This window comes from Pleurodeles waltl, chromosome 9 (genome assembly GCF_031143425.1).
Source record: "Pleurodeles waltl isolate 20211129_DDA chromosome 9, aPleWal1.hap1.20221129, whole genome shotgun sequence".
NCBI lineage: Eukaryota > Metazoa > Chordata > Amphibia > Caudata > Salamandridae > Pleurodeles > Pleurodeles waltl.
Window position 1 is genome coordinate 92,563,186 of NC_090448.1, and position 144,179 is coordinate 92,707,364.

The window sequence follows — 144,179 nt, forward strand, 5'->3', positions numbered from 1 at the left end:
GTTGGGAGAAGGTGGGGAGAACACTCATGCACGTGTGAATGAAGCCATACATCAAATTGCTTCTCACAGTTCAGCGCAAGGGAACAAGTCACTTACCTTCTGTATCGCCTTTTCTGGTAGAGGTTGTTGGAGCAGAAATGTTGGTAATGCTTTAGTAGCACAGAATGAGCATTAGGTGGCTTTATATTTGCAATTAAAAAAAAACATTTTTACAATTATGATTTATGATTCCGTTTTGATTTTTGAATTTGCTATTTTTGGTCAGACTTTAGACAAGCCATGAAGCCATATCAAGGTAAATGTAAAAAGGTGTGTATTGGCTTAGCAATAGTATGCATGATTGTGAGTTTAGCAATTGTTGGACTGAGTGCGTCAGTGAACAACAATTTAGAGAACACAGTTACACCAGTGCATGGAGAGAAGCATACAAAACAAGATCAACTGTATGAGGATGAAAGAGTGCTTTATCTTGACAACTCAAAGGGAGATTTGTCTTCTAATGTATACTACAGATTACTGTATGAATACATTGAAACCATGCATGTGTGTGATTGTTATGGGTGTACGCAGATTCCTTCATAGATACAAGAAGAAATTACATACCGTAGTCCACCTTTGACTCTGGTATTTGCTGTAGCTTATTAGTGACATGTTTGTATAATCAAGAGTATATTCAGTATTTCTACTCTAACTATGATATTGTCTTTTCTTTTGTGCCTATGAATCAGCATTTGAGTAGTATTGATAAGGCAAAGACTTTGGCACTGCTTACGCTCACAAGAATAATGTGACATGCATTCTTACACAAGTAGAAAAGATTTCATTAATCAAGTAGATGACAGGAGAAAAGCAATGAAAAACAAAATAGAAAAAGGGATACTTTTACAGGATTGGCAAAAAGAAGCTATGCATCTTCCAGGTGTCGATATACAAGGGCGCTTAGCTTTGGACTGGCAACATGCAGGGAAGCTATGCATATATAGGCCACAGTCAAAGATTGATAATAAGTTTCTAGGGACTAATTAATGTAGACGGGGGTGTTTTTGTTTAAGAGTACTTGGACTTTTATATTAAAAGGACAAGACCCAGCCATACCAGTTGTTTATTTCATATGTGGAAGAAATGCCTATTACAAACTGCTGAAAGGCTGGTATGGTACATGCCATTTAGGGGTAGTTTTTCGGAAAATGTGCCATGTGGAGAAAATTGACTATTATGAGTAGTAGATAATTATGATTTGTTGATTTATATGAGTTAAGTTACAAAGATTGCAATTAATATTGAAATGCTTTACATATTTTATGATACATTGTTAGTGAGATAAATTCATGAGTTTTCATTGCATGTTTTAATAATGGTTATATTTATTAATTGAACTTCTTGTGTTAGGTAACTAAGCCTGAAGATTTCATAGTTGCAGCAGTAATGAAAAAGCTGAATAATGTATTTCTCTTTAACCTGAATTATTCCATTAGGTCGTCTCTTATGTTTATGAAAGAGTTCTACTGCATTATGTGTAAGCTTTTTCCCCGACTGCCCTTGGAATTGGTACACCGAGAGCTGCAGATTTTAACAGACCCCATTGTTTAATCATTTTGGTCCCATGTGAAAAGAGAAAACTGTTGTGAGCCATGGGAAGATTTCGGAATGTAACAATTAATGTAGAGAGTTGCTGGTTACTGCCGTTGTCACATAGAGGGAGAGGTGACTTCATACCTTCCCTGAAAAGATCTGGAAATCTAATAGGTGTTTTACATTTCATTGGATATGGTTCTTTTACAAAACATGGTCCTACTCAGTTGACCAATCAAATTGCATGCACACATTTCTAGTTCGGCAGACCTTTTGCAACTTTCAGTCAGTCCTTATTTGCTTCTCATGCTATTCAGTCTTCACTTAGTCTTCATGTAGTCCTCACTTGATGCTTCTACTCTTAAGTTCCTTTTTGATTTGTCTACTGCTAAATTGCCCCTTTGAATTAAATCATTAATTTGTCCCATGCACGTCACTGATGTGCAGCTTGTGTCCTATACTTTTCCTTAATCATGCTTTTAATTAGTTTAGCATGCTGACAACTGTTTATTTTGATTTTTAGTTAGTCTATTCTAACCCAAGATAGATGATTCTTCAAATACGTTTTTGTCTTTTTTTCTTGTGCCTGCGTGTGTTAGCCCATTCCCACACATGCTTGTCCTAATTGGTGATAGCTCTAGGGAGAGCCTTGCCCATAAATGTTGATCTGTGAATTTGGATATTGACTGATGTCACCATCTAGTGATTTAAACTCTGTTTCTGTTGCACAAATTATATTATTGCTTGTGTATAATTCTTCTGAAATGTTTAATGGTATTGATATTGAGTACATTAAATTTGTTTCACAGATTTGGTCAGCATATGGTTTTCTTTTATTTATATAATCTAGTCTTATGTACTATTTATGTGACTTTGGCTTTGTGGTTATAATAAGGCCTTGAATCTTTTCATTGATTGGCGTTTTGCTTCCATGGCCAAATTGGTTATGGTGTTTTAAATTTGTTGTTATATTGATTGAGATTGGAATGATTGTATATGGCTAACCACCCTCTTCACTGGGTCCAAAGATTCCATCGACCTCTGTATAAGTGTTTTTGAATCCTGACCTGGAGGAGAAAAACGCACTCTCAAAACTATTTCATGGCAGATTTATCATCTTGTGAATATTACTTGCCATCAGTCTGGATCCGGAAATGTGTGTAGCAATTCCCTTAAGCATCGGTAGTGCAGCTCAGTGACGGATCTGCCCAGCCCTGAATATGGCATTGGGCCTCTACATATGCACTACACACAGCACACTGATGTCAATTTTTTTCTGAACTCTGCCTGTGCCAACTGACAAGGAGCCTGTAGAAATCAACATGTGGCAGTGTGCGGATGTGTTAAATAGATGGAACCTTATTAGTGGGCAGTAAATAAATTGATCTTCTGATAGAAACTGTTAACTACATATTCCTCACCTAATGAATAGATACGAAAGAAGTACACCTCCCGAGGTGGTTGGTCCGTGGAATGGCATAGACCAGGAAATCTTGCAGGACATAATGGGCAAAGTGTCCGGCCTGCCTGACCTGGCTATCCAGGCATTACTGCTTAGTGAAGGTATAGAAGGACATTCATGTAGCAGCCTAGCAGATGTCCAAAACTGCCACACACAGCGGTAGCATCCTTTGGTATGGCGCAATGGGCATACAATCCCTCAGGGGATTGCTTTCTGGCTAGACCATAACAGATTAAGAATCCATCTGGAGATGGTTCTCATTTACTTTCTCGGTATCAGAGAAAAATCTATTAAATGTTTCCTGTCAACAATCAACATAAAAAGCCAAGGGCTCTTTGCGGGTCCAGACAGGGGAGCCGATCTTCCTCGTTGGAGGGATAAGCAGAGCATATAGAAAGCTGGCAAGGTGATGGACTGACTTAACACCAAAGCACAACAGTTTAAAGTAACTCATATGAACCACCCAAGGACTCTCTTATTCCAAACTATGAGTTCCAGAACTCCAGATTTGCTAAGACACCAGGTGTTTATGGATAAAAAGGCCTCACCCACATATTTGTGGTATGCTTCATCATCAGCCAGTCTGCAACACCGAGTTAGAGCAGTGCCAACCTGCTGGTCTCAACCTTAACCCAAAAAAGCAGGGAAAGGGAACTCAGAATAAGGTGTTTCTGGTCAACACAGGGGTCCAGCTATTACAGCATAAAACAACCTCAGTGTAATCCCAGGATTATTTTCTCTATTAGTGGCGTACACAGGGTAGGGTTAAAAATACATAAAGAGAGGTGTATTGGAGTGGCAATGACTCCCCACACAGCAACATTATCCAGTGCCAACAGTTTCTGCCCCTTGTTAGGGTTCCTTTCTAGAGACATCCTTCTCTAGCATAAGGGTCCTGGGTCTTCGTCAGAGCATAGAACACAAAACTCTTATAGTCCGCCCAGCATGCTTCAGTCGTGCAACAAGGTAACAATAATTCTCACCCGCCCCTATTGTTGTTAATGTTCCTAGAAAAAGACTACCTAGGACAGGAATGCTGTTTCTGTCCACAGGACGAGTGTGCTTGAGAAAAATTAAGTGTTCAGTGGCACAACAGACAAATGTATGCAGTTCACTCACCCACCTGGCCAATGTTATGGCGGTGAGGAAAACTGTAGTGATGGTTAAAAGACAGAGGACAACTGTGCATGGGTTGAAAAGGAATAACAATCAATTAGGTGACCACTAAGCTAAGGTCCCACTGCAGAGTTAGAAATGGAGATGGCAACGGGTGACTTGAAGAGGGATGGTTGGTCAATAAAACATAAAAATGCTGGAAGGGCCAAGAGGCAGTGGTTAATTTGAGCCGGTGGTAGCAACCTGCACTTCTTTTTTTTTTCGGGACTGGCACTTATTTCCCTCCATCATATATTGACTGTGAGCAAAAGGGGGGGGGCTCTGATCAGAAAGACGGAGAAAGGGATACACAGCATAACTAACACAAAGGGAGAAAGCAGGAGTCCTCAGGGGTGAGAAAATGGGGCAAGTTGTGTTTGGTAGTGGAGACTATCAAGGACCATCAGCCTTGGCTTGAGGTGCAATTAAGTGTAATTGCATGCCTGCTGCCTTCTAAGCAGAGGTTCGAGAACTGGCACCAGCGCTCTTCCTTTCACAAATCAAGCACTGTGAAGAGGTAATATTTTTCTAACTGTAGCCACAGCAAGGTCTTGACGGGCCAATGACTAACAGAACAGGAGGAATTCTAATAACTGAATATGCAGGTGTTGTATGCTTTGGGAAGAACTGCAGACAATTTTCTCCCAGCGTTCTGCAAATACAGTTTTGGTAAACAGACGCCTGTCAGAATGACAACTATTTCAGAAGGAAGATCATAAGTCATCAAACTGTTGCCACTCTATTCCCACGCGTGGAGGTGTAGGGTGTGCAGGCTCTGCTGTTGCAGCAGGAGTTTCTCTCAAAGGGGCAGCTGGAACGGAGGACAAATGCTCATGACCAAAAGTTCTGTTTACCACCCAGTATGGAGAATATGGAGCCACTAGGATGACTAGCTTCTCCTGATCTTTTTCAGTACACTGTGCAGGAGAGGGGCAGAAAGGCACCTGCGATTCAGTGTAGGCAGAAGGCTTCCCCTAAGGAGGAATGCCTTGAGAACTCCAACTCACAAATGCTTTGATACTGAATGTTCTCTGCGATGGCAAAGAACAGGGTTCTATCCATTTGTGGAAGATGCCCTGTGGCACATTTCAGTGTATCTGCCATTTGTGATCCACCAGGCAACAATGCCAGAGTTAGTTTTCCCTGGCATTCAAAGATCCTGTCAGATGTTGTGAAATCATGGCTATTACCTGAGAGGACGGCCACTTCCAGAGTTGTAGAGGTTCCTGGAGCAGGACCTGCATCCCCACACCACTCTTTGTTGCCGTAACACACAATGGTTTTGTTGTCTGTGAGCTCCTGCACTTAATTCCCTTTGATGGGGCGGGGGCACCTTCAGTGACAAGGAAATTACTTGCAACTCCAGAAGGCTGATGTGGAGAAGAGCCTCCAGCAAAGACCAGGGACCTTCGATTTTCACCCTTCACAGATGACCTTTGCATCCTAGTAATGATGCATTTGGCACAACCATTAGTTTTGACTTGGTCAGGAGAAGGGGTATGTCACTGATTTAATCGCACTTGAGCAGCCACTGCTGTAGATCTTTTGCAGTCTCCTTCAATACCTGGATGGAATCCAACAGATTTCTTTGGTACAGAGCCCACTGAGATTCAGATCCAACTTCTGAGCCGGCATGTGCCACCAGGCGTGGTTCACAAACAGGAGGACAAGACGTCTCACTGAGACCCAGGCTGCAAGTAGAAACATCATGATCGTAGCCAAATGGCCTGTGTCGTGGGTTCATCTTAGCACTTTGCTTGGGCACACTTATTTTAGCTTCAGGCCTGAGGCCTGTGCCCTTTTAGCCAGTTACACATTTATTCATTTTATTATATTTCAGCATGGCTTGCTTTTTAGCAGGGATGTTTTATTTTCTAATCAACCGCTTTCTGCGAAAGCCCTGCTGTTAGTTCTTTAGCATGACATTTCATTCTGTGCCACTGCTCAAGGCTGTACATGATAGTCTACTTAGTATTACCGTCCCAAGAGTATGGAGAGTACAGAGCGAAACTTCATAACCTAGACCTCTTATCACATCAGGCCTGTTCTCAGAACACAACATTTTTATTATAGAACACCACACAGGCCTAAGGAGGTTAGAGGGAATTCCAGCCAGAGCCATCACATGCAGTATGCCGTCTAGTCAGCAGCTACACCAACCCTGGGTTTGTCTTCCGCCTAATTGGGTGGATTGCCAGCAGAATAACAGACTGACTCCTGCCGCATTTCAGGTATGGGGTGGACAGGAGGGCATCAAATCAACATTCTCTCTAGATTAGGGTGTAGGTAGGAAATCACTAGATTCAAGCTTATTGCAGAATTTGGGAATATTCATATGTTTCACACTAAATGGTCACAAGCATTGCTGTGGTATGTTGCATGCTCCTAGTAATCGCAATTGCAATTTTATACACTAGGGTGCAGTTGCTTCAATAAAATGTATTGAAGCTTTTCCTGCATCTCCTTGTTTGCCTTCATGTGTATGAGATCTTGTGTACATGTGAGAAAGGGGAGTGATCTGTCGACCATGACTTCCCTGAGGAGTTTGAGTGTTAAGTCTTTAGGCTGCCATAAATCATCCTTACTTCCCCAGTTTAGAGGAGGTGCTGCTCGCTAGCCGACGCAGTCAGGCCAACAGCCTCCATCCAGTGTATGATCGACTCACTTACTCACACGCAGTGGTGGTGCCGCCCGAAACTCAGCATTGTTACCCCCATAATAAGAGTTCCAAGACACCTGGACTTGTTGAGGTGGTTGAATGGCTTTTAAAAGCACCACATCCAGGATGGCTCCGATAAAGAGGAGCCGCCGCAAAGAAGTTGGGTGTGTCTTCGGGCACATTGATGGGAAAAACCCAATAAGGTCAACAGGTGAGCAGAGAGTTGTCAAGGTATGAGAAGAATGCAGGAGAAATGCAACTATCACAGTCACTTTTGTGAACACCCAACGTGCACTGGTCAGGCCAATAGGGAGCACAGACAATAAGTGCTTGGGACTTACCTGAAAACACAGATAGTGTCTGTGGGACTGCTGCACAGGTATGTGAAAATAGGTATTTTGCAAATCAACCACCCAGTCTCCTGGATTCAGGACAGGCATGGCTAGGGTGAGCATTTTGAACTGGTCCTTCTGAAGGAAGAAGTTCAGAGAGCGAAGATCTAGGATGGGACAGAGTCCTCTGTCCTTTTTTGGGCACTGGAAAACAACGGGAGTAGCAACCAGTCTCAATCTCTAACAACAGCAACCTCTCTACTGCTCCCTTGGCCAAGAGAAGCAAACTTCTACTTGAAGACTGGACAAGTGGTCCATGGAGAGGTTTTGCAGTGCGAGTGACATGTCAGAGGGGCCAGACAGGAAGGGTATGGAACAGCAATGTTCTACAATCTGAAGCACCCATTGGTCAGACATGGTGCTCTTCCAATGAGGTAGATGACCTCCAACCGGATGATTGTGCATAGCCAAGGGCAAATTAAAGCAATTTTGCAATGGCTGTAGAAGGGGTTGGGTGAGGAGGGGGAAATCGAGTGGAGCACTGTCCCTCAGGGCCTGGACATTGGCAGACTGTTAGCCTGCCTCTACCTAAAAAAGGTTTGGGAGGCTTGCTGTTTCTGCAGCTGAGGCCCCCTATTGGTGTCTCTGCTGGTAAACCAGTCCAAAGCTTCCAAAGGGGTGCATGGTCTGGGGAAATTGGTGGACAGGCAGAGCTAGGCCAAGAGGGTGAGCTGTGGCCTTGCACTCTTTAAAATGTAAGGCAGAGTCTGCCTTCGCTCTAAACAGGCGAGGACAGTTGATTGGCATATCCATTAGGGAATGCTGGTTGTGTGAAGAAAAGCCTGTGTAGTGCATCCAGGCATGGCACCATAGTGCTGCCAACTGCTGTACACAGACAGTTGGCTGCATTCAGGACAAATATGATGGGATATTTCATTGCATTGTGACCGTCCAAACTTTCACTATAAAGTGACCTGACATCATCTGAGACGTCTGGCAAAATCTCTGCCACTTTGTCCCACAATGCTTATGAATACATGCTCAAGAGACAAGATGTATTCTTGTATCTCAGGGCAAGGCTGCCAACGAAAATGTGTTTTACAAATGTTTCCATTTTCTTTAACTCTATCTGTGGGAGGTTTCAGGAAGGCATTTCTAAAGTCAATTGGTCGGTTCCTGCACTACTAAACTCCCTGGGGTTGGATGATGAATTGAAAAATCTGGGCCCCCAGCAGCAGGTCTACGCTGCCTTTCCACTTGCCTAGTGACCGGGAGGCATGGTCCTGGCTTTACCAATGTGCCTACCATCATTTAACCACTACAGTTGGCAAGATTAAGTCTAGTACTTCTGCCACTATCCTAATCAATGTCGAAATGAGGCAGAGCCCTCTTTGCTTTCAACGGGTTAGATGAGGGCAGACCAATGACTGGGTAGGTGTCTGGACCACTGGTATCCTTTAAGTCTTCAAAAAAGTCCCCATTATCGCAACAACCTTTACTCAGATTGTCATCATTACCTTCAGGATATGATGTGTAGTCAGATTCTGAGTACCAGGGTCTAGGTGGGAGATTCATCTTGGAGGCTGTTAAATCTATCGGATCCGAGCCCAGCCTCGGTGGCATCAGCCCAGCCTCAGAGCCAGTAAAGTCAGCGCCAAAGGCAGGGTCAGAGACAGTCAGAAGGCCGGATCCAAATGAGTTACCAGCTTCAGGTTGAGGTCAATTGAAGCAGTTGGCACCGGGGAAGGTAACCCAGCTGGAATCCACCTTGGATCCTTGGTGCCCAAAATATCCATCCAGAGAGACCCAGTGAGGTACTAAAAATGTTATCTTTGACCAGGAAAAAGTTCATGGAGCTGTTGTGGCTTCACTGTCCATTATGGATTGGGCTTGATCGGGACCAGTGAAGTGTTGGTTCTTGGGGCAAGGATGGGGTTCTGAGGGAAGGGTAAACCAACTTCATGGCCTGAAACATTTGTAACCCCAAGTGATGGGAAGGAGTTTTATATTTGTTGTGGGATTTTTATGTTTTTTTTTTTTTTTGACTTACCTAATCCCCATGGCCTTAATGACAATAGGCAATGGAGCGACCTAAAGAGAGCAAGTACGCGTTCACACCTTTCATCAAGACCGGGTCTTCAACTTCCGTAGTTTTGCAATGGCAAACTTGGTTTCTCGATCCGTAATGGCCTTCCTATTCATTTTGGCACAGCAGTCCCAAAACTGCAAAACGTTTTTGGTGCTGAGGCACCAAAGACAATCAAGACTGGAACGACAGAGTTCGAACTGTGTTGTATTAGGGTGTGAAATGCTGCACACTGTACGATTGGGGGGGGAATCTGTCAAGTATGAAAGTATTTGAGAGCTCTGGATCCACGTTGGCAGGCGCAGAAAGAAAATAACTGATGTCTTCACACAGAAGTGATGCATATGTAGAGGCCCAATGCCATTATTCAGGGAAGGACGGATCTGTCGCAGAGCCACACAACCCCACCTACTGAAGTATAAGGGAACTGCTACCAAAGTTTCCGGACCCAGTCTGATGTCTGACAATATATAGATGGTGAGGATTCTTCAGTTAGGAGTGGCTACCAGAACACATATTTCATCCCTTCGTCTGTATTCGCCATATTCTACCAAGCTGTGCACACCAATGACCTTCACTGGGCCCCATGAAGGCCCCTCTGTATTGTGAGAAGAATGCCAAAAGCAGAATTCAAAACACTAAGACCATCTCATTTTAAATCTCCAGTTAGATAGGGACGTCAATTACAAAGCAGAAACTCTTACGACCCTCTAAAATCAGTGTAGGTTTCTTCCTCACAACAACTTCTGCATTGAAAATAGGGAATGTCAGCAAATGAACTGGTACAGGATGCAGAGAAAACTTAAATGCGAGAATTGGTGTACAGGGCGGTGGCCACGTTTCAGTGACCAAAGGGTCTATTACTGTAACCCCGCCCTGTGGAATCGGAGTCTTTTTTTCACATACATCCAAACAAGTTAGCTGCACTGACACGCAAAAATCTTTTAGCCATCAAAAGTAGGGTGCCAGTTCAAAGAAACACAAAGACAAAATGCAGATCGTTTTTAATAGAAATTAATTAAAAAACTAAAATTTCTTAAAGACATTTGCCAAACAGTTATAAAAAGACATTTGGTCCTTCTATAAATTTAAAGAAATACTCACAAACAATGATTAAAACACAAGCTTTTAGTATCTGTTTTTGTAAACCACATCCATCTATTTCACTCAATTTGGTTTTCACAAACTTAAGTAGAATGCAATAGGATGGACACCAAGAAATAACACATAAAATATAATTCAGTTACTACAGCCCTGGGTGCATAACAAAACTGGCATGGCAATGTCTCAGCTCTCCAACAGCACAAGAGCCCAGAGAACTTAGCAGTATAGACTGAACACTCAGGAATCATCTCGAATATCTGTAATAGGAAATGTTTTCTCTATGAGCAGTGGAGGAATTAACATGCTGGTTCCAAGGAGCATCCACAATAGCAGGTAGATACAACCAATACATAAAGCAGTTCAGGCAAGTGCTGTTGTGAGAAGGGAGACAATGTGCTTACACCCAGTAGCTTTGGACCTTAAGTGAGAGACATGCAAATAAGCAGGGAAAAAAAGTTTCCAAAAATATATGGCTATTAACCTCGTTTCAATATTGCACATTTGATAAGCCTAATAGGCTGCAGATCAGCGTGGCTTTATCTTGTGTTTATACGTAAATAATGTGGCAATTCCTCTACAAAATCAGCCCTCCCATTCTCCCCCACCTCCCCCCCCCCCCCCAAAAAAAAAAAAAAACACTGCACCTCTGTGGAAAAAAAAACACTGTTTTAAAAATCATGAGCAATTTCACCCAGACTAATTATGGCTAGAATGCACGTCTTAAAAAAAAAAAAAAAAAAAACTATTCTGACAATCTTCATCCCTAGACACAGGCAAGCGCCTCCTTCGATATAAAATGAGCAAGCAGTGAGGGGTGTCTTCAAGGTTTTTTAAATTTCAGCTCAAATACTGCAAATCAATAAGAAGTCAGGGGACAAGTGAATTGTGGGCATACTATAGTAGTCACTTAGGCATCAACAAATTCAACTGGTAAACTGAAAAAAGCTCACCGGAGACCTAGAATACCTCATCCAGGGCTCCAATATTTAGCATAAGACCACTCATCCTTACCAGCACAGGAGATGTGAACACCAGGCAAGCAGTTAATGAGATCAGGTATTCAGACATTTCGGGTGAAGCTAAGAATGCAAAAGACAAGTCCATCCTTGACTAACAACACTGAACCACTAAAGCAGAACCCATCCCGAATCTTTTTTCATGAGCTAATTCAAGAACTGCTAGGGTGTGTAATTAATCCAATGATTTCCACAAGACCCTTTGGTGGGAAATGGAGCCAAAGTGTAGCATAACTGATTTACGTTATATTCATTCAAGAATCCTCCCTCAGTTAAGAGGTCTCCTATCTCACACAGGGAATCTGTATAATTTGTGTTTAACGTCGCATGGGCCTTGGAACACTACAGAAATTAAGGGTATATCAATAAAACAGCTGATTAATACAATCCTTAAATATGATTCAGGGGTAGACCAGCCCACATGAGCTCTGTCTCATGGTGAAAAGGGAGTGTAAAATTACCTGAAATTGCTTTTGTGCTGCCAGTAGCATTATTGCTTTTAAAGTCACTTAGACCCTGGAGGACTGCCGGAAAGGTCATCAGGAGACATGGCCAACTCTGCCCTGCAAAGTACTACAAGCTGCCCACACGAGATCTTTATTCCTTTATGGGAGCTGTCTGCATTGCTCTACTGAAGGCAATTCATTTTGCTGCAAGGGCATTATAAATCCTGAACCGACTCAGCAAATATTTTAGGTTTTCAAGAAACAAACTCTTAAAGAGGCCAACCCCCAGTGGTGGGCAGACTTTCAGGTCAGAGGTTTACACAAGTAGAGTCAGCGGAGGTTCCACCTTTGTAAGATTAAGGCTTTCCCAAAAGCCAGAAGAACGGCAGGTTTGGCAGAGCAGAAACTGCAATCAGTATGCGGTCGGGCACCACCTCCAAGAAACTTAAAATCATGTCCCAAGTAAATTAATCACCAAATAAAATAACGAGTTGACTGTAACCTAAATCACAGACGGGAATTAACAAAATCTTCGACTTGTAAACAAAATGGGGCAAACACGTTTTCCGACACTGGTTGGAGACATTTTAAGTGAAGGAAGAGACTGAATGAAATTATGATCCCCTCACATTTATCTTGACATTTCTCAAATATGAAACAGAAAGGATAATATGAGAACCCTAAGAACATGCTCACAACCTGCAGAAAAAGAAAGCTCATGAAAAAGACAATGTTACATTTCCGACCGTCAATCAGGAATAATCTAATGCAAGTGCACTACTTCATAGGACAACCCAACCAACTCCAAGAGAGGGACTACTAATTCTGGAATTAGAAAAAGAATCACCAAATCCCACAATTTCATAGTCTTTGAAAGAAGATCTCATTCTGGATGCATCAATATTTGTGACCACTTGTTTCTTACAAGATGTGTATGGCACTCAGTTCACCAGTTAATGAGAGCTAAAACAATGATTTTTCAACACCCTAAAGAAAAGCTGCAACGGTCTTTTCTATCAAGCCAATAAACATTATACCTTAAAAGAAAAACTATCATTTAATATCTGACATTCTATTTTCTGCATCATTTTGGGACTGTCGCCATCGGATGCTCTTGTAGGTGAAAAATCTGATACCTTCTTATTGTGAGGCTTGCTCAGTAGCACTTCTTCTGCTCCTGACTGGATAAAGCCACAGGACTGAAAATGGCCAATCACCAATGCATTTGTTGACAATTTCAAATGGCACAAAATACTGGGTACTGCGTTTTTGATGGTTGCCATTTGTGACAGAAAAGGGAATTTGAGGAATGCAAATTAGGATCAGGCAGTATAGTCCAAGACTGCAGCGCATACAGTAAATCACTTCTCCTCCCGCTTAGAAATGTTACATGGTAAATGCTTAAATAGTAAATATTTGCTTACCTTTCTGTGTAGTTGAAGACTAAACAGATTGTTGTGATTTTTTACAACATGTCAGTGAGCACTGCCAGCAAACAGGATTCAATAATTCACAGAGCAGACATCTAACAACTCTATGGCTGTTAATTTCTATTTTAGGATTTATGAACCAGCCTGAGAGGTTTCCTTAGGAAGGGTGATACTGCTGAAGGCGATACTACTGCAAAGCACCCTCGGGAAGCAATTAGTAGAAAGTAAAATAGTAACGCCGGCAGCTTCAATACTCAAGGAAAGCTTGATTGTACAACTCTGCTACTTTCACATTAAGTGTAAAAAGGGGTAAGATGCAAAACAGCAAACCGCACGTGTCTCTGCTTAAGAAGGGTGGTTCAGGGAACAAGAGCCAACATTGCACATTATACAAGTCTTTCTTCATTGTTCAATATAGTAAAAAAATAAAATAATAATAATCTACATCGATTTCCAGGAAAACGCAGAAAAGGTCATATTTGACCTGTTATGTTGGAGGGCTTGAAGGCAAATGTCAGACCAGTAATGGTCAACCAAGGATATAATAAATGAGCCAACGAGAATTAGGGGGGTCAGCAGTCTGCCTTGCTCAGTAGCCCGGAACTGTACAAGTGTGATGTGCATAACATAAATCAAAAATATTTTAGTACATGCATTAAAAGTTGCATACCTTACTTTACACTGCAAAGGGAATCTCCAGGAAGAAAACCACCATTTAAACTATTAAAACAAATTATAGAGGATTTGTTCCTTCTTAACAATGGTAAAGAAACTGGAAAAGGCAATCACTGAGAGCCTACGGGTCTTTTTCCAATGTTTTTTCACACAATGAAGTCATTTTTTAATACCATCATGTGATTCTGTAAAGGAGCAATGAGAGACTGAAATGATACAGAAGAAAATTCCCTACGTAACACTTTAACTAGAATGCATACATGCCCCGAAACAGACTGGCAGGTTGAGCATAAGGCACGGATCGCTGTTTAAGCACAGGCACATTTTAGGAATACATCAGGTCATACTGCTTCCATTTATAAGTTTTTTTTTTCTTTTTTTCTGAGCATTACTGTAGCCAAGGTCATTAAAAACAAAAATCAGTCCAGTTTTCCTTAAATTATGCCTTCATACAGGTGCATTCGTTTAGCTTTCTAGTGCATATACCACTTCCATACGCCAATTCCTCAAAACTAGGATTGAGACTACACAAAGCGCACCAAACCTAGTTTCCCTCATAGATTTATCTAACATGCAGAGCACAGGATACCCTCTCTCTCATCTATAAGCCCATATAGAAAAACTTCTACAATGCCTTGCAGAATACTTCAGGTAGACTTTTGAAAATCCAAATGAGAAATCCTGCACACATCTATAAAAAGGCACTTGGTGATAAACTTCAGTTTCACACTGCGTGTGAGGGTGAATATTCACTGATCTTGGATCCACTTCCAACTTGCAGGTCTCCTTGTGCACAAAATGTGCAAGAAAGGTGCAGAGGATAAACATCCGACATAGCATCAACAATTTACCGCTCGTAGCTGATGTAATGTACACGTTTCTCATTTTTCCACCGCCGCTCTTTCATCCAGAAAATCCACCAGCCCACAGTCCCCCAAAGCACACGTCCCCTGAGAACTCTCAAGATTGTTCAGAAAGTCACACACAACAGAGTAAGCATATCAAACTTAGCAAGGCACGCAATAAGAATTTCTGAGCAAGACTGCAGAAGAAAATCAAGAGTGTCATCAGAAGCGTGGTATTAGGAATCAAAGAGCACAATGAGTTAAAACCATCGGCAAATACCACTGTGGTAACACTAGAGTATGGCACAAACTGTAAAAAGAAACATCAATGTACACTTAGGAGATACAAAGCACCAAACTGTGAGAAGAGTGGGTGGGTGGCAAAAGGGCATGGGGGAAATATACTCGAACATTTCAAACAATACTTGCTCACTTTCTTCAGGTTTTTCACTCCTGAACAGCTAACGTAGGAATACTGTGAAATGTTGGGTACAATGTTGACAAAAAAAAAAAAAAACTGAAAATCCAACTTTGTGAGCTGTGAATCAATACAAATAGAAATTCTACAGCATTAGGTAGACAGCAGTATCTGCACACAGGAAGGGGTGCATGTGAAGCAGAAGAAGTAGTGGAATGGCAACCAAATATGATTTTTAACCGTAAAAAGGTCGATTACCTATACACACAGCCTGGTGCCATGACCATGTCCACACCTGGTCTGAAGAGGAGATTCAGTTTCCTGTGCCCATGTCCAGGCTGCAGTAGAACAAAATACAACACAATGCAAAAACCTGCATGACAAACTCCAGGTTTTTAAGTCACATAATTTGATCTGTTATGGAGGGACGCAGCCTTCAACACATGATTAAAATAAACCAGCGTTTCCAACACCTACATTACACTCACTATTTAAAAAAATAAATAAAACGTACTTTTCTTTTGTCCAACTTTTAGATACAATATGGTTTACCCAACAGGAAACCTGAGCAACATTTTACGATCTGAATCCCTGAAAATTGGCACAAGGCTTAGTAGTAGACAATCTGAAAGAAGGTATTGAAAGAAACCCGAAAAGGAGATACCGGACATGGCTCAACAGACTAGACACTGCTACTCATGGGAAAGAGAAATGGCCACTCAATTGTTTGCCACCACCTGCGAGTAAAACCAAAAACCTCAGAACCACAAAGTCAGCATCTACCTGAGAAAGGGTCAAAAAACATTATACAGCGTCCTAAAAAATATAGTTTTGAAAATACACATCTGTCACAATTCAAGCAAAGAATAGACTAAAATCACTCAAATATGGGTGTTGGCTCTGCCATGAATTCAATCTGCTGCTTTTAGCCATAACCAGACTGTGGGCCCGCATTCGTTCATGAGAAAATTTGCCATATTTCTTAGAGCTGTGCTGGTAGAAAGACATTATCCGCTGGAAGACCTACTTTGTGAGAACACTTGAATTGTCAATGTGGATGTAGATCATAGGGTTGCAGCTTTCCCCACAAGCTCCTGGAGTTGTGAAGATTGTCAAGCCTTCACTTGAAGCTGTGAATCACAGGACCAGCTCATATTTTCCCAGGAATCAGTTTGAGAGGTAGCTTGGCATTCTCCGTAGAGCTCAAAAAGAGTTCCTCTGGAATTGCATAAATCCTTCTTGATCTAATTTCGGGAGGAAGAACGCAGACTAGATGACACCGACCATCTGATCTATCTGTCGCATATAGATGCTCTTTAGTGGTAAAGAGTATCGGCGCTCATCCGGCACACGGTTACACTAAAAGAGAAAAGAAAACCAATCAACCATTAACAAAGAGTTAAAAGAACACACTGCTCCAGAATCAATATTTTTTAACTGGAGAAGTAGTACACCACCTCCTAAGAATCGGCCATACAGCAGAAGTGTGGGATTGTGCAGCATATCTACTGGACCAAGGGACAGGATATTTAATAAATCTATGTGCCCTGTAAAACAGATCATCTTGCCCCTTTCAGTGCTATTCAGTGAAGTGACAAGTTATGGTAGTGTTCTTATTACAGCATAACTCTCATAATAGCCTCTCATATTATATCCAGGGCCACTAGAATTATGTGATTGTGCGGCTTAAGCATTTTTGCATAATTATAGATTTGCTGCATTTGCCACATAATCCATCTGCTGCACAATCTGCAGATTTTAACAACAAATATGTTGTTTCTAGCTCAAATGGCTCAAAAGTTACTAAAAATACAGAAACACGTGTTGCTGTGGAGTGAACGGCCCTTTGTAAACGTCGACTGATCTTTCTGTTGCTTATTGCTACATTTGGGTGTTAGTCTGGTACTAATGAGGTACAACCAATGCCCAGACAGTGTTTACAAGTGTAAAAATTTCAAAATAATAAAGTAATACTATCACAGAATGTGTCTCATCAAGCTGCATTATTTGTCTTTTATTACAACTTGATTTACTCAACTCTGCTGCACAATTGTCCCTCCCTTGCCGCATAATTCTAGTGCCTCTGATTATAACAAGGTCTGGATTTAGGAAGGCTTTAATTTTGCTACCTTACCGCTAATCTACATATTGGGACTGAAAGTAGGCAGGAAGCAGTAATTCCAGAGATGGAATGCCCTTCGAGTCTGTGCACACTCACAAACAAGTGTTTTATGAAAGTCACCAACAGCTCTCCAATCTCGACCTACAGTGGAAAAGTACTCCTAATAAATGGAGTAAAATGTTTTCCCCAGAGTGGGCTGAGAGGGTGTTTCGCACGAACAAATATATGCATACTTGCTCATACAAACATGGAATTCACAAAAGTTTCCTTTGAGTATCGTTTACAGGCCCATCTCTGTATGAATTCCTGAAAGTCATAAATCTGCTCCGATGCAAGGACGTATACCTGTGGGTGGGCTTTTGTGACTGTCTTTAAGAATTGAATCCCTATGTTATTGTCATGCTGCCCATGATGGTTTTACAAAGATTCTCCTTTACTGACCTTTTCTTTTACTTTTAAATATTTGCATGCATCGAGCAGGTTTACTAAATAAAGTGTCAAACATTCGGTATCCAATGTTGAACAGTTTAGCAAAACATTTCTTCCAAATTACAAATATTATTGTGTACATTTTATTTTGAAAGCAGACCACCACCAATCTTTCAGGCTTCTGTACATATTTGCATATACTGAGGGAGCATTATAGGAGCAGTACAAGTAGCCTCAAACTCTTACATTTTGCAGACATATGTACAGGTATTTATACTAGGACCACCGTCATCGATGTAAATTGACCCGACAGCTCACTCATTTCCTTAGTAAGCCCTCCCGAATAGTAAAGGTTTTACATTATTGAACCGTATTTACAAGTTCAAACAACTTATGCACATGGATAAAATCCTTACCTTAGGTTCAGACAATGTTTTTAAGATTCACATTCTGGTATTGTCATCTGGTAGTCAAGACATTTGTGCAGCAGGGGGCTGGGCTTAATTGGCCAGTGGACAAAATAAACACAAACACCATTTTTGTCCTCGACCCCCAACAAAGTGACGGGGCACTGGATGATATGAATTCTACATCCAGGGTGGCACCATAAACACACAGAATGAATGAAACACTGTTTCCACTCTTTCTCTGTGAATTTGACGTCCGTTTAACCAGGCAGCAAAAACCACAGTTTTTGCTTAGGAAACAGAGCGTTCATTCGAGTTTTGAAGCGGTGTGCTGAAAGTTTCACTTGCACTATACTATGAAGTGAGGTGTCGCAGGTCATCCCAGACTTCTTTTGGACAATGCATGAACTGCTACAAAGGAGGCGTGTTAGATGGAAGATGAGACATACCCTCCTTTGCCAGGGCCCTACCGAGTATCGTACTTCCTTGCACCCATATCACAAGATTTTTCAAAGTGAATCCATTAAGCTCCAGCTCTAATTCCAACATATATCAATTTCCCCCCAGAAGTGCTATTTGCATCCAAGAAGCACTCGCTGTCAGTGCGGGAAAAGCAGCCCACGGATATTGGGCTGCTCAGTACTGTGCAGTCCGAAGCTACAATCCAACCTGGTTCTCACAGCAAGTACAGCAATAAGTCTGGGTAGAGTGGGGAACCAGTACCAAAAAAGGGAACGTCAGAAAGCCCTTCCAAATCTATCCAACTGGAATCTATTTTGGCAGATTCTGCCCCAAAAAAGAAGACACCTTTTTTTTTTTAAAGGGGATGAAACCTTAGGTCTAGGGCATAGGAGGCCGCCAACTTCCTCTAATACCTAGAGATACCCGCAGAATAAAGATGAAGGGTTCTGCTCTCCTCCACCCTGTGTTGGTGTCGGGCAGAGCCTGAAGGGGTGGAATCAAATAATACTTACCTAGAACACCAGGCACATCACCATAGTGGGGGAGAGCTGGGGAAAAAAAGGAGAGAGAAGGAATATGTGGCCCACATCTTAGATGCAAGTGGGGATCCGGATACAAGAGCAGATGTAGCAGGAATAAGACAGAAGAGAAAGAGCTGGGATGGAAAGAAGGAAACAGGTCCGTTTATCTTGCTCTTCTGACAGGGTCAATGGTAGGGCCGACAGCAAGACCCTGAAGTCTCAACCTAGGACTATCCAGAACAATGAGGTCTGAAGAGAAGACTGCACATTTGTTTAACTCTGATTAACAAAGATATAACAGAGTGAATGTAAAGCTCCATCAGCAACAACAAGAAGAATTGACAGTTGCACTTCACCACGGACTTTAGTATGAAATCCCTCATATGTGCAAACTGTATGTTCTATCAACCTTCGAACAGATTAATGTTTACATTGGTGGTTGCAATTTACAAGTCAAAATGGATAAAAATAATGGCTATCCCTGATTACCATGGAAAATATATTGATTTGTTATGCACAATGAGGTACAGTGGAGAATGACTGCAGTTTTCCCCATTATTTTTGAAAACCAAGGCTTTAAAAACAGTGTTCAGATACTGCCCCAAAGCAGAGAAGTTAATTGGCTGATTAAAGAAACAAGTGAAATGCCACTCCTGTGTTAGAGCAACACCAACACAGAAGTGTGCACAGAAGTACCAGACTGGGACCATGCAAGGAAGGGACCATAACCAATACTGGAAACATCACAGCGCCAGGATAGTGGGGCTCCAACATCTGGGAGAGAAACGCCACTTAAAGGGGAAATCCCTTTTTTGACTGGATGAAGCAGATTGCCAATGACAAGGCTTAGTTCACATGGGACACCTTAGCAGGGTGGGGAGTACAGGTAGTAGAATTAGGGCAAGAACCAGAATCGCTCAGGGTACAAACATAGGGTATTAGGACGGCTGCAAGAGTGTAAATGATTAAAATCACCTATGACAGGAAGACACTGTGAGCCAGTTGAAGTGGTGAAGTAAATGGCATAACTGCAGAGGATTAACAAAATCCAAATATCTCCATGGTAGGACTGCATATGAAGGGTTAGCAAAGCTGAAAGATGACAGTCATTAATGTGTGTGATTAGCCAGGAAAACAGAAGGACGAATTGTTGACTCATTCAAAGAGGTAGGTAATGGAGTGACTGCGAAAAGGAACAAAAGGAACTTTATTTCAAGCTTTTGTTTTGGCTTTCTAGGTTTGCTTTTATGTTTATTTTCTAATAAAATCAAAAGAAAGAAAGAGCACATAGGGTAGAATGTTGTTTAAGGTTCCAGGTTGGTCTTTCGAGGGATTATCAAGCCTGTTTCTACAAAACTAGGGGCGGGGGGGGATGACCAGTGAAATGCCTACATCTATTGCACAAATCAACTAAGTGCAAACAAACAGACACTGGGTGAGCATACAGACCGTGATAGGCAGACTGGGACAGCCAGACACTGGGGGCACACTAAAATGAAAGCAGAAGCCTCCACTAATCACACTTACACATGTATGATAGAAGACTGCAAGACCTCCACCCCTACAGTCATTCAGACACAATAGTGAAACCCACAACGAGCAGAAGGTTCTGTATTCAGACAACCGAACGGAAAAAGGGCAAGAGGCCATAGCAAATGCTATAATACACACAAACGTGTAACATAATTATTGTTGTTATCAACGCTATATAGATCTAAACTTTTATCTTTAATTACATATGCACCCTTTTAAGAAGTTAGAGTGGTTATGTTGAAGGTTTTGAGTTTTATTGGACTGTGGTAGTAAAGTACCACACAAACTACCAATTAATGTTAGAAATCAGTGCAGTTCAGCTCTCGAGAACATAATATTCACGAAGAAATATGAAATGCATCAAATCAATCTTAAAGCTTTGAAAGTCGCATGTCAAATGGTAGATATTCTCAGTATGAACTGTAGCACAAAGTAATGAAGCAGCTCCTTCTCGAGTCATGCTTACAATGTAATATCTTGTATAACTACTTAGCATCTTTAGGAAGATGCCAAGCAAAAGGCCTGTAGAGGATTGGATTCGTCAACTGGAAAACAGCCTTTCCTTTGAAACTTTATTTGGTATTTCTGCTATCCAGGAAGCTTTTTTCGTAGGTTGGTAAAGTACCTCTGATGCTGCAGAGCTTGAACGTGAAGTCCAGAATGCATGAATGTGAAGTCCAGAATGCTCTAAACTACAAACTCACCTCAGTAGAGTGCCTTCCCATTCTCTTCGTAGGAAGTCCAGGTTCTCCCACACCCTTCACAAGCAGTCAGAAGATACTTGTGTTATAACTTACATTTGAGCTGTAGTTGGCTACTCGAGGGTTCTGCCGCTCGTTTACAACATTTTCTTCTTCCTCTTCATCCTCGGGAAATATATCCTGCCACAGAGAGTCCCGAAGACGTTTATCCAGTGGCACGATGTGCCCCTCGGTGGTGAAAAGGTACTTGTTTCCAGACTTGTGAACAGGGTTCTCCTCATCAAATAGCTAAAAAGAATGGAAACTGTAAGAACAAAGCATGAAATATACAGACCATAATGTAGAATTTGCACAGAGGATTCAAAACAGGACCAAATCGCATAACCAAAGAATTTACGGATCAGAATCTTGGATTTGACCACTTCAACATGCAAAGAACTGCCCCGGAGTCAGAATTTACATTCTGTACCAGCCAGTAGAGGTGAACTAAAATGTAGCTTTTAGACAGCAAACATTTAGAAGTAACATATGAAAATATGAATAGGTAAATACTTCGGTCTAAAAGAGTAAACTAGAGGAACTTACCGACAACCTAAATTAGAAGAGAACAAAATTAAAATAACGACAAAGTGACAGGTGTCCTATTTAAAACAGCAAATTAGGAAGCACTGTCAGCGTGTCAACTTCTCCACTACCCTAACAGATGGCAAAGCAAAAAACAATGATTTCTTTTCTATAGACTCTTTTTGGAGTTTTCTTTTGCTTTTTTAAATGCGAACCCCAGGAGGACTGTAATAGTGCCCGTGGCTCCCTCCACCGCCCCTGGTTGGCTTTTCACCTTGTATTTGTTGTGTCCTAATACAAAAAAAACTGATACAGACTGGTGGGAAGAAAGTGTTTCAGAATGTCAGAATGGTACGGTTTGTTTAATGATTCACTACACAATTTAGTTGCTTGCACTATTTCTCTAAAGCATTTGTTTTAAAAGAATGTATATATTTCTTAGTTCAAGCATAAGATGTTCATGTATTTCTTTTATACACTTTTGTTCCCCTCAAACTGAACACAGCCTTACACTAGAGAAAAAAAAAATATTTTAGCTCCAAGGAGCTGGCTTAGATAAAACTGTCCCACTGATCCTTAAAGAAAGAAGACTAGGGGCCTCATTAGGAAGCTGTATTTGCAGTGATGTAACTGTATACCGTGTGCAAGCAAAGATATGTACAAGAATGCCAGAAGCACTCTATGTGTGGGCACAAAGGTATCAGATGTTTTGTACCTACTTCCAAGCATTTAACTGGGATTCACCTCAGCTCTTTCACCCAACTTGTCACTTTGTCCGGGTTCCGCAGAACGCAGTATTAGTCAAACTCTACTGAAATACTTAATCAACTTCAAAGCTAGTTCCAAACAAATTTCTAGAACTTGTAAACCAGCGATTCTGACTTTGTCAATTTCTTTCGAAATTAATTGCTGGGTATTAAATACTTTGTCAGATGTCTAGTGTAGTTTAATTACACAAACGGGAGAAGAAGAAGCCCAGCACTAAATGAACGAAGAAGAAAAGCAGTCATCAGGAGACACACTGCACCCAGAAAATACAGATTGAGCACAGGTACTTGTATGAAAATATACAATCAAGAGGCAGAATTTACAACATAAACAGATTAAGCATACTGTTACGAGTGAAGTGTATAGTCGTAGGAAGGACACATACACAAGGTTCACAGAAAGGGCTGGCAGAAGGTCTAGTGTGCGAGCAGTCTCTACCAGACAGCAGAGTAGCAACAGGCATACTAGTGTGAGCATGGAGGATGCACGAAGAACTGGAGCACCAGGAGGACTGCATTAATTGAAAAGGCAGAAATGCTGGGAGTGAAGCCACCAATGCTTGAAGATGGAAGGTCGAATTGGTCACACTGGGGAACCTTTTTTGCAATCCTAGGAACAGCTATTTAAATAGAGTTGAGGAGTTTGCGAGGTTGGGAACAAGCTGCAAATGATGACAACTAAGACAATAGCTATCAACCTGAGTGGCTGCAAGGGAGAAATGCAAAGGTTTTCACAGAAGGTGGGGCAACAGGAAAGAGTGTGTGTAGAAAAGAGGGGCTTTGCTTTGAAACACAAGGGTACTCCAATTCCAAAGAAGTCAGACTTAAAAGGGCCTATGGTTGTTGGTGGTATAAGTGTGTTCGTGTCAACAATATCACCAAGCAACCTTCTCCATGGAGACAAACAAGTTGAAAGGCCAGATGTGTGCTAAGACGACGTGCTTTGGTAGTATGAAAGCGCTTCATATATCACATATTTGTAAATCAATTCGGGAATTTCAAGAAAATATTACAAAGATAATACTTTATGTGAGGCTACCACAAATGGCAGTACTACAGTTCGGTCCATCTTCTAACTGGCAAGCTATCCAAAACTGCTATGGTAAGGATGTTGGTAGAAAGCGTGTGGCACAGCAGACTGAGCCACAGTGCGAGTTTCTGCTCGACCTCTCCATGAGCAGTCAAATGTATGTTCCCTGGCAGCAGAATCTCATCTCAACGTTCGGCAAGGCCCAGATCTTTTCCCATATATCATTACAGCGATTTATTACATGCAACAGTTTACGGATGTACTGAAGTGTAAACACAGGCTTTGAAAATGCTTAAAAGGTACTAAGTCAATGAAATTAAGTTACTGTGCTACTCATTTAAACAAAACATATCTGTTAAATAAGACATTCCTTTTATGTTCAAAATGAGGTACAAAACCATGAGAAAACATTTTCAAGCCAAAACAAGTCTATTTTTCACTATGGCCCATTTGCATGGATGCCAAGTCGCCCACATCATTTATGACATCTTCAGCAAGTTCTGTATCTTGGCCCACAGATCTTTGCATTCTGCAACGTGTAGTTTTCCTTTTACCACTGCAAATGTATTCATAAAAACCATAGAATACAATTTGTGGATGACTAAAATCCCCAAACAACTGTATGTATTACAGAGGTAATGAGGAGTCTAACAGCTATGCAGGGTTGCATATATTTTAGTTATGCACGTCTGTAAGTATGCACCTGTGGTCTTTGGTGCATAAATGCCTTTACAAGATGGACTGCTTAAATATAGTATTTATGTGCACAGAAGCTGGCCCAAATAAGTGTTTGCTTGCATTCCCGTACCTTTGGTTGTACAATAACAATGGAAATAATAAAAGTCCAGACTATATACAATAAATATGGGACTGAATGGGCTGTTCATGCTGATATGGGCCAACTTAAACCTTCTCTGTGCCTACCTACAGCACACAAACGTGTGCCCCCCTATTGCACATCCAACTTTCACTTTGGACACACTGCTGGAGATCCACCAGTGTGTTGCTCCTGCAAACAGTTATGAATGGAGTGCATCCATTTATCCCATACATTTACTCCACTGTGCAAAAAAAGGATGGCTGTAGATTTTTTTTTGTCTGTGTGCCCATATTTTTTGCGTCACAATGTAGTTAAACAAAAGCGAAACACATTTGCTTTGTTAATGCTTGTTCAATCGGTGTTGGAATAGAATATAAGTTAATACAGTCCCTGCTACGACTTGATATGGCCATCACAGTTTACACATTTGCCAATGAAACACAAAACACAGGTTTAAAGCCAAAGGATACTTACTAAATATAAATACTTGCATGTTTCGCTCAGGAAAAAGCTCTCCATACGATCCTCAATGGTTTTGTCAATCACGTGGTGAAGAGTTGCATAACCACACCTACAAGAGAAGAGGGCAACACACTGACTTGAACCAGCAAGGCTTCAACACACCAATTACTAATGAGCATGGAGCTTATCTAGTAAGCTGTAATGTATGTGGAAAGACTACAGGACAGCCCACTGTAGAGGAACTTAAAGATGGGACGCATGGCATAACTATTTTGACACAAGTCTAACTCACCCAGTTCACTTATAGCCTTATAACCCGCTATAGCGGGTTACACCGTTCATTAAAGGCATGCTCAAGTGTTAAAGACCCGAGCCAAAGGGGTAGGCCTTTAACAAGGGAGCAGGCTGTTAATGGCCAGTATAGCCCAGCTAGAGCGGGCTATAGGGCTATTAGAACATTCTGCCCATGGAGGGCAAAATGTTCTAATAAATAAACCAAAGGCCTCACGGAGCCCGAGGGAACTGAAATTCCCCCGGGCTCCATGAGGCCTTTGTTCAAAACTGTTGCTGTGAGGCAAACATTGGAATGTTGCGGCTCCAGGCTTTTAACAGCCATTAGAAGCCCAGAGCAATCCATTTTCTTCCATGGAGCTCCCAACATATTCCAATATTCTAATATATCCCGCTGTAGCGAGCTATACCACCCATTAAAGGCTGTTCCTGTGTTAAAGGCCAGAGCCGAAGGAGAGGGCTTTTAACAAGGGAGAAGGCCTTTAATGGCCAGGATAGCCCCGATACAGCGGCCTATGAGGCTTTTAGAACACTCTACCCCTAGCGAGCAGAATGTCATAATTAATAAAACAAAGGCCTCAGCCTGAGGGGATTGAAATCCCCTTGAGCTCCACGAGGCCTTTGTTTACAGCAACAGCTGCCAACGCAAACACTGGAATATTGGAGCTCTGGGCATTAACCAGCCACAAGAAGCCAAGAGCACTCCAGGGTCATCAAAAGAGCTCCCAACAATCCAATGTTCTAATATAAAATACACAATTTGACAAGAAAAGGTAGATAGTAGCTACACAGATTTCAATGGGGATAAGTTATTGCATTCAATCAATCAATCAATAAGGATTTATAAATCACGGCTAATCACCTGGGTCCCGGAGACTTATTTGAACAGCCAGGTCTTGAGGGCTATTCAGAATGCCAGAAGTGACCTGATGGTCCGAAGGTGCCTGGGGAGGCTTTCCAGGATTTTTCCGCGATGAGAGAAGGAGCATTCTCCACTTCTGCTTTGGAAGATTTGGGGGGGTTGGGCAAGTGAAAGGAAGGCAGAGCCTTGTCTTCTCAACAGTTTAGGTGGTGGGTAATGTACGTGGGTCATTGGTTGTGTACAGCCTTGTGTACGTGGGTCAGCAGCTTGAAATAGCATCTCTTCTGTACAGGAAGTTGGTGGAGTTGCCCGAGGTGGGGTGTGATGGGAGTTCGTTGGAGAAGGTCGAAGATGAGTCTAGCAGCGTCATTCTATATAGTCTGAAGTCCCTACAGGAGGTGTGCAGCGCTTCCTACGTAGAGGGCATTGCCGTAGTCTAGTTGGCTGGTGATGAGGGCCTGTGTCACTGTGCGCCTCGTGTATGGGTAGCCACTTGAAGATCTTACGTAGCAAGCGCAAAGTGAGGAAGCAGGCGGAGGAGACTGCGATGATCTTTGATTTCATGGTGAGCTTGTTGTCAATGATGATTCTGAGGTTTCTGGCATGGTCAGAGGCAGTGGGTGCGGGTCTTAGGTCTGATGGCCACCAGGAGTCACTCAATGTGTTAATGCTATTGCCAAAGATGAGTACTTCAGTCTTGTCTATGTTTAGCTGCAGGCAGTTTTTCTTCATCCAGTCAGCGACGCTTGTCATGCATCTGTGGAAGCTGGTTCTGGTGATTAAGGGGTCGTTGGTGAGTGAGAGTTGGGTGTCGTCTGCGTAAGAAATTAGGTTGAGACCACAAGAGCTCACGATGGTGGCCAGTGGGGTCATATATGCATTGAAGAGCATGGGGCTGGAGGATGAGCCCTGGGGGGCACTGCAGGTGATCTCCTTGGGTTTAAAGTTGAAAGGAAGGAGGTGGATCCCCTGGGTTCTTCCGGAAAGAAGGAGGTGATCCTTCTGAGCGTGTCCCTTTGGATGCCGATGTGGTGGAGTCTTTCGATCAGCATGTGGTGGGATACAGTGTTGAAGGCTGACGAGAGGTTGAGAAGGATCAGAGAGGTCATTGGTGGCTGAAATAAGGGCAATTTTGGTGCTGTGATTGCTGTGGAAGCTGGACTGGGACGCGTCGAGTAGCTGGTTCTGCTCATGAGTTGCTTGTTGAGGATCTTTTCCAGTACCTTCGCAGGGAATGGGAGCAGGGAGACTGGCCGGTATTTTTTAGGTTTGCTGGTGTCAGCGAAGGGTCATTTGAGTAGTGGTCTGACTTCAACGCGTTTCCAGGCATCAGGAACTGTTGCGGTGGTGATAAAGGTGTTGAGCAGGGTGGTAAGCTTCCGGCCAATCCTTTAGTTTCCAAGGTTGACAATGTGGTGCAGGGATGGGTCTGTGGGAGCTACCGAGTGGATGTATTTGATGGTGGAGGTGATATCCTGGGTGGAGAGGATGTTCCAGGAGGTCAGTGTGTGGTTCGTGTCGGTTACAGTGGTGGCGTGTCTATCTAGGAAGTCCGTAGGTGTGGGTTGGGGTTTGAAATGTCTGTATATGGTTGTTATCGTGTCGCCGAAGAAGTGGGCGAGGTTCTCGCACAGCTCCTGTGAGGGTCTGATGTTGTTTCACTGGCAGTCAGGTAGCAATGTTGAAAGGTTCCTTGATGTTGTTGGCACTGGTTTCGATCCTTGCAGTGATAGAGGTCTTGAAGGCTGCTTTGTCGGCACGCCATCTGCTCTCCAGCTGTTTGCTCTCTTGCTTCTCTGTTATGAGTTCTTGGGTGTACTAGCTGGCCTTTTTGGAGGATATTCTCTGGTTGTTCCATTCGATGCTGTTGGCGCAATCGGTGAGCCAGGCATAGACGTTTTTCACTCCCTGCTCGAGGTTGGTGGCCGTAGCGCAGTTGGAAGTGCTGAGGGCGTCTTTGTGAGATTGTGCTCCACCTTCGGTAGGGGGCGCTGGTCATCTTGGCGGTGGAGCTGCAGGGGCTGGAGATCCTGAAGTGGACGATGGAGTGATCGTCCATGTGAGTTCTGTGACATGGCTGTATTTTTCACAAGGTTGCTGGAGGTGAAATTGGGGTCTAGCGTGGGTCCTGCAGTGTGTGTAGAGTTGTGGATGGTCTGGGTCAATCTGAGGTTGCTCATACTGTCGAGGAGGTGTGGTGTTGTTGGAGTCATCAATGTGGAAATTTAGGACGCAGAGGAAGATGGACTCCTTGGAGTCTAAGGCCAAGGGTGCAATGAAGTCTGTGATGAAGTTGCAGAAGATGAAGTGCATGCCTGGAGATCGGTATGGAGGGTGCCTCTGATGGTTGTTTTGTCATCTGTGTGGAGCTTGAAGTTGAGATATTCCATAGGGGTGGTGGTGTTGCGGGGTGGTAGTGGTGTTGCCGTTGGTGGTGCACTGTATGGTATCTTTGTGGATGATGGCTGTTCCTCCTCCTGGCTTGTTGGTGCGGGCATGATGAATGATTTTATACCCTTCGGGGAACGTTGTGACAAAGTCTGGGGCGATGTGGGTTTGAGCCAGGTCTTGGTGATGAAGACGATGTCATGTGCAAGGGTGGCAATGAGGTCCTGTAATTCGGTGGAATGCTTGAATAGTGAGCATTTATTCGGCAAGGGTGCATGCGAATTGATGTTTTTGTTCAGGTAGTGTCTGTGATGCATTTGGGGTGGGGATGGTCCGTGAGCTGGTGTGTGCGCTGTGGCAGATGAAGTGGCAGTGGGTGCAGGTGAAAGGTCCTAACGTGGAGCGTGGGTCAGTGTGGTGGCAGGGATTGTTGGGGCATCCAAGGTTCAGGATTTAGAGCTTAGCGAAGGAATCTTTGGGGGGGAGGGAGGACAAGCAGTCACATCACTGGGCACGGTCCAGGCACAGACAGGATTGCCTTTTGGTGCCCCATCAGCACACCCGCTGCATGGTCACGCTGTGGACTGCATTAAGTGGGTCCTGGGGTGGGCAGGGCTTCTGTTGGCAAGAAGAACGGTGAGTGGGGAAAACCCGGCTGGAAAACCCAGGCAGCCGTGGTGTCACTGGATCAGTATATGGACAAGCAGGAACTGGAAGCCACAGGCAAGTGGCAGGCTAGGTGTCTGGGTGCCTACTCTGCTGCATCTGTTTTTGTACCTCCTACATGAAACACTTTGAAGTAGGTTTGTCCACAGTCAGCCTTGGAAAAAGTAAATCGTGTCAACTAATATATTCAGGATTATGAATGATATAAAGCAAGTTCCTGCAAATCAGAGATAAGCTTGTAGAACCCACAATACAGGTTAGCCACGGAGGAAAAGTGTAAATGTTAAACAATTAAAGGAGAAAAGACAGCCTAAATACTAACTTCACTTTTGTGTGTTTCTCCAGGCTCTGCAGAATGTCCACACCCACGTGAAGGTAGAAGGGATTCTTTGTAGCCTGAGGAGAAGACAACACATTTCAGTGGAAGGAGTGGTTTAATTCCAAGCTGCAGCAAAGAGAACATATCTCGCCTAGCTCTGTGGCTGAGACCAGTCCCACTTAGAGTCATGATTTATGCAAGGAACACTGGAAACCCAAATTTATTACAGAGGAAAGACTGGTAGGCCTGGTCTTTCAATTGAGTCCTAAATAAAATATTTAAAACAAGCCTCTAGCAGTGAAAAACCATACAAAAGATGATTGTTCCAAAAAGTGCATCAATTAGATAAACAATTTAATGTGTGAAGTTCATTCTACTTTTAGGCCGTGTAGTAAGCAGGATTCATCCTTGAGCAAAAGCAATGAAGTCATTAATCCACTTTTTCACACACTCTCAGATTCAAAATAACAATATGTTGAATCTGTAATGCACAATAAAAACCTACCTTAGACTGTACAATTCAAATTTACCTTCAAAGCTGCATAAGTGAAATGACATACGGTCTAGTGGCTACGTTTTCCATTGTCAAGGCAGTAACCCTAAGAATCAATTAAAAGCTTGAGGCCATAGACCACAATTATCTCCTTTAGATCCTCAGTTCTGGAGTGGGAATAGGAGGAACTCTATGGAGCTGGTTTAAATCCTTCCTTTCTTCAAGATCTCACTCTGTGAAGCTTGACTCAAATGAATCTCCCTAACTTCAGTGAAATAAGGTGTCCTGCAATGATCCATTTCTGCACCTCATATACTCAACTTCTACATGAAACCTCAAGCAACAATCCCTTAAGACAAGTTCACTTCCATTCATCAAAATGCAGACGACACCCAGCTTCTACGTGAAACCTCAAGCAAGACGACACCCAGCTTTACCTCGGAGTGTATGAGTTAACAAGCTTACAATTCTAAAGTCCTTCCTCTGTGATTTAACAAAATGGATGCAATCACTTCCCCTGAAAATTAACCCTACCAAGATTTAATTTATTCTCTTGAGCTAACTGGTCTTCTAACTACATTCCTAACTTTGGTTTCACTTGCACTGTACATAAATTACCACATCAATCTAACCAAAACTGCATCCAATCACTAGCACCTATTCAACAAATGGTAACTGACCATTCCCCCTACAGCAATGGATTGTAACCTGTGGTCCGAGGACCTCTGGGGGTCCATGAGGCCTACTCAGGAGGTCAGAGACTGCTCTACAAAATTAAATACTACTAATTTTAATAAAATAAATAAAAGTACATAAAAATGAAGAAGCAAAATTGAAACTTTTCCTATATTTGATTACAAATTATACAAACAATTCAATATTTGAGCATTTGTTTGATGTATACTTGTTTTTATATTTTTTGCACATGGTTTTGGTGTTCAAATCATAGAAATTGCCTAGGCAAAGGGTCCATAGCTTACAATGATTCAGTGAGGATCCCCGGATTCTACTAATGCCTCATTGGGGGTCCACAGAAGTCAAAAAGTTACAAACTCATGCCTTACAGAGTTCACAACCATCTAAGGTAGAACTGCATTTCAACAAGCAGAGGCAGGGATAGTTGAAGAGTGAGAGTGTCTCTCTCTCGCTCTCATTTGTCACAAATGGGAAGGGGTCAGTGAGCTGCAACTGATGACACCAACCCACTCTGTGAATAGATGTCACTCATCGATTGACACTCATTCCTGGGCATTTCAGGGTTTAAAACTGAAGTGCTCATATCAGAGGCAATCAGTAATGCTTCCCTCATCACAAGCGGGAGGGGGCTTGAGGTACTTTTGCCAGGGCTGTGAGATCCTAAGCCTGGCAAAGTTCAGCTCAGGCAGCCTGGAGCTTGTCTATCTCCTGGCTGCCTGACCTGAACAATAAGAGTGTGTGTCACGCTGACCATTGTTCAGCCTGACAGACTCTTCTTGTCGGGAAAAGGTGGTGGGTGTGGCCCGTACAGACATGCAGTGAATTCATAAAGCCATCCATATTACTCTTCCTTCCTATCTGCACAGTAAACAGGTGGCTATCGAAATACGAGAGACCGAGTTTATCTAATTCTTGAAATCCCAAAAGTCAAGAAAACCAAAATCCAGACTACAAAACAACCTTTCTCATGCCAGCACATAGGCGTTGGAACTCTATACCAGACTACGTAAGAATAAACTAACGTTCCGGAAAGTTACAGGTATGACTATATAAAAAGCTGGGTGCCACTCCACAGACATGAAAGATCTAGTAGGTACATAACCAGCATTTTTAGTACATGCACACACTTGATTTTCTCAATGAGTCCACAAACCTTTTATATTTACTCTGAATTGTAAAACTGGAGGAAGACTGAATAACAGATTAGAATGAAAGAGTGGCCAAAATATTGAGTGAAGCAGTCAGAATATTGATTTAATGGAACTACACCTTAAATATCCATTAGGTCAATAGCATGAACATGTCACCAAAAGATGTAGGGCCCTTTGGTACCTCAGTTAATCACATTCATGTTATTTGTGTTCACTATTAATTCTTGGCACAGGTGAAGAAAATGACTGCACATCATGCAACAGATGGGTGGCTTCTCAATACAGGAACTGGTTTAGTACCTGATACAGAAGATAAGTCGATTCTACTAGCTCGGGCCGCAGAGGGTAAAAGGCAACATCTGGTGCCTGCAGCTGCCAGTTATACCTCTCTGGCAACGCTCCATATCGCTTCCAAATGGCATAGTAGAAAGCATGCAGGCAAATGGCATCTTCTATGTCTCCTTTCAAAACCTAGAAGAAAAGCCATCAGAAAGAAGTCTTAATTTCTGTGATGTACATCAACTGAAAAACAAAACGGCCACACATAAGCGAAAGATAAGATCATATGGTGCATAATCAGTTTTTGGTCAATTAGAACTGGCTTTAAACATATTGCTACAAAGATCACAATCAGAAACTTCTAAAATGTATTAAAAGGGATTCCAATTTCATGCATTCACACTAATATTAGAACTCTTGAAGCACTGGTATTACTGAAGAGGTTGCAGATCTTTACAGCGACCAGTCTGTAATAACTATTGCAGCGGACAAAAAGGTAGCAGCAATGCCATGAAAAGCGGTCATACCCACATTTGCATGCGACATGACCCCAGATAGACTGGATAACACCCAGGTGTGTGCATGTGCACACTATTAATTAAACGTAAGTGAAGGGCAAAAAGGGCCTGTATCAACTCACCTTCCCTGAACCAAACAGAAGCCCTCGAACAGTCAGCACAGAGTACAGCCAGATCCCACCGACTTCACCAACACCAGCATAATAGTGAGTGAGGGACAAAAGATGGCTGCGAGTACCCACAGAGACACTGAAGTTGAGGATGAGGTTTCAATATATGTGCAGACACACCCTTCACCCAAGTCCCTAAGGGGGAGGGCAGAGGACCTCCAGAAATGTATTTAAATTCTGTACCTCCACCCGTCCTGGTTGGAGCCTTTTATAACAAAACTCAATTGTCTTGGAGGGTCACACACACTGAAGCAGAGCAGAAAATGAACTACACAAAGAGTTGATTTCTACACTGATGCACCAAAAGCAGAAAGCAACAGCAAGACCAAAAAACAGTGCTTTCTTTTATGAAGTGGGGACATGGGCTTGTACAAACTTCTGTTGTGCCTTGGTGAAAACAACTGCTGTAAGCTCCTTCAGTAATGCTAGAACAGCACAAAAAATGAGGACCCGAATGTCTAAAATGATCTCAGCCTATTGTAATCATCCTGGGTCACATTCCAGTCCATCTGTGTTTTGATCGGTCTGCTCAATTACAGACAAGGGCCGACCATGTGCAAACTAGTCTTTGAACAGCCCCACTATATATGGGTGCAAACCGAACTGCCACACCAATGTCCCCACTGAAAGAGGCCTGGTGGTTCAGGATGCACTGATCCTATTGGAGCAATGATGAAGAGTTTAAGGTTCACTCCCTGAAGTAGCACAGTGAGAAAACAAATGATGGACTGAAAGTGGCAGACATTAATTCAACTATTCAACTCAAACTTTTTTATTTTTCCCTCTTCTTTCTCACTGGCACAGGACATGACACCTTGATAGACACCTGCACTGAAAAAAAATAATCAATAACGTAGTTTATAGAAAAAAGCAATACTACTGAAACTGAGGATGTAGCGTGGGTTTGAAATTAAGACATTTGGAGATCCCGGTCGAGCTACTTGAAAAGATACATTTTTCTCAAATCTGTGTTTCTCAATTTGAGTGTAAGAAAAAAAAAATCAAAAGAATGTAGTCTGCATAAGCATTTAGTAGTATGGTTTGCTTGGTGTTTAGGATATTCCTTCAGAACACAGATTTCCATGGCTTCTACAACTACTCCTCTTAGAAAAATTACATTGATAGGGAAAAATATGCATGTCTGTACTAAATGTTTCATAACGGAACCAAATGGCAAAGGTGAGGATTAGCAAACCTGGAGACCAGGAAAGAAGGCCTGTAGGGAATCAATCCAGGTGTTCATCAACTGCCCGCTGAACATATTCACATTCACGTAGAGCGGGGGATCTCCTTCCCCTTCATTGCAGGATTCTCTCCTACCAATGTAAATACAGTTATGAAAATACAAGTTGAAAAGTGAGAATACATGCTGTGCAAAGGACTCCTATTCTGTGAGTGCAGTATTTTGCGCGTAGGTTGGGAAATGTAAGGTGCATGGAGAACAGAAAGGTGTATAGTGGTTAACAGGAGATATATATATATATATATATATACAAGAAATACACACACACACAAAAATGTGGCATACACCACTCAACCTCCCTCCTTTTCTATAAAGGCACATCAAATTGAACTCTTCATTCCACTTCTACGGGTGCGTAGAAATGGTTGCTCTTTTGGATAGCTGCACTTTGGAGGAGGAAGATTATTACAGAACAAGGACAACAATTCTGCACCAAAACTAGGCCCTCCCTTAACGCACACACTTCTTTAAGTGATCTCAGATGTAGCTTACCCTCTCCTCATGTGGCTCTGAATACTCTTGTAGGCATCATTGAACATCTCCAGATCTTCCTTTTCTCCAAAGAGTATGTAGGATTTCAACAAGTACTCGTAGAAAGAGTCCAGCCCAGCTCCAAGACCACTCTGCTTCCCCACCCAGTGCCCAGTCTGGATGTTCACAACATTTCCTGTAGAATACCATAAGCTTAGGATACTTTATATACAAAACAGGTCAGTTTAAACATTGGTCTCACCACGCACCTTCAATCAACATCTTACAATAAAAAAGCCACACACCAATATACAGGTTTTGTTACCACATCCACACATATTAACGTGGAAGCATGTTTTAACTTCTTACCTAATAAGCCAGTATCATTGCTTCGTAAGCTCCAGAGAGCTCGCACTGCACGACGGGCAACCCATTCGAAGGTGGAGTCCCCCAGTAAGCGACTGAGGATACCAAATTCCACCAGTAGGGACCCAGCTCCAGCAGTGCAGGTTTCATTGTTGCTATCAGGCGGGACCCCGGTTTTCAGATTCACCTGCAAGAGTGACACAAATGTGAACCCACTGGAGGCCATTGAGAAACACGGACAAAAGAAAAGTTCAAGAGGAATTGTTGCAATTTTTTTATTTCTTTAACAACAAGCATGCAAACCAAACCAGAAGGAAAACCAAATATTCTAAACCTATACTATAAACAAAATAATAGTTACACTCACAAGCCACGTATAGATCAAAATTTCAACCATCTTCCTTAAATTTTCCCCCTTAAAAAAAACCATCTCTAAATATTATTTGTATGCAGTATGAAATTCACATAATATCTAGAATGTCATTCATGAGGTGGCATTGTGGTAACAAAAATGATGGACTGGGATGTGGCCGCTAGTAATTATTAGTGGCGGAGATTAATATAAGCATTCCATCCATCACTGTTTTGTATTTTGCATGATAAAAGTGAGCAATAACAGGGCACACCATTTATTAAAAAAACACTCAAGCACTTTAAAAAGTACAGCATGTACAGTGTTGTGAAAAGAAGTAATGCATGCAGTTAAGATTGTGGTTTTATATCAGAAAATAGATCTAACTTTCATTTTGTTCTCACCAAGACCTAACAGCAGAGAAATATAACTTTATGTGACAAACACCACACACAAATTCCAAAGTGACCTAATAAACAAATACATCTGACAACCTTCAGATGGATTGGATGAAAAGTAGATGTACCTGACTGTTTCCATGTCAGCTTAAGAAGGGAAAAAGAATCTGATCCAACTAAAAAAACTGCATGTCAGTACCACATGTCCTTTCTTTTAAAAGGCCACATTCATCAATGGAATATCAGGTCTTAGATACACACAAGAGACATGCACTTGACCAAATTTCAGAGTGACAAATGAATACAGCTAAGGGAAGGTCCAAGTAAATTGCAGTTGGTAAGTAGCTCCATGCCATACTTGTCCCACAAAATAAACCTTCTAATGTAATTAACATGTAACTGGAGTAATTATAGGTTCCTCTCTAATAAAAAAAATATAATCATCTTGGCCAAGCATATGGCGTCTTGCACAAACCTTTTTTTAGTACGGCTGGAGCCACACTCACCCGTGGGTACGGCATTCCAGTCTTGGTGTTTTCAAAGGCTGGAAGGAGTCGGACTGCAAGGTCATGCGCCATGTGCAATAATTCATTATCATAGTCCTTAATGGTCATGTTCCCAAATGGTTGCCTTGAGTCTGTGATAATGATGTGGGCAGAAAGCAGGCTGCCCAAAATCCTGTTAACACACAAAACAGCATTTGCAGACCTTAACCAATAATCCATAATCTTATTCATAACAAAACCTAGCTTTGAGACCACTTGCTCTTACATGCCTGTTTCAGTAGCTTGAAACTTCAAACTAACAAGGAAGGGGGAAGAGAACACTCTCTATGCCAGCTAAGCAATTGAGACATAGTTGAAAAGAAATGCATCCTACAAATCAGTTTGCCTGAAGAAGTAAATTAACAGTTTATTCAACTAAGGCCTAAAGGAAAAAGAATGTTGCCAAATTAGTAAGCATTGAGGATTGGATTTCAAACTTTATCTTTGAGTATGGAGTCTTTCTTCAACCCCCCTAATTCTTATACCAGTCCTCTCTTGCACAGCTTTATACTCGCTCTATAGAATTGTAACAGTTAGCATTTCATGCTTATGAACAGTCTAATTTTCCCAAGCAATGCATGACTTGTGACTAATAACCTTGAGTTTTCCCACATACCGTATAGTTGCCTCAAACACTTGCACAGTTGAATCTTTGTCAAACGAGACGGTTTCAATCACCAGCTTCACAGCTTTCTGAAACTCAGAAGAATTTCCCATCACCTAAAGAAATAACAAAAGAAAACACAAACATTGGGACAGTTAATATTTTCACTCAAAGCACCACTCCCTGGACAAAACGTTTGTTGGGAATCCACCAAAATTGTTACCAGTTAAGAACTTTTTTCCCCAAGCAGTATCCAGGCCAAGGTTCTGCGGTCACTCAGCCCTCTCAACATGCTGTGATCCACACACGCCACACCAGGCTGGACTTCACTGAATCCCTGTCTTTCAGAAACAACCAGGGATTGTGAGGCTCACTAGGTGCCAAATGACCATGAAATCGATAACCACCCTTGAGGAATGAGCATTTGTAACACTATTTGAACAAACAAATACATAGAAAATATTCCTTGGTGCTCTTGTGAGCTTTCTGAAACCTTGGGGAAATGCAGGTTGGGGGGCACCCATCTGCCCCCACAATCACCTTATGCAGATAGGCAAAGGATGCATCCCCCCCCCTCCCTTTTGTTTGGAGGTGCGGTACTATGTCAAGAAGGGCCAGACCACACCCTATTAACACCAAAAACATTAATAAAGCTCCAGATTACTGTAGAGTTTTCTGCCCACCTGAGAAGGGAAGTTTGGGGTAGCCCTTCTACCTGTCCCACTTCCATTGGGGATCAAAGAACCTATGGGTCCAAGGGTACAGACAAATGTCACGAATGCTTCACTCCACTGAGAATAATAAAAAAAAATATATATATATATATATATATATATATATATATATATATATATATATATATATATATATATATATATTCTCTTAAGTATTACTACGCTTTATTGACCACAACTCCCTCACTCCCTCCATGGTGGGCAAATTGCAAGTAAACCCTCCAATCTGCCACACCCTCGTAACAGGTGTGGGTCTCAGGGAAGTGGAGATAGGTGAGGGATGCTACCTAGTTCAAAGATGGCAGGCGTGCCCTATACATTTATACCAAAAACAATAAAAAATGGTCACTGGTCACTAGTGGCCTAACGGACCTCTTGGATAGGCAGACTGGGGTTAAGCCCAGAGTCTACCCTCCTCCAGGAGGACAGAAATGCTGTACAAGTCCCTTGAGTGTGGTGCGTAGGGGAGGTGCAGCACATTGTCAGCAAAGGCTGGAGCCCTTACACTATTATCATAAACAAAATAATCTTTGATATACAAGATGGCTTTCTGATCTCATGGAGTGAGAAGATTGAGGGGTATACTGCTGACAACTCACCACAAGGAAATGGGATGGGTTAGACAGAATGGTCTCCTCAGTGTGGTGGGAGCATGTTGTGGGGCTGCACAGCATCATCTTCAATTCACTTGTGGTCCAATTGTGCGGGTCGTTGCTTGGAAAGCACCCTTCAGCCACAATCACTGAGCAGAGATCAATTTGGTAAACGTGCCAACAGAAAGGGGAAGAGGTTCCTCTTTCCAATGGCTCCTATCTTAGGGGTTGAGTTGTGCCCACAAACAAAGTTGCTCTTACCTGAAGAAGAAGGATGACAGGGGCTTTTGGAAATAATTCATGTGACATCAGGGCGAAGTGGGAGACTCCACTCCCTGCTGGGGTGGCAGCTTGATCAGTGAAGACTGCTTGTGGGAGGATGTGAACTTTCTGTCCTCCACATTATAAAGTTTGTGCGGAAGACGTGAAGGTCACATAATCTGCACATAAGGGCTTAAATTGGTCAAAAGGAGGCACCAACTAATCAGAAGATGAAACCCTTCAGCATTTTCAAGAGGGCAGAATACTCCCAATTTCAACTGCCACTGATCTTCTTTCTTGCCACAGCACAAACACTAGACTGTCAAAGGTCATGTGCTTTACCAACTACACTACTACAATAAACATTTGTGGGAGAGTACAAACACAGGTCTACAAACGAAAGAGATAGTTCTGTATTCGGATATAATGAATGGCCCATATTAGAATGGCAGAAGCCATCATTGCAGCACTGTGGAAGATTTCAATGTTCAGAAATGATGAAATTGTGTTATTGACAACAGTTGAGAAATCTACAGTTGGAAAATCTTGCTTTTTCCCCCGCATCCATGATACACAGATTGCTAAAAGCAAGGGTTATTTGGGGAACCCAACATGGATGCCTCAAAAAATCCTGAATTAAAGTCTTTATTTCCAGACCAAGATAAAAGAAAAACAATTGGGTCACAGAGATGCTATAAGGACATACATATATATGATGTGCACATTAAATATTCAACATGGAAGGAGATCACTCAACTGAGCACCGGAGCTCTCTTGACATGTTGAGTAAAAGCAGCTGAAATGCTTCACAAGCGGCCGGGACGGGACACGTCTAGGTTACTATATTGATTGCCACCTTTGGAGTAAGTGTGAACACAAGGGGCACCCTCACCCCCCCATCCCAGACCTGGGGCTAATTACCCTTCCATTATAGGGCCTTCCTTAACTGAATTTCTCAATCAGGTAGGCCTAGTGTGCATTTCAACGAATTTGATGAATTTGCAGCTTAGCCTGCCACCCCCAGACATAGGAGGGAGCCAGACCAGTTTCGCTATAGGAGAGGTCAGAAACATGTTGCCCATATAGATTTAGACAACACCTTGAACCATTATATTCAAGAGTGTTCCAATTGTTTTTAATCTTGCCAACAAACACAGTCATTAAAAGAATAGGATACACCAGTGATTTGTTAGGTAATTTTAGCTTATATTCTCACTCAACTGGATCCCCTCTTTATCCAGAAAGATTAATGTTAGCACTTCCTCAGAGTTCTTTTAACAACGAGGTTGAGTCCGCCCAGGTGGTATCATCTCACCTGGGTGGGGATAGGTGGTCAAATGATGAACCATGACACTATAATGTGTGTGAGACCACCTATTTCATAAGACGAACAACCCTACCCTTTATTAAGCAGATGGCCATCACTACCACACCCCATGCCAATAATTACATCACCACGTTAGTGATCTGATGACCAGCTGAACCGGCCAGATTAGCCTGTTAACAGTATTACCCATACATGTTGTGTTGTTGATTCGTGCATCAATACAAAACAAAATGAACTCTGCACTGAAGGTCATTTCCTCCAGGCAAATATTCAACGATGAGAATGGATAGATTAGTCTAGGCACATGAAAGGAAACGCTGAACAACCTAATCTTTTAGGTCACGTTTACCACAGCGTAAAAGAAATTAAAAAATTTGCTGAATCTCACACTGGTCTCCCATAATAGGTTACCTGTCTTTGGCTATGCTTGAGCAGCGCAAATTTACAAGGTTAAGTTTATGTTAGATGTACTCTTTAAAAGAGCTTATATAATAACACACAAAAGGGTCAACCGATTAATGCATGACTTCAAAGTATTTTATAGAACATTTCTTCTTATTGCAAGTTAACCAAGCATGGTTCCAAAGAGGACTCAAATTCTCTTACCCAATCCAATCACCTCTCAAATCATGTGTAGCCAAGCTCTAAGATCGGGTGTGCTGTCTGTTCCCTGCGCTCCAGTGTAACCTCCTTCACCCAGCATAACAACATTGTGATGATCTGTCCTCCTAGGGAAAGCAGCAGAACGTGAGCCGGTCGGCTAAAATGAGTGTTATGTATGCTTGGGTATTTGTGGATGTTGCCCTTGGACATAGAATCAATATCATCCAAGAGGTCTTGCAAGTATTTTGTGAGTTTGGGCAGCCCCACAGCAGATAGAGGAGTGCATTGTTCCCTAGTCAGCCCTTCAACACACTGTGTTTGAACAAACTCTGTAGATATGTATTCTCCCTGGAGTACAGTAGTGGTATGAAGCAATTTTTTTTAAATGTCACTTTAAGGACAGTGCTTGAGACAGTTACCTTCACCCTCTGATAGATCGAGTCCATCTTTTAAGTGTCAATTTTCTCTCCAGCTTTTCCTCCCAGCTCTTCTTCCTGGGAGCATTCTCAATTACTAGGTTGTTTGTTAAAAGTTTATAAATTTCAGATAATATTGGCCACTCTTGATTTCATGATCAGCCACATTTCAAAGGGCAGCGGGAGGTTACTGGCCCATGCCTTAAATTTGCAGGGAGTAACCCAGCGCCAGATTTTAAAGTATCAACGCCTCTCCCACTCTGGAGCTCAACAGTCAGCCTTAACTTATTCAAAGGTCATTATTTCTTCGCATTCCTACAAATCTCCAATCCTTTTAAGAATTGCCTGCTCCCATGCAGCAAACTCTCCTCTTTTTAATGTTAGGGTAAAATCTGCAATGCCAATTATAGGTGTAATGGGTGATGGGAGTCATCTCCTAATCACAGCAGTGTCTCAAGTCACCAAAGTAGCTCTAGATACTGGCAATGAGTAATTGCTTAGTTATCTGTACCTCCTAGGTAACCAAGGAGTCTTCCATATATGCATCCGAGGGATTGTGTGGTTGAACCCCAATCCTTTCTCCTCAATAAGATGATATATAATTTTTGCTGCCACTCTAGGTTTCCTCCTAGAGCGCTCTTCAAGGACATTAAACAATGTACATACATTTCATTATGAAGCCACCACTCACACATTCGAAGATGCAATGTGCTGCGGTCAACATGTTATTCAAAGAAGTCTGGCAAAATGCTCCAGCACATAGAAAACGGAAACGCACCAGGTTTTTATTGTATTGATGCACTGCATCATATGCATCACTTTCAACACCCTATTTGCCAATTACTTGTCAATCCTCTTACACTCACTAAGGACATCTTATAATACAAGAAGAGTGCATCATCTCAGCATTGATAGTGAAAGGCACTGCTGGTAAGGCCCTCATGCCAATGTTAATTGTGATCAGTGTTTTCATCGCCTAAGACACCTTCTAGCGTCTTTGCGAATCAGTAGGACTCGCCCTTCGTGAATAATCCCTCCTTGAACCTTGGCATATTGCCAATTCCCTGATCAGCCACTTATCTTTTATAGAAAAGATTGTCAAATATGATTATTCACCAGCTGCATGAGAAAATCAAAAGCAATTACCTATTTCAGGACTCTCAGTTTGGGATCATACCCAAATACAACACTGAAGCTACAATTATTTAAGTGGTTCTCTCTGTGGTTTTCTTCACAGTCTACCACCAAATCCTCCAGAAAGAGCTTCATCCTGCTAAATTCTCAGCTTAACATAATAGGAGCCCAACTCACCCATATGATCATTTCCGAATCTAAACACACCTGAATAATTCTATGCTCCATCCATTTGCCAGTGAGCTTCAGCTACTATCTGAAGGCCCTGGAGTTCTATTGGTGAAGAAGCACTTCAACACTAACAAGTAGGTATACAACACGATGTTTAACCTGAAGGTATCTTTAGGTCATTACATCAATATTTAACCCCTTCGCTGCCAGGCCTTTTATTGGCTATTTGGGGCAATTTGCGCTCAGGCCCTCATAACTTTTTGTCCACATAAGCTACCCACGCCAAATTTGTGTCCTTTTTTTCCAACATCCTATGGATTCTAGAGGAACCCAGTGTTTGTAGGTTGCCCTGAAGGAGACCAAGAAATTAGCCAAAATACAGAGAAAAATTTGTTTAAAAAACAAAAAATGGGGAAAGGGCTGCAGAAGAAGGCTTGTGTTTTTTTCCCTGAAAATGGCATCAGCAAAGGGCTTGTGGTGCTAAAATCACCCTCTTCCCAGCTTTCAGGAACAGACAGACTTGAATCAGAAAAACACATTTTTCAACAGAATTTTGCCATTTTACTGGGACATACCCCATTTTTACTATTTTTTGTGCTTTCAGTCTCCTTCCAGTTAGTGACAGAAATGCGTGTGAAACCAATGCTGGATCCCAGAAAGCTAAACATTTCTGAAAAGTAGACAAAATTCTGAATTCAGCAATGGGTAATTTGTGCAGATCCTACAAGGGTTTCCTACAGAAAATAACAGCTGAAAAAAAAAGAAAAAAGTGAAATTGAGGTGAACAAAACAGCCATTTTTCTCCACGATTTATTTTGACTTTTTCCTGTGATGTCAGATTGTTTAAAGCAATATACCGTTACGTCTGCTGGACTCTTCAGGTTGTGGGGATATATAGGGCTTGAAGGTTTCATCAAGAACCCTAGGTACCCAGAGCCAATAAATGAGCGGCACCTTGCAGTGGGTTTTCATTCTATACCGGGTATACAGTAATTCATTTACTGAAATATGAGGAGTAAAAAATAGGTATCAAGAAAACCTTTATATTTCCAAAATGGGAACAAGATAAGGTGTTGAGAATCAGTGCTTATTTGCACATATCTGAATTCCCAGATGCCCATTCTAGCATGTGAATTACAAGGCATTTCTCAAATAGAAGTCTTTTTTACACACTCTCTTATATTTGAAAAAGAAAAAAAGTAGAGAAAGACAAGGGGCAATAACACTTGTTGTGCTATTCTGTGTTCTAGGTCTCCCGGTAAAAATGGTACCTCACTTGTGTGGGTAGGCCTAATGCTCGGGACAGGAAACACAACATGGACACATCACATTTTTACATTGAAATCTGACATGTTTTTTGCAAAATGCCTAGCTGTAGATTTTGGCCTCTAGCTCAACCGGCACCTAGGGAAACCTACCAAACCTGCATACTTTTGAAAACTAGACAACTAGGGGAATCCAAGATGAGGTGACTTATGGGGCTCTCATCAGGTTCTGTTACCCAGAATCCTTTCAAAACCTCAAAATTTGGCCAAATAAAACACTTTTTCCTCTCATTTCAGTGATAGAAAGTTCCAGAATCTGAGAGGAGCCACAAATTTCCTTCCACCCAGCGTTCCCCCCAAGTCTCCTGATAAAAATGGTACCTCACTTGTGTGGATAGGCCTAACCCCCGCAACAGGAAATGCCCCAAAACACAATGTAGACATCACATTTTCCCAAACAAAACAGAGCTGTTTTTTTGCAAAGTGCCTAGCTGTGGATTTTGGCCTCTAGCTAAGCGGGTAACTAGAGAAACCTAGCAAACCTGTACATTTTTTTAAACTAAACACCTAGGGGAATCCAAGATGGGGTGACATGTGGGGCTCTCACCAGGTTCTGTTACCCAGAATCCTTTGCAAACCTCAAACTTTGGCAAAAGAAAAAACCCTTTTTCCTCTCATTTCAGTGCCAGAAAGTTCTGGCATCTGAGAGGAGCCACAAATTCCCTTTCACCCAGCATTCCCCCACATCTCCCGCTAAAAACTGTACCTCACTTGTGAGGTTAGGCCTACTGCTCGTGAAAGGAAATGCCCCAGAACACTATCTGGACACATCAAAATGATCAAATACTAAACTACCTGTTTTTGCAAAGGGGCACCTGCGTTTTTGGTCCTGGGCCTTGCTGCCATTTAGGGAAACCTACCTAACCCAGACATTTCTGAAAACTAGACACCCGAGGAAGTCCAGGGAGGTGTGACTTGCATGGATCCCCAGTGTATTCTTACCCAGAATCCTCAGCAAACCTCAAATTTAGCTAAAAAAACAAAAATCAGTTTTTCCCCACATTTCTGTTTGGGATCACCGCACCGGGCAAAATTTCCTACCACATAACGTTCCACTCAGTCTCCCGATAAAAATTATACCTCACTTGTTTAGGTGGGCCAAGTGCCTGTGACAGGGAAGAGCCAAAAACATGTCGAAATTGAGGGGGGAACCAAAGCGTGTCCAAAAAGGCAGTTTGAAAAGAAAAACATTTTTAGGCTGAGAAGTGCAGCAGAATTGTTATCGGTATAGATGAGACAATGTTGGGTGGTAGGAATTTTGTGGATTCCTGCAGATTCCGGAAGGTTCCATCACAAAAATGTGGGGAAAATGTGTGATTTCCAGCAAAGTTGGAGGATTGCAGGGCAGTGTGGGTAAGAAAATGATGCGGGTGCACGTGAAGCACCCATGTTTAGTGTTCAGATGTGTCTAGGTCTTGTGGATTTTTCTACATGGCAGCGTCCCAAAGCCAAAAAAGTGCAGCCCTCACCATTCCTAGTGGGAGGATTTTGAGAGTTACCATGCTCTCATTGCCCAAATGTAAAACTGAAACCCAAAATAATCAAATGTCCTCTTGCTTGCCGTGGGATAAGATGTTTTAGTGTGCGGGAGGGAGCTGAAAGACTGTTACCCCCTTCAGTTGGGGTGGGGGCATAACCAGGCCCATACTGGTTGGTAGCCACCACTCCAGTATTTATTATTATTATTATTTTTTTTATTCCATGGCATCTAGTAGACTTTCTGCCCCCCAGGGTGTGGATCGGGGGTAATTGCCCCATGTGCCCACTGGTGGGCAGAACAACTTTGGCCCCATTTATATGGGGTGGGTGTATGCCATATCTCCACCCTCTTATTTTGAAAAATACTCTAAAAAATAAGTTTGGAATGTTACACTCTAAAACCTGCAGAACATGCTGAATCCTTGGGTTTTGACAGATGCAAATTTCGCATCAAGGACACATCGCACACAACTAAATACACCTGGAAATAGTTAAATAAGCTCCACATAATAAAGGTCGCAACACTAAAAACTGATTTCAGAACTGCTGTTAAGGCATGGAACCAGTCTCTAAAGAAGACAGTGGCAATCTATTGGGTAGACAGACTCCTTCAAGGAGTGTTCTTCACCCTGAGGTCCTTCTAGGGCAGGTTCACCAGAATTACTCTCTGAACTACACTGGCTACCTTTGGCGTGCTCACATCCATCAAGTCCTACTACTTCATCTACAATGCAATCCTCTCATGCACAACATAATCTCTAACAGATTAAGATCTCCAGCGCATCAATACCTCTTACAGCATCTTTGGCAATGAGACTAAAAACTCATACAATGAAAAGCCGAGAAGCGTGGCCTTCTCCTGCCGAGTGTTTAAGCTTTCAAATCAATGCATAAGGCAAATGTCTTCAACAAGGGTGCAGAGCACAGCAAACTGGTGGTGACTGAGACAGTCTCAGTGTAGTAAAAGTGTACAAAGAATTGGAAAATAAATCTTTCCCTCTATATAATACACATTTCACCCATTTTCTACGCCATAACTCACCCTGTGCACAGTCCTATTCCTGATATTACACCAATCGAAAAAAAGCTAGATTGTCCAGCCCCAAAACAATATTCATTCAATGTTGCACCCTTCATCATACTACATGCCTTGTAGTAGGTGCAGTAAGTAACCTTTAGTAGACTGTTGAGAAAAGAAGCACACGTGGTCAATTGGAGACTTAGGTACAAAATTCAATTTAGACTACCCTGGTCCTAAATATGAAGAGTGGCATGATTCCATCTATACTGAATTGCACACATTTTGCCATCTGTACACCAGCATAACATTTTCAAAGCAAGCAAGCTACAGAAAAACCCAGACAGCACTGAAAGCAGTGCACAGTTGTAGGAAAACAACCTTACACAGCAGGAGAGAAACCAAGACATTTGGGATTGGAAAAATAAAGCTGGATTAACATATCCGAGTCTTGGTTTGCATCTCTCACTTCTCATTGGACTGCAGAAGGGAAAGCCGTCATTGTTAACTTTTGTTGAAGTATGTGCAGATCAACTCACCGCCAGTGTGTCCAAGGCATCAATGAGAGTTAAGGAATAGTTCCCAAGGACATCATTTATGTTAAGGTTAGAGCTGAAACAAACACAGTAAAAATGTTAAGTACAAGGTGGCTCTGCCTACAAGACTCATTCAAATGACAGCTGTATAAACGTGCAGGATTCACCGAAGGGCTTCTAGCTGTAATCTGTTCTGAGAAACAATTGTGGTTTAAGCAAAAGAGGGCTTTAAATGAGCAACACACATTCATACAGAAAGGTGTGTGCTGCGAGCAGTTATGAGCAAACTCTAATAGTACAAGGTTACAAAAGCTTAAATTGAGAACCAAAAGTTTAGACTCTGCATTTAAATATAGACGTTTGAATTTCTCATGATAATCACGTTTACATAACTGTAAGATGAATTCAGACCATAAAAGTAATTTCTATATACTAACATAACAATTTATCCAAAATCTCAACTTATAAAACCATTATTCAAGAGTAGCAGACTCCTCAAATAAAGAAACTCGAAAAAACAGTTGTTGAGCTGACAATCATTAACATTAGCACACAGCTCAATTACATAGTGTTCCTTCAGAACCCTCAGAATACATACCTCACTCCAGTCCATTATTGAAACGTCATCAGTTTATTGTACAATTTGTATACGATCTGATCCTCATTAAGGATCACTTTCAATTGAGCAACCCCCATGTCCGCAGTATAGTAACAGAATAATGGGGTGTAATATGTACCCATGTCAAATTCATGGGCTTTACATTGATGATACTAAGGTGGCAATTTAAAAAATAAATCTCACACAATTGCCCCTGTGTAGTTAGTGACCATACAGAGACCAACAGTTGTATGGGTAAAGCATACGCCATTGGTTTCTTCCATAATAACACACTGTCCACTCCGTAAAAAAAAAAAAGTTGCTCAATTATACAAATGACTTTTCTTTAAAAATGAGTGAGGGGTAATTTAACCCCTTCGCTGCCAGGCCTTTTTCCCCTTCTGTGCCGAGCCTTTTTTTGGCTATTTGGGGAAGTTCGGGCTTAGGCCCTCATAACTTTTTGTTCACATAAACTACCCACGCCAAATGTGCGTCCTTTTTTTCCAACATCCTAGGGATTGTAGAGGTACCCAGACTTTGTGGGTTCCCCAAAAGGAGGCCAAGAAATTAGCCAAAATACAGTAGAAAATGTTGTTGTTTTAAAAAAAATGGGAAAAAGGGCTGCAGAAGAAGGCTTGTGGTTTTTTTTCACCCTGAAAATGGCATCAACAAAGGGTTTGCGTTGCTAAAATCACCAGCTTCCCAGCTTTCAAGAACAGGTAGACTTGAATCAGAAAACCCAATTCTTCCAACACAATTCTGGCAGAAAAGGCCTTAAAAAAAAAAAATGCCCCCCCCCTGGGAGCAACCCTTGCCCAAGGGGTGGCTCCCTCATGCCAGTTTCATTTTTTTTAAAAAAATAAATCCCTGGTGTCTGGTGGGCGTTTCAAAAGCCAGATTGTTTTGCAATCTGGCTTTTAAAACGCTCAGAGAGACTTCAAAAGGAAGGAAATACATTTCCTTCCCTTAGAAGCCTCTCTGGGCCTCCCTCACGTGATCAGAAGAGAAATGCAAAGCATATCTCTTCCTCAGCTTCCAGCGCGATGGGAGGAGGCCCTGTGACAATCAGCGTGCGATCGCACGCTGATGTCACGGGGGTGGGGGTGTCAGGGGTGGAAGGGCTTACCCTTCCATCCCTGCCTTGGGGGGCTGGGGGGGGAACCCCACAGAGGGAGCGCTAGCGCTCCCTCTGGGCTCTGTGCCCAGGACGTAATGGTTACGTCCTGGGCACAGAAGGGGTTAAGAAATTAATACACAAATAATTTTAATATTTACAACTATTATTCATCAGAAATGGAATTACTGAGTAATGAAAAACATAATGAGCCCACTCGCTGCTTGCTTTACACCCGCAATTGACAATCCATTGCAAGATGGCCGACATGTTTACACACATTTCAACACCAATTGACTTGCGTTCAGATCATCTTTTTTACGTACAAACACTAACAAGTAATCAATCACAAAAAAACAGAAGATGTACTTCGGCCACGTTCCATGCCATGGCAAAAGCAGAGCATAAGACCAGGAAGTGCAATAAAAAGCAAGTAAGTTCAAGCAATGTTGGATCTAAGTTCGGGTACGTAAGGGGCAAAGTAGCAGCGGGTTCTAAGTCCATTTAAGGATTTTTTTTTTTTTTTTTTTTTTAGTAACATAAGACTTCGCAAGCATAGTACAAGCGATGTGTAGGTGAAACCTAAAAATGAAATTGTCAAGACGTTATCTATAGTGCCATATCCTGGGAGAAAAGACTGTCTGTTCCAAGAATAGTAAAACATCCTTAGAGCCACTTAAAAAAAACATGTTTTTTGCTTTTTTGTCCAAAACATGGATGAAAACCATAATTGGACGGCAGGGCCAGTTCCTCTTTTCAGAAGCAGTTTAGCACTGGACCTGTCATTCAGTTCAGGACTGTGGCACTGTGTTATTTTAATAGAACAGCATAGGTACTTCCTCTGCGGTATGTGTACTTAGAAAAGGTAGAGAAATCTTTTTAATGTTGATGCACATAATGGGAAAACAGGATACTACTGGGACAAAGAAAAGCTACCATTACCTTTGAATTACTGAAATCTGAAGTCATAGTTTAAACATACATGAGTGACAAAAAAAAAAGAAGGAAGAGAAAAAAAAGTGTTTGGTCACCAGGCCCGTCAGAGACACGCACTTCTTCTTAGGCAGATGTATACATGTGATCAAGAGAAAAGCAGTCACTCCAACTAGCTATGACGTCACCAATCTTGCGATGCCCTGAAATAGGCGGAAGTGTCAGCCCCAGTCAACAGGTGTCTGTATCTGATAAAAACAGACACAATAAAATATTTATAGGCACCAAAGAAACCTGCTAAGTTACACACATCCTATATACTTGAGAAACAAAGGCTACGAGTATTGCTTTGTATATTTTAAAGAGATTTTGAAGTCTTAGATATCACAACCCCTTTTAGAAAAAGAGAACTTCAGCAGTCAGTCTTTTGTAGATTTCCAGACTTTGGACTAAAGGCTGCAAAGGTTATGCTCTGGGAGCAGTTCACATCGGTTGTGAGTGTTCTTTTTTGGCGAAATCCTTAACCCTCGTCGTTTTTTGCAAAGTATACATGTACCACCCCCTTCACAACCTGCATTAGGCTGAAAAGAAATGACAGACTATTTTCTTTGCAAACAAAATAACATTGATTACTGATGACCGGTCCCTGGAGAATCTTTCTACTACTAACCACAGGCAGTAAGAAAAAAAAAAAAGTTACCATTGTTCAATTTGAAGCTGCTCAATTTACGACATCACAAGGATTAAAGCCCACGTTTTCCTTGTTGAGATCCACAGAGACCTTCAAATAAATGCAAGTGTCGGAGACAAGCACTAATTCACCCACATTTACGACATCGAGGCTCCCACAAGTCTTGGAAGGTCCTTGTGTACTTTCTGCTTAAGCAGAAATTATTGTATGCACTATTCGTGGATACCCCCCAATTCATTCACAAAGATATAAGAACAAACAAAATATACTATATAGCAAGGCTTACGCATGGTTTGATTGACCTCTGGGACAATGCAAATGTGTGCTCAGATAATGCGTTATGAAGTCACAATTTCTTAGCCCATTATCTGCACCATGTAATATTTCATCTCTGTACTTCTGCCATAGGTAATGGGAGCTTGGATGGAGACTGCACAGCGTTATTATTGGTGTCAGAGCCCACAACAACCGTTTTAAAATAAAAATTTGAAAATTTACCTTTTTTCTCCAAGAGAGAACTGTGGCCGAACATATGACCATGCAAAGTAACCATGTCACGCAAAATGGTAAAGCCCAACCACACCTGCCAATTTTGGTATGGGTCCACAATAGTTCACCGATGGTAGCCACCTCACAGTTCTATATAGGCCTTGGGCTGGGTGGTGTCTCCATACAGTGAGACCAGCATTTTTACATCCCTGGTTTGTAGGGGTGGCTCCACCACACCAAAATGTGTGATCTGGACTCCTCTCTCTTACACAAAAACAATTGAAGGATCTTAGAACCACCTTAGGTCCCAGTATTACGTAATGTACCTGGGGATGCATGATATTTCACAGCAGTGAGATGGGGTCTACTGTAAACTTAACTGGAAACAGAAGTTGGAGACATTTGGGCATGAATCTTGCGGGATCTCTCAGTGGGCTGAGTGACCCCACAGACACATGTAGGTCACAGGAACAAGTCCTGACAGAGTCCACAGGGCCCTTCCTCATTTCAAAGCCAATGAGTACAACAGAATTAGTTAATCTTAACACCTGTTATTCTAGCGTCTAGAGGCACCGATTTCAGCCATTGAATGAGAATTATTATTATTGCTGCTGTATGACAAGAGATGCTTAGTTTCACCACTGAACTACATCATGCAAGAGCACCAGGTTAACACCCTGCAACATGCTTTAAACCAGAAGCTGTCTTTCTAGGAGACATTTGAAAACTCTTCAGTTCGCCCAGATCTCAAACACACCGAAGCTCATTTTCTAAACAGATACTGGATAGAAACATAATTAAATGTTAATTTCCTTCCCCCTTAGCTCAGGTATTCTACAAGATGCCCAACTTGCTCACACAATCGTACTTACAATATGTGTTTTGCAAAGAGCATTCAAATAAAACTTTTAATCTATGAACAGCACCTTGATAAAACAGTACAAAGCACATACCAACAGTGTCATGCTATTTACTGTACTCAACAATAGAAAATACACAATTCCATGTCAATTTACACACCACACAAACCCTTGCAGCACTTTCCAAAGTGACTATAACACAAAATCCACACAGGTAAGCACTGGAAAGGCCACTTTTCTTAAATGCAGTCCAAAATAAACGAAACACCCTTTATTCTCTACATATCAGAGGGATATTTGTATGCATCACTGCCATATATGCAGTAATGAGCACTACAAATTGAGCATTATTTGTCTTTGATTCTTGAACATCGTTGAGAGGTCTGCGTTTGGTTGACTTGGTTTCCAAATTATTCTAGTTATTTTCATGTTTTTGCCTAGTGTTTGTGAAAGTAAAATGGGCACCTGCTATTGAAAATATGTTGTGCCTGTGTCTTAATTTTGGGCCTGTGTACATTGTTGAGGTCTATGTGGTGTGTTTGGGTTTTAATAGCATTCATACTCTACTGCACAAAGGATTCACAAATTTAATGTGTTGCCATTCCATCCCTGGAAACTCACTTAACTACACCTACAAACATAACTAGGATGTGAAGGCCATGCAAAATGTCTGTTATTACAAAATATTGAATCTACGTGCAACATGCCTTATGAGTGGCCATGTGGCCCTTATTGGGTCAAGCGTGGAAGCGCTTTTTGACCTGTTGTAACTATTCTGTGGGCTTTAACCACGTCCACCTCACGCCTATCACTTTCATTTGTTCCTGTGCTTGCCTTTCAAAGATCCTGTGATATCATTGGTAAATGCTTTACGCTTGTCCCGGCTTGGGTCGTTTTTGTTACAGCCTTGCAAACTGATCCTGTTAAATGGATTGTTTCACGATTGCCGATACACTTCAGTGTGGGTAAACATTTTTTTTCTTTTGTCCATCCCCTTCCTGCTCCATGGGGGCCATTGCACTCACAGTGCGAACTCCATTGGCAGTATGGAAGCACTGGTCACATTGTTCACACTGCTACCTAATCAGAGTAATTTCTTTTGGCTCTCCCCTTCGCGCTTCACAGCTTTCACAACAACACTTGTAATTAATAAATGCTTTATGTTAAAAACACAGAAATCCTCAAAGCAGCTATACTGACACAGCCAGAGAGCAGATACTACAATATTCATTACACTCGGGGAAACTCGCCCAATAAGCATTCTTTTTCAAAACATTTTTGCCCAAAACTCAGCCTGTGGTGGGCCTAGGACAGTGAGACCACCACCAAAACATTCAGCATGACACATACTTTCTGTTTAGGTCATCTCTGGGTACCCACACTAAGTTAGTGGGGACCACAAAATAATAACCCCTTCCACTATTCTGTGTCTTTTTAAGCTCTCTTATGAATTGAACTGAAGTTTTACAGCGGAGTAGTTCGTGTTGTAAGGGCCTGGTTTATAATATCATTGCAGTAGGAATGCTAGCCCTGAAAATGTGTAATGCACTACACTCTCTAGGGGCTATAATCTATGGTTGCACTGCATTACTATCAGCCATTCTGTTTTCATGTGGTACATGGTTACATGACCATGTTTCTTACAAATGCTATTTTATTGTGGTGTCCTCTGTGCATTACAGTCTAATGATGAAAGTTTATTTCTGATAAAGGTTTTTATTGGGCCTACATGATAACTTATATGTTTTATTCATCTCTCCGTAATTGCAGTTGTGACCATGATTCATGCCAATTTAGCATCCGTCTTACACCATGACTGTTTGAAGCCTCTTGATACGTTTGGGTGACCCTTCAAGTTTATGTCTCTCGTTACTCCTCCGTGGCTGTCTTGGGTCTTTTTGGGGGAATTGTGTTAGCCAGCCAGCAACTCGGATGGTGGGGTGGCGAATGTGGTGTTCTATTTGAATTAGCAAAACACAAGTAAATTAGGATGCTAAATTGCAGCATTTATTTTCATTTTTGGCTGCAAACTGAGGAAGAAGGTAAATGGAAGTGCTTTAATTATATGTAGAGCCACTGGAATTATGTGGCAGGAAAAGACCAAATTATGTGGCAGGGTTGACCAATTTATTTGGCAAGAAATGTCCAGTTATGAAATTACACCACCAATTGCTCTAACTCAAGCAAATGCAAGACCCACTGCATTGCAAATGCTTGTTTTTATTGCACACCATTCTGGCTAACGCACAATACATACTTGCCAAATCTCTCTGCCAGCCTGTCAATAGTGGCATGTTTCTACTAGTCAGTTAGTCTTATATACTAAAGTTCCACTGTTCTGCTGTAAGTTTATATAGGGGTGGGTGTGCTTGATAGCTGTGCCTTCACCCTAAAGAAGCCCACGCTGTCTCTCTTGCTGACTATACTGGAGAACTGCAGTATACACTCTAAGTTATGAAACACTGCTTCTTACTGAAGTCTCAAAAAACAAATCTGTGACAAGTTCCCTGCTACTGGGTGCACTGTTTACAAACTGCGGAGCCCGAGGACATCCGTGGAAAGCGGTCTTGAGGTCTGCCATCGCAAGCTTTTCAGACAGGCTGCCAGAAACAATACACAGAATGAGTGGCCTAAAGTTATGAGTTTTGTTGGATGTCTTGGTAACCGCCACAACACAAGATGGCAGCCTGCCTAGGGCCACGGATCTGCAGGTGAGCTGTGGAGAATGCAGCCGCATTGTCACACTCAGCAGTGAAAAAGCCATGTTTCACATGCCTTCTGTGTGACGGGTTTACGGTGCATGAAAACACAGTGTACTCGAAGCAGACACACCGAGCTGCGGTAGAGAAAAGGAACCTTTCACGTGACCTACATATGCAAGTGCGATAAGCAATGATGGAAGTACAACAAGTATGGCATAAGCACGGGGGGCATGTCAGATGCTGCTCTGGTACCGAGGACCAGAAATGCTGTGCAAGTAAATATGCACGCATTCTCTTTACTTTTAATATGCAGCAGGGAGGAAGATGCCATTACCCTGCAATAACACGCCAACCCTGATTTGCAATGCCATAAGGAAAATGATACGTAATGAGGGACATTATATCTTGAGGTGTGCGGTTTTGGAATTTTAAGACAATAAATCTCAGGTCCTAAACTTAAATATGGTAGGTGGCCATGATCTAATGCAATTTCTCAGTTTCTAGGGTAACCTATAACACACTGAAGATGGCGAAAGCTTTCATAAAGAGATTAGGCATAGTCAATAAATGACTACAAAGTGCTGTGGGTGCAACACCATCGCACTCACAGACGCCAAACAGGCCAAGCCCCAGGACTCTGTCTGCATGCCATTTTCCAACACAGCCCACACTGGGTTTGACACCTTTATTTGCCACTCTTGCTTCTTCGAGCAGGCAAGCCACCAACATGCAGTCATGCTACACTGTTGTAGCATGTGTCATCTAACCTAGGGTGGGGCAAAAAAAGTAAAAAAAAAATAATAATTGAGCACGATCACTGCGAAACTTATAATCGGCAAAACAAAATATGAAATACATGATAGAGACGAACACTTTAAATTCAAGGTGATATTAACGAAAAACACTCACATCGCAAGTATACAGATGTAACAGTGTGAAACTCATGTTCAGATCCAGCGATACTTCTGAAGTAAACGTTCAGAATTATCCCTGAAATATGCCTTTGTTAACAGATCTATTTGGCCAAACATAATCTTAACTGTTTGGGAGAACCATTACTTAAGTATGGACTTGTTTGCATTAAGCATGTTTTTCTCAAATGCTTTACATGATTTTGGTAGCTAAGACCAGCAGGCATTATGGTGGAGGAGGGTAGATAAACTGGTGCATAAAAGCAATCTCATCTCGGTTCAAGGTTCATAGATGTCAACCAATCACAGTATGCAGTCAGAACCTGAGGTTCTTGTAGGATGCGGAGGGATTTATCTCTTGATGTTCCTACTGATAGCATGCATTTTGAGCGGTTCCCAATATTCAAGGCAGTCGTTTCAATATCAATTGGAATCCTGGAAAGGAAAATTAGCGACATTGCAAATTTGGTGGTGTCATAAGAGGGTTCAAGGTCAGAAAGTAGACGTAGAGCCCTCAAGCACTAGATCAGAACATACCTAAAGAATCCACTGGCAATGGAGGGTTGATGGCCTACTCAGTTCTACTCATTTGATGGACTTACAAGTCAATATTCAGAAAACAGAGGATCCTTAGCCAGTTGCAAACCAAAATGCACTGCATCAATAGGTAAATAAGCCTGTGGGATTTTTGATCAATGTGCAGGTAGCAAAAAAAATTAAGGACTATTTGGGAGGCTAAATTAAGCAAAAGAGGCCATAAAGAGCCTGATAAGAAAAGGAACATGGGAAGATTTTGTCAGAATGGAAGGTGAAGTAGAGTAACAAATGTTCAACGGTTGCTACTGGAGGAATAGGTCTCATATTATGGTTGAAATGAAAAGTTGCGGTCAGAGGGGCAGAGTATAAACAGCATGAGGGACAAGAGGAGCGGACGGTATGGCTCTGATTGCAGTACACGAGGGAAAGTAAAATTATCTCAGTCTTTAGTGGACTGAGTCTGAGGCAGTAAGTAGTCATCCTGTAGCTAAATGAAGACAGTGCATTGGTGATGCAGGTCAGGAGTGAATAAGGAAAAGAGATGAAACACTTTGTATCTTCCTCAACCTCAAAGAGGACATTACATGTCTTGAAGGTGGAAAAGAGGGACACTTTGCGAGCGCAAAAACAAAGCATTTCAAGAAGAAAGGATAGAGGTTTGGGAACAGAGGATACAGCATCATGACAGTGTACAATCACAGAAGCAGGAAAAGCAATTGGGAATGGCATTACAATGCACAAGAAAACGGGAATGCTGGCATTACCACAATTTGCAGACAGTTTGCAGTTACAATTACAGGAAACATGTAAGGTGAGCAGATATTATGAAGCAGGAGCAATGGGTAAGAGCAGTCAAATTCAAGTAGTGAATGTAAGTTGAACAAGCTGAACAGCCAAAAATGGCTTTCTTTAGGGTGGAGATAACCTAAAAACTATTACCATTTTATGCATTATACATACTTCACAATAGATTTTTTCCAAGATAAATTTAATCATTCTCAATTAAAGATCCCATTTGATCTTAAACAGTCGCTAGGAAGGGAGTTGCTTGAATAGTACTGCACTGTTAGGTTATCCTTCTTTAGCAATAACCTGTGCAACGAAGCAACTGGTTTAAGTAGATTCCATATACAAATGAATCAGGAAAACATTCCACAAGTAGTACAGTAAACCAAATCATAAAAAGGGATATAAACCTTGCAACGTCACCTTCCATGATTTATTTTAAAGGGCAACAGTGCTCGAAACTTTCCTTGGCAATCATGAACCAGCTTCAGTTGTGCAGTGCGTCTGGCCCAAGTTCATTATTTAGTTACAGACTGTGTAACACGGCTTGCAGAAGCAGGGGCCAAGGGTTTATCACTCCAGGTTGTTGAAACACCTGTGTTATGTCACTCAAGTACTGGATGCATTAGGCTGAAGTGCCAAATGTTGCTTTTTAGAGTTAACTATTCAGTAAAGCATGAGTGGTTAATCATAGCTCTCCTCTACAAAATGATCCATATCACAGGAAAACCATGGAGTATCTCTATTACCTGCGACTGCCAGCCTGTGGCACAGTCATTTTTTAAACTATCTGGGCTTAAAGTAAAGGTAACACCTTGGTGGGGAAATGCAAGTTGGGAGTAATAGTAACATAATATTGTAAACACCTTGATGAAGATCCCGTAGTGGTAACCTTTAACACCAAAACAGTGCGACACCAGGAGAGGATCGTAATGAGAAAATTCTCTTTAGTCCGGTAGGTTTTCTTCGCCCACTACATCAGAAGAGCTTAAAGTTTTCCTTTGCTCAGAAATAATCAAGATATATGGACTTAAGGTCTACTCGGATATTTCCACCCAGATAAAAGCTGGATCCAGAATCTTATTAAGGCACTCCAAAGATAGGTAAAAGGGTCATATACACTTAGAATATGTGGCCACTGACTACACATAAACCACAGTAAAGAGGGGAGTAGCAGTGAATAGCAAACTTGTGATTTGTCAGCAAAAGTCAGCACTGGTTAGCTTAAGAAAGCTCAGCAAATGCGTTTAGCCAATTGGAAATGAAAAAAAAAGTAATTCATTTTGGGATAACATGTTTTGTCAAAAGCAATGAATATTGTTCTTGTTGCCCCCACCATGTGAAAGCACAAAGAATAATTCTGCAAGCTAAGGTGTTTCAAAGTCGAACCATTCAAACCGAATATCTAAAGTTTATAAGAAAAAAACTACGAGCAATACCAGTAACTATGACAAGCAACCTACTTTTTAAAGGATGATATTTAAATAAAATGAGATCCTTTATGAAGTCACCTAACCTACATACGGAGCAGGTACAAAATCAATAAAATGACACTATCTGACAGTTTGGAGATTTGTATGAAAAAAAACTGTAGTTTTTAACACAAATCATGTAAAGATGACAAATAAAACAATTTTATTTGTCATCGTATGGTTGCTATCAACCTTAGGCTTGATTCACAAAAGGTATTCAGGGGGTATACGTTATGAATTTGCACAAAGATTCGTGTCCAGTGTAAATGTATATTTTATTGTGAATTTCTCTATAACTAGTGTGGAGAAATATGCAGGGGTAAACTTTGATCCCAAACTTTGATCCACCACCACCCTGGAAATGGTCAGAAATTTACTTCAGGCAGGAGCTGTATTATCAGTTCTAGCGGGATGGGGAAAGGAAATGATCACCAACACATTTGGTCGGAGCACAGGGGAAGGAATTTCATCACAGGAAAAAAAAGGTTATTTGCCAAAGCTCCATTCCTCCATGTTAAAATCTATGCTATGTAGTGATCCAGATAGGGAATAGGAGGAAGAAGAAGGTGCCATATGAAACTCACAACTGCCTAGACTGTTGAGGCTGGTGCAGATTTCTTGGAGCACTAATGGGAGGTTTGAATTGGGGGAAAAAGGCAAAAAAAAATAAAAGTATAAAGTATGCCCAAGCTAAGATGAAAATCTTTGCGTGCACTGATACATTTATTACATAACTCAGGCACTCTTTGTCTGCAGGAAAATTTGTTTTAGACACCAATACAGTTGCATATTATAAAATAATTAACATGAAAGCAATGGGCACCCGATGCCACCCAAAAATATTTACGTTACCTTCCCAACTCAGATAAAGCAACATTGGTGTCTTTTAGACAACTATCACCACACTTTCTTTAAAGCTTTCTTGGACGTGTTTGCCCCTTCTCCAAAATCAGTTCTAAGTGAAGAGTGCGTTCCCGTTCCCTGGTAAGATACACTGTTGAAGGTTCCAGAATCTACAACACATACAATTGCATAGAAGCTTAAGTACACATGCCCAGAGATCGGCAAAGGATTTGAAATCGGTAGAGCGTTTCTCAGTTCAGAGCACTGATCTTTGAGCTGAAGCAAAATTGAACTACTCCCCTTAGAAGGACAGGGTGCTTCTGGATGCACAAATTCCTATGTACACCACTAGCAGAATAGAGTAGTGGTGCATGCATCAGTACCACAGAAGGGCATGTATCCAACAAGTAAAAGAAGCAAGAGGAGTTTTTCCTGTCTTAGGTATGCATCGGATTTGCAAAATTAGTAAGCTTTGGGTCAGATGGGGAAGCGCATTACCCCTAATGGAATGCCTCCAATTAAATGGACTATCTATCTTCACAGAGAACAAGTACGTAAACAATACGTCTCACAATTGGACATTGGGCCAATTAGAAATACAAGGCAAATCTATCCTATGTGCATGTCTAAAAAGAAAAGACCATGCTTCTGTAAATCCATTCTGTGTGTGTCCAAAAAAAAAAAAAAAGAAGACAATGCAATGCTTCTGTCTATGTCTGCACAAGAAGACACAAATCTAAGCCTATCAAAGGCTTGCTTAAGCAAATAGCTACTAAGCTTGCTCTTCTTGACTAAGCATGTTCGCAAGCTATGATCATGAACAAACAAATGCTTTTCAAATTCCACATGTACAAAGATCACAGAAAGGGGACAGAAGCAAGGTTACTCAAATAACTGCAGAGCAACTTTTGAAAAAAGTCTGAAATGGTAAAGAGCAACTTTTCAGTATGGATGTTTTTTTAGTTCTTGCTACAGACAGCTCTAGGTGCCTGGTGACACAGCACCTGGATACTCTCATGAGTAAGTGACAAGCAGCGCTCTACGTATCTACCCTACATTACATGTTAACAACACCTTAAGTACATATGAAGTAGTACTGACACACAGGGCTTTGGATCAGCCCACAAAAGCCATTGTCGTTCATGGTTTGCCATTGCTTAGATGGACTGACCTCCATATTTGTTGCAATTGGCGATGTTCTCAAGTAGTCCTTTTGCTAGCCTGCAGAAGCAACATGCTGTGTAGCTTAAGTTTCAGAATCAAATTGTGTTCTTAGATGTTTGTACTGGAATGATGAATTTCAGGATTGTGATTTGCTTTTGATAGGGAAATACGTTCTGTTTATCTTTATGGCAGGCTAAGTCTAGTCACTAATCACCCTTGCAAGGTCACTTTTTTACTTTACTCTCTTGATTACATGTAGCTGGACGTATAGTTTTTAGTCAAGAAGTAAAGCAGTGTAAACAAATAGTATTTCCACAACTACACTGTAAATAATGGCCCTTGTCAAACCTGTTTATGTAATATTAGGTAGTTTATGCATTTTAAGTTCAACGTTTACAACGCAAACTTAAACCTCTGATTCCTTGTTGTAGCACTTTGAGGATACAACCTACCTCTGCTAATGCAGTCTATTCCACAAGGTGGTTACACTCCTAGCTTCAGTACTATTGTAACCCAGGAGGTTGCTTCATTATGGTATTTTCTTTCGAAGACAGCTGAGAGCAACACACACATTACCCAACTACTACCAAATCCTTCCCATTCTGAAAAGCCAGACTTACTAGCTTTGCTAAAGCACATTTAAGAAAAGTGAGGCCAATTGGCTTTGACGATGCTTCTTTTTAAACTGCTACAAGGACTTTTTGCATACACTGGAGTTGAACAACTGCATTGACTGCACCATACCAAAATACGAGGTGACGAATGCCGCTAGGGATATTACTCTAGTCTGACACTTCTTTAGAGCTCCATATCCCCTGCCGCTCAGCAAGTGAGGTTATTGATAATTCTTCAAGGGCTGGTAACAGAATTAAAGCTAGTGTGTGTAAACTAAAGCACAGAGATTGGTCTAATTTTAAGATAATCGGGTAACTTATTTAAGAAGAGGTGTCACCAAGTACAATTATGCTTACAATGAGAACAAAGACTAAACACAGATGTACCATCCATCATTTTAAACCCAAGAGGGCAAGGAGCCATTGGTTTCCTCTACGAGGCACAGCTTTCATTAACTATCAATGAACAGCCAAAATCCCTTTTCTCAACAACTGCCGAGTCCATAATTCTAATAATTAAAACTTCTCAAATGTATTTTCGCCATATTTTGTTCTCACACCACTACTACATAGAGTCATTAATCCACTAGTTATTGTATAACGGACATGACAATCTGGTACTTTTTTTGTTTTTTTCTTTTAAAAATCACAGTAGTAGCACCATGCCCACCTGTACCTTGAGCAGGGTGGAGTGAAGCCAGTGTCTTTGTATTTGGATCCATAAGGGAAAGGGGATAAGGTGGAAATAGAAGTTAGAGAATTGGTGGACATTTATACAATTAATCTGTATTTCTACACAGACCCTCCCTTGACAAAGCTACCATTGTGTGCCACTGATCTATTTTTTAGCATGAACAAGTCAGTTTGTTTTTAAATAGGCCAATATTAAATGTCTCTAAAACAGAATAGCCAATTATTTCCTCTCCAAAAGTAAAACATATCTTGCCATTCTAGAATCTACGATATATCCTGTGTGTGGTACAACAGCCATATGAGACACAAGACATTGTTTTCTCTGTACTGCCTTTCCATCCCCACAGTGACACAAAAGAGCACCAACTACCGAGGCCTCCAAATTAGATTGCACCAATATGTTCACCAGATTTTGAAGAGAAACATTTGTAATCTTACATTCTGTACCAGAAAACAAGAGACTGCCTTCAGCTCTGCAGGGATGGAGGAAAAAGCCTATACATGATACACATGCTTTTAAGGGCTCTTGGCCACCACCTTATACAGATGCTTACCTCTTGAGTTCCACAACTTGAGTCTCCTATAAGTTCCTTGGTCTCCTAAGAAGGATTCTTAATAAGGATCTTGTGGAAACTCTACTTGCCAATCAAGAAATCACTGTCCACCAATTTGCAGATACACAGCTCTACCCTAAAACACAAGAGGCAGGTGATAATCATTGCATTACATCTCGCCTCTTCTTCATCCAGTCCAGGGTGGCAAACATCTACCTGAAACACAAACCAAGCCAAAGTGAAACAAAATGTATTATCCTCACCAAGAATGTCCAACACCAAAAATTCCATACCTGAACCTTAAAGTTAAAAGGCTTCATCCTAGTTACAAATCATTAGTATTTCACTCATTTGTCATTCAAAGTCCATACCGCCACAAAACCCTGACAGACTGTCTAGTTCTGCCTTCCCTTGCTTGGGTGAACTTAAACTACAGCCCTGCAACCAGTTGCCAGTTAACTGTGCCAGCTATTATTCTCTCATCGGTGGAGCGTGGCAATGTTGTATTAACAAACTGTCTCATCTCCCACCCTACTCAGAATGCAACTACCATTAGCAATGCAACTTATAAAAGGGAGAAAATAACAATCACGCCACCTACTTCGAATCACACTACAGCCGATTCCCTTAAAAATAGTGTTCCCCCTCCAAGGTATGCTTTTTCATGTACGGAGCACAATTTAAAAAAACAACCTAATTTATAGAGAACCGATCTCTGATCGAAACTGCAAGACACAGACTCCATCGTTTGCTAGAACAGAAACTAGGGAGTCCCATAACCACATCTCTAAGGCATTTAGCCAGATGTCTAAAGTAAGAACCCCACTCTACCAAAATCCACAATAATTCCAGACAGCTCCCTCTTGCAAAGTATCTTTAAAAAAAAAAACCTGGCTTGCTCTTTAAAGTGTTGCTTGAACTCCAATTCGGTGTCCAAATTTATGTGGTCTCCTAAAGCAAGGCCACCACTTAACAATTACCACAAATATAACTTGCAGAGGAAAAAGTATCACGTCTCTTAGTGCAAGTTTGAGCTCCCATTGGCGGTGCCAGAGCACTGGCCACTATGTGGCCCTCTTTTATATACTTGGTTACAGAGTCTCGAAAGTGTTAAAGTCAAAAATATTGTTTCGGTTGTGTTTTTTGAAGGTGTGGAGTGAGCTTGTTTGCTTTCATTCCTTGTCGTATGCTACAAACTTGTTTAAACAGGGTGGGTTACAAGCTGCTTCTCCACGTGTCATGAGGCAGTCTCTTGTAGGAGCGATCTAGCATATTACATCAGGCTTCTCTCTGTCCCACTGGATGGAAAAGGAAAGGACGCACAGGCCACTTTTAGGGTATCCACATGATACACTTAAGTACACTGACTTGTAAAAACGTGGCACTGATAACTGCACCACTCTTTCCCCATATGGGCCAATGCTAATCAATACCGACGTAAGTAAATAATATGATAAAGACTTTGATGCTTTCCAAATTACGGAAGGAGAAGCAAACAGTGCTTGCACAGACAGCTGTAACCACAAAGATCTCTTGGCTACCCTTGAAGGAAGGCAAAATGTGTGATGCGGTTTTAATCAGTAGAAAAAATTTAGAACAAGCAAGTGCAAACATGAACGGTTTCATGACGAGTGGGATAGTCAAATGTTAGGCACCTGCACTGCCTGGCAACTACCCCTTCCCCCACCTCAGTCATGTATAGTTTCATAGGATCAATTAGTAAACAACAAAAACCACCACGGAAGCCAGCTTACAACTGTTCCACATCTCCAAGTTTATGTCAAGAAACCGAGCTCTGTAACCGAGAAAGACAGGATCGTGGATTAAGGGATGCAGTTGCTGGCTATGCGTTGAAGGCTCTCGACCCAGGGTCACAATATCACCTCAGACAGTCATTTAAAAAAAAAAAAAAAAAAAAAAAAAAAAAAAAAAAAACACTTTGCCTACATCCAAAACCATTCATCGGTTAAACTTTAATACTGGAAGAGTTATGGGTTAAAGAAAGTGCAATACGTGTTCATCTTTACTCATTTTAAACACTTAGTGGCCACCACAATACAATCAATTTCATAGCGGCTGATGGTAGCAGGCCCAAGCAGCATGAACACTGCTGTGCAATATATGGAAGATCTAAGAATACAGGAAGCTTCCAAAGGGCAGGCTATCCAGGTTCAGTAAGGTGCTGGTTAAAGGAAGCAGTGGCTGGCTATTGCAGGCATCTGATCCTCTTCAGTTCATTTCACAACCCTGTTCTTCATGTACACCCTGCTTTACTCCTCACTTATCACAAACCAATCTTCTTAGGCATTCTAACCCAATGCTACCCTGTCTTACCCGGCTCTTCCCATCTCACACAGCTCTACCAGTTACCTAGATTCTCTCATTGCAGATTCTTTACACTGTCCCGCCTGCTCACCAACTGGTTGGCTCTTCTTCCATCCACCCAGTTGCAAATTCTTGTCACCTGAGTGCCGCTAAAGACAGGTATGAAATTGTGAAAAAACGCAGAGAACCTGCATTCAGGACAGAGCATTTGTATTTGTTTCTTGAGCAACATGGCTATGCTTTCATGGGCTACAACAGTCATGCAAAATAAAACACAGCCACTAAAGTGCATGCTGAAGTGGGCATGTACCTTAGGATTCTTAGGGATACCTTGCAAGCTGCTTGCATTACAGTTACCCATTTTTCCCTGAGAACTAATGGAGAAAATTATTAATGTCCAAAATACAATACTATGCAGGATATGTGAAGTTGCAACATTGCTATTAGACACAAACATTGCCCTTTTAAAAAGATCCCTCAGTTCCCCCACTCCTCCAGTTAGCACCCTTATGTTGCAAGCAGCCTCAGAATTCAAATGCCAAAAAAAGTCAACTGACGCATTCAAACTTCTCAGAAAGAGACATTTTTCAGGTGTGAATCTCCAATATGTATACTTTGACAGAATTCGAAAAAACACTGTTTTACAGGTAGGGCCATCCAAAAGGCAATGCTTGAATAGCCACCATTATCTCTAGGACCCATACCATGCACTCTTGTTTATCAACATTCAAAGGTAGATTTCTTGACTCTCACAATAACAAAAATAGTTCTCTTATCTAAAGTCCACCTTCTTCCATGATACGTCTTCCTACTACCTCTTTACAAGACCCCAGAGTTCAGGAGGTTCTACTCTTAAAGTCCCTCATATCAAACGTTCTGGTGGCAGATCCTTCCATACAATAGCATTCCACCGTTACAATGCACTGTCCTTTTTTAGGTCCCACCCGCGACAGTGCATGCATCTTGCTTGAGAAAGATATTATTATACAACAAGGGGTTTCCAGCCCACCCATTGCTTAACAATGGTTGGCTTGATTGTCACTCTTATTTGCTACCTTTTAATTGGCCAGAGAAGCTTCTTTCGGATGAAGCATGGACTAAGTACCAATTGCTTCAGCTTGATTGCTGTCCTTCCACTGATCGTACTGTGTTTGAGGTACTACTTTTATTTTTTCTTCTTCCCTGTAGTCTTTAGTGAACCTCTTGCCACTAGTGTCAATTTTTACAACGCCACGCACACTAACGTCAAAGAAGCCGCTTTCTCCTTTGAAATTGATGTTTATTTTGATAACAGATGATATCTGCTTCCAGGTGCGTTTTCACTAAGGCAAGGGCGCAATTGCATTCTTTATGTGATAGGATTTTTTGGCCAAATGTAATTTTTATTTTTTATTTTTCACGCATGAGGAGAAAAAACTGGTATGCTAAGATTCACAGGGGTGTTGTGCCAAGACCCAGCAAGCAGTGGCAAAGCTAATATGTTTCACGTTTAAGACTACTGGTTCTCCCATTGCCTTTTGGTCCTGCTGCATAGCATGGACATGGCCAATTTTGGCAATGATTTGAAACCAGGCTGTATAGCACTCTGGCTGCTGTGCAGCATGGCTAATATTAATAATAATAATAAACAAGCATTTGCAATGCAATAGGTCTCACATTTGCTCGAGTTAGAGCTATTGGCACTGTAAATTCATAACTGGATTTTTCTTGCCACATAAATTGGTCAACCCTGCCACATCATTTTATATTTTCTTGCCATATATATTTTATTGCCCTGCATATAACTGAAGTACTTTCATTCACCTTCTTTCTCTATCTGAAGCAAAAAATGAAAATGTCGCCATTTAGCATCCTAATTTAAATCTGCCAGGCTAATTCCAATTGAATACCACTTTCACCACCCAACCATCACAGTTGCTGGCTGGCTAACATAATTCCCACAAAAAAGACACAAGACAGCCACGGATGAGTAACGAGAGAAATAAACTAGAAGGGCACCCAAACATAACAAGAGTCTTCAAACAGTCAGTGTAATAAGGATGTTCAGGTGGCCTGAATTATGAGCATACATGTTATAAAGGGAGATTATTAAAACATATATAATTATCATATAAAATGTTCTCAGGAATAAACTGATGTTGTTAGACTTTAATGTTCAAAATAGCCCCTAGAGGGCACCCTAAGAAAAATATAATTTGTAAGAACCATGGTCATGTAAACATATTGTTAGCCCCAAGAGGAGATAACCCCAAGAAAAATAATACAGGAGAAAGTATTCCAGCGCAGCCATAAACTTAGCCCCTAGAGGGCATTTCTAGGGCTACCAGGCCTGCTGCAATGACATTACAAACAAGACCTTTAAAACAAAACTTCTCCCAGCTGTAAAACAAAGGTTGTAGCCATGTGAAAGACAGTGAATGGTGGGAGGGGATACTATTTTGGGGTCCCCTCTAACCTAGAGTGGGAGCCCAGAGATGATGTAGAAAGAAAGAAAGAAAGAGTGTTTGAAGGTGGTCCTATTGTCCTAGGACCACCACAGACTGAGTTATGAGCGAAAATGTTCTGTAAAAGTAATGCCCTGCAAAGCATTATGGGGCGAGTTTTTGTGCCGCAATTATTACAGGATGTTCACTGCAATGCTAAAGGACACCACAATAAAAACAGCATTTGGAGGAAACATGGTAATGTAACCATGCAGTCAGCCCTTAGAGAGCATAATCACATGAAAAAAGAATGGGAGAAAGTAATGCAGTACAGCTATATATACAGCCTTTAGAGGACATAGTGTATTACACATTTTCAAGGCTAGCAGAACAATGATATTACAAACAAGGCCCATAAAACATAGCTTCTCTCAGCTGTAAAATAGACGTACAGCCATGAGAAAGCTTAAAAAGATAATGCAAAGTGGGAGGGGTTATTATTTTTGTAGTCCCCACTAACAGTGTGGGGACCCAGTGATGATACAGACAGAAAGAGCACATTATGATCAATGTTTTGAAGGTGGTGCCATTGTCGAAGGACCACCATGGGCTCAGTTATGAGTAAAAATGGTTTGTAAAAGTAATATCCTACAAAGCATTATGGGGCAAGTTTCCGTGCCACAAGTATTCTAATATGTTAATATGGCTGCAATGCCTAGACCAGCCCCTAGAGAGCCCCACAATGAAAATAGCATTTGTAAGAAACATTGTCATGTAACTGTATAGTTAGCCCCTTGAGGGCATAACCACACACAATAAATGGCAGAAAGTAATGCAGTGCAACCATTTATTTAGCAACTAAAGGACATAGTATTTAACACATATTCAGGGATAACAGGCCTATAGCAATGGTATTACAAAGAAGGCCCTTAAAAAACACTCTACTCTCAGCTGTAAAATAAAAGTTCAAGACATGAGAAAGGCTAAACAGGTACTGACTGGCGGGAGGGATTACTATTTTGTGGTCCCCACTAACCAAGTGTCAGGAACCAAAGATGATGCAGACAGAAACAGCACGTTGCTGTGAATGTTTTGGTAGTGGCTCCGTCTTCCTAGGACCACCACAGACTGTTATGAGCAAATCATTTTGAAAAGAAAATGCTTGCAAAGCATTATGGGACAAGTTTCCAGAGGGTAGTGAATATTGTAGTATCAGCTCTCCCGCTTTGCCGGGGGAGTCACTTTTGCTTTCAGGATTTCTGTTTTAGTAAAGCATTCACCAATTTCAAGTGTTTTAAGGAGAAAACCACAAGAAATGACTCTGATTAGGTAACTGTGAACAATATGACCAGCGCACTAATACCGCTGATCGAGTTCACGCTGCTGTGTCTGTGAGCGCCATAGCTGCCATGCAGCACAAAGGGGAGAGACAAAAGAAGTGGTTCTCCCAAGCTGAAGTATATCAGCAATAGTGCAATAATCCATGTAAGAGGGGCAGTAAGCAGGGCGTGACAAAAACAGCCTCAAGGCAGGACATACGTGAGGCAATTACCAATGACATCAAGTGATTTTTGAAAGGCAAGCCCATGAACGAGTTAGTGATTGGCTTGAGGTGGGCAGGGTTAAAAGCCCACAATACTTACAACAGGTCAAACCGCTTGCGCGCTCGACCTAAAAAGGAACATGATGCATCTAGCACCAATGGACTGGAAAAAAAAGGAGCATTAGCCCTTGCTGCATTATAGCACTTTTTCAAATTAGTTTTAGCTAGACTGGAAAGAATGTGCGATCTGTATAGCATGGCTACAAAACTGTGCCAAAGTCAATAGCCCTCATAGGTTAGACCTATTGGCTTTGCCAATGCTTGTTTACCTTTCAATAATGGAGAGGGAAAAAGCATTTGAGAAACTTCTTAAGATCTCATTATTTCTTAGATAAGCACTTGGCATTTACCATTTCCTCCACAGGTGGCACCATGATTTCTCAAATGGCAAAAGTTTAAATCAACAACCAAGTTTTAAGTAGCAAATAACACATTCAAATACAATTGTGCTAAAAGGGTAGCAATTATGAGCAAACATGTGGATAAGAGAGAGGGGAAGACAAAGTAATGTTGTAAGTGTGTCATAGTTCGAGCCATGATGCAAATCCAATAAGTGGATAGCACATTGCAGTCTAAGGGTCTCTTCAAATGTGACACTGTCAAAAATTGACATGTTAAGATCCCAGGTTGTAGAGATTCAAATCATCTATACTGATGTCTGCAGTTTTATTATATAGGACTATAGCAGCATTCGAGTTCACTTACACTCAGACACCCTGTAGATCGGTGGATGAGAGAGGTGTTGCAGTAGCAGAGCCAGCTCAAGACTGTTGTTATATGCTTTAGCGGGGTAGGAAAAACGGTGATGGGGAAATGCTTGAATTAATGGCTGCTACTATAACAACTTGCAAACAGTTCTAATGGAACAACAGCAAGACTTGTTTGCCTATGGCAAGTGTCTGTCTCTAAAGTGAAACCATGGGTGAACAAAAATAAATTGCAATGCAACCCCAAGCAAGTTCCAGTGGCAGCGATTAATTTAAGCATGTTTCTATCACCTTAATGTCTGTTGCACTAGATACCCTAGGTGCAAGAAATATGCAGTTATGGTTCCATCCTCACTGTGCCAAAAGACAAACTCTCTCCTCACTGAAGAGGAGAAGTAGATTTAAACATAGCTGAGGTTGTATGTGTTCCGCTCTGGAAAGGAACTGACCTGGCTGACTGGGCTGAACTGTTCCTATTTGAGTATGAACAAGTATATGCTGATCTCTGTTTCGAGTGGGAGAACAATTATGGCCCATGCAATCACCAGTGGAGCGCTCTTTCCGTCACCTTTATTAGGCTTCAGCTGCAGGATGTCACCCCAACTTGTTAACTAACAGCAAAAACTTTGATTTTTACCCTTAGTCTTCACCTCTTGAAAAGGCCTTATTTCGGTACTATCAGACTGATCTCTTCCATGCCACCTCCCAAAAAAGGTAATATCTTCAAAAGACCATCCAGTGTTTTATGTCACAATACACCTCAACCCAAGACACCATAAAAATAAAAATAAAAAAAAGGCAACATTCTAGGATACCCATTGCTGACTATGGCAGGAGATACACTACAATGGAGGACTCCTTTCTTGGGAAAGGGATGCCCCCTCCCCAGTTCCCTGGCTAGAGCGCCTGTTAGAAATGGGGTCTTTGGTTGGCAGTCAGGTTACCTCCTGTCCAAGCAAGAACCCTAACTCTAGTAAGGGTAAAAGAGAATCACCCTCAGCCAACCCCTGCTTACCCCCCTTGGTAGTTTGGCACGAGCAGTAGGCTTAACTTCAGAGTGCTAGGTGTAAAGTATTTGTACCAACACACACAGTCACTTAATGAAAACACAAAAAAACTGGTTTAGAAAAATAGAAAATATTTATCTAAACAAAACAAGACCAAAAACGACAAAAATCCTCAATACACAAGTTTTCACTAAAATTTTTGAAAGAGTCTTCATGTAATTTTAAACACACACTAACACTGTTAGCGTGAAAATGTACCTTGGGTGCGTCAAAAATAACTCTGCACGGGCGTGTGCGCTTCAAAAAGGGCTTGCGATGCGTCGATTTCACTCACAAGAGAGACCTTGCATCGTTTCTCCTTTCGTCGGGTCAGCGTCCGTCGTTCCTTCTCTCCACAGGAAAACGATGCGTCGATCCGGGCAACATTCTCGGGTCCGGGCAGGCCTTGCGTAGTTTTTACACGCCCAGTGGTGTTTGCGTCGGAAATCCAGCCGCACGATGATCCGAAAACCACGCAGCGCGGGTTGAGATCTCACCAGCCTCCGTCAGCGATGCTGCGTGTCGTTCTTCCGGTCGCGTTGCAGGTGAGCGTCGATTTTCAGCCATGAAGCAGGCGGGCGGCACGTCGATTTTTCAGCCACAGATCGGAGTTGTGTTGATCTTTTCCCTGCACAGCATTCTGTGCATGGATTTCTCACTCTTGGGCTGCCAGCTTCTCCTTTCAGGATCCCTGGAACTGGATGGGCACCACTTGGCAGAGTAGGAGTCTCTCCAGAGACTCCAGATGCTGGCAGAGAGAAGTCTTTGCTGTCCCTGAGACTTCAAATAACAGGAGGCAAGCTCTAAATCACGCCCTTGGAGATCTTCACAAGAAGGAAGGCAACACAAACTCCAGTCTTTGTCCTCTAGCACAGGCAGAAGCAACAACTGCAGAATAGATCCACAAAGCACCGTCACATGCAGGGCAGCTCTTCTTCTTCAGCTCTTCTCCAGGCACAGGTTCCTCTTGGTTTCCAGAAGTGTTGTAAAGTCTGTGGTTTTGGGTGCCCTTCTTATACCCATTTTGCCCTTTGAAGTAGGCCTACTTAAAAGGAAATTCTCTCTTGATTGTGAAATCCTGCCTTGCCCAGGCCAAGCCCCAGACACACACCAGGGGGTTGGAGACTGCATTGTGTGAGGACAGGCACAGCCCTTTCAGGTGTGGGTGATCGCTCCTCCCCTCCCTCCTAGCACAGATGGCTCATCAGGAAATGCAGACTACACCCCAGCTCCCTTTGTGTCACTGTCTAGTGTGAGGTGCAACCTGCCCAACTGTCAAACTGACCCAGACAGGGAATCCACAAACAGGCGGAGTCACAGAAATGGTTTAAGCAAGAAAATGCTCATTTTCTAAAAGTGACATTTTCAAACACACAATCTTAAAATCAACTTTACTAAAAGATGTATTTTTTTTAATTGTGAGCTCAGTGACCCTAAACTCCACGTCTATCCGATCCCAAAGGGAATCTACACTTTAATCATATTTAAAGGTAGCCCCTATGTTAACCTATGAGAGGGACAGGCCTGCAACAGTGAAAAACAAATTTAGCAGTATTTCACTGTCAGGACATATAAAAACACATTACTATATGTCCTACCTTAACCACACACTGCACGCTGCCCTTGGGGCTACCTAGGGCCTACCTTAGGGGTGCCTTACATGTAAGAAAAGGAAAGGTTTAGGCCTGGCAAGTGGGTACACTTGCCAAGTCGAATTTACAGTTTAAAACTGCACACACAGACACTGCAGTGGCAGGTCTGAGACATGATTACAGGGCTACTTATGTGGGTGGCACAACCAGTGCTGCAGGCCCACTAGTAGCATTTGATTTATCGGCCCTGGGCACCTTACTAGGGACTTACTAATAAATCAAATATGCCAATCATGGATAAGCCAATTACATACACATTTTGTAAAGGAGCACTTCTACTTTAGCACTGGTTAGCAGTGATATAGTGCCCAGAGTAACAAAAGCAGCAAAAACAGAGTCCAGCACACATCGCCAACCTGGGAAACTGAGGAAAAAGGTTAAGGGAGACCACGCCAAGGATGAAAAGTCTAATGGCGCCCAACTGCATGCATCTGATATCCTGATAATTATTTGACCCTGGCATCACGCTAATCTAGTGTATGTGCTGAGATTTAGGCAAGCAGATCTTTGGCATGTCCTGCAACCTGGAGAGGCCACAGCAAGAGTACCTTTAGTCGATAACGGTGGAGTCCTTTGCACTAACTTCCCTAGTGTGCGTTAAGCATGTTGATGTGTGTAGCTTGCACAGTGTTTGAGTGGGACTGAATAATGGAGGCCAGTGGGATCCATTTTTGATACTTTTTGCCTAGTCTTGCACAAGATAGGAGTCCTGTTCTTTTAGACAGTGGAAGTGTATGCTCACATTACTGAAGCTGGAGAGAGGAGAATTAGACACTGAAGTGTGGGAAAAGGAAAACGGAGGCAGGGCTCCTTTACTTATTCTACGAGGCCTTTCACTTAGCAAACTGCTGCTGATTAGTCTTCTTGAACATTGCTATTTGGTGGATTGCAGGCGCAAGGTGTGGAGTTGCTGATTCTGTTGTGAAAGAGGTGAAAGCCTTTAGGTAAGGACTGGCCTTTTTGTCTTTTCCGTTTAGTCTTTCACTTTGGCTGATGATAGCAACTCTTTATGCCACTGATGTGGGAGTTCCAGGCTGTTGGCTACCCTGATGTGAGAGCCATCACTCTACACAAAGGCTGTGTATACAGAACTGTCTGGAATTAACACTTGGAAGGATAACACTCAAAAAGGATCCACAGTTCAGACAGTAGACCTCCATCGGGTAGCAGTGCATAAAAGTGGTACTCCACTAGTTGTTTTAATTCTTAGTACTCTATGGCCTGGAAATGAAGTTCTTTGCCAAGTACTCCAAAGGCTACTGTGGGATCACCTGTTTCCTCTCTAACCGCTCCCAAAGAGTCTACCTCCCTCTGTTCCGCTCAGACCCCACCGATATCATCTGCGGCGTCCCACAAGGCTCCTCGCTCAGCCCGACTCTCGTCAATGTCTACATGAGCCCCCTCGCCGACATCGTACGCAAACACAACATCAACATCACCTCCTACGCCGACGACATTCAGCTGATACTCTCCCTCACCAAAGACCCCACTGGCGCCAAGACCAACCTGCAAGATGGAATGAAAGACGTCGCAGAATGGATGAAACTCAGCCGTCTGAAACTGAACTCAGATAAAACTGAAGTCCTCATCCTCGGAAACACCCCGTCCGCCTGGGATGACTCTTGGTGGCCCTTGGCACCGCACCTACCCCCTCAGACCACGCACGCAAACTCTGATTCATCCTGGACTCACTTTTCACCATGACCAAACAAGTCAACGCCTACTTCCTCACTCTCCGCATGCTCCGAAAGATCTTCCGCTGGATCCCCGCCGACACCAGAAAAACTGTGACCCACGCCCTCGTCACAAGCCGCCTGGACTACGGAAACACCCTATACGCAGGAACCACGCTAAAATCCAGAAACGTCTGCAGCGAATACAAAACGCCTCCGCCCGCCTCGTCCTCAACATACCCCGCAACAGCCACATCTCCGCCCACCTGAGACACCTGCACTGGCTTCCCGTCAGCAAAAGGATCACCTTCCGGCTCCTCATCCACGCACACAAAGCCCTCCACAACAAGGGACCCGAATACCTCAACCGTCGCCTCAGTTTCTACACGCCCACCCGTCAACTTCGCTCCGCCAACCTCGCACTCGCCGCAGTCCCTCGCATCCGCCGCACCACGGCAGGTGGGAAATCCTTCTCCTACCTGGCGGCCAAGACTTGGAACTCCCTCCCCGCCAACCTCAGGACCACCCAGCATTCCGGAGGCAGCTCAAAACCTGGCTCTTCGAGCAGCAGTAACCCCAGTGTTGATAGGCTCTGTCAGAGGCTATGTCCGAGGACCACCCCGCCCTAACATGAGGCTGTTATCAAGACTCAGAGCTCCAAGGCACTTCCGGTCAATACAGTTCGGGCCGCACCAAATCAACACAGCCACTCCCTGCTCTGTGCACCTGAAGAGTAAGGTGCAAGTGTACTGCTTAGCGCAGCCCACTGCCGAAATGGGAAAGAACTGCGGAATGCCTGGCAGGGCCCTGCCACTCAACTAAGTGCACAGGTATACCCGAGGTAAGGGGAGGGCGGGTCAGCCCTGAACAGACTGAGAATCACCCTAGAGCAAGTAACAACTGAGAAACTGAGTGCACGTTTACTTTTTGTGGTTATTTAATCTGCACCTGCCTAAAGAGCGCTAGTATCACTAACATAGGTTTTACTGTTACTAGTGTGTAGTATTGAGTACTAGTGTGTAATAGAATAGGTTATTTTTTGTAGGACATGTACTGACCTGGACATTCACTTTATCCAATTGTTAATGGACAACTGAGCTCTGCCCTCTAACACCCCACACTACTGCCTTCAGAAGACTGTAACTTGCTCTCACTACTCTCAGAGTCCAGAGCGGAATGGGTTGTACTTGGCCCAGTTTCAATAGGCATAGCAAGGCAGACCCCAGAACAGAGGTAAATTACATCTGCCCTCACAGGGCTGACGACCAATAGTACCTGCTTGCCATGTGCACCTCCCCAAACAGTCTGACACCCCAGAAATTCTCTCCAGTAAGGAACACATCTTTAACTCCTCCCTCTTGGCACATAACTTCACAAGTCTTCTCCATCGAGATTCAAACAACTATATGTTTACATTTTCCTCATCCAGCTTTCTCCATGTCAATACCCATTTAAACTTCTGCTTTACTCTCTGTCTCTCCTTTCTGCTGAATTTAAGACAATTCACAAGTCACCTTTCTGCTGGATTTAAGACACTCCACAAGTCAGCCAAACCTTTGAGTACCCTTTCTCACCATTTTAACCCTACAAACAATCAAGTACTGTAATATAATGGTTTTAGGTTTATGGTAACTCACTGACCAAGGTCACCCATTCAGACATTTTCTCTAGGCTGACCTCTTGTCTTCTCACTGCTGCTTCAAGAAGAACTGAGTAATCTCAAAAATATTGGCATGGTAAGACTAGGGAGTGATATATGATGTTCTGGTTCTGGCATTTCCAAGTAATTCAAGGTTGCAGCTGCAGTGGAAAGACAGCACTGTTTAACAAAATGTTAAACATGTGCCAAGAAGACGTTGTTACATGTATAATTAATGCAAACCTGTTTGCTATGACCGAGAACTGAACCGTTGAGTACGTTTCCATTGCTGGACGAGGTTACAACTATCTGTGCTTAGCGATTTTTGTTAGACATTCTGTTGGGGCGCCCATGTCATTCAGCTGAATAAACCTCGTCCCAAAGAACAATCCTGCTTATGAATTTTGCTTGAGATTCTGGCGTTCACAACACCTACACCAAAAATGTTAGAATATGAATATTTGACGGCTGTCTAGCACAGTAAATGCACCACGCATACATATTCTGCAATTTGTTTTTGTTAGTCTTAAGTTTCTTTCTGCATAAAAGAACAAAACGGCCATCTGCATTACAGCTTCAGAGAACATAAAGTAAGGTGCGACAGTAGTTATATTGTAAAGTTGTATTTCTAAAACTGACAGTCTTTTAAAGTCCAGAAGAGCTAGGATTAGGAAGCCAGGTAAACGGCTTTTTGGGTACACCTGTGCAAGTGCAATGATTAGCCCACTTAGTCACCCCCAAAAAGACACATTTAAATGAAAACCTGCTACAAACCAGTCACCGATATGGCCTCAAGAATTGTGTCCGAAATGCAAATGAGTGCCACATAAATTTCAGTTTATATGCTGCAAAGTTTACAAATCAATGCTTCAGTGAGCTGGCCGATATGAGCACACACGTATGCATGTCCTCACCCAACATCTGCCCCACTAGAATCCTAGTGTTCACTGCCTCAACATCCCCCCTCCCACCCCAAAAAACCCACAATTGTAAATAATCAAAGTTTAAAAGCACTGGCCGCCCACAACGGAACACTACTCAGAAGGCAATCCACTGCACCATCCCTGGCAGTACTGAAGCCCTCTGCCCCATAATACTCACGGGTTCTCAGTGTCGGGGCCACGTCCACCGCATAGCACCGGGTTGAGCTCGTCCTGTGGGAAGCCATGCCGCATATAATTGTCATAGCCGAAGGTGAACATGCCACGGGCTTGTTCCCGCATCCGCTGCCGCAGACCCGGAGGGAAGGTGCTGTACCGCCGCCCATACTCGTCCCCGGGGGGTAACAGGTAGCGCCCGTATGAGGGCGGGGAACACGTGGGAAGCCGTGGGACAGCGGGGGAGGTAGGGAGTCCTGCCCAGGCACCCCACCACTGCCCAATGCCCAGGCATAGCAACCAGTGCAGCCCGAGCCGCAGAAGCAGCAGCGCCAGCACTACCGAGCGCCATGGCATGGTGCAAACCTAGGGTCCCGGTTTTGCATAGCGCCTGTCGCCGCGGAGGGAGACGGGAAGCGGCGAGGCGCAGACTAAAACTCAGTTTCGACACCGGCGACAGCTGTGTACTCTACAACATGACACTAAAAAAGGCAATACTGGAGCTCTGCATCTTCAATCACAACACTTCCGCGGTAGGCGAGGCATCGTCATGGACACAAACGTAGGACAATGACAAGAAACTGTGACTCTCCCCGCCCCTCGTGTCAGGAGGAGATCCAGTCAGCCTGAGAAAAGGAAGATGAACCGGAAATATCCGAGCCATCCATTAATATTGGAGCGCTTCCACAGAATATATCATCATAAAAGTATGACACCATCGGATCCAAATCAACTCCAACTTGATCAACTAGTAATGGAGCAATTCCAAGATGGCCGTCACGTATGTAGCAATTGCACTAAGGAACACCAGCTGCTCGATTTTGTTTCGGGAGAAAGTGCGTTTCAAGCCTCCCTGTGATTTCAAAAGCGTCGTTTCGGACCCACCTGTTTCTCAAGGCGTTTCCCACTCGCTGTAAGTAGACTGTACTAACAGTCTCTTGCCATTGGTCAGAAGTGTGTCGACGTTCCCTATTGCGATTGGCCCAGTAACTTTAATTTCTGTGGTCACTTGACCTGGGGTTTGACAGCTGTCCTAATCGTGGCACAATATAATCGAAAGGGCTGTTTCAGCCAATGGGAACGTGTAAAGTAATACACGAAATGGACAATGCTGGACCCAATAGGAGGGAAGTAGTCCTCCCTCTGCATGTCAGGGTAGCCTCTTGTTGGTACCATTCTGCAATGCAGGAGAGCGCTTTCACGTTTTTCTTCAATCAAATCAAAAATAAGCAACGTCCCCTTAGAGGGCTGGGTTGCAGAGGGAACTACATGAAGGCCACGTAGGAAGAAGAGGCGGTGGCACACCAAATTAACAGAGAGAGCGGAGCCAAGGGTCTGGCTCGGATCTTAGAGCCCATGTAGGAACCGTGCCCTGAAAACTTTTTCTATGTAAATCACACAACAAACAACACTTAAAATATGAGATGGGAAAATTTAAAAAAGTGTATTTCTTTAACATGTGGAAGCTTTGACAGTGGCAGGACATACCTGTGTGTGTGTGTGCATGTGTGTGTGTGTATATATTTATATATGTGTGTGTGTGTATATATATATATATATATATATATATATATGTATATATATATAGGTATATACACATAGAGAGAGAGCACTGCTCTGAGAAGTACATATGAAAAGTCATAGTTTTGTACAACTGAAAATCTGAACTCACATATTTGAAAGAGTTTTCATACGCAATAAAGTAGAAAAAAAAGTTTCTGGTGAAATCAAATATTTGAACAGACCCGACTCAGGTGGGAAACTCATGATTTCTGAGGCTAAAATAGATTTATTTTGACTGTCTCCCACCTGAAATTGCCTCTTTTGCAATAGGAGTCAATGGGGGAAATACATTTTCCTGAGTATACTTTTAAAATCTCCCCATAGCCTCTACTAAAATATTGTCATGTATGCAAAGCTAACAAAATTTATGCAGGGAAGCCATGATACATCCAGGCTTTCTGGCTTCAATTTATACAAATCAGCCAGCATATGGGTATTTATTTGTCTTCCCTTATATTAAGGCCCTATGTTAAGGCATCCCTCCTTGCTTTGAGCACCAGTTACATTACACAAGGTTGCATGCATTGTTGATAGGCTTTAAGTGATTTGGAGATTAGGTGATTTGCCCAGAATCACTGGATGTTGAGTCAACACCGAGACTCAAACCTGGTTTCCCAGTTGGCAGCTCTAACCTTAACGCCACATGCTTGCATGGAGGGAGGGAGGCAGAAGCCACATGAAAGCTCAGCTCATTATTGGCTTGAGGTTTTAACAGGACCTCGATTTGAGCCAGAGCCAGGCTTCAGACGCAAACTTTCAATGTCTCGTTCACCTCTGCTGCCTTTTAAGGCAAGACTCCTGATTTAGGGTGGAGAGACACAGTTCTTTGAGGAAAACTCAGGGCACAAGTCATGGATGCATACAGATTGATGGAGCACTTTACCATTTTGAGAGAGGGGGTGACCGCCCTATTAACCCATGGCTGAGGAAGGTTAGGTGATGTCATTTTTTAATGGTAATTGTATTTATATAGTGCTTACTAACCCTGATGAGGCATTGAAGCGCTTTAAGGCGAGTAGCACATTACTCCAGAACCCAAGGTTAGTGGTTAAACCAGTGGTTTTTGTTGATTATTATGATCAGTCGTGCTCGCCAGGAAAAGAAAATGCATGCATTTATTCTAGTTAGGTTGTGACAGATTACATAATACCAGGTAGGTGTAATCATTAGTGGGGGCTATGTGGTTTCAGGTGAATGGTTGGTGAGATAGGATGTCAAAGATTAGGTCATTAATGTTAGGTTGCAGGGCTAATTTTTTAAAGAGGAGTGGATATGAGCTATGAAATGAGGTTTCAGGCAATTGCAGAATTTCAACAAGGGAATTAAAGCAGACAGGCTTGAGACAGAGAGGAGGCTATATTCAAAAATAAAAGGCATGCAGAGGATGGACTGCAAGGAGATGGTCACTCTGAAGAAAGAAATGAAGGGAATCAAACAAGAGTAAGTCAAGGTAAATTTTTCATGCAGGGTTGTAGAAGTATAGTTGGAGAAAGGCTTTCTGAGATAGCAAGCAGTCCAAGGATGCAAGCTGTAAAAAGAAACAATATGCATTGTTTTCCATATCCAGCTTAAACATGATTCGGAGTGTACACATCATTTACATCATTGCCCCAATGCTGAGGTCATGCTTGCTGCAGCGAGAATAGTTGACTGATACACGCTCACTGCGGAAGCCGGAGGACGGAAGCCGGAGGAGGAGCGGAGCTGTCGAACACTAGTGGACGAGCGTAGCCGTACTACCGCACCGCTGCTGTGCTGTACAGGAGGACAGAAGCCGGAGGAGGAGCGGAGCAGTCGAGCACGAGCTGTGCAGCTAAACCACAGCTGAGAAGCTGAGAGCATCTGTGCCCTCGTACCGCTCCCTGCTGTGCTGCTCCCTGCCGCGTCATGCAGACTTTTCGAGTCGATCAGTCCTTCTGCAGTGCCTTGACCTCCCTCCAATTCCCCCTTATTTGGAGCGTGAAAAAAAAGGAGGTGGCCAGTGGGGGAGGAGCGGGGGGGACGCAGAAGGCAGGAGACCCAGGAGAAAGGCCAAGAGGCCTATTTAGGAAGCACAGCAATACAGGGTAGTGTTGGCGAAGTGTTGGCGAGTGCAGCAGTCGTGGATGACTGCCGCCAAGGGAGAGTCCAGGCCACCACAAAAGTGGCCCAGCTAGGTCTGGGTGTGGCTTGTGGGGAAGCCAATGTGACCCACTCGTCTTACTGTGTACCAAGCCAGCGGGCCCTGCAGGATTTCAGGAGGAGAGGAGGATTGCGTGTGCTCGTGCCCCTCGACAGATGAGGTGTGGCGGCACGATTATAAAACCCGTGCTCAAGGGCTATCTTGAGGCTGGTGAAGGCCCCCAGCCGGCCTCAGTGGGACCCCCTGGGGCAATCAAGCCTTCTAGCGGTCTCAGCAGGATCCAGTAGCAGATTGAGGAGGACTGCTCATGCTTGTGCCCCTCAACTGTTGAGGTGTGGCGGCGCATCTATAAAACAAGTGAGAAGAAAAACCTTAGGGCCGGTGAAGATGCGTTCTGGGAAAAAAAGGGCTCTTCAGCCGCAATCTAAGAGGAATAAGAAGAATTTATTTAGGCTAGACACATTTCACCGCCTAGTTTCATTTCCAATTATGAACGACTGGTCCACCTTGTTAAAACCATGCCCCTGTGATGCAAAAACACGACAATCCACAATCCATGTGGTTTTATTCTGTAATTTGTACGCCCATCAGAGGAAGCGCCTAGTTGTCCCGCTTTTAAGGTCAATCAATCTCCCCCAGTGTCGCACAGCCTATGCCTGTCTCCAGTCACTACCTTCTTTAGAGATGTGCGGAATTTTAGCTAACTTTTTATGTTCTGTATTAAAGATAAGGAAATCTATGGGGGAGGTGATTGAATTATAACTTATTGTGATAGGGTATTTATTTATTGATACACTAGACTGTTTTATTGTTGTGAGTTTTTTACATTTTTTACATTTTTTATTATTTTACTTACTCGACCTTTTATTATATATTGAATTGTATGTATCATAATTGGAGATCTGATATGACTGTTATGTCTTTTATGACTTGTTGAAAGTCGAATAAAGATTTGTACTACTACTCATAAGAAGAATAATAAACCCTCCTCTCTGCCTTCGGTGAACATCTCCCCTAAATTTGACTTTCTAAAGGACCCTGTGGATGCAATTTTCTCTATACCAAACGGCTCTGCGGATCGACCCCATCCTATCCCCCCCATGAATAGTGGAAGCAGTTTGCTATACGAACAAAGTGATATAAGTGGGCTCAAGGAGGAGGGGGTGACTGAAAAATCTGCTTTTCGTAATACTACAAAGTCAATGGATGATAAATTTAAAGAAAATGCCTGGGGTTCGATTAGTGACTTAGAACTACTCACCCTCAGGTCATCATTGCCGTCCCCAGTCGCATCCACTAGTCCATCCCTGAAAATCCTCACTGACCATCCACAATTAGGTTTCAAACCTCCTCTTGAGGTAAATGTAATTATTAAAAGAGCTATGGATTCCACACCACGACTATCTGCTTTGGGGCCACAGGAGGCCTGTCAAATGCAGAAGGATAATCACACTTTAGAAATTATTCAAGCTTCGGACAATATTAATAAATTAGGCCCATTAAATCTTAACCCTAGTTCTCTTTCCCGTACACAATTGGAATTGAGCTCAACAGTACACATCTTGAAAGGTCCTGTAACCAGAGACATGGAGGGCAATCCACAAGAAGACCAGGCTTCTATCTCAATTAGATGCCTCTGGCTTTGGTTACGGATCCCCAAATGCCTCTGTCACATCAAAAACACAAATAAATGAATTCGAAGGTATGGGGACTATAAATGAGAAGTTACCGCCTTCACGAAATACTCCAAACAAATTGGATCAAAACGCTGTATGGGATATCTTTTTTAAGACCTCGCAACTAACTCTTGATGCCCTGTCTTACCAGTCGTAAAAAATGGATGTCCAGGGGGATCAATTGGATGTCGTGGCAAAATCAGTCTCAGGGATAAATCAGAAGCTGGCTAACCTAAATATCTTGATTAAGCGAGCTCAGAAATTTGCAGAGATGATGAAAACAAATTGTACCTGTGAGCCCATAATCAACAAGCTGGCCACACTCCCAGAGGCCTTAAATTGAATGATAACGGATCTTAAGGCAAATCTAAATATGATAAAAGGAGGTGAATTTGTAGCTCAAGAATCTCCCCAGCAACGGGAGGAGGCTGGTCCAAATGAAAATATGGGCAGTATTGTTACTTACTCTCCTGAGATAATGACTGATAAGGAAATAGATTGTTTTGAAGAACCGGGGTGCGGTCAGGGGGGAGTACTCAGGGAAAAGGTATGTTTACTGAAATCCTATGAGAAGGAGAAAGGCCGTCAAATCCGAGATCTAAATAAATACATTTCCTCCCCCCCCCAAATATGCGGTGTATCCGCTACACTTAGAAAAGCCGGCTACTAAAAGACAAAAGAAAAAACAACGGAAAGGAAGGAATAAAAAAAGGGATGTCTTAATGGGCCCTCCCACTATAAAAATGAGCTCCTCTCTCCCTCCAGACATAAGAAATGGAATGAGAATGTCTTATGGCCTGAGTATCAACAAAAAGAGCATCCCAACGGCCAACAAGTTGTTCCCACTATTCAATACACAAAAGAGGAGGCCTACTTACCAAGACCATAGGGACTTGAATTCATCTAATTCTACTGTGGAGTATATATAAATCAAGAACCGACAGGATTCGCTAAACCTAAACGGCATAGGTCCAACAAAGCAGGAACCACAAAATATCAAACCACACCAAAGGGAGCCCAAAGCTGAATTGAGTAGTATTACAGAGATTCATAGGAGGTCATTTGAAGAAGAGGGCATATGTATCACAGTTACTAATTGCGAATATGCAGAACATCAAGGGGTTCAAACGGCTCAGCTCCAGGTAGAAGAAGGAAGTGGGTCTGCCATTAGACAGCTGGAAGTGGTGAGACACGGGGGAAAGGAAATGGTGGAACTTCGCAGACCACTCTCGGAGATAGAGCCCTTAAACAGATCAGATGCGAGGCTAAGTGTATCAAATCCGGGATGCCCAGACAGAGACTTTACGACACAGTTCCAGAAAACAAAACACAAAGGAATAGCCCTAGTTGGAGAACAAGATGACTCTATAAGAAGTCCCAATAACAGTCCTCCCGTAGATTATAACCAACTGATTCTGGAACCACAATATCAATCTAGGGGCCCATTTGATATTCTAAACCCAGGATATCTACTAAAACCTTTACAAGTTATTCCAGCCCTAAAAGATATAGAGTCTACTGATATTGTCTCCATAGAATTCCTGCCAGGGGTTAAGAGCAATGAAGGTAAAATTAACTAATCAACCCTGGTAACTTTTGAAGACATCACAAGCGGTTAGAAGAGTCATAAAAGAAAAAAGTTATTTCCTGAAATGGGGAATTAGATTTAGTATACCTCAACAAATAGGTTATCCCGACCCTCTAGAGACCCAAAATAATATGCCTAAATTAAAAAAATCAAAATGCTTAAATCAACCTTTTTCAGTCCTTAGATCTGCAATTGGGAATCAATGTACTGATGATCACTATACAAGGCACAAAGCATTCTATATTCACCCTTCACAGCAACTAGGGTGGCTGTCGGCAGCAATCCACAAAGAAAATCGTCAGTGACTTCCAAACAGCCCAGCACGCTCTAGTTTGGTAACTCCCTATGACAAACCTCTCCAAGTCTGCTCCTGGAATATAAAACAGGATTAGATAAAACATCCAACAAAAAATCTGACTAGTCTATTAAATACATTTCAAATTATTTACTTACAGGAGACTTGGGCCACCAACCCATTTACAATTGATGGATTTATGGGCTTTTTCCCCCCAGCAATTAGGGAAAAAAGGTTTGGCCACCTGAGGGGGGGTGGGGGAGGGGGTGGGTGCAGGGGGGGATCAGCAATCTTTATTTCAGCAGAATTAAATATATCATGGACATGACTATATGAGGAAAATGAAGAGTTCTTGATAGTAAAGTTAGATGGATGGAATAAAGAGCTTTCAAGCTCACTTTTGCTAATTAAGGTCTATATCCATCCAATGGCACGCTCCAGAAAACACATATCCTCCAAATTGATAGACATAATATTAACCAGCTATTAGGATCTAGGATCCCTGGAGTTTTTAGCAGCTGGGGACTTCAATATGAAATTATTAAATCCTTTTGAAAGAGATGCCGAAACTATCTTGCAAGATCAGCTGTGGGCAGTCCCGCAGCAGTCCTTGGGGTCGTTAGAGCTAGGTAAACCTGACACTAAGGCACTCTGTTTGGTAAAAGATCTTGAGGGCCTCGGGCTCAGACTCCTAAATGGGAGGTTTCCACAAGATACTCTGCTGGCGGCTACCTGTTATGTCACTGGAACCCAAGCAACAATTGATTACACTGCAGCCTCCTTGTCCCTATTTTCTTTAATCACTAAATATCATATTATAAAGTCAGGTAAGAGTGACCACGGTCAACAATGTCTGGAGATTGGCCGTGGCTTTCCTATATTTAATTCTGTCCCTCTGCACCAAAGGATCTTACTACCACGAACTATAAGAAACTTCGATGGAATGAAAAATCAATTGGGCGCATTGGTGAACTTTCAACTGCGATATTTGACCAATGCCACAATGTTATATCCTGTGCCCCAATAACCATTTGGTCAACATTTCTGGACAGATTCACAGTTGATCTCCTTACAGACAGACCACAAAACACCCACCAAAACCAGGGTGAGTAAAAATAAAAAAGAATATAAAAATGTCAGCTCATATGACCAAATTAAGAAGGCAACGGTACAGACACTTAAGGTTATATAAGAAAAACCCAACTGACTGCCATTTTGAGGCTGATCTGAAAAATATCAATAATTCCTATCGGAAACAAATATGGAACTATAAATTACAGAATATTCACGACTTTTGGGCAAAGGCACTATTCCTGAGTAAAAAATCAAATGCACAGGGTTTCTGGAAAATGGTTAATGAATTGAATAAAGCCCCAATGACCTTGACTAGTTCACATTTTTCGGAATCCTCATGATCTGACTACCTAGTTCATCACTTTAGCGGATATGGTGAAAATAAGGAAACTCATAAAAAACTTAGACATGATAACAAATGAGGAATGCCCAGAAGGAGTTATATCTAATCCCCCAATTGCCCAAAAGGAATCCACAAATGTAGCCTTCTCGATGTCGGAGATTGTAAATTTAATAAAGAGCAGTAGAAGTGTAGGGGCCCCAGGTCCAAATGGGATCCCAAATGCACTATTTAAAATGAACCCGGCCTTTTGGGGAGAAAAACTGGTCTCGATTTATAACCATTGTATAGAATTGGGAAGCATTCCAAACTCTTGGAGGGGCGCTATAATTCATCCAATATTTAAAGGAGGCAGCAAATTTCATCCTGAGAATTACCGGCTGATCACCTTAATGGACGTAGAGGATAAATACTATGCTGGTCTATTACTGGAGCATCTTCGCACCTAGGCTACTGAGAACAATATTACTCCCCCAAATCAGATAGGTTTTGCAAAGGGCCCCGGAATGGCAAAAAACATTTTAACTCTTTCCATTGTCATTGACAATTGCAAACAGAAAAATCAACCTTTGTATCTGTGTTTTGTAGACTTCAAATCAGCCTTTGATTTGGTACAGCAAAGTCTTCTATGGGAAAAGTTAGCCACCTGGGCTATACCAGAGAAATTATTAAAGGCTATTCAGCAGTTATATATAGATACATGGATTAGAGTAAAGATAGGGGACAGATCTTTCCTTTCAAGAAAAATTGAGACAAAACAAGGACTGAAACAGGGTTGCGTATTGGCTCCACATCTTTTTTAATCTTTTTTAATCTCTTTTTATCAGATTTGATTTTTAAGCTCAATAAGGTGAACGTGCATTCCCCTAAGGTTCGTGACATGTCCATTTCCAATCTGTAATACGCTGATGAGGTAGTACTTTTAAGTCAAACTAAAGTAGGATTACGTCGGCTCATCGTCAATTTAATCAAATCTGCTGAGCAGAACGGAATGAAAATCAATCAGGAAAAAACAAAAGTGATGGAAGTTAGTAAAAGAACCTCTAGAGTTGATAAATGGTACACGCAAGGGGGAGTATTAGAACAAGTCAACCACTATAGATACCTGGGTGTACTATTTGATGAACCGGGTTCCTTTCTCCCTCAGAAGCAGGACTTACATAGGAAAGGAAATGTTCTATTGGTTGCTTTTTGCACTCTGAAAAAGTTTCAGCTACATTGAAACCTGGAAACACCTACAGTTAACAAAGGGAAATGATCTCTGCCAGGCACTCTGGAAGGAGATCAGTTTGAATCCTACAGCCAAATCCAGACAGTAGTTAGATCAGGCCCTATCAATCAATCAATCAATCAATCAATCATTGAATGCATTTGTAGAGCGTGCTACTCACCCGTGAGGATCTCAAGGCGCTTGGGGGAGGGGAATTCGCTGCTACTGCTTGAACAGCCAGGTCTTGAGAAGTCTCCTGAAGGTCAGTAGGTCCTTGGTCTGCCGTAGAAGATTTGGAGGTATGGGAACCATGGGATTCAAACCTCTCCTATTATGCTTCTAAAAAAATCTTAAACTGAATAGTGAAGAAGAGATCAATCCTTATGGATAAGAGCCTGTTAGCAATCAGGTCGCACTCATGGATGGTAATTAATGAGTACAAAATTCTGAAATGTCAGCCATATCTGGACCGGGTGGTCAAAAGCTGATAAGGATATTTTTATCAAACACCAATTTGGCTTTATTCCTGGAGGTGCCCACCTTGCCCCATGGGAACGTACTGCAACAATTTCCCTGTGTAGGCTCTGTGGGTGTGGAGTGGAAGATATTACTCATCTGATCTGTATCTGTAATGGCCTGCTGAATGAGCGTAAGACTCTACCAAAAGCAGCCTTCAATCAGAGGGGAATACGGTCTTGTAGAGAAGCTTGCTTTAAACCTTCTGACTATACTTTGAATGCCAGATTTATAAAGTTTATGTGTTTGACATCTAAAAAATTATTACATGTTCATCAATTAGTATAAACCTAATACATGCTTTGCTGTCTTATAAATCGCGAAATGATGAGGATCATTGCCATTTTTAAGGTATCCCTGTGCAGAATCCACGGAAGTATTTTTGCTTTCTTGAGTATTAATTTAACTGTAAATAATTTTATAATTTAATATTTAAAAATGTATGATAGAATGACGTTAAAAACGTTTAGTATTTTTAAGATACCTTTATAACACACGTGGAGTTGCGTTTACAAGATGAGGCGAGTAGGAAATTGATGCACCTTATAGAAATATTTATGTGGGTATGATTATAACACATTCACTCCTATCTAAGAGGTTTTTATTAGTGATGACAATTAATAATAGAATATATTTATGAAATGTATAATTGAAGAAATCTTGGCTAGTTATATTGAATTTATATGTTATAATTTAATCTGTGAAGGATTTTTAAACTAAAATGGATTTTCTTTTTATTTGTATGGAGTGAGTAGTATTTAAAATGTATGATGTATTGGGTTTAATTAACTATGCATTTAATGAACTTGAACATCATTTAAACAGCCCTAGCCTGTTGTGGGCCAAGCCTAGGACACCTCTTTTAAGCATAGTCTGGAGTATCCCAATCTTGGTACAGGGTTTGCAAGCTGCACAAGAGCAGTGGCACTGGAAAAAGAAAAGGTCTCATTTAAAGAGCTTCCCTCACCATTCTATAATGAAAGGTTTTTCACTCACTAAAAATAGTTATTTGGCACTGTCTGAAGGTGTCTCATCAATGTGCAGTCAGATGTATACCCTGGTTTGTCACATAATCCAATACAATTGTATTTTGTGAAGCTGCACAGTGGCGCCTGAGCTTTCTTGTGCAATGTCATCAGTTTTGCATGTCTCTTCCAACACGTCACTGCTGCTAAACAGAATCATCACAGCAGAGATGAGCTTTACAGGTGGTGCTGTATCCAGATGCCCATATCCCTGTAAACTATCCTTTTAAACATAATACAAAGAAAAAATAGTAAACAAATACTAATAGAAAATATGAAAATAGGAGAAATAGCCAATGAAGGGCTTAGGCTTCCAAAAAGTATTGCAATTTCATGATGAAGGGCTGAACATAGATCATGAATTGCAGTACTTTTTGGGAGACTAAGCCCTTCTTTGGCTATTTTGTACTAGTTTTTCCTTGTTTTGTATTTATTTTGTTTGTGCGAGCTTACCTTCTGTATTGAGTATGAAAAGACGGCAGTTAAAGACATCCATTAGGTGTAGGGCAATTGGTACTCCGAGGAGAACACTTACAGCTTGCAGTGCGCATTTTAAGCAAACCTAAGGGGAAAAAAGGCAATGATCCCCAGCAGTTCATGGTGCGGCTGCTTGGGAAGGCTTTCCCGGAATTGGCTGATTGGGACTGGGATTCTATGTCAGGACGGAGGCTTCAGATTATACTTATCTCTATCTTTACAGCAACACACAGCAGCCAATAGAAACAATGAAAAACAGAAAACGACATTTCCCAACAACACGAGCCTCGTAATGACCCTCCAATCAGGCTCCATTATCTCTTATATATCACAAAGCATGCGAAGTCCGTCCTCTTTCTTTGCTGCTTCGCACAAGAGATAAGTGCCTGTTCAAACTATTTGTGTATTTCCAGATTATATACTGTGTTTGATTAGTGCTTTTATCAAGCAGGCAGATTGCCTTCCAGCACCGGTGTGGTTTTTCTTTTTGGCAGCATCGCTGCGTTACCAAGGAAATGGTCCTTTAGACCGTTTCGGAATCAGCCGGTGGGGTCCTTTGGGGAAGCGCATCCTCCGCAGTGCAGTCCACTTTCTGTGGCTGCGGTCGCGCTTGCGCAAATCTCGAATTTTCCGAGTTTGCCAGCGCGCGATTGGCAGCCGGAGAGACTGAAGCCTGCTGACTCCAAAGCTCCTCAGCTTACGCCTGGTGGGGGCTGTAATAATACATTCAGAGCTTTGCGACCTTTTGGCACCAGGGTTTTCTCCCCTTGCTGAATTTTTTTACAGCAAGTTAACTGGGACGTCTAAGTGATATTTGATTTATTCACCATCATGGCACATCAAGATGATTATTATGGGGAATATACAGAAGGCAAACACATGGAGGAACGCCTTGTTGAGGCACTTGAATACCATGTGCAAGACTCTGTAAATAAAGCCTTGGTGAAGGCCATGCGCCCTTTTGCGCAGCCTATATTTAATTTTGGCCGCAGGCGTTTTGATGCAGGCTCGGGGAACCCCACCCCAAATGAGGTCGAAATAAATGAGCCTGGCCGGTCTGAGTTGGACCCCTTTGAGCGCACCATTAACTCAGTGTTGAATGATCATGAATATGGTGCATTTTTTGATCAGGGCTCTGATCCAATGACACAATCAGGGCGTAATTCCTCTGACGCCTCTTCCACATTGGATTCTGAGGATAAGTCCTCTTCTGATAAGCGCAAAGGCAAGCGCAAATGCAAAACGCCATTCTGAGAATCCGGACCTTCATCCCCCCCACCCCTGCGAAAAACCTACTTTTTGATCCAGACAATATCCTTCATCCCAAATCATCGAAATGGGCTCCAGGCCTGGAAGTGGCTGGTTATGTACAGTCTAGACTCAGGAAGAGGTTTGAGAAAGACTTTCGTAGTACTCTACGTTCAGAGTGCCCTCGCCCAGCTCTTGAGGGAAACGCAGCGGAGACTCCTGAATTAAATCCGCATCTGATGAAATTTCTTAAGAAATTTTCCAAAGATCCGAAGAAGGGTATTGACAGGGCCTGGCACGGATGCCAGGATAAACTTCTAGATATCTCTGGTCCTCTAACCAAGATCCGGGACCTTGCAGTCCAAGCCAAAGAATCACAAGAGCCGATTGATCCGGACACTTAACTGGAATGGGCACAGAGAGCCATTTGCCTGCTGGGCAATGCAAATTGTTCAATATCCACTGAACGCAGGAAGTCATTTTTAATACGCATTGATCCCAAACTTGCAGAATTGGCTTCAGCGGATGCTAGGCCGTCCGCTAAAGGCCTTTTGTTCGGCGACAGGTTCGTTAAGGAACTTGCCTAATACGTTGCTACCTTTTCAGCACTAGATAAGGCCCAGACTTCAATTAAAAAAGTGTTTAACAGTGGCCTTTTTCATAGGGCCGGATGTTTCAGAGGTCATTCGTCAGGCCTTTTCTCCTCCCAGACCTCTCGTCCCTATCAAAGAAACCGTGGAGATTCCAATTACCAACACAATTCTAACTTCTACCCAAACAGAAGTCGTGGTTACAGGGGTCGCAACCCCAGAGGTCCTCACAGAGGAGGATATTACACCCAGAATACCTCTCAAACAGGTAAACCTAATATCTTACAAAGATGTTGTTTTGGGCGGAAGAGTGAGTCTATTTGTTTAAAATTGGCTGTTGATTACTCAAGACGCTTGGGTGTTAGACACAATTTCAGGCTGTCATCTAGAGTTTTATTCTGAGCCCATTCAAACCAAAATCCCGCCTCCTCTTAGTTTATCCCAAGAAAAAACACTTTTTATAGATCAGGAATTAGAGACCCTTCTCCAAAAAGGCGCAATTGGCGAATCATATCCTCACTCAAGAGGGTTTAAAAGTACGATTTTTCTGGTTCAGAAGAAGGGAGGGGGGTCTTGTTTAGTTCTCAACCTGAGACATTTCAATTCCTGGATAGTTTATCGACACTTCAAGATGGAAGGTATCCATCTTCTCAGGGATCTTTTACGGGAAGGAGATTGGATGGTCCGTCTTGATCTCAAGGACAGGTATTTGACCATTCCAATATTTGCCCCACATCGCAGATTTCTTCAGTTCCTTTGGAGAAACCGATGTTACGAGTTTTCCGCCCTTCCTTTCGGCCTTTCTTCAGCCCCTTGGTGCTTCACAAAGGTAATGCGACCGATGATGCAATGGTTACGAGAAAAAGGGGTTTGTTTGATAATTTATCTAGACGACATTCTCATTATGGCCCAAGAGGAGCGTCTTGCTAGTCTCCATCTCTCATGGACAATGCAACTCCTGCAAGATCTAGGGTTCATAATCAATGTGGAAAAATCTCAGCTTCATCCAGTACAGAACATAGAATTCGTGGGGTTCAGGATACACTCTATAGCAACTCTGTTGAAACTGCCATTAACCAAAAGACTTGCTATAAAGAAAGAGTTGAGGAAAGCTTTGTCTGCTCATTCGATTTCCTTGAGGGTACTTGCCCGTCTGGTGGGCCTCCTAGCATCATCTATTCAAACCATTTTTTCCGGGACCCCTGCGCTATCGTGCTCTTCAAAGGTTGACGATTCTTCACCTTCACAAAGGTCTGGCGTATTCCGAATTGATTGTCCTGTCTCACGAAGCCCGGACGGAGCATTAATGGTGGCTGAATCATATGGACGTTTGGAATGGCAGGGCGATTCTCACCTCGGTTCCGAAAGTGGTCATAGAATCAGATGCCAGCAGATGGGGCTGGGGTGCCAGGTGTGGTCAGATAGAGACAGGGGTCGTTGGTCCCCGGAGGAACTTCAGATGCACATCAATTGCTTGGAACTTCTGGCGGGTTCTTTTGCAGTGAAGACGTTGTCCCCCACCAAATTGAAATGCTGTATTCTCCTGAAAATGGACAATATTTCAGCAGTTCACTACATCAACAAATTGGGGGGAACCCGGTCCAGGATGTTGGCAGAGATTGCCAAGGATTTCTGGCATTTTTGTCTAGCCCATCAGATTTCTGTATCAGCAGAATATATTCTGGGGATGGTGAATATTGTAGCGGACTGGAATTCCAGGCATCTGAGGGATGCCAGCGATTGGCGTCTCCATCCCAGGGTATTTCAATTTTTGAATCATCTCTGGGCACGTGCAAGATAGATCTGTTTGCCTCCCGGCTGAATATTCATCTCCCGCTCTTCTTCAGTTGGAGACAGCATCCCAATGCCCTCAGCTCGGATACTTTTCTCCAGGACTTGACGGGGGATGTGCACTTCACTTCTCCCCCGTTTTCCATGATCCACCAAGTTCTCTCGCAAATAATTCATCAGAGAGAGGGATTGGTTCTGGTAACCCCGTGTTGGAAGGCAAAGTCTTGGTTTCCGGTGGAGCGGACCTTATGTTGTGCTGCTCCAATTCAAATCCTCCCTTCTTGGGACCTATTACTGGATCCCATGGGGAATCCACACCCTCTGATTCTGGAAGAGCACTTATTACTCATAGCTTGGAGGATATCGGGGGACCCTCTCAAGGTTCTGAATTTTCAGAAGACACTAGATTCTTCCTTTCCCAAACCTTGGCGCCTAGTACGCATAAAAGATATGCCTCCGCTTGGAGGAGATGGTTGGATTGGTGCAGTCAACGGAGTGTGGATCCCTTGAGGGCCTCAGTGCAAATGATAGCAAATTTCTTGTCTCATGTTGCGGCTCAAGGACTGGCATAGAGGACAGTGAATAATTTCAGATCCGCCATTTCGGCTAAACATCCTCATATTGAGGGTAAACCTGTAGGTGAACACCCATTAATTTGCAAGTTATTGCACGGCATTCGTATGCTTCGTCCTCCTCTTCCAAAATATTCATCTCTTTGGGATGTCAGCGTTATATTACGATTCTTGGTGGCTTGGCCTACCAATGAAGGTCTTTCAAGAAAACAGTTGTCAGCAAAATTAACTATACTGCTTTGTTTAATTTCATGCAGAAGAGTTTCGGATGTCAAAGCCTTGGACATTACAGGTAGAGTTTTTACTCCCACGGGTGTATCTTTTCGCATCTCTAAACGTACGAAATCAAATTCTAAATGTATTAGCTATCCAGCTTTCAGAGATAATTCCAAACTATGTGTGGTAAAGTGTCTAAAAGTATATGAGGACGTTACTAGAGAATTGCGAAGAGATGTAAATGGACAATTGTTAATTTCCTTGCAGAAACCTTTTGGCCCAGTTTCCTCGGCAACTCTCGCAAGATGGGTCAGATGGTTGTTGCAAGAAGCAGGGATAGATGTCTCCATATTTGGAGCTCATTCTGTTCGTGGAGCTATGGCTTCTAAAGCTTTCGGTTCAGGATCCAGATTGGAAGATATGATGACAGCAGCTGACTGGTCATTAGACTCTACGTTTAAATTGTTCTATCATAAGCCAATTGTTGATGTTGCTTCTAATGTGATCGCTCAGCTTTAAAATAGCATAATCCGAAGCCTCTGGTCCTGACATAGAATAAAAAAAATTCTAGCTTACGTGACAAGAATTTTCAATTCTATTAAGGACACAGAGGCGAGGATTATCCCGCCCGGGAGTATTGAGTATTATTATATTTATTACCTTTATATAAAATCAAAGTGTATGTTGTCCCACCCTGTACTGATTATATGGTATGATAAGTGAAGATGTTTCCGCTTTGCTCTTCTTCTTTATAGAGGAGAAACCAATCTGATGGATGTTGGAACAGTCTTCTAAACGTTGGAGGAAGTTGAGTCGTTTCGGCACCGTTGTGCAAGTTCTTCCAAGTTCCTGACTCAGGAAGATGTTGTTCTAGGACTCACGTTTACAAAGATGGGTTTGTTTTTAATTCTTGCCATGGACGTGCTAAGAAAGAGGACAGACTTTGCATCCTTTGTGATATCGAGAGAAGAGTGACCAGGGCACACCCGTATCATAGATCCAAATAACGTTCAGGAATTGAGTAGATGTCCGATCAGGAAAGATGGTGTATAGGAATTTATTATAGATGCACGTGGGTAGTCAGAGTCCCAATCACAAAGAGTACGTTGTACAGTAAGTCCATGTATCCAGAACAGCCAGATGATAATGAATGGTCAGAGTTACAATCAGATGACCACAAGTAACAAAAAGTCCGTACAGTAAAACAGCCAACACGTGTTTCGTCTTCAAGACTTTGTCAAGGCTGTGAAACCATAGATGAACAATATATGCAAATCGATCAAGTGGAGATTGTACAAGGAATAATCAGACATCTTAATCCTTTGTGAAGAGGTGGTGAAAGAAAACCAAAGAATATGTGCACAAGTGTTTAGTATCATGACGTAGATTATATGGAGGGATGCGCAACGTAGATGTGAAGAGAGATAAAAACATAAGAGTACCAAAAAAGGCCCTGTGACCAGCTGATCAGATCAGGTTTAGAAAGGAGGACAGCCAAGTCAACCCAAAAGTAAGACAAACAGGCAACATCCTGTGAGGTAAAGGGAAAAAGCGCAGGTGCATCTTAATGTAGAGAATAAATAATTATGCGTATTATGCTGAACTGTGAGTGAAAGTTAATTAAAGTGTGAATGACAAGTAAGTGTAAGGTACCTTTGGATGTGCGTAATGTATACGAAGATACGGTTGAAGCATTAAACGTACTGATGGTAGTATTGGATCTCTAGGTGCAGTCAATAAGCGTTGGAGAGATCAATGGTGGCCATGATAAGTCTAAGGTAAAAGGAACAATAAAACAATTAGTGCCTGTTTGGTAATAGATGGCAAGATACACTGTTGGCCTGAGTGGGAATGCCCCCATGTGATAGGCATCAGGGGAAAGCCAATTGAGATGCCATTGAAAAATGTCAAAGTGAAAAAAGTATGATTTTAAAGAGTAATGCTAAAAATCAAAGCACGACATAAACGTGTATCTAAGCCAGAGCCTGCCCGACTATAGCCACTTATAAAAAGCGGAGTCTGTAAAGGTCTAGTGCTGGCCTGGGTGGTAATGTCCCCATGTGAAAGGCATCAGGGGAAGCCGATTGAAGTGCCATAAAAACACGTAAAAGTGAAAAAAGTACAATTTTAACGAGTATTGCTATAACTCAAAGCTTGTCATGAAAATGTAACTGAGCCAGAGCCTGCCTGACTAGAGCCACTTGTGAGAAGCGGCGTCCGTAATGATCTCAGTGCCCGTTATGAATTAATCATGGCGCTTAAGCATTTACCAGTAGTGGAAGAAATGTAAAAAATAAGGCGGGCAGTGGCAGTTCATGTATAAAAAGCGGCGCTCTGTAATAGTAGAGACTCGGCTTGGAAAACGGTTAAGGCGGCCAAACCGATAGGTCCTAAAAGTAGTTAAACGTCCCGGTTCCCCATATGGGTGAGCAGGTAGTAACAGAGACCAGCATAGATTGTCGTGTCTTACCTCATGTGTTGTAGAAATAAGCCCGTGCCGGTCACGTCGGGATTAGGCAGTGTGTATGTCTGCGAATGTATCGGCATCTATTTAAAGGCTGTGCTTGGTTAGAAAGGCTGAGTGGAAATGGAGAAAGGACTCGATGTATAAGGAGAGGAGATTGCAAAGCCCGAAAGTGGCGGCCATTTTAAAACGGAGTGTACTTTCATAAAAAATAGTGATACAAGCAAGTAATATAGTGTCCACTTGATCGATTTGCATATATTGTTCATCTATGTAAGACGAAACATGTGTTGGCTGTTTTGCTGTACAGACTTTTTGTTACTTGTGGTCATCTGATTGTAACTCTGACCATTCATTATCATCTGGCTGTTCTGGATACATGGATTTACTGTACAACGTACTCTTTGTGATTGGGACTCTGACTACCCACGTGCATCTATAATAAATTCCTATACACCATCTTTCCTGATCGGACATCTACTCGGATCTATGATACGGGTGTGCCCTGGCCACTCTTCTCTCGCTAATTAGGCAACCACCCACTCCTTAGTGTGTGGCCCTCTCACACCTGTTGGTGGCAGGTGTTCGGCTAGCCTGGCACCCACCACTATTTTGTTCACCTACATGACAATTGTCTGATCAATCATATGGTATACTTGCTGCTGATGTGCGAGCACCTGTTGGCATTCTCCACCTCCTTCTCTTGACTCAATCCTTTGTGATATATAAGAGATAATGGAGCCTGATTGGAGGGTCTTTACGAGGCTCGTGTTGTTGGGAAATGTAGTTTTCTGCTTTTAATTGTTTCTATTGGCTGCTGTGTGTTGCAGTAAAGATAGAGATCAGAATAATCCTCGCCTCCGTGTCATTAATAGAATTGAAAATTCTTGTCGCGTAAGCTAGAAAATTTTTGATTCGCAAATTCAGAGGGAGCATTGACTTCCTATTAATCGTTCTGATAAACTGGATGCCACAGGCTCCTCGCCCTATGTTGATTTTCATCAGAAACATTTTGCTTAGACGGGCTATTTATGTGAAAGCTTGCCCACAGCTCCCATAGCTGTTGACTCTATTACAAAGGCCACGATTGACAGGCGCTGGAAGCTGCATCAGTTCATAGATTTCTTCAAAACCACAGGAACCCACGCGTTCTTACAAGAACCTGCACTGCTCAAGGTTACTAAGAACCAGTGCTTTAAATGGGCAGGTACTGTCCGGTACTGAGTACCGGCAGTTCTTTAATTTGAAGGGGGGAGCACCTGTTCTTCTCAGCACTGTTTTAGTACATTACAATGGATGAATACCGGCCCTTCCCAGGCGCAAACAGGTACTCTAAATAGCGAGTACCTGCACTTCTATATTTCAAGTTAAGCTACTGTTCAGAACAGTCAGAAACAATTCTGTCTTACCCCACAGGACGCTTCTCAGACTTTGTCTGCCTGGAAGGACTGAAGGGGTGAAGGATTGGATAGTCTGTCTCACTTTTGGGGTTAAGAGGTGGGGGACCTGATGATCCTTTATGAAACTCCTCGGCGCCCGACATCGCAATAGCCATCCCGAACGGCTACAAGATCATCCGTAGGGACCGCACCAACGGAATCAGAGGAGCAATAGCCATCGCCCACAAATCCACCCTCAAGATCGACACCCACACTGACGACTCCCTCAAGACCGCCGAACACCTACATTTCCGCATCCACACCGACCCCAACACCACTCTCAGAGGAACGCTCATCTACAGATCCCTCGGACCTCGAGCACCTTTCAGCGAATCCCTCGCTGATCTCACCAGCACCCACGCACTCACCTCAACGGATTACATCCTCCTTGGGGACCTAAATTTCCACCTGGAAAATAACGACACCAACTCCACCACTCTGATCGACAACCTCACCAACCACGGCCTCAGACAACTCATCGACACACCAACCCACATCGCTGGCCACATGCTTGACCCCATCTTCTCCTCAAGCGCCCACGTCACCTTCAACCATACCACCGTACTCCACTGGACCGACCACCACTGCATCCATTTCACTTACAAGAAACGTACCGAGCACCATCGCACCCAACAACCACCCCGCCGATGCTGGAGCAAAGTTACAGAAGACTAGCTTACCAACACCCTCGCCCAGAACCCTCCCCCCGACCCCACCGACCCAGACACCGCCGCCCACAACCTCACTCTGTGGATCAACGATTGCGCCAACACCCTCGCGCCACTCAAGAAACCCACCGACAACCAAACCAGAAAAAAAGCTCCTAAACTCCAAACGCGACTGCCGGAAGCTAAAAAAGGAATGGCTCCTCAAACGAACACCCGACAGCCTCACAGCCCACAAGGACACCACCGGCAAGCACCACCAACTCATCAGACAAGCCAAACGATCCCATTTCAAAGACCGCCTGGACAACAACGCACACGACAGCAAAGAGCTCTTCAGCATTGTGAAAGAACTCTCTAACCCCAGCGCCAACGTCAACGACATCCCTCCATCACAAGAACTCTGCAACGCACTGTCCACCTTTTTCCACCGGAAGATCACCGACATCCACGACAGCTTCAACGCCACTCCCAAGCCAGACCCCACCCCCGAACACCCCACCTGCACAAACCACCTGACGTCCTGGACCAACGTCAATAACACAGAGACACGCAAAATCATGAACTCCATCCACTCAGGATCTTCGTCAGACCGCTGCCCCCACCACGTATACAACAAAGCCGGCTCCACCATCGGCCCCCAACTACGGAAAGTCATCAACATCTCCTTCGAAACAGCGACATTCCCGGAAAGATGGAAACACGCCGAAATCCGTGCCCTCCTCAAGAAGCCCAAAGCAGACCCCAACGACCTCCAGAACTTCCGACCCATCTCCCTTTCCCAGCGAAGGTGATTGAAAAAATCGTCAACACACAACTAACCAGCCACCTCAAAGACAACTACATCCTGGACCCCTCCCAGTCCGGCTTCAGACGAAACCACAGCACTGAGACTGCCCTTCTCGCCGCCACAGACAACATCAGATGCCAAATGGACAACGGCGAAACATCATCCCTCATCCTCCTGGACCTTTCTGCTGCCTTCGACACAGTTTGCCACCGCACCCTGAAATCACGCCTCTAAGAGATCGGAATTCAAGGAAAGGCCCTCGACTGGATCATCTCATTCCTCTCCTACAGAACCCAGAGAGTCCGCCTCTTGGAACACCCTCCCCACCAACCTACGACAGACCCAAGACCTACTCACCTTCAGAACACTCCTCAAGACCTGGCTCTTCGATCAGTAACAGTACCTCCTCTTTCCCCCCCAGTGCCTTGAAACCCTCACAGGTACATAGAGCGCTTTATAAATCCAATGATTGATTGATTGATTGATTGATTTAACTGGTCTAGTTACTGGGGTGGGTTTGTTTTGTGAGCAGACTGCTCAAGTTTATTGTTTCTTTTCACTCTAGCTTCTTGCTTTTCATCCTATTATTGGTATTTTGTCTGCTGCCTTAGGGGCCACATTTTGGGATGATGTAATTGGTAATGGTGGAGCACTGGCAGGTGCTTGGGGCAGGGGGAGATGCTGACTCTCTTGGCTGTAGTATCCATCAACAGGATGGGGATGATTCTCTCAGCTAGCATTTGGGGGGTCTGGGAGCTGTGGGGTGGGTTTGGGGAGTGGGATTCAGGTAGGTGGGGGACGGGATTTGCTTTTGTCAAACAATTGAGCGATCAATTTGCCCAGTGCTCTGTTCTGGTACTATTTCTGTTCTAGTTGCCTCGCCTTGCAAATGTAAGTTAATCCGGGAGCAGATACAGATGTATAAACCTCATTTTTTTTTTTTAACAGAAACTCAACTAGCTTACAAGGATAGAACACAACTAAAACTGTTCGGATATAATTTAATTGTGTGTACCTCCCAGATGGTCTCAATTTGGGGTGTTGCCATGTTGGGCGACAGACAGCTGGATTATAAAATACCATGGCTGATCCCAGGGGGAGATGAGTCATTGCACAGTTATTGCTGTATGGTAGTAAATATTTGTTTTGTACAGTTTATGGTCCCAATGTTGATGACCCTGAGGCTATATGTGGATTGACTCTGGAACTTTTAGAGTGGTCAGGGGAACTTATCGTCTTGGATTACTTCAGTTGTGTAATAAATGATGGCTTGGTTTTAACTAACCACAGGGCTTCTCCCCAGATGGTCAAAACAAGTTCTTCTATAACTATAATTGCCCTGCTCCACTGTCTTACAGATGCTTGGAGGGCTCTTCATCCCCAGGCCCCTGGTTATAAGTACTATTCTGCCCCCCCACGCACTACTCCAGGATTGACCTGGTTTTTGCTCGCAATTGTCTTCTTCAGCATGCAGCCATGGAAGTAAGTCCGAGAGTCACCTCGGACCACAACCCTGTGTTGTTATTATGACAGCTTCAGGCTGCTAGGAGTCAGAGCCACTGATTTTCCTTTCCACGCCACCTACTTAAGGATTCAGTGTATGTTTTCATGGTTACTTAAGAGCTGATGGAGTTTGTCCAAATTAATATGGGTACAGCATCGCCATTTGTAGTGTGAGACTCTATAAAGGCGTTCATGCGGGGGACCACTCAGCAGTTTATTTATCATCTGAATAGAGATAAATTGCACACTTTCCGGTCACTCTGTCAGGTGGTAATGCAGTTAGAATGATCCCATGCTAAGAGAGTTCTCAAAGGGGGTAGTGACCAAAAGAAACTATAGCTTTCTCTGATTGAAAATCGAGCTAAGCTAGGGAGAGAATTGTAGGAGGAGATCGGGGCCCGAAAATTCTAGGCATTGCTCGCTCCAGTATGAGTATGGTGAACAATTAGGATGAATTTTGGCACATCAAAATGCAGATAGACAGTCTAAGTGTCACATTTCCTTGGTAAAAAGTGTGGACGGATTAGTATATACAAGTCCTGAGACGATTGCGGGACATTTTTCCACCTTTTATCAGGGCCTTTATGGCCCCTGTAGGCCATTTGCTGAGTCCGGGTTCCAGTGTTCTCTTCAGGATGCTAACATAGTTTCCCCATGTGAAATGTCCTTCTCTTCTCTTCAGGAGGACATTACGGTCTGTGAGATTAATAACGCAATGTCAGCATTACCTGCTGGCAAAGCTGCTGGGGATGATGCCACCCCGTTGAAATTCTATAGGACTTTCAAGAAAAATATTTTACCTCTTCTTATCCAAGTTACTCAGCACACAGGGGTTAGCGGTTTGGTACCACCATCTTGGAATATAATGTGGATAATTATCTTTTTGAAGAAAGGTAAACCTCCTGAGGAACTTGGGTCATATCGACCTAGTTCTCTCATAAACACAGGTGCTAAAGTAGTTGCTAAGATTTTGGCTCTCTGGCTAGCTCCTTTTATGTCTGATCTAGTATCACACTACCAGCATGGCGGCTTCATTCCGGGGTGTGATACTACGGCTCATGTTAATACGGCATTAGTAGCTTTTGATGTGGTCGAGAAAACTAGTTTCAATCTGGGGATGATACTTCTGGACGCAGAAAAGGCGTTTGATTGGGTTGTGTGGGAAAGTCTCTGGATCATGATGAGGGCCTTTGGTCTTAGTGGGCGTTTTCTTAGATGAATGCAGGTCTTCTATAGAAGCCATAGTAATCAACTGGCGCATGCTGGAACCTTATGTACTCCCTTTAGAATATATTGCTGCACTAGACAGGGGTGTCCATTGTCCCCACTGTTATTTGCATTTTATCTAGAGCCATATTTGCGGACCCTTTATCATAATAATAATATCCAGGCTTTTATATCTCATTGTTCTGAAATTAGGATCACAGCCTATGCGGACGATGTTGCGATATATTCATATAATCCCTCAGTAGCGTTGGGCTGCATTCAAAGCAGTGCAAGCTTCCTTCTCTCACAGAACAGCAAACCAAACAGCAGCGATATAAGCTTTCCTTCCTCTCAGAATAGATACTCCATGAAAGTAGCAAAACAAGTTTTCCACTCTCTCAGAAGGCAGTCACAGTGTAAGGTTATATTTACAACAGAACAGGTATCGCCCAGTAGCAGCGGCGTAAGCTGCCCTTGATTACCGAAAATACAGGAGGCATCACTGTCATGTAAGTTATTTACCAATCCCTGCACAAATGCTTAATTCCCTGTGATGTGAATGTGGGTGGATGAATAATTTAATGAGTGAGTGCGGCTGACACTTTCAATCTTTTGACAATACCTGTTGTCACTCTTTTCCACATCTAAGTTCAGTGGAGCTGCTCAGTTCATATCCACAAGTTCTTTTGAGGATCCTCTGAGTTCAGCTGTCACTGCTGCAACGCCTGTTTTTTTTTTATATACTGCAGTTCATCTCCTGTAACAAAGGGCCAGATGTACAAAGCCATTTTGCATTTCTTAATGGTCCAGATTGCTATTTCAGATGTACAAAGCCCTTTAGGGAATCACAAATTGTGATTTCTATCCAGCAGAAATCACAATTTGCGATGCTCTGAATAGGAAATCGCAAATAGGGATTATATATTTGCAGTTCCTATTCAGATGTACAAAGCACTTCATAAATGCAAATTGGGCTTTTAGGAAATGCAACTACCATTGACTTCAAGTCCATGGTAACCATGTGCCATTTGAAAAAGCACCCCAAAATGCTTTTTTTTAAAGTGCAATAGAGCACACACATGCCCCTTAGGGCATGGCAAGGGATTTCTTATTTGCAGTTTCCTAATAGGAACTATCTTGGTACATAGCATTTTGTATTTCCTAATTAGCGATTTCTATGAAGTCACTGTTTAGGAAATGCAAAATTGCATCTACGTACATCTGGTCCATTGTTCTGCTTTCTATGCCTTTAGCTCCTGCAGACAGCATATCCTGCTGTGACTCATGGATTCTGTTATCTCTTCATGGTACTCCTGTCTGCTTCCTTTGTCTTTCACCCACACAATAGTCATTTTCTGCAGTTCCAGCTCTCAATCCTATTTCTGTCACCCCCCGGCTTTGTTAGAGTGGGCATACACTGTTGTGACTGCATAGCGGCATGCTGCATAGAACCAAGGGAGGATCGCAACTTGAAGGAGAGAGAAATAGGGAACCATGCAGCAGCATCAGTCAACTTGTGTGTCACAGTCATAAGATATGGCTCTAGCAGAGGAGTCTGATCAGGGTGCCCTCGAGTAAAATGCTTTATCTACACAAGCTGTCAGTGGTATTTTCCTGCATAAGAGAAACAACCCTTGTGTCTTTTCGTAGGGGAGGCTGAAAACCAAGAGGTTCTATTTCAGAGCAATGTTTTGAGGCTTTTCTGCCCACACCCCACTCTCTATTGTAATGGCAGACATGTTCTTGGCAGATAGCAATGACATAGAATAACATAATATTAAATGGCATGATAACAACGTTAATTGTAACTACAGTTTTCATACCTGGCATGGAGGACATAGAGTGATCTGAATATTACCAGCCTGCCTGTGCCTCTAGCTACAGAGCCCATTTTCTCCCAATATCAGGGCATTGGGCTGAGCCAAGGTGTGACTGACAAAGTCTCACGCCAGTGGCTTCAAGAGACTGGTAAAAAACCAATGCTTGAAGAGCCAGAGTTTGAAAAGTATAGCCCTCTCTATGTATAATGGAAAACAATTGCTTGTTTAGACACCTGTACAGTCAAATCCAGACCCAAAAAACAAAGGACAAGGGAGAGAGAAAAAAAGTCAAGCCAGAAACAAGGAAGAGCTTGACAGTAGCTACTGCCAGAGAAAGAAATAGTGATAAGAAGAGAGACAGTAAGAAATCAAAGAGGGCAGAGAAAATAGAATAGCACAGGAATATCATATGACGAAGACCTGTAACCGGTCTGTGTATTCTGTACATTTTACATCAGGCAGCTGGCATTTAAAAATTAGAATGCTTCAGGTCAGTACAGAAGTGCAACATGAGAGCTCTGTCGGGAAGCCAGAATCAAAGTTCCCAAACAGTTTGGTCTAGGTCAGTGGTTCCCAAACTGTGGTCCGCGGACCCCCAGGGGTCTGTGATACATTCTCAGGGGGTCAGCAGGCGTGGGCCAGGAGGAAGGCACTTCTCCAGCTGGAACCTCTTGCTGCATGTTTTTATATTCATTACTTCCTTTGTTCAGCAGCTTTAAAAGCACTACAAAGTTTCTTGTACATCCAGCATAATTCGAGCAAAAATAAAAGCGTCAAGATAACTCTGGTGATGAATGTAGCTGCTGGAGATAGATGGGAGCTTTGTCTAGTGGCAGTTTTGACTCATCTAAGGTAACACAGATGGTTAATATGCCTGCAGCAAAGAGCGTGTATCATGCAAAGAACAGTATGTTATGTGCATAGCACAGTGGGTTACTGCTTTTGTCACAGAGATTATTTTGTTACTGTTCAGTTCATAAATTTCAATCCTAATCTAGCACAGTAAGCCATAAACTTCCATCGAAGAGCTGCATGCAAACTGCATGGCACAAATTAGAAAGCTGTTTTCTTCACCAGTCTTTCATTATCCTTATGCTACTAAAAAAAGTTTGGCTTGCATAGAAATACATTACTATTATTAAAGTAAACGCTTAGCACTGTTATGTTCTGAATCCTGAGTTTATGCTTCTCCAGACCAGGCACTCTTATAAAATGCCTACCGGTATGGATAACATATGAATCCCACACCTTATAGTCCCCTGTAAAGTGCTCCGACACCCTACGCTGGTATGTGAGGTGCTATAAAACAAATTAATTACATGTGACAGAGAAGTTATGGAGAGAATTGAGGCCATTGTGGTTTTAGTTCCTTTCCCCACTCCATATTTATGTGAAAAAGCTTTCTCAGATCTTATGTGCCTAAAAAATAAAAATATAAATCACTTGGGGAATGTAGAATCTGACCAGAGGATTCAGCTTTCCTAAATAAAAACAAACATTGAAATGCTAGTAGCTGAGACACAGCACCAACCTTCCCATTACATTTTTTTAAATTTTTGCATCTATTTTCAATATAAAATAATTATATCTTTAATAATACTAGTATTTGTTTGGTGTGTACTTGTTTGTGGTTTTTTTTAGAATTACTGTTTTAATGTTCGAAATTGAAATTGTTCAAATTGCTTGGGGGTCTCCGGCTTCCAGTAGTGATTCAGTGGGGGTCCTCAGGAGTTTAAAGGTTGGGAACCACTGGTCTAGGTACCTCAACCCTGGCCTGAGGACAGAACCAGAACAGATCAATGCACCCCACATAACATGTAGCATTCGCCTCTATTCTGGTACGGAGATGCAAATAACAGCACAATTTATTCAGTGAACCTTCAGTCTGACGCATTATATGAATTGTTCTACCCTTACAGAGACCTTCCCTACTCAGAGGATAAAAAGAGGGAGGAAACCGTAGTCCATTAGGGTCGTTTCACAACAATATGTCTCTCATCCTCCCCCACTCTTTCCCTCTCTCATTTGTGTGCTCAACTTCTCAGCTGCTATTTCTGCATTCCCCCCATCTCAATGACTCCTCTCTTATTTCACCTTCATCTCTTTTTATAATTTACTGTCACCCTCATTGCCACACCGTCGTATTTCGTTCACCTTCCTCTTCCCACCTCCTTGTAACCTAGGGCATAATTACAACCTTGGAGGAGGGGATTACTCCGTCCCAAATGTGACGGGTATCTCGCCCACCGTATTACAAGTTCCATTGTATCTTATGGAACTTGTAACACGGCGGATAGGATATCCATCACATTTGGGAGTAATCCCCTCTGCCAAGGTCGTAATCCGGCCCTCTAGTCTTTCAAACACTCCTTCTGTTTCTCTTCTCCCACCCTCCTCTATCATCCAGTCATCACCTCTCATACTTCCTCGTATGTCTTACTTCTACCTGTCACACCGCTTCCTAGGGTAAGTGCAAGTAACATTCCACCCTGTGTGAAGGTAGATTTTTCATATCATCATCTAGTAATGCTGGGCTCATTTCTTGCTTGTGTCAATTATGAAACTCTTGCTGAAGGTCTTCATAGCATCCACCTATTATTCAACTGCCCAGAAAGTGGCCCTCCTCTCTCCTCTGCCACACACAGCTCCTCTGTTTCCCACACCTCTCTGTTGAACTCAGCCTCCTTTTTACATACAGGCTTCCCCCCACATTCTCGTTTTTCTTACCCTCATCATCTCCTTTCTCTGTCTCATATACACCGCTCACCTTCCTAAATAAACATGTTTCACATACCCCAATTAAATCATCTTCTGCCCTCCTCAGTCCATTTCACGCTTTGCTCTCACTCAAAACTTCCCTTTTTCCTGAAAGAAATGCAAATGTTTTCAGTTGGATGATTATCAGGTATAACGGTTGCTAGGCAGCCATAATATGGCCTTAATTGAGTCAGTTATTTGAAATTACATGTAAGGGTGTTACATGCTGAGTTCCGGGGTGCGTGCTTTTAATGGGCACTTATAAAAAATGTTTACAGTGCGTACATTCTGCATATTACTGAGATTTGTTTTGATAGCCCTTGTTTTAGCTTAAATCTTAATCTTTTTGGATATTTTGTGGCAGCTTGTCTCACTGTTTGGAATAGTGCATTTTTCACCGATTAGCTTAACTTGCATTTATTTTTCATTTAAGATGTGTACATTATTTTATATTGAATTACCTGGAGGTAAAAGGCAAATAAAGGGTATGTCCAGACTTGGATCTCATGCTCAGTGTGCCACTGGAATCAAACTGCACCCAATGGAAGAGGCTCAATCTGTCTGCATTCCATTCATCACATTTTTGTATTCTTGAATGACACAGCGAGGTCGAGTATCATAGCAAAGTCTTGTCCTTTGTTCAATGTTGTGAGCAACTCTTCCCTGATGTGTAAGGTGCACATTTCATGAATGATGCACTGAGTAAAGACTTGACTGGATGTCGCACTGCAAGTGGTTTTACGGTGAGCTTAGAATTGACAACTGGCTACAGATCCTAAGGAGGTTTCTATGCAAAGGAAACATGAGTTGAATACATAGTTGGACATGATCTCAGGGTCTGCACTTTGCTTTGTTTTTTTAAGCAAGGAGTGATGTAAGAATATTTTAGCTTTTTATTTTTTCCCTTTTTGTTTTTTCAGATATTTCATTTGTGGAGTTGTGTAATCATAGCATTTATCATGCAGCTATAACTAGCTTTCACTTGTGTTATTATATTAATTGCTGTTCTAACAGAGGGAGAGTGCAACTTCTATTCAGTTGTGGCATGATCCTATGGCCATAAATGTGTGCCCCTGGTGTTCCCACTGATGTATTATTTATCTACTCCTAGGTTATGATTAGTTCTGGTTTGGGACTCATCTGTAAAGGAGCAGGCTTATGTTGTTCCACTTGTATAAAATGTAGTAGAGTCACATAACACTCCTCATGTAAATCAGTCATAGTGCCTCCATTCTGGGGGGTGGGGAGGGGTGGTATTAAATATTGTTATGTTAAAAAAGTATTTTAACTAAATGCCCAAAGCCGTTTGGCAATACCAGAGGTGTTGTAGAAGGTGGAGTAGGTGGTCAGCTACATGTTGGCTGGGAGTATCAAAACTGAGGAATTAGTCTCAAAGAGTGAGCGTGAGGCAGAATGTTACAACACTGCCATTTGTATGTGTCAGCCAGGAGAGCCACTAATATTCTGGAGTAAATGGAAAATGTATTCCTGAACTATGCTAGAATGTATTGGAATAAATTTGGAAGGAAATAAAGTGGTTGTTATTCTTGCATTGTTTGGGAGTCTTAAGGCCAAGAGGGTTAGACAACTACCCAGATTTCAGCCAAGAAGAGGCAAGAGGCAAAAAAAAACAGGGCTAGCATTGTGTAAGTACAACAATGTAAAGAAATTATTTTGGCAAAAGTGTAGAGCGAGAGAAGGAAACAGTGGAAGAATTTTTGACAGTGCTGAGGAAACTGGAGGAAAACATCAAACTTGAGCTGTTACTGGTGAACGAATAAGCGACTAAGTTGTACTTAACTATAATTGTGAGAAAATAAGTCAAGAATTATGGATATAAGACGATCCTCCTTTCATTGATTTTATCACAGTTGCCAAGAGGGTTGAACATATGCCCGTATCCAGAAACTATTAAACATGGTAGTTGTTGGACCTGACAGCTTTAGGGTGGTCTTCCCCCAACTTTTTGCCAGCCTCCCTCCATTTATCTGATCCTTTTTTGCTGGTTTTAGGACTCTACGCACTTTACCACTGCTGACTAGTGCTAAAGTGCATGTGCTCTCTCCTCTAAACATGGGCCATTGGCTCCTACCCAATTGGCACATTTAATTTACCTGCAGGTCCCTAGTAAAGTGCACTATATGTGCCCAGGGCCTGTAGATTAAATGCTACTAGTGGGACTGCAGCACTGATTGTGCTGCCCACTTAAGTAGCTCCTTAACCTTGTCTCAGGCCTGCCATTGCAAGGCCTGTGTGTGCAGTTTCACTGCCAATTCGACTTGGCATTTAAAAGTACTTGCCAAGCCTAAAACTCCCCTTTTTCTACAAATAAGTCACCCTTAAGGTAGGCCCTAGGTAACCCATAAGGCAGAGTGCTGTGTAGGCAAAAGGCAGGACATGTACCTGTGTAGTTTACATGTCCTGGTAGTGCAAAACTCCTAAATTCGTTTTTACACTGCTGTGAGGCCTGCTCTTTTCATAGGCTAACATTGGGGCTGCCCTCATATATTGTTTGAGGGGTAGCTGCTGATCTGAAAGGAGTAGGAAGGTCATATTTAGTACGGCCAGAATGGTAATACAAAATCCTGCTGACTGGTGAAGTTGGATTTAATATTACTATTTCAAAAATGCCACGTTTAGAAAGTGAGCATTTCTCTGCACTTAAAACCTTCTGTGCCTTACAATCCACGCCTGGCTGGGTTTAGTTGACAGCTCCCTTGTGCATTCACTCAGACACCCCCCAAACACAGGATACTCAGCTTCACTTGCATACATCTGCATTTTGAATGGGTCTTCCTGGGCTGGGAGGGTGGAGGGCCTGACACATGTCAAAGGACTATAGCCTGGCCTCACACAAAGGACTGCCACACACCCTACTGGGACCCTGGCAGACAGGATTGAACTGAAAGCAGACCTGGTGCACTTCTAAGCCACTCTTTGAAGTCTCCCCCCACTTCAAAGGCACATTTGGGTATTTAAACAGAGCCTCTGCCCCTACCAACTCAGACACTTCCTGGAGAAGAGAACCTGAACCAGAACTTGCATCCTGCCAAGACCTGCCTGGCTGCCCAAAGGACTCACCTGTCTGCTTTCTGTGAAGGACTGCTGCCTTGCTGTTGCCCTGCTGCCTTGCTGCTCTCTGGCTGTGGTGAGAAGTGCTCTCCAAGGGCTTGGATAGAGCTTGCCTCCTGTTCCCTGAAGTCTAAGGACCAAAAGGACTTCATCTCAACAAGAAAGACTCCTTGTGTGGTGAAAATGGAGGCACAGCCTGCCAGAAACGACACACAGCCTGCACCGTGCTGAAAAATTCACCGCACGCCGAACTGGAATGACGCAGCCAAACTTCGCAACGTGAAGATCGACGGAGCACCAGCGTAGCGACTGGAAATTCAACCCACGGCCCACTGGATCGATGCACAGCCGAGCCAAAACAACGCAGACCGACTTCCAGAGAGGAATTGACTCAGCGCCTGCCATGCAATAGAAATTTCCACTCAACGCCCACCGGATCGACGCAGCCCCTGTGACTTTGTCCTCTGAGTGCCGGAAATCCACGCATCGTCCCCGGGGCATCCGAAAACCCCGCAACTCGAAGAGGATCCACGACCAAGAGCCGGAAATCGATGCATCGCCATGTGTGGCCCGAGAAATCGACGCACACCTCCTTTGTTTCTACACATCCCCTCCTCTGCGGTCCTTTGCGGAGATTTTGCACGCGAACCAGGTACTTTGTGCTTGTAAGAGACATTTATTGCTTTTTTAAGACTAAAGACACTTTATATTACTTTTACAGTGATATCTCAACATATACTTATTGTATTTTAATCGTTTTTGACCTGCATCTTATCAGATAAATATATATTTTTCTAAACACTGTGTGGTGTATTTTTTGTAGTGCTATACTGTGTTATTGCATGATTTATTGCACAGATACTTTACACATTGCCTTCTAAGTTAAGCCTGACTGCTCAGTGCCAAGCTACCGGAGGGTGGGCACAGGATAATTTGGATTGTGTGTGACTTACCCTGACTAGAGTGAGGATCCTTGCTTGGACAGGGGGGGGGTAACCTGACTGCTAACCAAAGACCCAATTTCTAACAATAGACCTTTCAAGTTTGGTGTCTCTGGAACCACATTGAAAAACCCTAACTTATGGTGGAGTCAGATTTTAAATTGCAATTCTGAAAACGCCCCATTTAGAACATTGGCATTTTCTTGCCATAGCTATTTGGTGCCTTCTGCCTGTCTCTGATCACATGCTTAGGGTAGAGGACAGCTGGTCTTTGTGAAATCCCCCTGGACAGCCACACACAAAGGGAGCGTAGGTGTGACTTGATGGGCCATCCAGGGTAGGATGGGAGGGGGAGCTTGACACAGGCTCACTCACACCTGAATAGGCTGTGTTCTGTCCAAACAGAAAATGCTGCATACCCTCCTGTAGCAAGTCTGGAGGAAGAGCAGGACATCTCTGCATTTCGAAGGTCTGTCTTTGAAGTCTCCCTCCATAAAAGGCACCACTGGGTAGAATAACGGGACCTCTGGCACCACCAACCCAGTACACATCTGGACCTGTTGATACTCTGCCGGAAGAAGGACTGCTGTGCTGCTGAAGGCCTGCCATTCTGCTGGACTGCTGTTTGGTGCCCTCTTGTCTGGGAGTACGAAGGACTGGACCTGAATGTCTTCAACCCAGAGTGACTCCAAGGGCTAGCTGGCTGGCCTCCTGATCTGAACTCCCAGGGACATAAAAGGCTACCAACCATCTCGCTCCTGCACCTGGACTCTGCCATCTCTGAGTCTGTCCTGCCAAGTGCTGCCACCCCAGTCCTGGACCCTTGGAAGTTGGCCTAAGGTGTTTGCTCCAGCAACACAGATGCATCCTCTGCTGCATGAGCAGAATCAACACATGGCCGCTGATGCATAGAGAAAACCGATGCATCACTTCTACTGCATGGATCGGAACTGGCACAACCAGAATTGCATTGCCGCTTTGCCTCGCATTGTGGAACAAGCGCATCACCTTCAAAACAGATACTGCAGTTTTCTCCTTGGTGCAAAGTCCTTGCATTCCTGTCGACAGCAGCCTCCATGATGAGGCCAAAACTCCACATCGCAGTCACTGCGCTCATCCGAACCGATGCAGCGGCTCAGCTACCCAATACATCTTCCACGTCAACGCATCGAGAACTCACACAGCAGTCTCACATCATCTCAGAACCAATACATTGCCACTGATGCATGGAGAACATTGGCACATCCCTTGTACTGTGTGATTCAGATTAACACAACGCTCTCAAACCCGGATTTAAGACACTTTGGTTCAGCAGGCCCACCTGGGTCCCTGTAGCCAGCCTGCGCTCCATTGCAGTCAGCCTGAACTTTTGACTTTGTCCCAGTCAAGCGTGGCCAGATGTCCCCGGTTAACGCTTTTGGCTTCTAAGCTCTATGTTACTGTTTATTCCTTAAAAATTAATGACTCCAGTTCTACTTATTGGAGTTTTTCATTTTGGTCTTGTTCGATTTATGAAATTACGTTTTATTTTTCTAACATGGTGTGGGATCCTTTTTCTGTGGTGTTTTCACTGATTTACTGTTTGAAGTGCCGCACAAATACTTTACACATTGCCTTCAAGTTAAGCCTGACTGCTTTGTGCCAAGCTACCAGAGGGTGAGCAGAGGTTAATCTGGGGTTGCTTGTGCCTTACCCTGATAAGAATTGTGGTTGCTGCTTTACCAGGTCTCAACCCCCAGGTCAACCAACAACCGAATTTCTCACACTAATGCAATGTTTTTATTCTCCAAATCAAAAAGGTGGGACCGACCAATGTGTACAGATTTGTTCAAGATTTGTAAGCCATCAACAATGTGGTTATGAGTAGCTTCCTTGTGGTCCCCTACCCCGCTACCATTGTTTCCTGTATGCCTGCCAATTCTCAGTGGTTCACCTTGGCCAAATTATGTTATGTTGGTTTGTTTGTTGAGTGCCATCGAGTGGAGCGTGACTCAGAACTGGATTAACATTGTGCGGATTGGAGTAGAGTGACATTGTGTGGCATAGAGGTGCACTGTGTGGAGTGGCATTGTGTGAAGTGGAGTGGCACTGTGTAGACTGGCATTGTGAGGAGTTGAGCGGAAAGCATTGCGTGACATGGAGTGACATTCTGTGAAGTAGCATTGAGTGGAGTGGCTAAGTGGTTAAACACCTTGCCAGGGGTAGTAAGCAATATATAAACACAATTACAATTGAGTGGAGTTAGAGTGGCATTGTCTGGAGTGCAGTAGAATTGTATGGCAAGGAAAGGCATTGAATGGTGAGGAATGGCATTGTAAGGAGTGAAATGGCATTGTGTGGGTGGAGTGGCATGGAGTGGCATTGTGATGCGTGGAGTGGCATTGGGTTGCGTGGAGTAGAGTGGAGCAGCACTGTGTGCAGTGGCATTGAGTGGAGTACAGAGGCATTGAGTGGAATGGCATTATGTGGAGAGGGGTTGAGTGGCACTGTGTAGAGTGGTGTGACTGTGTGGAGAGGAGTAGCATTTAGAGGTGTGAAGTGGCGTTGTGTGGCTTGGAGTGCCTTTTTATGGTGTGGAAAAGAATGGCAATGTGTGGAGTGGCATTGGATGACATGGAGTGGAAATGTGTGGTATGGAGTGAAGAAGAAATGTGTGGAGTGGAATTGTGTACCATGGAATTGTGTTAGTGGAATGGAAAAGTGTGGCTTGGAGTGGAATTGTGTGGAGTGAAGTGGAATTTTGTGGTGTGGCATGGAATTGTGTGGAGTGGCATTGTGTGGTGTGGAGTGGGATTCTGCATTGTGGAATGGAATTGTGTGGCATAGAGTGGCAGTGTGTGGAGTGGACTGAAATGGCACTGTGTGGAGTGGCGTTGTGTGGCATGGGGTACAGTGGCACCATGTGGAGTGGCATTGTGTGGAGTGACTGTGCGGTATGGAGAAAAGTGCCACTGTGTGAAGATGAGTGGAATTGTGTGGCAGAAAAGGAATTGTGTGCACTGGAGTGGATATAAGTGGAGTGAAATTGGACTTCATGGAATTGTATGGCATGGGGTTGTGTGGTGTGGGATTGTGTGGCATGGACTGAAGTAATATTGTGTGGAGTGAAAGTCAGTGAAGTGGAATTGTGTGCCCTAGGATTGTGTGACATGAAGTTGCGTGCACTGGATTGGAATTGTGTGGAGTTGAATTATGTGGCAGGGAATTGGGTGGAGTGGAATTGTATGGCATGGAGTGGAGTGATGTAGAATGGAATTGTATTGCAGGGGGTGAAATTGTGTGGTGTAGAATGGAATTGTGTTCTGTGGAGTGAAATTGTGTGGGTGGAATTTCTCGGATTGGAATTGTGTGGGGTGGCATTGACTCAAATTGTAGATTATGGACTGGAGTTGAATTGTGTTGGATGGAGTAGAATTTTGTGGCCTGGAGTAGGATTGTGTGGGAGGGAGTGAAATGAAGTGGAGTGGATTTTATTTTGTATTAGATTTGTGCAGCAGAGTGTAATTGTGTGACATGGATTGGAGTGACATAGAATTGTTTATACTGGAGTGAAATTATTTGGAGTGTAGTGGAATTGTGTGGCGTGGATTTGTGTGGATTGAAACTGTTGACGTGGAATTATTTGGAGCAGAGGTAAATTGTGTGGCATTGAGTGAAGTGGCGTTGATTGACATTGTGTGGTATGAAAGGTTGTCTGAGTTGGCACTGAATTGCCCTATAGTGTTTCAAAGCCTGTTGCTATGTAAATGCAAATATTATCCTATATGTTACCAATCACCTGATGCACAAGCTTCTTAATGTGTACAACTCTTCTGTGGGAACTGGTTTGTTTACAAAAAATAAGTTTTAGACTAGGACCAGCTTGTGGGCGAGGGAGCAACATATATCGTACAGCTCATGTTCAGTACTCAATCATGATAAAGAATGATGGTGATCAATAATGACTTTGTTGTGCAAAGAGGCTAACAGAACAGACAGTCAAAGGTTTAAAACAAACAATTTCTAGAGTTGAAAATTGTGAGGCTCTTTGATAACTCTCTCAGATGTGGGGTTGGGGTCGGTGGAGAAGAAGCAACATGGAAAAGGGTTTGGTGGGAAGGGGAAGAAGCAAAACAGAGAAGTGGGTCGGGGTAAGAAGGGGTGGGTGGGAGGTCGAAGAAACACAAGATAAGGTGTAGATGGGTCAGGGAAGAAGCAACAAGGATAAGGGGAGGGTGGGAGGTTTAGAAGCATCACATAGAAAGAGTGGGTGGGAGGGAAAAGAAGCAACACAGAGGCGTGGGTGGGACAGGGAAGAAGAAATAGTACCTTAATCACAGCGCAAACAGCAGACAGACACTAATTAAGATTAATCAATTTGTGCTTTCTCCATGCGCTGGCCAATTAAGAGGCAGTAAAGAACTGTGACAATGATGCCAATGAATAGTAAGCAAAGGTTGGGCTCAAAGTCCATTTAGTAAACAATACACTCCCCAGCGGACAGCGTATACACTGTTTGAGGGCAAGACCTAAAAAAGAGCTTCAATATTATGTAGTTCGAGTCCAAGAAAGGCACAATGTCATCCGCATGTGTGTAAACAAATTTTAGCACCATATGAAATACTTGGGCTGACAAGAATTTCTGTGTTGTCCCAGATACACCTGGCTAAGATATTTTCAATGTATTGCAAATAGGAGGGCAATAATGGGTAAGCCTAGGGAGTTTCCCTTTCAACACTAATTTAATCTATCCATACACCATTTAAAATCAGTTTGGCAGTAACTTGATTTTATAAAGACAAGACCACGCTGATATATATAGCCACTGTGTGTTAATTTCTTTCATTACTGCTTTCAGGTATTGCCAGTTCACCAGGTCGAAGACTTTCTGCATCTATCAACACAAACTCCAAAACAGAACTAATAGATGACCTTCGAAGGAAGCCAGCAGTTGGCCTGGGATAAACCCACTTGATTTGGATTCCAGACAACCAGCTTGATTGAATATTCATTAAATTTTTATAGAAGAGCATATGCATTAATGATATACATTGAAGAATACCAGCAAAAATGCAACACAATTTGGCACCCCAAAGGCCATTTCATCGGAACTAAAAGATCCTCTGGCCTAAAGTATCTAACCTCACCAAAGTTGTGAACTGTATCAATAAGGTCTGGTCACCGAAGTCTAATGGTGACATAAAAATTGATGGCCAAGAGTGCTGAGCACGTTTTTTTAATTTATTTTTTATTTTTGATGGCAATGATGCTATGAACCCCCATTGCCAAGAAGCTTCAAAATGTCAGTGACCACCATTTCTAGATCAGACTCTGCGGCAAGGGGTGGTGAAATTACCATTATTAAGGGCTAAAGCATTTTGTAATGTTCTATCACATATTGTAATGTAGTGCAAAGTATTTTCCTAGTGTTTTAGGAACTGGTGCACAAGTGAATGATTCTCAGAGGCTGGTTACTGGGATATAAAAGCGCTAGGATCTTCATGAATCTCTGTGAAGGTCATGCTCTGGATTGACATCTCTGATTCCCGTGTCCCCCTGTCCGCCCCACTGCATTCTGACTGTGGCCGATGGCCCAGAGATTCAGGCTTCAGCAGGAAGGTTGTTCTAGAATCACTTATTTAGTCTGTGGTACCATTGGGTGACCAAGGCAGGATGGGGCATGGTAGTCTTGGTACTTCTACAACAGACATGATTGATCAGTTGTGCAAAGATAATGGTCTCCAGGACGTGGTATCTGGTGACATTTATTTAAAGGTTTGACTAAATACCTTGTGAACAAATGTGTTTGTGGCCTTTTTCAGATGGGGTGTTTTCTCCCTCACGATCCTCCCGGTAATATGGACTTCAGTCTACTCAGAATTTTATACTCTTCAGAGTTGTAGGAGCCAGAGGTCTGGGCTGATACCAATATAAGTGCTCACCACCTTGGATTCCCCCAAGACCTTTTTTAGATTGGGCAGAAGATAGTAAATCCTCTCACCCTTGCCTTAAACTCTTTGGACTCTCAATGGTTCGCTGTCTCTGTAAGGCAACCATCACTAGGGTGGCAGAGGCCACTGATCTCTGGGTTCCAAACAATTAGATTCTAGGAGGCAAAAATGCTACAAGACCAAGGAAGCTCTTAATGGTTCTCCCAGTGACCTATAAAGAAACACTACAAGTCATAGATTGAACACTTCTCTACTGCCTCTAGAGCACAGTCTGCACCAGGGCTATTTCATACAAAGTATATCTAAGTGCCTGAGAAGTAATACATATGTTGATTTTACAAAGTTATTTGGAAACGTTTCATAGTAGAACACCTCAGTGAACACTCAACAGCCACCACAGCATCATACCCTTTGCATGAAAAGTTTTCCTTTTCCAAACATTGGTTTATAATCTGCTGCTTTCACCACTTTCCCTAATATAGCAGTTCCTTCACAACTAGACAGCGTGGAGGTAGTGGATCTGCTTTGATCCATTTCCTCTGGCCCCATGCGGAGAATGCTGAGATTGATGATCTTCAACTAAAACTGCAGATTGGTTACATTAAGAATTTCTAGACAGGTAGCTGATCATTCAAGGTAACGGAGTCAGAACTCTCCACAGGTGTACACTACTCAAAGACTTCAGCTTGCAGAGGAAGACATGAGGCAAGGTTTGGTGACTCAAGCAGATGCAGTTTGTGCCCAGTTGTAGGAAGTTGGCTCTGTATGTACTATTTCAAAGTAAGAAATAGCATGCACAGAGTCCAAGGGTTCCCCTTAGAGGTAAGATAGTGGCAAAAAGAGATAATTCTAATGCTCTATTTTGTGGTAGTGCGGTCGAGCAGTAGGCTTATCAGAGGGTAGTGTTAAGCATTTGTTGTACACACACAAGCAATAAATGAGGAACACACACTCAAAGACAATTCCAGGCCAATAGGTTTTTATATAGAAAAATATATTTTCTTAGTTTATTTTAAGAACCACAGGTTCAAGATTTACAAGTAATACTTCAAATGAAAGGTATTTCACTCCGGTATCTTAGGAACTTTGAATCAACACAATATCATGTACAGTTTTGATAAAAAATGGCAATAAGCTATTTTAAACCTAGACAGTTTTTCAACAGTTCCAGGGGGAGGTAAGTATTGGTTAGTTTTGCAGGTAAGTAAAACACCTACAGGGTTCAAAGTTGGGTCCAAAGTAGCCCACCGTTGGGGGTTCAGGGCAACCCCAAAGTTACCACACCAGCAGCTCAGGGACAGGCAGGTGCAGAGGTCAAAGTGGTGCCCAAAACGCATAGGCTTCAATGGAGAAGGGGGTGCCCCGGTTCCACTCTGCCAGCAGGTAAGTACCCGCGACTTCGGAGGGCAGTCCAGGGGGGTTTTGTAGGGCACCGGGGGGGGACACAAGTCAGCACAAAAAGTAAACCCTCTGCGCCACAGGGGCGGCCGGGTGCAGAGTGCAAACAGGCATTGAGTTTGCAATTGGTTTCAAAGGGAGACCCAGGGGTCTCTTCAGCGAAGCAGGCAGGCAAGGGGGGGGGGGGGCTCTTCGGGGTAGCCACCACCTGGGCAAGGGAAAGGGCCACCTGGGGGTCACTTCTGCACTGGAGGTCGGATCCTTCAGGTCCTCGGGGCTGCGGGTGTAGTGTCTTTACCAGGCGTCGGGTTCTTTGAAGCAGGCAGTCGCGGTGAGGGGGAGCCTCTGGATTCCCTCTGCAGGCGTCGCTGTGGGGGCTCAGGGGGGTGGTCAACTCTGGCTACTCACGGGCTCGCAGTCGCCGGAGAGTCCTCCCTGTAGTGTTGTTTCTCCGCAGGTCGAGCCGGGGGCGTCGAGTGCAGAGTGGAAAGTCTCACGCTTCCGGCGGGAAACGTGGAGTCCTTTAAAAGTTATTTCTTTGTTGCAAGTTTCAGTCTTTGTGAAACAGGGCCGCTGTCCTCTGGAGTTCTTGGTCCTTTTAGATGCAGGGTAGTCCTCTGAGGCTTCAGAGGTTGCTGGACCCTGGGGGATGCGTTGCTGTTGCAGTTTTTCTCGAAGTGGGGAGACAGGCCAAAGCAGTTGGTGTCTCAGTCTTTGCTGCAGGGCTTCAGGTCAGCAGTCCTTCTTTGTCTTCAGGTTGCAGGAATCTATCTTGCTTGGTTCTGGGGGCCCCTAAATACTCAATTTAGGGGGGTGTTTAGGTCTGGGGGTTAGTAGCCAATGGCTACTAGCCCTGAAGGTGGCTACACCCTCTTTGTGCCTCCTCCCTGAGGGGAGGGGGGGCACATCCCTAATCCTATTGGGGGAATCCGCCATCTGCAAGATGGAGGATTTCTAAAAGTCAGAGTCACCTCAGCTCAGGGCACCTGAGGGGTTGTCCTGACTGGCCAGCGACTCCTCCTTGTTTTTCTCATTATCTCATCAAGCCTTGCCGCCAAAAGTGGGGCCGTGGCCGGTGGGGGTAGGCATCTCCACTAGCTGAGATGCCCTGTGGCGCTGTAACAAAGGGGGATCACCGCCAGGTGTTACAGTTCCTGCAGGGGGAGGTGAGAAGCACCTCCACCCAGTACAGACTTTGTTACTAGCCACAGAGTGACAAAGGCACTCTCCCCATGTGGCCAGCAACATGTCTTGTGTGTGGCAGGCTGACAAAACTAGTCAGCCCACACTGGAAGTCGGTATGTTTTCAGGGGGCATCTCTAAGATGCCCTCTGGGTGTATTTCACAATAAAATGTACACTGGCATCAGTGTGCATTTATTGTGCTGAGAAGTTTGATACCAAACTTCCCAGTTTTCAGTGTAGCCATTATGGTGCTGTGGAGTTCGTGTATGACAGACTCCCAGACCATATACTCTTATGGCTACCCTGCACTTACAATGTCTAAGGTTTTGCTTAGACACTGTAGGGGCATAGTGCTCATGCTCCTATGCCCTCACCTGTGGTCTAGTGCACCCTGCCTTAGGGCTGTAAGGCCTGCTAGAGGGGTGACTTATCTATGCCATAGGCAGTGTGAGGTTGGCATGGCACCCTGAGGGGAGTGCCATGTTGACTTAGTCATTTTCTCCCCACCAGCACACACAAGCTGGCAAGCAGTGTGTCTGTGCTGAGTGAGGGGTCCCCAGGGTGGCATAAGACATGCTGCAGCCCTTAGAGACCTTCCCTGGCATCAGGGTCCTTGGTACCAGGGGTACCAGTTACAAGGGACTTACCTGGATGCCAGGGTGTGTCAATTGTGGAGACAAAGGTACAGTTTTAGGGAAAGAACACTGGTGCTGGGGCCTGGTTAGCAGGCCTCAGCACACTTTTAAATCATAACTTGGCATCAGAAAAGGCAAAAAGTCAGGGGGTAACCATGCCAAGGAGGCATTTCGTTACACAACCCTCCCCACCCCCCCCCCCCCAACCAAAGAGATTGAGACTAACCTTTCCCAAGAGAGGCTTAATTTTCTAAGTGGAAGAACCTGGAAAGGCCATTTGCATTGGCATGGGCAGTCCCAGGTCTGTGTTCCACTATAAAGTCCATTCCCTGTAGGGAGATGGACCACCTCAACAGTTTTGGATTTTCACCTTTCATTTGCATTAGCCATCTGAGAGGTCTGTGGTCAGTTTGAACTACAAAGTGAGTACTAAAGAGGTATGGTCTCAGCTTCTTCAGGGACCAAACCACAGCAAAGGCCTCCCTCTCAATGGCACTCCAACACTGCTCCCTGGGGAGTAACCTCCTGCTACTGAAAGGTCAAGGCCATCATCATTTGTTTGGGACAAAACTGCCCCTATCCCATGTTCAGAGGCATCAGTCTGCACAATGAACTGCTTGGAGTAATCTGGAGCTTTTAGAACTGGTGCTGTGCACATAGCTTGTTTCAGGGTGTCAAAGGCCTGTTGGCATTCTATAGTCCAGTTTTCTTTCTTAGGCATTTTCTTGGAGGTAAGTTCTGTGAGGGGTGTCACTATTGATCCATATCCCTTCACAAACCTCCTGTAGTAGCCAGTCAAGCCAAGGAATGCCCTGACTTGAGTCTGGGTTTTTGGAGCTACCCAGTCCAGAATAGTCTGGATCTTGGGTTGGAGTGGCTGCACTTGGCCTCCACCAACAAGGTGTCCCAAGCAAACCACAGTTCCCTGCCCTATCTGACATTTGGATGCCTTGATAGAGGCCTGCTGCTTGCAGGGCCTTCAAAACCTTCTTCAGGTGGACCAGGTGATCCTGCCAGCTGGAGCTAAAGACAGCAATATCGTCAAGATAAGCTGCACTAAAGGACTCCAAGCCAGCAAGGACTTGATTCACCAACCTTTGGAAGGTGGCAGGGGCATTCTTTAAGCAAAAGGGCATAACAGTAAACTGATAATGCCCATTTCCTTACACCAGTAAACAAGCCACACTGGGCAGTGGTGCTGCCATCTCAGTCACATTCTCCAGATTGCAGTTATGAGGTTCATGGCAGATAGGGACAATCAATCAATCAGGGATTTGTAAATCTACTCACCGTGAGGGACTCAAGGTGCTGAGGAGGGGAAGGGGTGAAGGTGGGGGGGGGGGGGTGGCGGGGATAGGAAGGGGGAAGGGGTGAGGGGTGAAGGGGGGGAGGGAAGGGAGGTGCTGCTACTGCTCAAACAGCCAGGTCTTGAGAAGCTTCCTGAAGGTAAGGAGGTCTTTGGTCTGGCGCAGGTGGGTGGGAAGAGTGTTCCACGTTTTGGCGGCGAGGTGTGAAAATGATCTACCACCGGTTGAAGTTCTATGGACGCATAAGACGAATGCGAGGGTGATGTCAGCAGAGCGGAGATGCCAGGTCGGGGTGTAGAAGGAGAGTCGTTTGTTGAGGTATTCTGGTCCGGTGTTGTGCAGTGCTTTGTGAGCGTGGGTGAGGAGTTTGAAAGTGATTCTCTTGTTGACTGGTAGCCAGTGCAGGTTTTTCAGGTGGTCTGTGATGTGGCAGTGGATGTCCAGGATGAGGCATGCAGAGGCGTTCTGGATGCGTTGCAGCCTCTTCTGGAGTTTGCCCGTGGTTCCTGCATAGTCCAGTTTGCTGCTTACAAGGGCTTGGGTGACCGTTCTTCTGGTTTTGGTGGGTATTCATTTGTAGATCTTTCGGAGCATGCGGAGGTTGTTGAAGCAGGAGGAGGAGATGGTGTTGACTTGCTGGGTCATGGTCATGGATAGTGAGGGGTCCAAGATGAATCGTAGATTGCGTGCATTGTAGGTGGAAGTCGGAGCGGTTCCGAGAGTGGAAGGCCACCAGGAGTCATCCCATGCGGAGGAGGTGGAGCCGAAGATAAGGACTTCCGTCCTGTCCGAATTGAGTTTGAGGCAGCTGCTCTTCATCCATTCGGCGATGGCCTTCATTCCTTCGTGGAGGTAGGTCTTGAGGTAGTCCTTAGTGAAGGAGAGGATCAGCTGGGTGTCGTCGGCGTATGAGATGATGTTGAGGTTGTGGGATCGGGCGATATTAGCGAGCGGGCCATGTAGACGTTGAAGAGGGTCAGGCTGAGGGGCGAACCCTGGGGTACGCCACAGATGATTTCGGTGGTCTCTGAGCGGAATGGGTGGAGGCGGACTCTCTGGGTTCTGCCGGTGAGAAAGGAGGTGACCCAGTCCAGGGCTCTGTCGCAGATTCCAGCATTGCTGAGGCGTGAGCGCAAGGTGTGGTGGCAGACGGTGTCGAACGCGGCCGGGAGGTCCAGGAGGATGAGGGCTGCGGTTTTGCCGCTGTCCAGTATGGTTCTGATGTCATCGGTGGCAGCGATGAGGGCAGTTTTGGTGCTGTGGTTGCTGCGGAATCCGGATTGGGAAGGGTCCACGGTGCGGTTGTCCTCTAGGAAGCGAGTTAGTTGTCTGTTGACAGCCTTCTCAATGACTTTTGTCAGGAAGTGGAGCAGGGAGATTGGCCGGAAGTTCTTGAGGTCCTTACGGTCCGCCTTGGGTTTTTTAAGGAGTTCATTGGTCTTGGTGTGTTTCCAGCTCTCCAGGAAGGTAGCGGGCTCAAAGGAGCTGTTGATGATCTTCCAGTGCAATGGCAGAGCTTGCTTTGTTGAGGATGTGGTGAGGGCAGGGGCCAGATGGAGAGCCGGAGTGGATGGTGTTCATGATTTCAATGGTGGTGTTGTCGTTGACAGGGGTCCAGGAGAGCAGGAGGTTGGTCGGAGGTGAATCTGTGGTGTTGGTGGTTGCCAGGGGGGTCTGGGTGCTGAAGCTGTCGTGGATGTCTGCAATCTTGCCGTGGAAGTGGGAGGCTAAGGAGTCGCAGAGGTCTTGGGATTGCGGGATGTCATTGACGTTGGAGCTGGGGTTGGAGAGTTCCTTCACGATGTTGAAGAGCTCCTTGTGGCTGTGGGCGTTGCTGTGGATTCGGTCTTTGAAGGCAGTTCTTTTGGTGGCTCGGATGAGTTGGTGGTGTCTGCGGATGGCATTTTTGAAGGCTGTGTGGTTGTCCAGAGTCTGATCTTGGCACCACTTTCTTTCAAGTCTTTGGCAGCTTTGCTTAGATTTGTGGAGGTCGATGGTAAACCAGAAGGCCTTTCTGTCGGTGCGTCTATTGGAGGGATTCTTGATTGGGGCGAGAGTATTGGCATAGGTGTTGACCCATTGTCTGAAGTTGCAGGCAGCTGCATCAGTGTTGGTGGTGTCGATGGGTGGGTTCTGTGAGAGGGTCGCGATAAGTTGGTCTTCGGTGACCTTATTCCAACTGTGGTGGGGGATCCGTTGTGGGTGGTGGTGTGTTGTGGGTTTCTTGAAGGAGAAGTGGATGTGGCTGAAAAAGACGTGATTGCTGGTGGAGAAAATAGGGTTGAGTGTGTGTCCTGCGGAGTGGGTTGGTGTTGTGACGAGCTGTTTGAGGCCGAGGTTGGAGAGGTTGTCAAGCAGGGTGGCGGTGTTGTAGTCGTTGGTGTTCTCGAGATGGAAGTTCAAGTCTCAGAGGAGTATGTGGTCAGTGGATGAGAGATCGTGCATGCTGATGATGTCGATAAGGGAGTCGCTGAACTGCTGTCGTGAGCAGGGGGGCCTGTAGAGGGTCCCTTGAAGGGTGGTGTTTGGGTCAGTGTGGATTTGGAAGTGCAGGAGTTCGGCAGTGCTGAGGGTGTCTTCGGTGTTGGTCGTGATCCTGAGGGTGTTCTTGTGAATGATGGCGATGCCTCCACCTGGTTTGTTGGAGCGGTCCCTGTAGGTGATCTTGTAGCCGTCCGGGATGACTGTGGCGATGTCAGGCGCTGAGGTGGGGTTCATCCAGGTCTCGGTCAGGAAGGCGACGTCTGGGGAGGCTGAGGAGGCTTTATATAAGGCTGTGCCCTCTTCTTAAATTAAATTAGACCTAATAGCTTGAACTTGGATACCCCAGCATAAGATTGTTAGATATGTGCAATCTATATGGAAGAATGTGTACTACCGATGTTAGTAATCCTTCCTTCTCGTTTCCAGTCATCGGCAGGTATGTCGTCCAATGCATCAGCCCAGTAATCAGTTATGAGAAAGGTTAGTCTGTACCGCTACAGCTCTTGGCTCTTGTCTTCTGCTGTCTTGCAGACACCCTCAGTTAACCATGCTGCCATCTTTATGTGCGTATTTGCATTCAAAAAGCTTTCTTCACTTTCTATGCATAACTAGTAATTCCTATATAGCTGGGTTGTTAATGCATTTACTGGGGTGACCCACATGCTTCCCAACCTGTCTCTTACCTGTATAATTCCAACAAGTGGAAGGAGAACCAGCTTCTTCTTGGCCCAGCCGTACCACTTTCTTCAGAGTTTTCTGCATTTGGCTGTTTTACTGGATCCTTGGCCCGTATTTCTGCTGGCTTTGTAAATTACAAGCCTTTACTGTTAAGTTGTGTCTCCAAGAAAGTGGAGTTTGGCTTTTCTCTTATTCCTCTCTCTTGTGACTTCTAAAGCCTATGCTGAGGACTAGTCAGCTTTGTTGAGCCTCCTTCCAGGAATCATGCTTTTCTTATATGTTTTAGGGGTCATGGTGAATTTGCTCTCAATACCTATGCCATCACAGTGTCTATGGTATGTTTCCTATACAGAAGGATTGCACGAAGTGACAAAATGACTTATTTGCAGGTTTCTCAATCAGTAATTGGCAGGTGAGCCTTACAGACTTGGGATGATGTGCTCTGAACCCATGTGGTCCCTATAGCTACCATTTCTCAAGGTGATTGCAAGGCTTGGGAATCTTTCCACACTTAAAGCAAAGCATAGTTGAGGGTGAAAGACTATGTACAATTTACTTACAATATTGATCCCCATATTCTGTTTTTATTCACTTATGCAACCCACTTATCACCCTCATTTTTCAGTATGCTGTATGTGAATGGAACTGGAGGGACAGAGTAGGTATAGAGGAGGCAGGCCTAGTCATCCGCAGGCCTACACTTGCACTTTAGATCCCCAGAGAAGGCATGGGGGGAGCACCGGACTAGTAACCAAGTAGGAAATTGAAACTAGTGTGAGATGGCATTGTGTTTGGAGTGCTTGATACAGACACCTGTATTTGACATGTAAGCCACAATTTAGAATCTGAACAAGGCCAATTTACTTTTCTTCCCTTAGAAGTCAATGCTGTGAGCACCTTTATATGATAGAAATAGGTTTTTGTACAGCACTTGGAGTCTCCATTAGAGCCTGCAACAGTTGTCTATTTCTTCAGTATTGCATTAAAACTACAAAAAGCACACAGAGTTATACCTCTGGCCTAAATGAAGTATGCATTTGCACTTGTGCGAAGTAAAACTGTTGTTCTCCGGTATTACACTGCTACAGGGTTGACTGTCAGTCACTAAGTAATTGATATTACTGAAATCTGGCGTGATAGCATCTCAGTACATGCAAGCTCACTGCTTTCGCAAACTTCTAACAAGGAAGTTGGGGGTTGTAAGGGAATTGCACTTCTGATCAAAAGCACTAAGCCCACACCACATTATTAACTCTAAGCTGCATTCCATCACAGTACCAGCTTCCACATGTTCTCCTACTGCTGCAGCTTCAATCTTCATCTTGCCAGCAATGCTATGCCAGAGTGTATTTATTGAAAACTTAGCTTGTGACGCTCTGTTAGCGAACACAGTTATCATGTTAAGGGATTTCCATGCAAGGCCATTTCACATGTATTGAGTTTATTCAAAATGCTGATACATTGCATGTGAACCAAGATAGCCTGATTGTGATAAGCTCCAGTTTGCCTTGCATAATGATCAACAAAGATGGCGTAGAGTCATTCTTCCTGATTCCTAGGCTCACCTTCGACTTTAGCGTTTTGAAGTGGGCACAAGAGCTTTTACGACGGACACTGCTCTGAAGGGCCATGCATGTTGGAGTCTTCACTCGACTTGTAATGACAATCTGTAGTGTTGGCTTTGTCTCAGGGAAGCAGATGCTGCATGCTTTCAAGTAACACCCACTGCTTAATTTACCTGCATGGTTCTACTTCAGTTTTCCCTCTATATTTCTCAAATGAGAATCCTATAATGATGTATGCAGACTCACGTTCTCCTTTTACTTTGCTTAACCAGGATGACTGAGAAAATAAAAGGATGCAATAAAATTAAAGTAAGGAACCAGATATTTCACCAGAAGGGTATACTAAAGAACCTATACTATTAGTGGGCATGATAAAAATGCATGTGTGTTTCAAAGACAGGTCGACAATAGGAAAGATTTACATTGTAAAAAAAAAAAAAAAAAAAAAAAGGCACCAATCTATTAGGGTGGCGTCAACAAAAACAGCTAGTTATTACCCTAGACCCCAATAATAAAGAACAAGGTCTCCTCATCAATAGCTATATCGATGGGGTGGACATTTGTAATGAGTTAATGGAGCTATTTGCAGACAAACTTGGACAATTATGAGATACCCATTACCCCCACATAAATGAAATGTTAAGTACCATGGGTGAAGACAAATATTTTTGTCTCATCAATCTATTAATGGCTTACCATCAAGTTCACCTTCACCCAGATTCTAGACCTTTAACAGCATTTAAAACTCCAATGGAAGCTTTTATTTTTTTAAGATCACTGTTTGGGCTGGCATCTGCAGCTGCACTCTTCCGGAAAAGAATGCATTAGATATTAAAAGGGGTACAGCACACCTTATATTTTAAGGATGACATTTTGATCTATGGCTCTACTATTGAGAAACATGACTAATGGATGTTGGGCTGACTGTAAAGAAAAATAAATGCCAATTCAGGGTTAGTTCAGTAGACTACTTGGGCCATGCTATTTAAAGGAAGATTTTATACCAAAAACCAATTTAATCCAAGCAGTACAGGGTGCTCCATATCCCAAATGCAAAGATGATTTAAAGTCCTTAATGGGTCTCATCAAATATACGGCAAAATATGTAAAAACCTCCTCTGATAAATATGAAGACCTATGTACACTGTTAAGACAAAATCAGGAATTTGTTTGGGAAAAGAAATACAAAGAATGAATTGACACATTGAGATAATTAATTCACCAGCTTTAGGCACAGTTGAACCAAAGAAGAGAACTATCTTCACAACAGATGCCAGCAACAGAGATGTAGGTGCTACATTGTTACAGAAGGAAAGGATGGAGAGAATTGCTTTCGCTTCTAGGTGCCTGACCAAATCAGAAACCAATTGTTCTGTGATGGGAGAAAGAAGCTCTAGCCTGCTATTTGGGATGTTAAATATTTTAAAATTGTATTTATGTGGCATAAATTGTACTGTACACACTGACCATAAGCCACTCACATGTATGTTTTCAATAAAAGGGGCTGGGCATAGTACTCCTTGCATTGCCAAGTGGATACCTGGTCCTGAAAACATTTGTTTTAAACTAGAATATGTGCCAGGAGGAGAGAATACAATTGTGGACTATTTGAAGAGAGAATACAATTGTGGACTATTTGTCTATAGAACCTTTAGAACACGAAGTGCAAGTGGAATCCATGGACAATTCAATTTGTACTATAATTCTACCTGCCTTGTCCAAAAAAGAATGGAATGGCAAAAGGACTCTACTCTCAGATGACTAACATACTTAATCTTATTTGGGGGGGCCAATAAAAGTTAGTGAATTCAAGGAAGAATTTAAAGATTATTGGGAAGTTAGACATGAATTAAACATTCAGGAAGGAAAGCTGTACAGGAACAAGAAAATCAAATATCCAGAGGAACTAATTGAAAAAATAGTTGACCTATCACATGAGGGGGATTTGGGCATGGGCCATACTAAAAATAAAGTAAGGAGTACTGTTAGAAATGGGGTCCTTGGTTGGCAGTCAGCTTACCCCCGTCCAAGCAAGGACCCTCACTCTAGTCAGGGTAAAGGAGAATCACCCTCAGTTAGCCCCCACTCACTCCCCTGGTAGCTAGGCACGAGCAGGCAGGATTAAATTCAGAAGCAATGTATAAAGTGCTTGTACCAAAACACATAGTAATACAGTGGAAACACTACAAAGTGGACACCACCCCAGCTTAGAAAAATAGTAAATATTGATCTAAATCAAACAAGACCAAAACAACATAAATCCAACATACACAAGTCAAGATATGAATTTTCAAGAGAATAAGAGTCTTTATCCTTAGAAAACAGTGAGAATGCTGTAGTTACACAAAGTACCTGGTTAGCATCAAAAATAAAGCTGCACGGGTGAGCGTGTGTCGCAAAAAGGGTGAAGATGCGTCGTACTCGCAAGTGAGGTCATGCGTTGTTTCCTTTTCTGTTCGGGTCGGCAATGCGTTGTTTTTCTCCCTCGCAAGAGAGTGATGGGTCGATTTCTGGACGGGGCACCTTGGTTACACACAGATTTGGGTTGACTTGGACGCCCAGGATGATGTGTGGAAAATCTGGTCACACAAAATCAGAAAACTGTGCTGCCTGGGGGTTGCATCTGTATCAGCCTCTGTAAGCGGAAGTTGCGCGTCGTTTCTCCAGCCACGATGCGTCGATCTCCCATTCGTGATGCAGGTGGATCATCGTTTTTAGCCGCGAAGCCTGCAGCAAGTATGTTTATTAGCTGCGTTGCGGCAGGCATGTTGAAAAGTTCCCTGCAAGGCATTCTGTGCGTGGATTTTCAGGTCTTGTCTGCCAACTTCACCTTTCAAGGGACTGAATAGGGCACCAAATGGCAGGGCAGGAGTCTCAGCAGAGAGTCCAGGTGCTGGCAGGGGAAGTCTTTGATGACCCTGAGACTTCAACAACAGGAGGCAAGCTCAGTTCAAGCCCTTGAGATCCTTCTTAAGCAGAGTCACAGGCAGGGGCAGCACTTCTCCTCGGCAGAGGTTCCTCTTGATTCCAGAAGTGATATCATTTTCAGGGATTTTGGGTCCACTTCTTACACCCCTTTCTGCCTTTGAAATAGGCAAACTTCAAAGGAAAGTCTCTCTTGTTTGTAAGATCCTGCCTCGCCCAGGGTTGGACATTGCATTGTGTGAGGGCAGGCATAGCCACTGACCACTCCTACCTTCCCTCCTACCACAGATGGCTCATCAGGATAAGCAGGCTACACCCCATCTCCCTTTCTGTCTCTGTCTAGAGGAGAGGTGCAATCATCCCAACTGTCAAACTGACCCAGACAGGAAATCCACAAACAGGCAGTCACAGCAAGAAAATGGCTACTTTCAAAAAGTGGCATTTTTAAACACACAGTCTAAAAACAACCTTTACCAAAAGATGTATTTTTAAATTGTGAGTTCAGAGGCCCTAAACTCCACATTTCTATCTGCTCCCAAAGGGAATATGCACTTTAATAATAATTAAAGGCAGCTCCCATGTTAACCTATGAGAGAGATAGGCCTTGTACAGTGAAAACCACATTTGGCAGTATTTCACAGTTGTAACATATAGAACACATTAGTATATGTCTTATCTTAAACATACACTGCACCCTGTCCATGGGGCTACCTAGGGCCTACCTTAGGGGTGCCTTACATGTAAGAAAAGGGAAGGTTTCGGTCTTACAAGTGGGGCCAACGTTAGGGGTGCCTTACATGTATGAAAAGGGAAGGTTTAGGTCTTACAAGTGGGTACACTTGCCAAATCGAATTGGCAGTTTAAAACTGCACACACAGACACTGCAGTGGCAGGCCTGAGCCATGTTTACAGGGCTACTAATGTGGGTGGTACAACCAGTGCTGCAGGCCCAGCAGTAGCATTTGATTTACAGGCCTTGGGCACCTCTAGTGCACTGTACTAGGGACTCATTAGTAAATAAAATACGCCAATCATGGAAAGCCAATTACACATACGTTTTTCATAGGAGCACTTGCACTTTAGCACTGGATAGCACAGGTAAAGTACCCAGAGTATCAAAAACAGGAAAAAACAGAGTCCAGCACATATTAACCGGTAAAACAGAGGCAAAAGGTTAGGGGAGACCAAACCAAGGATGCCAAATCTAACAAGCACATTCTGGTTTCCTAGGTTGGATTCCATCACTGAACAAACGTAAAAGACTATTAGTTGTGCGAAAAGGGACAAAAGCAAGAGCATTCACAAAGCACCATTATCACCTGTAGAGGTGCCTCTCAAGCCCTGGAACAAACTAGCCTTCATCATAATAGGACCCATAGAAGTTTTGAGGGCATATAAAAAGTTTATGCTTGTCTTAGTTGATTATAATTCTCATTGGATAATCACTAAAGCAGTGCATCGTGTAACTACCTTGCTTTTCATTGAATTCCTAATGGGCGCCTTCAGCAAGGAAGGTATACCAAACACATAACTAACAGGGAATGGGGTTCAATTCACATCCCAAGAAATGAAAGATATCATTAAAAAATGTAATATCAAACATGAAAAAACAGCATTGCACTGTCCAAAGGCAATAGGCCTTGTAGAAAGGGTGAATCGCATGATAAAGGAACAAGTTCACCTAGACAAAGTAAATGGTCAAAATGTAGAAGATTCCCTACCGAATTGCCTATGGTCATATCACACATCGCCAAATCTTATTACTGGAACTTTTCCTTTTGTCTCACTTAAAGGTACAGAGTCTATCACCAAAATTATTCCTAAGTGGTCAGGAGGAGGTAAACAAATAAACATGTATCCAAATGAGCTCCAAAGTAATGTACGCAGACATCAAGAAAAGTACAAGAACTGGTATGACCAGAAACCTGGGGTAAAGGTCAAGACTGGAAAGTTGGCGATTGGGGACAATTAAGAAGGAATATCAAGGAACTTCCAAATTTAAGAAAATACAATTCTCCTCACCAAATAGTTCAAATATATTGTAATGTAGTAAAATTGAGCAGGGGGTGAAATTGTGTGGTGTAGAATGGAATTGTGTTCTGTGGAGTGAAATTGTGTGGGTGGAATTTCTCGGATTGGAATTGTGTGGGGTGGCATTGACTCAAATTGTAGATTATGGACTGGAGTTGAATTGTGTTGGATGGAGTAGAATTTTGTGGCATGGAGTAGGATTGTGTGGGAGGGAGTGAAATGAAGTGGAGTGGATTTTATTTTGTATTAGATTTGTGCAGCAGAGTGTAATTGTGTGACATGGATTGGAGTGACATAGAATTGTGTATACTGGAGTGAAATTATTTGGAGTGTAGTGGAATTGTGTGGCGTGGATTTGTGTGGATTGAAACTGTTGACGTGGAATTATTTGGAGCAGAGGTAAATTGTGTGGCATTGAGTGAAGTGGCGTTGATTGACATTGTGTGGTATGAAAGGTTGTCTGAGTTGGCACTGAATTGCCCTATAGTGTTTCAAAGCCTGTTGCTATGTAAATGCAAATATTATCCTATATGTTACCAATCACCTGATGCACAAGCTTCTTAATGTGTACAACTCTTCTGTGGGAACTGGTTTGTTTACAAAAAATAAGTTTTAGACTAGGACCAGCTTGTGGGCGAGGGAGCAACATATATCGTACAGCTCATGTTCAGTACTCAATCATGATAAAGAATGATGGTGATCAATAATGACTTTGTTGTGCAAAGAGGCTAACAGAACAGACAGTCAAAGGTTTAAAACAAACAATTTCTAGAGTTGAAAATTGTGAGGCTCTTTGATAACTCTCTCAGATGTTGGGTTGGGGTCGGTGGAGAAGAAGCAACATGGAAAAGGGTTTGGTGGGAAGGGGAAGAAGCAAAACAGAGAAGTGGGTCGGGGTAAGAAGGGGTGGGTGGGAGGTCGAAGAAACACAAGATAAGGTGTAGATGGGTCAGGGAAGAAGCAACAAGGATAAGGGGAGGGTGGGAGGTTTAGAAGCATCACATAGAAAGAGTGGGTGGGAGGGAAAAGAAGCAACACAGAGGCGTGGGTGGGACAGGGAAGAAGAAATAGTACCTTAATCACAGCGCAAACAGCAGACAGACACTAATTAAGATTAATCAATTTGTGCTTTCTCCATGCGCTGGCCAGTTAAGAGGCAGTAAAGAACTGTGACAATGATGCCAATGAATAGTAAGCAAAGGTTGGGCTCAAAGTCCATTTAGTAAACAATACACTCCCCAGCGGACAGCGTATACACTGTTTGAGGGCAAGACCTAAAAAAGAGCTTCAATATTATGTAGTTCGAGTCCAAGAAAGGCACAATGTCATCCGCATGTGTGTAAACAAATTTTAGCACCATATGAAATACTTGGGCTGACAAGAATTTCTGTGTTGTCCCAGATACACCTGGCTAAGATATTTTCAATGTATTGCAAATAGGAGGGCAATAATGGGTAAGCCTAGGGAGTTTCCCTTTCAACACTAATTTAATCTATCCATACACCATTTAAAATCAGTTTGGCAGTAACTTGATTTTATAAAGACAAGACCACGCTGATATATATAGCCACTGTGTGTTAATTTCTTTCATTACTGCTTTCAGGTATTGCCAGTTCACCAGGTCGAAGACTTTCTGCATCTATCAACACAAACTCCAAAACAGAACTAATAGATGACCTTCGAAGGAAGCCAGCAGTTGGCCTGGGATAAACCCACTTGATTTGGATTCCAGACAACCAGCTTGATTGAATATTCATTAAATTTTTATAGAAGAGCATATGCATTAATGATATACATTGAAGAATACCAGCAAAAATGCAACACAATTTGGCACCCCAAAGGCCATTTCATCGGAACTAAAAGATCCTCTGGCCTAAAGTATCTAACCTCACCAAAGTTGTGAACTGTATCAATAAGGTCTGGTCACCGAAGTCTAATGGTGACATAAAAATTGATGGCCAAGAGTGCTGAGCACGTTTTTTTAATTTATTTTTTATTTTTGATGGCAATGATGCTATGAACCCCCATTGCCAAGAAGCTTCAAAATGTCAGTGACCACCATTTCTAGATCAGACTCTGCGGCAAGGGGTGGTGAAATTACCATTATTAAGGGCTAAAGGATTTTGTAATGTTCTATCACATATTGTAATGTAGTGCAAAGTATTTTCCTAGTGTTTTAGGAACTGGTGCACAAGTGAATGATTCTCAGAGGCTGGTTACTGGGATATAAAAGCGCTAGGATCTTCATGAATCTCTGTGAAGGTCATGCTCTGGATTGACATCTCTGATTCCCGTGTCCCCCTGTCCGCCCCACTGCATTCTGACTGTGGCCGATGGCCCAGAGATTCAGGCTTCAGCAGGAAGGTTGTTCTAGAATCACTTATTTAGTCTGTGGTACCATTGGGTGACCAAGGCAGGATGGGGCATGGTAGTCTTGGTACTTCTACAACAGACATGATTGATCAGTTGTGCAAAGATAATGGTCTCCAGGACGTGGTATCTGGTGACATTTATTTAAAGGTTTGACTAAATACCTTGTGAACAAATGTGTTTGTGGCCTTTTTCAGATGGGGTGTTTTCTCCCTCACGATCCTCCCGGTAATATGGACTTCAGTCTACTCAGAATTTTAAACTCTTCAGAGTTGTAGGAGCCAGAGGTCTGGGCTGATACCAATATAAGTGCTCACCACCTTGGATTCCCCCAAGACCTTTTTTAGATTGGGCAGAAGATAGTAAATCCTCTCACCCTTGCCTTAAACTCTTTGGACTCTCAATGGTTCGCTGTCTCTGTAAGGCAACCATCACTAGGGTGGCAGAGGCCACTGATCTCTGGGTTCCAAACAATTAGATTCTAGGAGGCAAAAATGCTACAAGACCAAGGAAGCTCTTAATGGTTCTCCCAGTGACCTATAAAGAAACACTACAAGTCATAGATTGAACACTTCTCTACTGCCTCTAGAGCACAGTCTGCACCAGGGCTATTTCATACAAAGTATATCTAAGTGCCTGAGAAGTAATACATATGTTGATTTTACAAAGTTATTTGGAAACGTTTCATAGTAGAACACCTCAGTGAACACTCAACAGCCACCACAGCATCATACCCTTTGCATGAAAAGTTTTCCTTTTCCAAACATTGGTTTATAATCTGCTGCTTTCACCACTTTCCCTAATATAGCAGTTCCTTCACAACTAGACAGCGTGGAGGTAGTGGATCTGCTTTGATCCATTTCCTCTGGCCCCATGCGGAGAATGCTGAGATTGATGATCTTCAACTAAAACTGCAGATTGGTTACATTAAGAATTTCTAGACAGGTAGCTGATCATTCAAGGTAACGGAGTCAGAACTCTCCACAGGTGTACACTACTCAAAGACTTCAGCTTGCAGAGGAAGACATGAGGCAAGGTTTGGTGACTCAAGCAGATGCAGTTTGTGCCCAGTTGTAGGAAGTTGGCTCTGTATGTACTATTTCAAAGTAAGAAATAGCATGCACAGAGTCCAAGGGTTCCCCTTAGAGGTAAGATAGTGGCAAAAAGAGATAATTCTAATGCTCTATTTTGTGGTAGTGCGGTCGAGCAGTAGGCTTATCAGAGGGTAGTGTTAAGCATTTGTTGTACACACACAAGCAATAAATGAGGAACACACACTCAAAGACAATTCCAGGCCAATAGGTTTTTATATAGAAAAATATATTTTCTTAGTTTATTTTAAGAACCACAGGTTCAAGATTTACAAGTAATACTTCAAATGAAAGGTATTTCACTCCGGTATCTTAGGAACTTTGAATCAACACAATATCATGTACAGTTTTGATAAAAAATGGCAATAAGCTATTTTAAACCTAGACAGTTTTTCAACAGTTCCAGGGGGAGGTAAGTATTGGTTAGTTTTGTAGGTAAGTAAAACACCTACAGGGTTCAAAGTTGGGTCCAAAGTAGCCCACCGTTGGGGGTTCAGGGCAACCCCAAAGTTACCACACCAGCAGCTCAGGGACAGGCAGGTGCAGAGGTCAAAGTGGTGCCCAAAACGCATAGGCTTCAATGGAGAAGGGGGTGCCCCGGTTCCACTCTGCCAGCAGGTAAGTACCCGCGACTTCGGAGGGCAGTCCAGGGGGGTTTTGTAGGGCACCGGGGGGGGACACAAGTCAGCACAAAAAGTAAACCCTCTGCGCCACAGGGGCGGCCGGGTGCAGAGTGCAAACAGGCATTGAGTTTGCAATTGGTTTCAAAGGGAGACCCAGGGGTCTCTTCAGCGAAGCAGGCAGGCAAGGGGGGGGGGGGGGCTCTTCGGGGTAGCCACCACCTGGGCAAGGGAAAGGGCCACCTGGGGGTCACTTCTGCACTGGAGGTCGGATCCTTCAGGTCCTCGGGGCTGCGGGTGTAGTGTCTTTACCAGGCGTCGGGTTCTTTGAAGCAGGCAGTCGCGGTCAGGGGGAGCCTCTGGATTCCCTCTGCAGGCGTCGCTGTGGGGGCTCAGGGGGGTGGTCAACTCTGGCTACTCACGGGCTCGCAGTCGCCGGAGAGTCCTCCCTGTAGTGTTGTTTCTCCGCAGGGCGAGCCGGGGGCGTCGAGTGCAGAGTGGAAAGTCTCACGCTTCCGGCGGGAAACGTGGAGTCCTTTAAAAGTTATTTCTTTGTTGCAAGTTTCAGTCTTTGTGAAACAGGGCCGCTGTCCTCTGGAGTTCTTGGTCCTTTTAGATGCAGGGTAGTCCTCTGAGGCTTCAGAGGTTGCTGGACCCTGGGGGATGCGTTGCTGTTGCAGTTTTTCTTGAAGTGGGGAGACAGGCCAAAGCAGTTGGTGTCTCAGTCTTTGCTGCAGGGCTTCAGGTCAGCAGTCCTTCTTTGTCTTCAGGTTGCAGGAATCTATCTTGCTTGGTTCTGGGGGCCCCTAAATACTCAATTTAGGGGGGTGTTTAGGTCTGGGGGTTAGTAGCCAATGGCTACTAGCCCTGAGGGTGGCTACACCCTCTTTGTGCCTCCTCCCTGAGGGGAGGGGGGGCACATCCCTAATCCTATTGGGGGAATCCGCCATCTGCAAGATGGAGGATTTCTAAAAGTCAGAGTCACCTCAGCTCAGGGCACCTGAGGGGTTGTCCTGACTGGCCAGCGACTCCTCCTTGTTTTTCTCATTATCTCCTCAAGCCTTGCCGCCAAAAGTGGGGCCGTGGCCGGAGGGGGTGGGCATCTCCACTAGCTGAGATGCCCTGTGGCGCTGTAACAAAGGGGGATCACCGCCAGGTGTTACAGTTCCTGCAGGGGGAGGTGAGAAGCACCTCCACCCAGTACAGACTTTGTTACTAGCCACAGAGTGACAAAGGCACTCTCCCCATGTGGCCAGCAACATGTCTTGTGTGTGGCAGGCTGACAAAACTAGTCAGCCCACACTGGAAGTCGGTATGTTTTCAGGGGGCATCTCTAAGATGCCCTCTGGGTGTATTTCACAATAAAATGTACACTGGCATCAGTGTGCATTTATTGTGCTGAGAAGTTTGATACCAAACTTCCCAGTTTTCAGTGTAGCCATTATGGTGCTGTGGAGTTCGTGTATGACAGACTCCCAGACCATATACTCTTATGGCTACCCTGCACTTACAATGTCTAAGGTTTTGCTTAGACACTGTAGGGGCATAGTGCTCATGCTCCTATGCCCTCACCTGTGGTCTAGTGCACCCTGCCTTAGGGCTGTAAGGCCTGCTAGAGGGGTGACTTATCTATGCCATAGGCAGTGTGAGGTTGGCATGGCACCCTGAGGGGAGTGCCATGTTGACTTAGTCATTTTCTCCCCACCAGCACACACAAGCTGGCAAGCAGTGTGTCTGTGCTGAGTGAGGGGTCCCCAGGGTGGCATAAGACATGCTGCAGCCCTTAGAGACCTTCCCTGGCATCAGGGTCCTTGGTACCAGGGGTACCAGTTACAAGGGACTTACCTGGATGCCAGGGTGTGTCAATTGTGGAGACAAAGGTACAGTTTTAGGGAAAGAACACTGGTGCTGGGGCCTGGTTAGCAGGCCTCAGCACACTTTTAAATCATAACTTGGCATCAGAAAAGGCAAAAAGTCAGGGGGTAACCATGCCAAGGAGGCATTTCGTTACACAACCCTCCCCCCCCCCCCAAACGAAAGAGATTGAGACTAACCTTTCCAAAGAGAGGCTTAATTTTCTAAGTGGAAGAACCTGGAAAGGCCATTTGCATTGGCATGGGCAGTCCCAGGTCTGTGTTCCACTATAAAGTCCATTCCCTGTAGGGAGATGGACCACCTCAACAGTTTTGGATTTTCACCTTTCATTTGCATTAGCCATCTGAGAGGTCTGTGGTCAGTTTGAACTACAAAGTGAGTACTAAAGAGGTATGGTCTCAGCTTCTTCAGGGACCAAACCACAGCAAAGGCCTCCCTCTCAATGGCACTCCAACACTGCTCCCTGGGGAGTAACCTCCTGCTACTGAAAGGTCAAGGCCATCATCATTTGTTTGGGACAAAACTGCCCCTATCCCATGTTCAGAGGCATCAGTCTGCACAATGAACTGCTTGGAGTAATCTGGAGCTTTTAGAACTGGTGCTGTGCACATAGCTTGTTTCAGGGTGTCAAAGGCCTGTTGGCATTCTATAGTCCAGTTTTCCTTCTTAGGCATTTTCTTGGAGGTAAGTTCTGTGAGGGGTGTCACTATTGATCCATATCCCTTCACAAACCTCCTGTAGTAGCCAGTCAAGCCAAGGAATGCCCTGACTTGAGTCTGGGTTTTTGGAGCTACCCAGTCCAGAATAGTCTGGATCTTGGATTGGAGTGGCTGCACTTGGCCTCCACCAACAAGGTGTCCCAAGCAAACCACAGTTCCCTGCCCTATCTGACATTTGGATGCCTTGATAGAGGCCTGCTGCTTGCAGGGCCTTCAAAACCTTCTTCAGGTGGACCAGGTGATCCTGCCAGCTGGAGCTAAAGACAGCAATATCGTCAAGATAAGCTGCACTAAAGGACTCCAAGCCAGCAAGGACTTGATTCACCAACCTTTGGAAGGTGGCAGGGGCATTCTTTAAGCAAAAGGGCATAACAGTAAACTGATAATGCCCATTTCCTTACACCAGTAAACAAGCCACACTGGGCAGTGGTGCTGCCATCTCAGTCACATTCTCCAGATTGCAGTTATGAGGTTCATGGCAGATAGGGACAATCAATCAATCAGGGATTTGTAAATCTACTCACCGTGAGGGACTCAAGGTGCTGAGGAGGGGAAGGGGTGAAGGTGGGGGTGGGGGGGGTGGCGGGGATAGGAAGGGGGAAGGGGTGAGGGGTGAAGGGGGGGAGGGAAGGGAGGTGCTGCTACTGCTCAAACAGCCAGGTCTTGAGAAGCTTCCTGAAGGTAAGGAGGTCTTTGGTCTGGCGCAGGTGGGTGGGAAGAGTGTTCCACGTTTTGGCGGCGAGGTGTGAAAATGATCTACCACCGGTTGAAGTTCTATGGACGCATAAGACGAATGCGAGGGTGATGTCAGCAGAGCGGAGATGCCAGGTCGGGGTGTAGAAGGAGAGTCGTTTGTTGAGGTATTCTGGTCCGGTGTTGTGCAGTGCTTTGTGAGCGTGGGTGAGGAGTTTGAAAGTGATTCTCTTGTTGACTGGTAGCCAGTGCAGGTTTTTCAGGTGGTCTGTGATGTGGCAGTGGATGTCCAGGATGAGGCATGCAGAGGCGTTCTGGATGCGTTGCAGCCTCTTCTGGAGTTTGCCCGTGGTTCCTGCATAGTCCAGTTTGCTGCTTACAAGGGCTTGGGTGACCGTTCTTCTGGTTTTGGTGGGTATTCATTTGTAGATCTTTCGGAGCATGCGGAGGTTGTTGAAGCAGGAGGAGGAGATGGTGTTGACTTGCTGGGTCATGGTCATGGATAGTGAGGGGTCCAAGATGAATCGTAGATTGCGTGCATTGTAGGTGGAAGTCGGAGCGGTTCCGAGAGTGGAAGGCCACCAGGAGTCATCCCATGCGGAGGAGGTGGAGCCGAAGATAAGGACTTCCGTCCTGTCCGAATTGAGTTTGAGGCAGCTGCTCTTCATCCATTCGGCGATGGCCTTCATTCCTTCGTGGAGGTAGGTCTTGAGGTAGTCCTTAGTGAAGGAGAGGATCAGCTGGGTGTCGTCGGTGTATGAGATGATGTTGAGGTTGTGGGATCGGGCGATATTAGCGAGCGGGCCATGTAGACGTTGAAGAGGGTCAGGCTGAGGGGCGAACCCTGGGGTACGCCACAGATGATTTCGGTGGTCTCTGAGCGGAATGGGTGGAGGCGGACTCTCTGGGTTCTGCCGGTGAGAAAGGAGATGACCCAGTCCAGGGCTCTGTCGCAGATTCCAGCATTGCTGAGGCGTGAGCGCAAGGTGTGGTGGCAGACGGTGTCGAACGCGGCCGGGAGGTCCAGGAGGATGAGGGCTGCGGTTTTGCCGCTGTCCAGTATGGTTCTGATGTCATCGGTGGCAGCGATGAGGGCAGTTTTGGTGCTGTGGTTGCTGCGGAATCCGGATTGGGAAGGGTCCACGGTGCGGTTGTCCTCTAGGAAGCGAGTTAGTTGTCTGTTGACAGCCTTCTCAATGACTTTTGTCAGGAAGTGGAGCAGGGAGATTGGCCGGAAGTTCTTGAGGTCCTTACGGTCCGCCTTGGGTTTTTTAAGGAGTTCATTGGTCTTGGTGTGTTTCCAGCTCTCCAGGAAGGTAGCGGGCTCAAAGGAGCTGTTGATGATCTTCCAGTGCAATGGCAGAGCTTGCTTTGTTGAGGATGTGGTGAGGGCAGGGGCCAGATGGAGAGCCGGAGTGGATGGTGTTCATGATTTCAATGGTGGTGTTGTCGTTGACAGGGGTCCAGGAGAGCAGGAGGTTGGTCGGAGGTGAATCTGTGGTGTTGGTGGTTGCCAGGGGGGTCTGGGTGCTGAAGCTGTCGTGGATGTCTGCAATCTTGCCGTGGAAGTGGGAGGCTAAGGAGTCGCAGAGGTCTTGGGATTGCGGGATGTCATTGACGTTGGAGCTGGGGTTGGAGAGTTCCTTCACGATGTTGAAGAGCTCCTTGTGGCTGTGGGCGTTGCTGTGGATTCGGTCTTTGAAGGCAGTTCTTTTGGTGGCTCGGATGAGTTGGTGGTGTCTGCGGATGGCATTTTTGAAGGCTGTGTGGTTGTCCAGAGTCTGATCTTGGCACCACTTTCTTTCAAGTCTTTGGCAGCTTTGCTTAGATTTGTGGAGGTCGATGGTAAACCAGAAGGCCTTTCTGTCGGTGCGTCTGTTGGAGGGATTCTTGATTGGGGCGAGAGTATTGGCATAGGTGTTGACCCATTGTCTGAAGTTGCAGGCAGCTGCATCAGTGTTGGTGGTGTCAATGGGTGGGTTCTGTGAGAGGGTCGCGATAAGTTGGTCTTCGGTGACCTTATTCCAACTGTGGTGGGGGATCCGTTGTGGGTGGTGGTGTGTTGTGGGTTTCTTGAAGGAGAAGTGGATGTGGCTGAAAAAGACGTGATTGCTGGTGGAGAAAATAGGGTTGAGTGTGTGTCCTGCGGAGTGGGTTGGTGTTGTGACGAGCTGTTTGAGGCCGAGGTTGGAGAGGTTGTCAAGCAGGGTGGCGGTGTTGTAGTCGTTGGTGTTCTCGAGATGGAAGTTCAAGTCTCAGAGGAGTATGTGGTCAGTGGATGAGAGATCGTGCATGCTGATGATGTCGATAAGGGAGTCGCTGAACTGCTGTCGTGAGCAGGGGGGCCTGTAGAGGGTCCCTTGAAGGGTGGTGTTTGGGTCAGTGTGGATTTGGAAGTGCAGGAGTTCGGCAGTGATGAGGGTGTCTTCGGTGTTGGTCGTGATCCTGAGGGTGTTCTTGTGAATGATGGCGATGCCTCCACCTGGTTTGTTGGAGCGGTCCCTGTAGGTGATCTTGTAGCCGTCCGGGATGGCTGTGGCGATGTCAGGCGCTGAGGTGGGGTTCATCCAGGTCTCGGTCAGGAAGGCGACGTCTGGGGAGGCTGAGGAGGCTTTATATAAGGCTGTGCCCTCTTCTTAAATTAAATTAGACCTAATAGCTTGAACTTGGATACCCCAGCATAAGATTGTTAGATATGTGCAATCTATATGGAAGAATGTGTACTACCGATGTTAGTAATCCTTCCTTCTCGTTTCCAGTCATCGGCAGGTATGTCGTCCAATGCATCAGCCCAGTAATCAGTTATGAGAAAGGTTAGTCTGTACCGCTACAGCTCTTGGCTCTTGTCTTCTGCTGTCTTGCAGACACCCTCAGTTAACCATGCTGCCATCTTTATGTGCGTATTTGCATTCAAAAAGCTTTCTTCACTTTCTATGCATAACTAATAATTCCTATATAGCTGGGTTGTTAATGCATTTACTGGGGTGACCCACATGCTTCCCAACCTGTCTCTTACCTGTATAATTCCAACAAGTGGAAGGAGAACCAGCTTCTTCTTGGCCCAGCCGTACCACTTTCTTCAGAGTTTTCTGCATTTGGCTGTTTTACTGGATCCTTGGCCCGTATTTCTGCTGGCTTTGTAAATTACAAGCCTTTACTGTTAAGTTGTGTCTCCAAGAAAGTGGAGTTTGGCTTTTCTCTTATTCCTCTCTCTTGTGACTTCTAAAGCCTATGCTGAGGACTAGTCAGCTTTGTTGAGCCTCCTTCCAGGAATCATGCTTTTCTTATATGTTTTAGGGGTCATGGTGAATTTGCTCTCAATACCTATGCCATCACAGTGTCTATGGTATGTTTCCTATTCAGAAGGATTGCACGAAGTGACAAAATGACTTATTTGCAGGTTTCTCAATCAGTAATTGGCAGGTGAGCCTTACAGACTTGGGATGATGTGCTCTGAACCCATGTGGTCCCTATAGCTACCATTTCTCAAGGTGATTGCAAGGCTTGGGAATCTTTCCACACTTAAAGCAAAGCATAGTTGAGGGTGAAAGACTATGTACAATTTACTTACAATATTGATCCCCATATTCTGTTTTTATTCACTTATGCAACCCACTTATCACCCTCATTTTTCAGTATGCTGTATGTGAATGGAACTGGAGGGACAGAGTAGGTATAGAGGAGGCAGGCCTAGTCATCCGCAGGCCTACACTTGCACTTTAGATCCCCAGAGAAGGCATGGGGGGAGCACCGGACTAGTAACCAAGTAGGAAATTGAAACTAGTGTGAGATGGCATTGTGTGTGGAGTGCTTGATACAGACACCTGTATTTGACATGTAAGCCACAATTTAGAATCTGAACAAGGCCAATTTACTTTTCTTCCCTTAGAAGTCAATGCTGTGAGCACCTTTATATGATAGAAATAGGTTTTTGTACAGCACTTGGAGTCTCCATTAGAGCCTGCAACAGTTGTCTATTTCTTCAGTATTGCATTAAAACTACAAAAAGCACACAGAGTTATACCGCTGGCCTAAATGAAGTATGCATTTGCACTTGTGCGAAGTAAAACTGTTGTTCTCCGGTATTACACTGCTACAGGGTTGACTGTCAGTCACTAAGTAATTGATATTACTGAAATCTGGCGTGATAGCATCTCAGTACATGCAAGCTCACTGCTTTCGCAAACTTCTAACAAGGAAGTTGGGGGTTGTAAGGGAATTGCACTTCTGATCAAAAGCACTAAGCCCACACCACATTATTAACTCTAAGCTGCATTCCATCACAGTACCAGCTTCCACATGTTCTCCTACTGCTGCAGCTTCAATCTTCATCTTGCCAGCAATGCTATGCCAGAGTGTATTTATTGAAAACTTAGCTTGTGACGCTCTGTTAGCGAACACAGTTATCATGTTAAGGGATTTCCATGCAAGGCCATTTCACATGTATTGAGTTTATTCAAAATGCTGATACATTGCATGTGAACCAAGATAGCCTGATTGTGATAAGCTCCAGTTTGCCTTGCATAATGATCAACAAAGATGGCGTAGAGTCATTCTTCCTGATTCCTAGGCTCACCTTCGACTTTAGCGTTTTGAAGTGGGCACAAGAGCTTTTACGACGGACACTGCTCTGAAGGGCCATGCATGTTGGAGTCTTCACTCGACTTGTAATGACAATCTGTAGTGTTGGCTTTGTCTCAGGGAAGCAGATGCTGCATGCTTTCAAGTAACACCCACTGCTTAATTTACCTGCATGGTTCTACTTCAGTTTTCCCTCTATATTTCTCAAATGAGAATCCTATAATGATGTATGCAGACTCACGTTCTCCTTTTACTTTGCTTAACCAGGATGACTGAGAAAATAAAAGGATGCAATAAAATTAAAGTAAGGAACCAGATATTTCACCAGAAGGGTATACTAAAGAACCTATACTATTAGTGGGCATGATAAAAATGCATGTGTGTTTCAAAGACAGGTCGACAATAGGAAAGATTTACATTGTAAAAAAAAAAAAAAAAAAAAAAGGCACCAATCTATTAGGGTGGCGTCAACAAAAACAGCTAGTTATTACCCTAGACCCCAATAATAAAGAACAAGGTCTCCTCATCAATAGCTATATCGATGGGGTGGACATTTGTAATGAGTTAATGGAGCTATTTGCAGACAAACTTGGACAATTATGAGATACCCATTACCCCCACATAAATGAAATGTTAAGTACCATGGGTGAAGACAAATATTTTTGTCTCATCAATCTATTAATGGCTTACCATCAAGTTCACCTTCACCCAGATTCTAGACCTTTAACAGCATTTAAAACTCCAATGGAAGCTTTTATTTTTTTAAGATCACTGTTTGGGCTGGCATCTGCAGCTGCACTCTTCCGGAAAAGAATGCATTAGATATTAAAAGGGGTACAGCACACCTTATATTTTAAGGATGACATTTTGATCTATGGCTCTACTATTGAGAAACATGACTAATGGATGTTGGGCTGACTGTAAAGAAAAATAAATGCCAATTCAGGGTTAGTTCAGTAGACTACTTGGGCCATGCTATTTAAAGGAAGATTTTATACCAAAAACCAATTTAATCCAAGCAGTACAGGGTGCTCCATATCCCAAATGCAAAGATGATTTAAAGTCCTTAATGGGTCTCATCAAATATACGGCAAAATATGTAAAAACCTCCTCTGATAAATATGAAGACCTATGTACACTGTTAAGACAAAATCAGGAATTTGTTTGGGAAAAGAAATACAAAGAATGAATTGACACATTGAGATAATTAATTCACCAGCTTTAGGCACAGTTGAACCAAAGAAGAGAACTATCTTCACAACAGATGCCAGCAACAGAGATGTAGGTGCTACATTGTTACAGAAGGAAAGGATGGAGAGAATTGCTTTCGCTTCTAGGTGCCTGACCAAATCAGAAACCAATTGTTCTGTGATGGGAGAAAGAAGCTCTAGCCTGCTATTTGGGATGTTAAATATTTTAAAATTGTATTTATGTGGCATAAATTGTACTGTACACACTGACCATAAGCCACTCACATGTATGTTTTCAATAAAAGGGGCTGGGCATAGTACTCCTTGCATTGCCAAGTGGATACCTGGTCCTGAAAACATTTGTTTTAAACTAGAATATGTGCCAGGAGGAGAGAATACAATTGTGGACTATTTGAAGAGAGAATACAATTGTGGACTATTTGTCTATAGAACCTTTAGAACACGAAGTGCAAGTGGAATCCATGGACAATTCAATTTGTACTATAATTCTACCTGCCTTGTCCAAAAAAGAATGGAATGGCAAAAGGACTCTACTCTCAGATGACTAACATACTTAATCTTATTTGGGGGGGCCAATAAAAGTTAGTGAATTTAAGGAAGAATTTAAAGATTATTGGGAAGTTAGACATGAATTAAACATTCAGGAAGGAAAGCTGTACAGGAACAAGAAAATCAAATATCCAGAGGAACTAATTGAAAAAATAGTTGACCTATCACATGAGGGGGATTTGGGCATGGGCCATACTAAAAATAAAGTAAGGAGTACTGTTAGAAATGGGGTCCTTGGTTGGCAGTCAGCTTACCCCCGTCCAAGCAAGGACCCTCACTCTAGTCAGGGTAAAGGAGAATCACCCTCAGTTAGCCCCCACTCACTCCCCTGGTAGCTAGGCACGAGCAGGCAGGATTAAATTCAGAAGCAATGTATAAAGTGCTTGTACCAAAACACATAGTAATACAGTGGAAACACTACAAAATGGACACCACCCCAGCTTAGAAAAATAGTAAATATTTATCTAAATCAAACAAGACCAAAACAACATAAATCCAACATACACAAGTCAAGATATGAATTTTCAAGAGAATAAGAGTCTTTATCCTTAGAAAACAGTGAGAATGCTGTAGTTACACAAAGTACCTGGTTAGCATCAAAAATAAAGCTGCACGGGTGAGCGAGTGTCGCAAAAAGGGTGAAGATGCGTCGTACTCGCAAGTGAGGTCATGCGTTGTTTCCTTTTCTGTTTGGGTCGGCAATGCGTTGTTTTTCTCCCTCGCAAGAGAGTGATGGGTCGATTTCTGGACGGGGCACCTTGGTTACACACAGATTTGGGTTGACTTGGACGCCCAGGATGATGTGTGGAAAATCTGGTCACACAAAATCAGAAAACTGTGCTGCCTGGGGGTTGCATCTGTATCAGCCTCTGTAAGCGGAAGTTGCGCGTCGTTTCTCCAGCCACGATGCGTCGATCTCCCATTCGTGATGCAGGTGGATCATCGTTTTTAGCCGCGAAGCCTGCAGCAAGTATGTTTATTAGCTGCGTTGCGGCAGGCATGTTGCAAAGTTCCCTGCAAGGCATTCTGTGCGTGGATTTTCAGGTCTTGTCTGCCAACTTCACCTTTCAAGGGACTGAATAGGGCACCAAATGGCAGGGCAGGAGTCTCAGCAGAGAGTCCAGGTGCTGGCAGGGGAAGTCTTTGATGACCCTGAGACTTCAACAACAGGAGGCAAGCTCAGTTCAAGCCCTTGAGATCCTTCTTAAGCAGAGTCACAGGCAGGGGCAGCACTTCTCCTCGGCAGAGGTTCCTCTTGATTCCAGAAGTGATATCATTTTCAGGGATTTTGGGTCCACTTCTTACACCCCTTTCTGCCTTTGAAATAGGCAAACTTCAAAGGAAAGTCTCTCTTGTTTGTAAGATCCTGCCTCGCCCAGGGTTGGACATTGCATTGTGTGAGGGCAGGCATAGCCACTGACCACTCCTACCTTCCCTCCTACCACAGATGGCTCATCAGGATATGCAGGCTACACCCCATCTCCCTTTCCGTCTCTGTCTAGAGGAGAGGTGCAATCATCCCAACTGTCAAACTGACCCAGACAGGAAATCCACAAACAGGCAGTCACAGCAAGAAAATGGCTACTTTCAAAAAGTGGCATTTTTAAACACACAGTCTAAAAACAACCTTTACCAAAAGATGTATTTTTAAATTGTGAGTTCAGAGGCCCTAAACTCCACATTTCTATCTGCTCCCAAAGGGAATATGCACTTTAATAATAATTAAAGGCAGCTCCCATGTTAACCTATGAGAGAGATAGGCCTTGTACAGTGAAAACCACATTTGGCAGTATTTCACAGTTGTAACATATAGAACACAT

General features: G+C 43.5%; 1 protein-coding gene across 1 annotated transcript; it reads right to left on the bottom strand.

Moving 5' to 3' along the window:
- Window positions 1-14,318: 14,318 nt before the first annotated feature.
- EDEM1 (ER degradation enhancing alpha-mannosidase like protein 1) lies at window positions 14,319-76,092 on the bottom strand. Its single transcript, XM_069206345.1, has 12 exons — window positions 75,558-76,092; window positions 46,431-46,503; window positions 36,843-36,946; window positions 36,188-36,359; window positions 34,935-35,118; window positions 34,587-34,761; window positions 34,047-34,167; window positions 32,185-32,355; window positions 29,548-29,621; window positions 25,031-25,127; window positions 21,472-21,663; window positions 14,319-16,559 (listed from the first exon to the last, which is right to left on the bottom strand). Exons 1-12 carry the CDS (start codon window positions 75,908-75,910, stop codon window positions 16,470-16,472), a joined length of 1,806 nt encoding a protein of 601 aa, XP_069062446.1. The 5' UTR covers window positions 75,911-76,092; the 3' UTR covers window positions 14,319-16,469.
- Window positions 76,093-144,179: the final 68,087 nt, after the last annotated feature.

What these genes read in the sequence shown, in the direction of transcription:
- EDEM1 (XM_069206345.1), bottom strand. Translation starts at nt 75,910, where the DNA reads ATGCCATGGCGCTCGGTAGTGCTGGCGCTGCTGCTTCTGCGGCTCGGG. An exon ending in CTGGAATGCCGTACCCACGG is followed by an intron (nt 35,119 to 36,187) that starts GTGAGTGTGGCT and finishes TCACTCTTGCAG; the next exon opens with GTGAATCTGAAAACCGGGGT. An exon ending in CGACTTATCTTCTGTATCAG is followed by an intron (nt 29,622 to 32,184) that starts GTACTAAACCAG and finishes TCTTCTCCTCAG; the next exon opens with GCTACAAAGAATCCCTTCTA.